Source organism: Onychomys torridus, chromosome 17 (assembly GCF_903995425.1).
Source record: "Onychomys torridus chromosome 17, mOncTor1.1, whole genome shotgun sequence".
NCBI lineage: Eukaryota > Metazoa > Chordata > Mammalia > Rodentia > Cricetidae > Onychomys > Onychomys torridus.
In genome coordinates, this window is record NC_050459.1 from 56,431,157 (window position 1) to 56,553,052 (window position 121,896).

At 41.9% G+C, this 121,896-nt stretch overlaps 1 protein-coding gene across 1 annotated transcript; it reads right to left on the reverse strand.

Moving 5' to 3' along the window:
• Positions 1 to 17,550: 17,550 nt before the first annotated feature.
• Positions 17,551 to 120,893, reverse strand: Cpe (carboxypeptidase E). Its single transcript, XM_036209521.1, has 9 exons — positions 120,419 to 120,893; positions 46,287 to 46,483; positions 44,531 to 44,698; positions 32,396 to 32,513; positions 29,698 to 29,880; positions 27,141 to 27,280; positions 22,419 to 22,518; positions 19,539 to 19,657; positions 17,551 to 18,238 (listed from the first exon to the last, which is right to left on the reverse strand). The coding sequence occupies exons 1-9, from the start codon at positions 120,723 to 120,725 to the stop codon at positions 18,140 to 18,142; spliced, it is 1,431 nt and encodes a 476-aa protein (XP_036065414.1). The 5' UTR covers positions 120,726 to 120,893; the 3' UTR covers positions 17,551 to 18,139.
• Between the last annotated feature and the right edge of the window lie 1,003 nt (positions 120,894 to 121,896).

Genomic DNA, 121,896 nt, shown 5'->3' on the forward strand with positions numbered 1-121,896 from the left:
CCCAGGAGCTCTTGAAGTCAATACTGATGAGTTTTCATTGGGAGGAAATGCTACTTTGGTACAGCTAAGGTGTGCCTGAAAATGTGCAAAGGTGACAGCTCTGATCATTGTCTCTTCTAAAGGATGCTTCAAAAATTTCTTCCCTACATATACCCAAAGAATGCTTCTTCTTACCACAGAGACATTTGCTCAGCCATGTTCATTGCTGCTCTGTTCATAACAGCCAAAAATTGTAAACAACCTAGCTGTCCACCAGTGAATGAATGGATAAAGAAAATGTGATACATTTACACTTGGAATATTACTCAGTCACTAAAAGAATTTAAATTCACAGGTAAATGGATGGAGCTAGGGAAAAAACATCCTGGGGGAAAGACATATATGGTATGTATTCACTTATGTGGATGTTTGCTGTTAAATCATTGATAAACAAGTTACAATCCTTATAACCATAAAGGTTAGGTAGAGAGCAAGGGACTGGGGAGGAATAGACCTCACTAGGAAGGGGAAATAGAATAGATAGGTATGGGTGGATTTGGGGGTGCTCTGAAATTGGGAGGTTCAAATAAGAAGGGTGAGGAAAGAGGGATGCAAGAGAGGGAATAAGGGAAGGGACAGCTAAAACTGGGGGCCATTTGAGGAGTCGTATGGAAACCTAATACAGTAGAAGCATCCTACAATATGTACGTATATGCAGGCGATCTAAATAAAATCACCAAATAACGGGAGAGACACAGACCCAACTGGACATCCATCACTAAATGGAGCTTCAATACTGGGAATGAATTCCACCTAATCAAGTTCTTAGCCAAAGGGGTCCCATGGGAATCCTCAAACAACCCAGGTTGTTGCAAGGGTTACAGGTTGCTCTCTACAAACTGACAGCAGGATCCTATTGCTGAAGACAACACCTACACAACCCCTTGAACATGGAGAGGTCCAACCGGTGCCCACCTAGAGCCTTCATAACTACAGACCATTCACGGTATTGGAGGGTACTCTGCACACTATCAAAAGTAAGCACAAACCCTTTGACCTACAATGGTGTCCCACCTACGGATATGCTGGTTCAACCAGGACACAAAGCTTGTGGGAGTAACCAACCAATATCTGATTTAAGGCACATTCCATGAGATGGAACTCATACCCAACTCTCCTTGGGTGTCCAAGAACCTGAGACTAGATAGGCCCAGGAGCTTCGGGAAAACCAAGTACAACTGTTCTTCTAAAGGAACGCAGCAATGAAATGACTCCTAAGGACACTCTGCTGTACTCAGAGATCAGTACTTTCTCAGACACCAGCAAAGAAGCTTCTTTCTGCAGTATGTGGGAATACAGAAGCCCATAGCCAGACATGCAGAGATTGGAACACTCAGTACTAAAAGGGATGTCTCCATCATATCCCTCACCATAGGGCTCAGGGAACTCAGGAAGAGGAGGCAGAGAGAGTGTGGGAGCCAGAGGAGATAGAGTACGCCAAGGGATTAAGGCCTAGAAGACATATCAGGGCCAGCACACATGTGATCTCACAGAGACTGTAACAGAAAGCACAGGGTCTACATGGGTCTGCACCAGATGGGGTCCTAGATATGAAGGGAGAAGTGGACACATGCCCCCATGTCTAACTCAGAAGCTATCTCCAGTTGATAGCCGCTTGCAAATGAAAAATTAGTGTTCTACAAGAAAGTCTCACTGGGTATACAAACCAATCTTAAGGGTAGGCCCCTATGGCCAGTAGTAGATGGCCAACAGAAAACTAATTCAAGGGCATTTCTGAAAGTTCTTTGTCTCACAATATTAAGTCTGGGTGGGTTTTTCCCTCTTACCTCCCAGGTCCTTTGTGCATGTATCGTGGCTTGGTTTGGGGTTTTTATGGGATTCCTGTGTGTGCCTCTGCATCTACATGCATTTCTTTTCTTTGGCTCTTTCCCACATTTGGTTGTTTTGCCATACTTAAATTTATTTGTTTTTTTACTATTGTAATTTATTTTATTGTTATTCCTTAGATGCCTCTTCATTTCCTACCAAGAGACAGAAAGCATACAGATCATCAGGACCAAAGGCAAAGTGGGAAGGAACTAGGAGTAGGGGAGAGGAAACCACCTGGAATTTATTGTATGAAAATCATCTATTTTCAATTAAAAAGAATCTGCCTTCATTGGGACAGTTCTCATAGGACAAGATATACCACAGTAAATGATCAGCAGCATTTTGCGTTACAAAATACATAGTTGTTTTGGGTAGAGATTTTGTTTGTTTTGTTTTGTTTCATTTTTGGTGGTGGTGAGCTTTTAAAGACTTTTTAAATTTTTTATTGTCTTTTTAAAGTTGCAAATAAACACACACACACACACACATACACACACACACACACACACACAAAGTCAACCATTAACTGTTATTTAATCATTTTTAATCATACTAAGTACAAGGCTTCAAGTTCTGCTACAAAAATAGAGAGGAAATCCAACCAAACCCCTTTACTTCTCACACCAACTCCAAGTTCACGTTGTTTCCAGGACCACCCTGGCCTCGGCTCATTCACCAGAACAACTCAGATCCTCACTGAAGGGGCTTCTTCTCCTGGTTGTGGTTGGTTATAAGGCAGCAATATGAAGGTCTCCAATTGTGAAGCTTCTGTTGTCTTCAGGTTGCAACCTTCTCAGCTTTTGTATATGACAGAATACACAACATATTACTAGCCAGACAAGCTGACCCAAGTCTCCACATGTAGAATTTTATTGAGGCCTGACTCATTAGGCATGAATGACTGATTATCTGCACAATAGAAACTCAACCTCCAGGTTGGCTGATACATGATACAAAAGCCCAATCCTCAAACCACATGGCTGGTCTTTCTTTCTAGTGTGACTAGATCCCATCCAAAGCTGTGAGCCATAGCCAATCCCCTCCATAAACAAAGACAATCTTAAAATTTTTCCCATTATTAGCCACTTTCTGCATTTTTTAATTCAACCGTGGCATATAGGTACACAAATTAAATATTTATTGATAAAATTAGTCAAAGAAATTTATTCAAAAACAATTCTTTGGCACATATATAATTTTACTACTTATTAGAGATGATAGAAAATTTGAACACTAACAATTGATGTGCTTTTTTATTTTTACAAAAAGAATTACTCACCAAATTATTTCCATTTTGATGAATGACCTTCATGATGTGATTCCAGGTTGCACAGAGGTCGACGTCCTTACCAGTGTGTCAGTGCAGAGGAGAGTGGGTAAGTTTGCAAGGAGAGGACAGTTAAAGCATAAAATAGTTCCTGCAAGAGACGACTATTCCCCAAGGCCAGTGCTGTTTCACTGAAAAGAAACCCGAACACTAAGCAGAAGGCAGCTGTGTATCTTCATGGGTGCGGCCCAGTGCCAACCTGTCGGAAAACTCATCTGCTCATTTAAGAGAGGGGAAATGTGAATATGAAACACAGTTTTTGTCTGCAATTTAAAGAGACAAACAGATAGGTTTCTAAACAAAGGATCCCTTGTGTTTCAGAACTGTATCCATCAAGGTCTAACAAAGAACAGAGGGCACCTGGCTGAGAGACTGAAACAGAGAGGCAGATGGGCCTAAGGAAACAGTGAAGAGCGTGTAGTGCTGTGGCGGCCTCCAGATGCTGTAGACTTAAACAGAAGAGAACAGCTAATTCACAGAGGCCAGCAGGTAGGAAGCCCAGGAAAGAAACACTGTCTCATCTCCTCACTCACCTCCAACCTCTAACCTATGCCCTCCACGGGCCTCACACACAGAAGTCTAAAGACCAAAGAGGCATAGATGCAACCAAGAACAGAGGAGGTAAATTGGAGAGTAATTAGTTAAGTGAGGATGTATGATGTGTTGTCGCTGGCCTTGGTCTGGTCTTTTAACCACCCAGGTCTGATCTACCGGGCACAGTGAACTGAGAATCCTTACACTTTGTGAATATCCATCCTGGATATAAACTAGGTCACCTTTGAGGTGGCTGGATATTTTAAAAATCTTCCTTGTTCAAAAGTTGAAAAAAATCATTTTGTGAATTTAAATCTACTGAAAATGGAATCTCTTTTATCTGACTTATCCATGTGTGATTTCCCTGGAGGTTTTTTCCCCCTCTTTAACGACATCTTGACAACACTGATAAGATCGTGCTCCATTAGCTAGCTCCATCAACACAATTATGCAGAGAGCCCTGGTAAAACTCAATGAGTCAAATGGATGGAACTAGAAAATATCATCCTGAGTGAGATAACCCAAATCCAGAAGGACAACCATGGTATGTACTCACTCATAAGTGGATACTAGATATAAAACAAAGAACAATCAGACTGCAACCCATAGAACCAGGGAGGCTACATAGCAGGGGGGACCCTAGGATGACTGTGGTTAATAATAAGTGTTAGTATTACTCAATCACTGGGCAAGCATCAGTGAAACATTTCACTAGTAGGATAAGAATTTGTACTATATCAAGCTGATAATAGAAAAAAATAATTAATTAATTTTTAATAAAAGATGAACCATCACATCATCCCACAACAAACGCCACACATGAAAAAAATCCCTCAGGGTATTATAATTTCTATAGGGATTGATTTGCCTTTTAAAAATGACAAGCGACAATAACACTAAGATCCACTAGTGTTATAGCTGGAGAGATGGCTCAGAAGTTGTGAGGGCTTGCTGCTCTTCCAGAAGACCCAAGTTTGCTTCTCAGAACCCAGGTCAGGTGGTTTATATTACAGTTCCAAGGAGTTCAATTCCTTCTTCTGGTATACACACACACACACACACACACACACACACACACACACACACACACACAAACAGAGAGAGAGAGAGAGAGACAGAGAGACAAAGAGAGAGAGAGAGAGCTTCTTAAAATGCTCCACTAGTGTTGATAAATGTTATTGGTCTGATGTACTTGGTAATATAAGATGATTGTATAGTTATTTTGTATATAAAATTTTTATGATTTTTTTTTAGAAACTTTTCTAAAACCAGCTAAACTCTAAAGCAGCAATTCTTAGTCAAAAACTCTTTTGTTCCCCAGTAACCATTTGTCAATGTCTGGGGACATACTTGATCTCAACAGTTCAAAGAAACTACATGCATGTCACCTGCTGAAGCAGAAATGATACCAATCATCCTACACAGCACAGAATAGCACACAGAGTTGTCAGTATGGTCAAGGATTAGAACCTTAATCTAAAGGAATAGTCTAGGAATTTGTATAAGAAAACAACTTTTTGATTATTATGTTAGGGGAATATTTTTATTGATTACTTGGGAGTTTCACCTGATGCACCCCAATCACATTCCTTTCCCTGTCTTCCCAGGTCTACCACTTCCCTTTGACTTTCCCCAAAAGAAGGAAGAAGGAAAGAAAAAAAATATATACAAAGTTCAATTTGTCTTGCTCATATACTCACTGGAGCATGGTCAAACTCCCAGTGGTCAGCCCCTTAAAGAAAACTGAAGAAAGCCCCACCCCTGCCAGAAGCCATCAAATGTGGAGAGCTCTACTTCAGGATCCCTATCACAATTTTTAAGAATTCTCTTCAATGGCTTCCTGTCTAGACTGTTTCTTTGGGGGTGGGGGTTTGTCTGGATAGGGGAAAGAGGTTGTCATAGAAGTAAGTCTTCTGTGTTTCTCATTCTCAACAGTGAGTCTGAAGTCATGGATACCACCCCCAAAAGAAGCTTCCTTGCCCTTTACAGCAGTATGTATCATGGACTTCCACATGGTTTCTGGAAGCAGTATAGACCACAGACATCCACACAGCTTCTTGCTGTAGCATGGACCGTGGACACCATGGCCCTCAGAGGCAGTACAGGCCACAGACATCAACATGGCCTTCAGTGGTAAACACAGGCCATGGACATCAGATGGATCCCAGCCACAGCAGGACCACTGGCACCAACATAACATTTAATGTCAGCATGGACCACAAACATCAACATGGCTTCAGGGGGCAGCAGAGGCTACACACATCAACATGGCCCTCAGCAGTAACATGGTCTCTAGTGGTAACACAGACCACTGGGCATCCACCTGGCTTCTGGTGGGAGCACATGTCATGGACATCAACATGACCTCCAGCCACCAGCACATCCCTCACTGGAGCAAAGATCACAGATACCAACATGGCCTCCAGGTTACACAGATCCTACAGGTCTTCTGAGGAGTCCCAATCCAGAAAATAAACCATTCTCCATCTCAGATAGCCTGTCATTGCTCAGCGCCAGGGTGACTGTGAAGCTGGGATATTTGGATCAGAGCTTACACAAGCAAAGTCCTGTTCTTTGACCGCCATGGCCTCACTCTCCCATATCACACCAAATAACCTGTTTTTAACAAACAGAATATGTAATTGTAACAACAATGAGCTAATCCATGTTAACTGCAATGAAAGTTATTAGTAGAATATGTGTGAGGCCACATTTCAGAGATGCTGGATCACAGCTTTTCACTAGAGACCACACATGAGGACTTCATGGTCTGCCTCAGATTTGTCACATAACAGAGTACCCTTGTCTTTGAATTGAAGATGTGAAATAGCACTAAAGACAGGAAAAGAGAAAAGCCTAGCAGGTGAGCACAACACCATTTCTGCCCACAGTAACTCAGCAGTAAAGTTAACTGTTGCCATCAGAGAGTCATTATGATTGCTGCCAGCTGAGTCCCAGGTGAGTCCCAGCTGAGTCCCAGCTGAGTCCCAGCTGAGTCCCAGCTGAGTCCCAGCTGAGTCCCAACCGAGTCTCATTCATCCCACCTCTGCTTCACCCCCAAATAACTCATAACCTTTCCGTGTTGCCGTTACCTGATTCCATGAGCTCTCTGGGAAAACAAATCTCTTATCTTAGGCAACAAAATCTAAAAACAACTGAAAAACTATTTTCATAAAAACGTAAGAAAATGAAACTAGTAGAAAGAGAATGGAAACCTTCCTCTCCTTGAAATGCCAACTATGACCAAGACAGTCAGACTTCTATTCTCTGTCTCTCTCTACATATACATATATAATATACATATGTGTGTGTGTGTGTGTGCTTCCCTCCATGACAATAATGGACTAAGCCTCTGAAACTGTAAGCCAGCCCCAATTAAATGTTTTCCTTTGTAAGAGTTGCTGTGGTCATGGTGTCTCCTCACACCAACAGAAACTAAGACTATGTAGATAGAGAGACAGGTAAACAGATTCTATACATACATACATATAATATATATATATATATATATATATATATATATATATATATATATATATATATATTTATTTAAGAAAAGGAGGTAGAAGATCTGTACGTTCTTACTTGGTTTCCTCTTCATTTGGCAAAAAAAAAAAAAAAGTTTGAATTTCTCACTATCCAACCATGAGTCTGAGAAGCACTCCTATTATTTTATATAAAATAAGCTGTTTCCATGATTGTATAAACATACTTAAGTGTGTTTAGCTTATCCTAAGCCTTTTAAAAACACAGTCCCTAAACTGTGACTGTCCAGGAAAAAGACAGTAGTAGATTATGTGTGCCTGATCTCAGGGGAGTGTTCCAGAACCACCAGACAAGGGAGGGTCATTCGTTTTGTTTTTTGAAACTAAGTCAGTCTTCAAGAACTGCTGGTTCACCAGATATCTCTGAGGGCTAAACTAAGAGGTTGAGGTTGGATTTCAGTCCCGGTGTGGCTCTCTCCAAAGACGATGCCCTTCCCAGGGCAGCCCATGCCCTTCCCAGAACTCATCATACTGCCAGTTTGCAGTCTGCTCTTGGCACCTTGGTCTCTACTAGGAAAGGGCCGCTGGCTGGAGCCATTTCGGAAACTGTAGGTTGCTGGAGTAGTAATAATCCTCATGGACTCTGAGGTTCTGTGCAACCCTGCTGGGAAAAAAACTTGAAAAGCCATTTGCTTCTCTCACCAGGATCTTCGTCTCCAGTGACCTTCAAAACAGATTTGAGGTGCAGAGAGATGGCTCAGTCAGTAAAATGCTTGCCATCCAAACAGGAACCCAGAATTCCGTTCCATAGAACCCACACATGTGGAGCTGGTGGCCCCTCCTTCCCTGATAATAGACAGCCTTGGTTTCACAGTACTCCTGTGTGTTTAATACACACAGCAGCGCATCTTGGATTTTAAACAAAGAATGCTGTACCACCTGCCGCTTTGGTCAGACCCCAAATCTCACAGCAGTGATTTAGGAGACCCAGAGAAGACATCGCAACTGAAATACAAAACCCTGACAAGGTTCATTATTTTCTCACCATCTTGCTCTTTGAATTTAAGATTTAAAACCAACCAAGGTGAAAGTTGGAGTGAGGTCTCTATAGCAGGAGACAGCAGTGGGTGGCTGACGGGGCTGGCTACCGTGGTCCTGCCCAGACGGCCCCATTGCAAGAGCGGGCCACAGAAGTGGGCTTGGCAGGGTGGCTCTGACTCTCCAGAAATTTCTAGAATAGCTATAAGCTGATGTAAGAAGAATGAGCAACTGTCGTCGGAGAGTCCACTAGAAAATTCTAAGGAATGCCTTATTATTTAAAGTTGGGAAATTTGGCCCTCAAACTCGTGATGTGGCTGCCCATAAAAGGGCCTATTATTATCCCTGATATGAGCTGTTCTAGGATAATAAACTAGTGGCTTCTTAGGAATTCCCTAAACACAATGTTAATTTGTCAGTTGATCCATGAGTAATTTAACTTTGAAAAAGAAGCACACTGAAAAGACTCAATTTCTCTCAGTTTTAAAGTTATGACTGACGAACGTTCGGTGTCCATAGGTGCTCATGAGGAAAAAAACAGGGAGAGACAGTGTCCATTATTTCTTGGTGATGAGGCTCTGGTTTTATTTAAAGTTCACCTTGGAGCGTCTTTGTTTAGATGTGTGCTGCTCGTCGCCTGCCATACACTCCTCCAGCATTCTGTCTCTCAGCAAACACCTGCAGGCAGACATCCACATTCCAGGAACCCAGAACATCTGGACAAACTTCCTTGTCTTATACCATTTCGTCTCCGGTGGATGCTTGGGTGACTATTTTTCAGAAACATTGTTATCCAACAATTTTTACTCTCTCTCTCTCTCTTTTTCTCTCTCTCTCTCTCTCTCTCTCTCTCTCTCTCTCTTTTCATATATGTATATATGAAACGGGGATATTTAGTGGAAACAAGAGAGAGAGAAAATTGCTTTGTTTTGTTTTGAAGCACTCTCGCTCTGTAGCCCAGGCTGGCCTGGAACTCAATACATAGTCCAGGCTGACCTCAAACCCACAGTGACCAGCCTGTCTCGGCTTGCCAAGGGCTATGATCACAGACATGAACCACCACGCCCAGCTTCTCTTTTTTCAATTTTTTCTGTCTTAATATTAAATAGTAGGCAATTAAAGAATAGTAAGTAGAAAATATGCATCTTATTTTCCTGGTGTGTCCAAGTGCAGCTATGAGTGGTACTCAGGGCTGTGACTAAAGGCCATTATTCTGCATGAAATCCCACCCATTTCCTTATGTTGCCTTCCCCGCTGTTCCTTCAAGGCTATTGGCAGACTCATCCAGTGCGGATCCATGAACTCAAGTTGATCTGAAATTTGGGGATAGTTAAGTGGAACCAAGGACTCTTTCTAGCCCAACATTACGCCACATCACTTTTCCAGTAAGGAAGCTTTTACCCCATGTGGAAGCAACTCCCAGCTATGGACCTTTAGCTTCCTAGATCAGACCCCAGTTGCTTAGTGTCAAGTCGTTTCATTTATTCTGTAACTATGAAAATGATAGTGTTCAAGGGGAGAATGAAATGGCTCAGCCTATGCCTCAGCAGTGTGCTCGGCACACAAGCCTTAGGACCTGAGTTCAGATTCCCAACACTCATGTTGAGAGAAGGAAGGGAGAAAGGGAGAGAAGAAGGGAGAGAGGGAGGGAGGGAGAGAGGGAGGGAGGGAGGAAGGGAGGGAGGAGGAAATCTGGAAGTGGTGCTTGTCTGCAAACCCAGGGCTAAGGGCACAGACAGGCAAATCCCTGGGGATTGCTGTTCAACTAGCCTAGCTCAGTCAGGGGGCCCCACATTCATTGAGGGAAATGAGGGGGCAGTGATTGAGAAAGACACTAAAGTCAACCTCTAGTCTCCACTCACTCTCACACAGAGATGCTTATACACACAATCACATACACGCACAAGATAGATAATAGTAGTATATCTGTAAGTGAGGAGCACATCCAGATAGAAGTGCTAATAATAACTTTGATTGCATTTTGAGTACATGGCATATGCAGTCTGTTTCCACTTACTGATTTATTTCACATGTACTGCACAGCCTGCTTTGTAGATTATACATTGAGCAGCACTTCACTGTGCATGGCTGTGAGTGTCGGACTTTGTCTTCAGGTCTTGTTGGGATGATGTAAGTGCCTGCCTTGCCCTGGTAAATCCTGGTAAAGAGTAACATCTGCACAAAACATCACCATTTCCATGGAGAAAACGGTTGAGCTGATTAGATTCACAGAAATTTTCATGGTAAGAAGCTATGATTCAAGACATGGCACCTACTTAAATGGTGTTTCTAAAGCATCTTCTTTCAGAATAGGTTATAAGGAGTTTCCTGAAACCAGAGTATACCCATTGGCATCTGTGAAAATGTCAGCTGGGTCCTTAAAATAGAAAGATAAAATCTCTAGGTCATGCCAAATAAGCAAGCCAGGATGAGCTTAAAGTCAGGCTGACAGGACCTTTAATCTTATACTGCTATTTATCTACCAGCTTACTGAGATGAAGGGCTTCAGTTGAAACTCCAGATTATTTTCTTTATTAGTTACAGGAGAATACTGAAAGAGTTCTTACCATAAAAGGTGATCTGAAAAGAATGCATTTCAGTGCTCTATATGGAATGTGGCACAAGGTACCTGCTCAGCAATGGTGAAGAACATAAAGATGGTGAGGACAGTGATAGACAGAGGTGGCTGCTCATGAGGATGCTCTCAGTTATGAAGATGACAATGATCATGGTGAGGATGGTAGAGAGGGTGAGGATATTCACAGTGATGATGATAAGGATGATGATAACTTCACAGCTATGGTTGTAATGCCTCCGATCAGGACAAGATGATTTTACGATTCCAGGAAGAGAACTCAGCACCTAATAATTACTGAATGAATCTTCAAAAGAGGGGGCAAGGAAGAAAGGAAATGAAGAAAATACAAAAAGAACCAAAGTAGCTTAAAATCATAAAGAAGAAAAAAAACTACAGGATCCTTCTAAAATTTTAGAGTTGTGTAGCTCCTGACATCAGGATAACTTTGAACAGATTTCATCGATGTGATTTTGCTCATCAGAGTCACTATTACAGATTGTGTCAACATCAGCTTGCATCACTCTGGTGATAAGCCAGATATTTGCCCTGATTTACAAACACTGATTCCTGGAGAATTTTGAAGTGATATAAATTAGTCACATAAAACTACACATATGCCCTACCCTGGAAACTCAAGTCAATATGGAGTCAATTCATACACACAGCAATCATGAATAAGGAAGGGGGGGCAGCAAAGCGGGAGGGACAGAGAGGCAAGGAAGGAATTGGAGCATTCCTGCCATTTGTTTTAAATATCTGAATATCTAAACCAGCATGTCGTGTATTTTCAAGGTGAGACGTGAAAGTCAGGGAACATTTTATCTTGACATTTTTGAGGCAGAAACACCAAATGCCATCCAATTGTAAGCGCAGAAGACAATCCTCATTAGAACCTTGAAAAGAGAAGCCAAGCAACATGTTGGATGAAATATTTTTTTAAGCTTCCCACATGAAATCATGGGAAGATTTCAGAGGCTGTCTGTATAAATAAAATATGAATACCAAAGTTCAGAGCCCTGTCTCTGCAAATAATGTTTCTCTTTGTGTCAGGAACTGGAAATCAGTCTCTGTAGCTAGTCCCTGCACAGTGATGTGTCTGGTTCTCATTGTCCATGAGAAAAGGAAGTTGAAAACGTGTTGTTGAATTAAACTCAGTTTCCCAGGCCCCCCCCTTTCTGATTTTTGTTACCTTAGAGCAATGTGACTTGGCTGCCTTTAGCCCACGTGTATGAAAACCTTCACTTTACATCTCCAATGTCCTTGACTGCAGAAACCCTCCCTTAAAATCCACATCGAATACCTTAGTTTCTTTTTATTGATGCTAAGTTTAGGGACAGTGTGAAAAAACATTCCCCAAATGACCTATCTTCCAGGTTTACATTTTTTAGTGAGATTTGTTTTGTTTTATTGTTATTGTTCTGTTTGCTGTTGTTGTTGCTGCTGTTGTTGTTTGAGACAGGTTTCTCTACCTAGCCACAGCTGTGTTGGAACTTTCTACGATGACCTGGTTGGCCTCAGACTTCCAGCGGTCCACTTGCCTCTGCCTTCCAAGAGCCAGGATTAAAGGTGTGCATCACCACAACAAACTCATCCAGGATTATAGTAAGAGAAGTAAAACATTTGAAAGAGGAACATAATGTTCACAGTTCACTTCTGAAAAAAAAAAGTGATGTAAAAACTACTAAAGTGTTATGGCCCTGAAGAGTTTAGGGGTTCAACATATAAGACCCATCTCTTCCATTCCTTCATTTAGAACCAGCTGGAAAATAGACTAGGTGGATCCCCACACAACTTTATTACTGATAAATTATTTAAAGAAATTATAATCTCTACCAATGATCCTATTAATTCTCTGTGCTCATCAGCTTCCTTCACCATGCCAGCACTAGTTCCCAAAGCTTACACTAGCTTTCCAGGGGAAAGTTTGCATATAGATGCTGTGGAATAATCCTTCTGTACACTGTGAAGATTTGTCACTGTGATTAGTTTAATAAAGAAGCTGACTGGCCAATAGCTGGACAGGACAAAGTTAGGTGGGAAAGCCAAATTGAGAATGCTGGGAAGGAGAAAAGCAGAGTCAGGAGTTGACAGCCAGATGCAGAGGGAATAGGAGATGCATGTGCTATGCTAATAAAGGTACCACCATGTAGCAAAGCCTAAATAAGAAATATGGATTACCTTAAAATATAGGAGCTAGTTAGTAATAAGCCTGAGCTAATAGCAGAGCATTTACAATTAATACGAATATCTGTGTAGTAATTTGGAAGCAGATTCCAGGACATAAAAACTCTGCCTACATATGGCACCCAAATGCTCAGCAAGAATTTCCACATAAGACCTGAGAAAGCTTTAAAAAGGATTCTAGACACACAAGAAAGAAGTCAAGCACAGCTTCTCAATAACTGCCTTTTTCTCGGTAAGCTTTGTTTACTAGCAGCAAGCAGAGACACGGCTCCTTTAAGATGCAGCTTCCTGACTCAATGCTAGTGGCAAAAATAGGCATGGCTCTTTTAAAACACTCTGCTAAAAAACACTTAAATGGGACTCATGAGCAGTGGGCCACACTCTACTTGTTGGTGTCATGGACCCCCCCCCAAAAAAAAGCTCTCTAGAACTAGGATGGTAAACGTGGCTCCCACCAATACCTATGCCATAAAGCTAAACTCTCACATACCAAGTAGCAGGGCAGAGCCAGCCACTAAAGCTGACACTTTGGTACTAACCATGCCACTTAGTGGTTTAAAGGCTCATGTGGTCAGAAAAAGATAGAGATGGGCAGTAGAGACAGATTCAGATCTTAAAAAATAAAAATAATAACCTCTAAATGGGTTATAGTGTGTTAAGAAGTATACATAAAAAGTATACAGTGTGTTAAAAAGAAAGAACATAGGCAGTTATAGATTAAAAATATAGTTTTAAAATAATAAAGTCCTTAAAAAGAAGTAAAGTGCATAAAAGAAAAAAGTAATGTAAAGATGGAAAATACACAGGGAGTCTGGATACTGTATGTTATTGTGTTGTCTTTGAATTCTTTGACTGCTGAGGAAGAAGCAACAGCTGCTAAGATGCATTTGATTATGAAAGCTGCTAAACTAAACCAACCTATATATTTTTAAATATCTTAACTTCAAAATGGAAGTAAAAAGATATGTTGCTTTGGGAGAGAGGTTGTGCTTGTATTACCACAGAAAGTAAAAGGTTATGGATTCATTGAAAGTTAAAGATACTGAGGAAGGTTTGATGGAAGAGTCCCTGAAAATCCTGGCTACAAACATAAAGAAATAAACCTAAAAGAAACACAAGACATGTGATGTCTATTTTACCTGCTCACGTATAAGACAAAAAAAAAAAAAAAAGTCATCATTGGCTGACTGGTGTACAATGCACAGTCTATACTTGTATTAATGCAGATATGTACATTACCTTTAAATTTTTATGCATCTTCAGAGCAAGGGGACCAGACAACAATGAAAAAAGATGGCCCAGGAGATCCAACATTTCAAAATGCCACTGTTACAGTTTCCTCGGAATTCTGCATGCAGAACAGCATCAAGGCTGCTGGCTGAGATGATCCAGCCTCACAAAATACTCCAGTCAGGACTTGACCATAATCCTGAATTTTCTCAGGGCCCCCCAAAGTTTACCAGCTCCCCAATCAACAGGAAGTGGTCTAGAAAAAGACACTCCCATTCCCAAAATATTGGTTACAGGTGTTTGTTATCATTAAAGGGGGGCTGGTTACAAGTTGTTATTTGTAATGGTCAAGAAAAATGCTGAACAAAGAAGATTAGATTCAAGGATCTCTTTCCATAAAGAAAAAGGGGATATAGAAATGATAGGATAAAAGGCTATATTATTGAATCTACTTTTAAGCCAAAAAAAGCAACTACTACTCTTAATTTTTTTACATTGGTATGAATTTATGTATAATGATACAAATTTAAAGTTAATTTTGTCATATTGTATGTATGTTTCTACTCTTGTTTAGGGTATTATGTTTATACAGTTCATTTTAAAATATAACATATAATTTAAAAATACAGATTAATAATCATCTATAATAGTCAAACTTATAGTCATTAGATATGTTCTCAAGATCATACAGATATATTTTGATACGTAAATGGTCTTAAAACAATCCAAAGACCTACAGAATACGGCATTTAATATGTTCAATAACCTAAGACTTTTCATGACAATAATTCACATCTGCTCCTGGCAGCACCAATCTACTTCAGAGAAGATAATGGGCATTGAAGAATCTTTCCCACCTGCCTCAGGTATTGATGGGGGGGGGGGGCATGTATTACATTGTATACTCAACATGAAATTTCCAAAGAATAAGTAAATATATGTGTGCAAGATTTCAGAATTACACAGACTAACAAGTACGGTACACCTTTTATTCTTCATCACTTTTGTATGACAGTGTTTCTGGTGTTGTTTCAGTGTGTGTTGTGTGTCAGGTATGTAGCCAGGCCCAGTTTGTGTGGTGCTGGGGAATGAAAAGAGAGCTTTGTGTGTGCCAGTAAGCACTATACCAACAGAACTATTCCCAGATGCAAACTCCAAGTTTTTAGCTTGGATAATATTGGAGGCTGTTTCTTTCTCTAGCACCATCTAGCATGCCCTGTTATATGGAGACTAGAGCAGTAGAATCTTGAATTTCCTTAGAGTTCAGCCCTGTTGTTTTTTCTAACTCTAAAGGCTCCCCCTGGGAGATTATATGTACGTGAATGGTTTTAGAGACCATCTATATGGTGTTGACTTTAGTCCACAGATTACCCAGAGAGCACTGAACTACTCCAATGGTTCAGACATGATTAGTGTGCTCCTGTCATTCTCAAAAGTGTCCCAATTGGGATGATTAAGTTATGAACCCACTCTGCCATGCTGCTCATCATGTCCACATCTCTCTGTCCACTCTCAAATCCCTTTTGGAAACTTTTAGCATGGAAAATCCAGCCATCCACTCAGCACCTCCATTTGTCTATCATCACACACTTGACCTTCCCTACATTGAAATTGCTTGCTTCTCACACTGCCCAATCTGTTTCTTTTTATGAGGCCACTGAACAAGCACCCAGTTGCTCAAGCACCAAGCCATCTCTAACAGCCGCTGTCCCTCACCATTCACACCGAATCCTCATTCAGACCTGTCAACTCTACTCATGAAGCACACTGCAATCCCACTCATGTCATGTCTTTACTCTCACAACCTTATCCAAGTCACCTCTTTTGGATCCCTGTTCTCTGTTATTTCTTCTACATCCAGCACAGTAGCCTGACTGGTATAAACTAGGTCATGTCCCTTCCCAGTTAAAGAATATTCAGTTAAGATCAAAATCCCAAATCTTCAGTTCTACTCTATAAGATCACCTGTCCCCAAGGCTCTTCTTCCCACAACCCACAACTCTCTGCTGCTGGCATTGTTTTTGGTATGTCCTTCAAAAATAGTGTTCTTTCCTATTGTAATGCTCTTTTATCTGTGGGACCCATCCAACTGACTGACTGTTAGATGTTCCCACAGTCTGCATTCTCCTCACCTCTAATGCTGCTAGATGACATTTCCCAGGCTCCTTTGTAGTTAGGAATATAATTCTAAGCCATGTGTAGTATATATGCTTTCTCACCTCTCTGGTTGTACTGCTAGACTACATTTCCCAGATTCCCTTGCAGTTAGGAATGCAATTCTAGGCCACATTGTTTACTCAGTGTATAGCATCCCCAGGCCTACTGGTGAAACCGTACTCACATGCTCCTCTGGATGTTTCCCCCTTTCCCAGTGGCTGTGCTGAAGAAGACTACCAATGCAACTTAGGTAGACCCCCTGAGATGGGGCATATCTTCTACAAGAATGGGTCATGGACTATGGTCTCAGACAGTGTGGAGAAGAGCCACCTCATTTTTGTCTTCTGCTCAGAAGTGTTTTTGCTTCTGCTTAACAGAACTGTTTGGTAAGCATTATGTATACCTTTGTTTTATTTAAGCCATGTTATTACCATAATAGTTGCTGTTATTTAACACAATCCTTCTACCTGGAGCATTAGCCAACCACACCACAACCACCAGCAACGTCACACATGTGCATGCACATACTCCCATACTCTGTCTCCACATTGCTCTCATATATTGTAAGTCAGGGTTTGTGTGCATTAAGCACTGACTCCTTTTATCCAGTCTCATCTAAGATGCTTTATCATTCCCTCTCTCCATATTCTTTCATTTTCCTCATCACAACCCACAATCACACAATAACTGTGTAAATGTTTATTCAAAGTCTGTGTCCACAACTGACCCATTAAGATCCATAGAATCAGGAGGTTGAGCCATAGCTCAGCAGTTAAGAGTGTTTATTGCTCTTGGAAGAAACAGAGTCATTTCTCAGCACCTGTGGTTGGGAGGCCAAAAACACCTATAACCCTAGCACCAGGGAATCTGAAGTACTCTTGCCTTTGTAAGCCACTCAGATGCACAAACCCACACAGAGACACATACATATAAACATAATTAAGTATTTAAAAAAATTTGTTAAACTCCATGGAACCAGGACCTTTCGCTCAACACAATAATGCACTCAAAGCTTGCACACCACTTGGCATGAATTCTTTTCAAGGTAAAAGTTAAACAAACATGAAGCCAGTGTGAAGAAAATACTTTTTTACCATGAAACCACAGTACTAGATGAAAAAAAAATCATAGAAGAAATGAACACCATGGAATTTTTTTAAAACCTTTATTCATTCAGAATGCAATTCTGGGCCAATCTGCAATCAAGACAAAACCCCAAACTCTGAAATGGCATTAACAGGCTGACTAATGAAACAATACCATTCTTTAAAGTACAAGCCAGAAGTAGGTTTTTCACTGTGTTCAAAGCCACTATGAAACACGTACATTTTCTTCCCAGCAGTAGTGCATTAACAGGATCATGCTTAGACAAGCGAATCAGCATGAGGGACAAAGGACAACTGAGACAGAACTGTGCGATTCTTGCAGTACAGTGCTCACAACTCCAGGCTACATCTGATGGCTTTTTCATGGCATCCATTATGGGACACTGTCACCAATTACATTAAAAGAGCTACTTTTAAAGCTATGTGGGGAAGCGAATGCTAATTAGAGAATGAAGTAGGTCAAGACCTTACGTTTATGTCTGAGTATATTTAAGTAATATCGATTACTACTCAAATGACTGAAAACAAATCAGTGTTAAATAGTAAACTGCACACAATCTAAAATAAAAGAGCCACATTGCATCTTACTACATTATATAGATAGATTGAAGCAATTAGTTTGAAGCCTTCCTTAAAAATTTAAAGTCTCTGACATCATTTTCCACCACTCCATCAACTCTTCCTTCTCCTCCTCTTTTCTTTCAGAGAAAGACTCCAGCTCAAAGTCAACCTGAGGAGGAAAACCATAACAAATTGCTATCAAATTGCTTATATAATTAAAAAAGCAGTTTATAGCTTATACAGTGGAATAAATTCAATCTAACCACCTGAATTAAAGGAGTTTTTTTTTTTATCTTTACTAAACATGCTTTTATAGGAACAAAATTCAGAAATCAGTTCTGGTTGGTATGTGCTTAAATCCAATGGCTTCAAAACAGCTATAATTTCATAAAACCCATATCCATCTTCTTCCCCTTGAGGGTAGTCCTTTATCTCATGAGCTCTTCCTGTTAGCCTTGAATTTTGTCCTGGTTGGGGTTTGAACTAATAGACTACAGCTTAGTATGCTGGTGACTTTGTCTTCAAAGTGCTGTTTTTCAGATAATGAATTTGTTAAAGAGACCCTCAAAAACACAAAACGAAACTGCTATCCTGGTGAAGGGGGTGAGGGGTGAGGTTCTTCCAGTCTCTGGAGAACCTGCACACGCAGAATGCTGATCTGGTCACCGTCCCCACCTAGCCCTCTTCCATTTCCCAACTTACTTGGAACTAAGTGTTTGAAGTTATTTGGTTGTAACGTCACACTCACTACATCCTTGGACTATTTGAAAAACTATGGAGGTTAAGAGTTGAACCTTTCCCAGCCTGTGCCTAGCGTTACCTGGTTTCTAGCTTTCACTGATCAACTCTGCTTCCTGCCTTTCACAGGCCACAGCCTCAGGTGAATATACACACCATCAAATTTAAAAAGCTATTTTTAAAACTCAAGATCTTTTGTTTGCAAAAATAAGTGTTTGGAGGGAGAGGGGCATGGATTCCAGGTAGCTGACATGTCTGTGGGACACTCTCTTGGGTCTGGTACTCACACTTAGAAAGCAAGTGCATTCCTTCTGAGTTATCTTCCCGACTCTCATCATGCATTCCTCACAGATGTTAGATAATGCCTAAGATTATCTCACTGGCATTTTTCTAATACATAGAGAGTAAGGCATCCTGCCAATGTTACAGATGGAAAGATAACTGGAACAGAATCCCATTTATGTTGAAATCAAAGTCAGAAAATTAAAATTTATATTTTAAGTATTGTTTTGTGTTCTTGTGAAACTCTTCAAGAAGCCAGAGACCATGATTAAGTCACCCAACCTTATTAGGCTTCAGCTTTCTTATCTGTTAAATGGGGGTAATAATGGTGCCTACCTTGTAGGGCTAGAGTGAAGATTAGAAATAAAGTTCTTAAATATGTTTAACAGTGCTGAGTTCTCATTAGATTAATTATGATTATATTCTCAGCTATTCTCATGACTACTTACCCCAACAGCAGGACTGAAGGGAACTGCCACTTTCTTCGTTATTGCCAGGTAGCCAGGAGCTGAGGCTGTAAGTTTATAGTTTCCAGGCACAAGCAATCGCCAGTAATCCCCATCCTTAGCTGCAGGGAACAGAACATCAAATCCAGGCACACATGTGAAAGGGTAGTCACATGAACTAAGGATGTTGGTAGTTACAACAACATTGTTTGCTTGGTTGACTTGCAGCAAGTCCCTGATGAAATTCTAGGGGAAAAAGTGCAAATGTCTTCCCACAAACCTCCTGTCTTAGAGCTGGATCAGAGGCACCCATGCAAAATATTTAATAAGCCTCATCAAATCTGAATCTTCTGGTCGCATTGGAAGTGTCATGGGTAAAAAGAAGCATAAAATCTCCAAATGGTTAAGTACCACCTGGGCACCATATTTTCATTCTTACCAGGTAAAGAGCTCAGGTCCCAAGAATCTTCTAGATTCACAAAGCACAGCCCCAAAATGACTTCATTAGAATCCCCCAGGTCCTTGTCAGTAATTTCAAGTTTCAAATATCTACAAGACATTGGTCTGCCGTGCCATTCAGGAGCTACTTCTGGAATTCTTAAGCAGAGGTATGATTCAATCTCATTCACTCCCTCAGGTTTCTTCTAAATCTAGACTAGGTCCCATAGCCCCTTACATTGAGCTCATATATAGACTTTAACTCATCTTTCTCCCTTGATCTAAGACCCATGGCAAACTATCAGCCTAGGATATGTTCTGCTCTGTACTCTGCTTACACCAATACAGCTGTCAGAAGCTTGGGCAAATACCAATGGTGACCAATTTTTAGTCCTTAAGCACCATCCTTGCTCAGGTAGATGGTGGTAGCTTTCTTCCGTGCCTCCCTGACCCATTAATCTCCTGTTGTCTGCATCAGTTCTTCTCATGCTCAGGTGCATGTCAATCAAACAGGGAAATTGATAAAATACAAGATCTGATTGACTAGTTCAGAGGTGAGGCCTTGGATTCTGCATCCCTATCCTCTAGGGTGATCCTGAAGCCTCTAAGGGGTCCACACTTTGAGTAACAAAGGTGCTACTGGACAGTATGCTCTCCATTTTGCCTCTGCCTCTAAAACATCCCCCTCACCCTCACCCTCACTCTCAGTTGGTGCTGTACAAGTTATTTTTATCATTAAAAAAAAAAAAAAAGGCAGCCAGAAAAAATCCACTAAATCCCTATCTTCCTGCATGCCCAACATTTCCTTTCTGTTAGTAATGCGTTTATCATTTGTGTTTTACAGCAAAATTTCACTAAAATGTCAACATTTTCCACCACTCAAGGCCCTTTCCCTAGTCTTCCCAACTCTACTCACACACTTCACTGTTGGTCAAGAGTCTCTGTGCTGCCAAATTCAGTGATTCACTCACAAGGGCAATCTTCCTGGGCAGCTTTGATCCCTCTCTGTCCCTCTTGAAGCATCTCTGGGTGTCCAGGACAACACACTTCACTTTCCACGTTAGAGTTCATTTCTAGTTCCTTTGAACGCCCTTAGCCTCAAAAAGGCAATATTGCTACAGCCCAAAGTGTAGGATAAAAGATCCAAGCTCGCCTCCAGGTTTGAAAACCCACCAATCCCTGGGCTCAAGATTCCACCAATCCCTGGGCTTACCTCAAGTTCAGGACTTGAAATCTCACCAATCCCCACGCTGGAAATTTCCACCCTGGAAAACTGCCCCCCCCCCTCAAAAATCCTAGATAAGCCTGTCTCCTGCTCAGTTCCTTGGTGTTTCTCACCTGAGCAGAGGCAACCACCCTCCTGTGCCTATCCAAATAAATCTCTTGTGTAAGATTTGTCACGAGGTGTGACTTGGCTCCCAACTGCCAGGGTCCCTTTCCCTTCAGAGCTGTAACACTTACATAGGGAAAACCTCTCCCCTTAAAACTGTGACAGTCGACCATGCCAAGGAGTACATTCAGCAACTTCGAAACCGAACCATCACCCACACTCTGTGATGGTCATTTTGGCTCCACAGTGTATATATTTTACATTTATTTTAAAAAGTAAAAACAAATAATTTAAAAAAAAAAACAAAAAACTGTGACACCTGGGTTGGGGATTTCCCTCCAGAGCCCCAACACTATTTGGGGAAAATTTTTCCCATCAGAGCTGCAACACTTACAAATCCTCCGTCCCATCCCTTTCTAGGACTTATTCCTTAGATCAGATGTCCCTCACATTTTTGCGTCGTGGAATGCAGAGAAAATACTATTTCTGGAGTTAACAGAACAGCTATCTTATGGCCAGAAGGCATCAATCAGGATTGGGCCCCACCCTTGCTGGGGGTGCAGGGGAGTGGGGTCCTGGCATGGCTTCCAGAATACTGGCTGGAAAAGCATTGTGAGACTTGGTGGGATAGTGATGGATATTGTTGAATAAGTATATAAATGACAGGACAATGGAGCTTTGGAAATTAAAGGGTAAATAATTCTAAGGAACGAGAAGAGTGTTCTTGTTCCTGTCTTTGTTATCTTGTTGAAGGATCCCAGTGGATGATAAAGTGAGCTTAATAGAAACGCATACGGGATGCTCAGACACACCAAATGCTGGGAGTTTAACCTCCACAGTTCCCACGGGGCAGGGCAGCTCTGCTTCTGCCCCGCTCTGGGGAAAGGGCGCCATCTGCTGGCTCGAGATTTCTACATGCCGCCGACTTTCCCGGTTCCACTGTTTACTCCCACAGAACATGGAACTGGGGGCCCAGTCGGTGAAAAGGCAGATGAGGCAATTAACTACTATGCTTAGAATTAGTATATAATTGTAATTATGATAATTGTTATGTTCATTTTCATAGTGCTTGCTTCCAGATCAAGGCAAAATTAAAAAACAAAAACAAAACTCACCCGAAGTGACATCGTGGTCTATCCCATCCACAGAGATGGTTGCGTTGGCAATCGGGTTACCTTGAAGGTCGCGGACAAATCCTTTAACTCCTCGGTGTATCTGTGAAGGTCAAAAACAGCCAAAAAATTTATAATAGAAATGGCTTTCAAATGTGTTTACATGTCAAGCAGCTCCTTATTTTCTAGGAATACCTTGTCGAGCCTCATTGTTTAAGAAACAGAACAGGCACAAACCTCCAGTGAATGTCTGTGTGCATTCCTTTCTGGGCTTTTTCTCAAACAATTGAGAAGTCACCTGCTGAGAATGGATGTCATGCTCTGTGTCAAACAAAGATTTTGAAGGACATTCTGAACGACAAGAGAGCCTGTTGTATTTGTGACATTTTAGCCTCTGCATATTTCAGTTTGGTGTCTTTTTTACAAAGAAGGTCGTCTATACAAACCTTGTATAATGCTAGTTAGTTGACAAGTGTTTCACATCCTATTAATGCTAGCTGAGCTGAAAGAAAAGATGTGAGCTGTGCCTACCTTTGCATCAAGCTCATTAACAATACAGTTTTGCCTGAAAACTATATACACAGATCAGTGAACTCAAAGACTGAAAATTGGATAGCAATTAAGGATGGGAAGGAAAGGGCTTCTAGTGAGAATAATCCCTCTGAATTAAGTCAGCAATTAATTATTGCAACCTGAGCTACAAGCCATCTCTGATAACCTTGTAAGATGATTTATCTAAGCCTGTATTCTGGTGTATGCGTACAGATGCATATGTGCCTGTGGAGGCTAAAGGTCCACGTCAGATGTCTTTCTCTGCCATGTTCAACCTTATATTTTGAGACAGAATTTCTCACTGAACATGGAACTCACATGTTGGCTACAGTGAGCCCTGGGGATCATCCTGTCTATCGGGGCATCACACTTGCCCAACGGACATTTTACCAACTACCGTCTTCCCAGACCAATTCAAGCCTGTAGGCAATATACCTTCTAGGGTATCAAATGTAATCCCTTAATTTATTTGATATCTTAATATCTGAAACCCCAGGTTCAATCACCAACACTGCATAAATTGGGCATAGAGTGCACATCTGTAATCCCAGGAGGAGAGAGATGGAAGCAGGAGGTCATCTTCAGCTTAGGTCATCTTCAGCTACAAATGGAGTTCAAAGGCCAGCTTGGGATACATAAGACCTTGTCTCAAATAAGTAAAGTGAAATTCCTTTCGTCCCTGAGATAGTTATGCATTTTCCTACAGAGCACAGAATAAATCCCAGGCGTCCCTTTTATTATTGGGTAAACTTGGCAGTCATGCATGCTTTTTCAGTGAGATGCCCTGGTTCTCTGCAGTAATTTTTGCATTTTTTAAATTTCTGAAGCTCTAAAAAATAGTACGTCATTTTTTTCCCTCTTAGGATAATTTCTAACTTTTCTTTTAAAGCTGTGTGTGTCAGGAACAATGAGGGACCATTTTGATGGTAACTAGTTTAGTGAGAGGAGAATAGATACATCTTCAATTTTTGTTTAGGGCCTAGAGAATCTCTTACTGTTGTTGTTTGTTTGTTTCTGAACCAGCCAACCAAAACTGAAATACTGGAAACCATTCACTTGGAGCCGGGAAGCATAAAGGGTTGGGTTTCTGAATGGAAAGGAGAGCCAGTCATTCCTGATCAGACAGACAGCAGAGAGGAATATATACACAGGTCACGAAAACCAGACACATCACAAATCCGAAACTTCCTAACTGGGCTGAGGGGTTTCTGTTGAGGACTGATGAAGGAAGCTCAAAATGACTCTAGTTTGCAAAAGAAGGACCTGCTTGCCCAGAAGCATTTTGTCCCTCTTGAGATACTGTCATTTTGACATTTCAGATTTTTGTGAAGCTTCAAAATAAAATGAAACTTTTAAATTCCCTAATCATTGAAAAGTAAGTCGTGTGATCACCACACATACAATTGATTAGTCTGTGTTTGGCACAGATATGGGGGAGGGGAGTTCCAAAACAGCTGGACCCCATGGCTGCCATGACAGGCTTAGAGGCCCAGACACAGCTTCTGTGACAGGCTTACTGGCAGGCAACATTTGGATCCAGGAGAAGCCATGAGCTAACCCCCCCACCAGGGAGGACCTGCATCTAAGGGGAAGTACCTGACATTCCAAACATTCCCAGCATCTAGACAAATGTCAGTCAATCAGGGTCCTGAACCCTAGAAATCCCCTCACCCCAACCTTTGCTATGATAAAATCCCCAACCTGCCCAGGCTCAGGGCTTTCTGCTCTTACCGCTGAGTCGGACAGAGAGACCAAGCTTCGAGCTTGAAACAAAGGCTTTTTGCTTTTACATGTGGGATTTGGTCTCTGTGGTGGTCTTTAGGAGGTCTGACCATCTGGACATAACAATATGCTGAGTTAAAGTTCATGACTTTTTCTGTTTGTACCAACCACTTAGGACGTAGAATATGCCGTGAAATACATATTTAAATAATAAATGCCTTTCCCCATTTTAGACTTTGTGTGTGTGTGTGTGTGTGTGTGTGTGTGTGTGTGTGTGTGTAAATTTTTGCAGTTGTGAGCTGCCATGTGGGTACTGAACCTGGGTCCTCTGTAAGAGCAGCAAGTGCTCTTAACTGCTGACTGTCTCTCTAACCTCAAGCTGAAGATGACATTGAACCCTTTTGTTTTTCTCTAGACAGAATCTCACTATGTACCCTGTCAGTCCTGGTCAACACTGGACTCCCAAAAAGCCTCCTGCCTCTAAGCATCTGCTTATATATCAGTTATAAGTAATTTTTCTGAAATGTCAGTGTTTTACGATTCTTTAAACTTTATTATTTTTTTCTGATATAGAAAATTTTCTGTTTGAAAACTCCTGCTGTAGCAATAAATAACAGAAATGTCGCAAGTCGTCATAACTGCGTAGACGGGAATTTAGACTGGAAACCGCTATCATTTTACGTCTTTTCCAAAGAAAACCACAAAGCTCAGATTTCACTGTGGCTTGAAGAAGCTGGTCCCTTCCTGTTTTTCTTGTCCTCTCCTGTAATAACGTCTCCCAGACTTCAGGACATCTCCATTACCCAGGATACAAAGATGGATGCTCTGTAGTTCCTAAGGTCTGTTTGTATCAGTCTCAGTAAACACCCCTGTAGTGTCAGTCACCCAATTTGCATGTACACTGCAGGTTCTGGAGTCATTCCCTGCAGAAAGTGAAAGCCCGGGACAGACAGACAGGAACTCATCGTTCAACAGGATCCTTAGATGGTTTTGATTCGAGTGCTTTATGAAGCAAGCAATCTGAGAAATTTGTTGAGAATTTTTAAGAAGTAGGCTGTTCCCAAGCTACTGAATGGGGAGCTTTCCTTAGCCAGCCATTGACTCTAATTAGCTTTACAATCCCAGTTCCTGCAAACATCCCTGTTAAAACTCTACAGGAGCTGTCCTCTGTACCAACGACAAAACTAGACCTAATCACCTATTTGGCAGGAGGTGGGAACAGAGGCCTTACTTAGATTTCAGGCCCAGCTGTTCAGTCCCTAATCAGCACCATTGTCAACAAAACGATTACAGCAGAGAACCGCTGGCAGCTTTCATGAGCTTTCCTCAGCCCTTGATTCCTAAGCTGGAGCATCCCATAGTGCAGCCTGAGTGAGTGCTTTTATCATGAAGGCCTCTTCCTGTTTCTGCACAGCCTGCGCCACAGCGCTGATGCCAGATCGGAGCAAATTCGCCTTCCAACTGTCCTGAAACAGCACCACATGTCTCCATTCCTTCTGATCTCAGTTCCCTTCTACCATCAGTTGAGTCCACATCATTAAAAGGGCAAATATCCTCTTTTCCAGTAGGATGGATTTACGTTTTATTTAGCTTTGAATTATACTTTTTCTGAAGAGGTGAGTTATGTTATTTATCAAGCAATGCAATGTTATATATTGAGCGGCTCTGTTTGCCACAAGGCACAACAAACCCACTATAAGAGTTTATTAAGGGAAGGGAATAGAAAGGGTATGAAGGGGGTAGGGGATCTATGTGGTGATATAGTGTCCCCCAATATATTGTGCACCCTAATAAACTTGTCTGGGGTCAAAGGACAGAACAGCCACTAGATAGACATAGAGGCCAGAAAATGGTGGCACACACACCTTTAATCCTATCACTTGGGAGGCAGAGATCCATCCGGATCTCTGTGAGTTCAAAGCCCCACTGGAAACAGCCAGGCATGGTGACTCATGCCTTTAATCCCAGGAAGTGATGGCAGAAAGCAGAAAGATATTTAAGGTGTGAGGAACAGGAACTAGAGCTGGTTAAGCTTTTAGGCTTCTGAGCAGCAGTTCAACTGAGATCCATCTGGATGAGGACTCAGAAGCTCCAAGTCTGAGGAAACAGGATCAGCTGAGGAACTGGAGAGGTGAGGTGGCTGTGGCTTGTTCTGTTTCTCTGATCTTTCAGCATTCATCCCAATACCCAGCTCCAGGTTTGCTTTTATTAATAAGAACTTTTAAGATTCATGCTACAGACCCATGAAAGCGGGTTCCACCTGTTTCTTCTCTCTCTTCCTGCATGGTCATTCCATAGGCCTATGCACACACTACAGACACTTGTTTCCTACAATGGCATCTCCATTTGGGTGGACCCCCCTTCCCCCGTGCAACAAAACCCCTTTCATGAGCCCGATATACTACAGAGCTGAAGACTGCTCCATCAGCCAATGCCAGATACTGGGTTTACCTGCTCCAGGTAGCTGATGAGGGAGTTTTTGTTGTCTTCCCAATAGCTTTTGAGAGTCTCTTCAGGTGGGAACTTCTCGCAGCTGAGTTCCACGGTGATCTCGAAGCAGTTGCTGCTCAGGTAGTTGAAGTCTTGCATTCCTGCCCAAGCACCAAAGGAAGAGTCAGTATGTACACACAGTGACGATAACTCTGCACATGCTGTCCTGATCATCTAAGCGCTTAGGTCAAAGACTGACCCTGTAGGACTCTGCACAGAAATGTCCTCCTATGAGAGAACCAAAAACATGCTCGCTCGGAAGACTCTTGTTTTAAAAGCACAAACTCTTGTGTCTTAAACAGTCATATAGTTTAAAGCATCCATGTCCTAGGTGGGAACAAAAGCAAATGCATCCACATTCCACAGTGTTCAACAGACTTCAGGAAAGACAAGCTGAAATACTGTTTTCCTTGACCTGAGAAAGAAATGTGCATCCCTCTAAGCTGCCTTCCTATGAGGCAGGAACTGGGAGGGTCTAGTGAGGTGACATGACATGCTATTCTTTCCTAAACCCAACCAAAATCAAAATGTATTCCTGAGGGATTAGGATTCCTAGTATATGATAAATAAGATGTACCATAGTATATGATATATAATATTATATATTAATTCAATAAACATGGCATATCTACTTTGTCTTAGACATAATGTTAATTATACTGCAAACTAGACCACAGAGAAGATTTGATAGTCAGAATAATTTTATTAGATTATCATTCAGATTCACTGAGAATGTTGTTGCCCATCAAATTGCTTTCCTGGAGCCAGAGTACCACCCTTCAAATTGCTGTGTTGGCTGCTAAGAGTTGACAATTGCCCTCACCCCACCCACTTCCTGGAGAATGGCTGATAAGAGCTACATGGCTTCGGAGATTAAACCTCGAATCCTTTTAGACAGCCAGGAAACAATGGAGCAGTCCAAGACAGCCCCCTGACCTTCCTGGTCACTTATAATCTGGGCTGTTTACAGAGTGCATCTGGCCAAGGCTAGAAGCATCTGTCTGCTTCTGACTTGGGTAGTGATGCCTTAAGCTCTTGCCTGGACTCCTCACAATGATGGGCTACAATCTGGAATTGTAAGCCAAATAAACTCTCTTTCCCTGTGCTGTTTTTGGTCATGGTATTTGTCACAGCAATAGAAATAAATGATGACAGGGAGCTAAAGATCTTCCAAGCTTTCTTTGGATGTTTACTGTGGGACATAGTGATTGACTAATGTATTGCTATGCATACTCTGGGTATTATCAGTACTTTACTAATATATATTGGTTTATATTATGCAGGTGATACACTGCTTGCTTAGTAAGTTTGTTCCAAAGAAATCATTGAAGAATTCTTTTTAAACCTAAGTGAATCCATCCTTGATACCTGCTGGCTCTCACTTAGTTCTCTCCTGTCTCACCCAGCTCAGAGCTCTCTGTCTTGGGAATGGCGCCACCCACAACAGGCTGGATCTTCCCACATCAACTAACAATCAAGATAATCCCCACAGACTTGCCCACTGGCCAATGTGATCCAGATAGTCCCTCCACTGAGACTCTCTTCTCAGGTGATTCTAGGTTATGACAACTCTCTATATTGTGAATAAAACCAGTATCTTGGATCAAAGCACAAAATTGCTTCTAATATAAAATGAAGATATACTGCTCTCCACCAGATGTATTTAATGTACTCTAAATCTCACACAGACCATACTTCTCAACTTACAGGAGGGGCAGGGGATGTACCAGATCTTATCTGTCCAAATACAAAACATGAGTAAAAACTGAAGGAACGTGTACAATAGAAAACATGAACATTTTCTCGGGACACAATGAATCAGAATTTAAATTCTCTCTCTCTCTCTCTCTCTCTCTCTCTCTCTCTCTCTCTCTCTCTCTCTCTCTCTCTCTCTCTTGTTACCAAGTGAGTCATAGAGAATTTTCCTTAACTTATCAATTACTTTATATTTATATTTTGTTCTTTATCTCTGGTCGAGGTTAAACATCTCTCAGTGACTGGGGAAATTCAGCAAATAAGTTCTGCAGAGTGTGCAGCAGTACAGGGGAGGCCCCAGGTGCTGCCCCAGCTGTCGGAGAAGATGTGTCCCAACAGTCCCATCACGGGGAAGCAAGTATTCAAATATTTGAGCTTATGGAGGCCATTCTTATTCAAACCACTGCAAGTTCTGCTAAAGACTGTTGTATAGCCTCTAAAATGCACATTTGCTTACAATGAAAAGCACGGCTTGCCTAATATAAGGATGCTCTCTTACTGCAGAAGGCTGAACCTGAAAAATGACCAGTTATCAATATTCAGTTTCTGTTTTCCCAGTGTACTCCTTCAGATATCAGCACCCCAATTTTTAAGTCAATATAAACAAAATAATATATAGCAATCACTTTGCTGGGACAACTGTAAGTCCCATCTACTTTGTCACAACTGAGGAACAGTGAAAATTCTATAGATGGAAATCACTTTCTGAGTCTACATGGTAATGAAAGGAAGCCAAGTTCACACAGAGAGAAGGGAAACTCACCGCCCGGTACACTGTACCACGCACCGCCGTTGGTTGTTCCATCGACAAAACTACTGTCATCATCATTCTTACGACAAGGAGGTCTGTTGGGGTTAGACATCACTGGGTTGGAAGAAGAGTATGCTCGAGCCAAGCTTTGGAAAATGGCATCATCAGGGCAGGAACTGTATTCGTGAGCGGTACCTAGAAAATGAATTCACAAGATGGGAGAAATGGACAGCGGCCAAGAATGCTGCTTATTTTCTGATGAGTATGTTGAACTCCTGCTGAAACAGCTTTTAGGAAGGAGAAGGTTTTCAGGAAAGATGAAAGTTAAAGTATCAAACAAACACACTTCGTGTTTAGGTTGTACAACTTTTTATCCCTCACACTAAAACATCAAGATTAGACAGAATGGCCTATGGCCATACTACCCTAAATGCCCCTGCCTCAGAGGCTAAGCAGGGTGGTGTCTGGTTAGTACTTGGGTGAGAGATTCCAGTACATACTCTACTGAAAGCCTCACAGGAATAGATGATGAGGCCACAGTAGGCTGGACCTGAGAAGATAGAAATATTTCCACTAATAAAATTGTTTAGTAAGATGTTGGCTGGTAGGGCACAGTGCCTGTGACAGCAGGACTTAAGGGAAAATGGAAGATGGGTCAGTAGTTCAAGGTCATCCTTGACAACACAGTGAATCCTGGGCCAACTTGAACTATGTGAGACTGTCTCAAAAAAAAATTGAAAAGTAATTTTAAAAATTCATCAGCAACAATTTTATAAGCATTATGAAGTATTGACATGCAGACATCCAGCATTTAATTTCAGATGTTTCTAAACTTTCCCTGTGTTATAGAAGAAAGGATGTTCTTTTGATACCCTGTATTCTCACTCATGTGTTATAAAATGTACCTGGCTGACAAGTTGTCCAGCTAATGGCAAACCACAGAATCTCAACGTGTATCTAACAGCACTGTCTAATCTGACTTTCTTCAAATATGAGTTTTCAGTCCCTAAAACTACCATCCTGTATGAAGATCTTACCCTTCAGAGTTCTCCGAGAAGGGATCAAAGCGAGAATTTCTCTCTCGCACTTGCTTTGGCTAAAGCTTAACTGGAACACATTGAGAAAAGTCAAATAGCACTTCCCCTTTTAACACTAGCAGAAGAGGACCCGAGGGCAGAAAGGTGAGAGCACTCGATGTGTCAGATTCCCAAGGCCAGGGTGAAGTGTCAGAGGCTGCCTCCCTTTATAAGCCACGTCGTACATGAGTCTAGGTTGTAGAATATTAAGATGTGTTACATTTATTTATGCTGTGGAATATGTGTTTAATGATGCAAAGATGTGTTGCATTCTTTTATGTTGCATTTGTTTAACTCTGTGAAGCTGTGTTACTGTGTCTAAAACACCTGATTGAGCTAATAAGGAGCTAAACGTCCAATAGCAAGGCAGGAGAAAGGATAGGCAGGGCTGTCAGGCAGAGAGAATAAAAGAGGAAAAGAAATCTGGGAGGAGAAGAACAGGAGTGAGGAAAGAAAAGGGGGCAGCTACCAAGCTACACAGCCAGACATGGAATAAGAAGGAAAGAAAAGATACAGAAATAGAGAAAGGTAAGAAAAGCTGGTGAGAAACAAGCCAAGCTAAGGCCAGGCACTCAGGAGAAAGAATAAGCCTCTGTGTATATTTATTTGGGAGCTAGACAGCAGGCCCCCAAAAGAGACAAAAGGTTAAAAAAAAATTGACGTTCCACTGTGGGGCTAGAGTAAAAAAAAAAAAAAAAAAAAAATCCAGCAACAAATCTATCTAATGCCTGTATGTAATCCATTTTACTGAAGGGTAGGACTGACTTCACAGGGATTCTCAACCTTCCTAGGCTGTGTCCCTTTAATATAGTTCCTCATGTTGTGGTGACCACCACCCCCCAACAAAATAAAATTATTTTGTTGCTACTTCATAACTGTAATTTTGCTATTGTGATGAATTGTAATGTAAATATCTGATATGCAGGATATCTGATACAGGACCCCAAAGGGGTCACGACCCACGGGTTGAGAACCACTATTCTAGGACTTCCATTTTCTCCCCTTCTCCTTTCTAAGAGTTAGTTAGGCTCCTGCTTTCCTCCCCCAAACCCACAAAAAAGTATTACAAGCCACTTCTACTGCTTACCTCTCTATGCCAGTACCATGTGAAATAGCTTGAGATGCTTAGAAATGCAAGCATTTATGTGGGCTGGCTCCCTAATAGATAGAGTACAAAGCATAGTGGCACATACCTAGAATAATGCCAGCACTTGGAAGGCTAAATCAGGAGAATTGCAAGTTCAAAGCCATCTCAGATGGCTGAGTAGGATTTTGTTTTGAAGAACAAAACAGCAATAAAAAGAGTAGTATGGAAATCATGCCATCACCTTTTTTCTCTTTCCACTCTCTTCCCTCCGTGCAGTCTCTCTGTCTTTCTGTCTGTCTCTCACTTTCTCTCCCTCCTTCCCTCTCTCTCTCTCTCCCCCTCTCCCTCTCTCCGTCAATAAAGCTCTAAATGGTAAGAAAGAAAGAAAGAAAGAAAGAAAGAAAGAAAGAAAGAAAGAAGGAAGGAAGGAAGGAAGGAAGGAAGGAAGGAAGGAAGGAAGGAAGGAAGGAAGGAAGGAATTGTGCTGTCACTCTCAACTTGACCCTGCAGGCCTTCAGCTGTTTAGAGAAGAGGGGGAACTACCTACCGCTCCTTGTCTCATCGTATGGGTAATTGGCCACAAGGTCTCCTCCATGCAGATTGGCCGAGAGCACAAAGGGAATGTCCATAATCCAGTGGATGACAGCCTTGGTCTCCGGGGCCAGCTGTGTCAAAGAGTAAAGATCACATGAATCAGAAGCTGATAATTGCCGTTGGTGACATCACAGGAAAGCCAAGCAAAGTTCCAGAAACTGCTCATAATTCAAATATGTTTGGGTTGACTTCGTGGGGCAGAGGGGTGGGAGTTTGCTTAGGAGCAACACTCAACATTCCCAGACTTGTTATGAAAAATGTTTCTGTGATGTTTAAATTTCCTTAAAAGTTCTACTTTGGGGAAATGTATTTTTTCTCTTTTTCTCTGGGTTTGAAAACAACATACAAACCACAGTGGTGCTCCATCCTCTGTTTGCCATAGCCCATACAGCCTTATGAACAATCCTTAGTAAATCAAGAAAAGCATGCTGAACCACAGAATGATGCTTTTCCTCCTTGGTGGTTCAAACACAAAGCAAATTTTATTTCCCATTATTTCCTACTATTTTTCCAATCCCCTTCAACTACTTCAGACATCATATTTATGAAAGAAAATAGATGGAGTCCAATTCAAAGCTGACCACAAAAAATGTCAGTTTACTTTAGAATGAGCATCTTAAACTTTAAACAGAAGCACAAGTTTTAGGAATTCATGCTGTCTTTTCACTGATTCATGATCTTTCTTGGAAGTAAATAAAAAGAAGAAATTCATAACAAAGAATCTGGAGCAAAAAAAAAAAAATCCATCTCAATTTTTTTTTTAATGTGATGAGCCCTTAACAGCAAGTAGACAGACCTCAGAACTGTAAGCACTCTGATGAAAAGGAAAGGTTTTACTGAGATGTGGTCTGTCCTACTTTTTTGGGACAGAAAAATCTAGCTGCATCATGTGTTATATTTTTCATTTCTGTGCCTGTTGCAGATTATTCCTTTGCATTGTGTGAAGATATGTCACTGTGATTGGTTTAATAAAAAGCTAAATGGCCAATAGCTAAGCAGGATTTGGGAGGCAGAGAGAAGGTGGAGTCACCAACCAGAGGCAGAGAAAGGAAGACAGGCAGGACAAGAGCTAAAAGCCATGAGCCACACAGCACCACATAGATGAATAGAAATGGATTAACTTAAGTTAGAAGAGCTAGTTAGAAACAAGCCTAAGCTATCAGCCAAGCTCTCATAATTAATAATAAATCTCTATGCCATGATTTGGGAGCTGGCTGGCAGAACAGAAAAAGACTTCCTACAAATGTTGTCCAATGTCCAGGCACATATTTCTACATAAGACCTGAGAAAGTTTTTTTTTAAGGTTTCAAACATACAAAAACAGAGCCAAACATAGCTTCCTAGTCCTGAATTCTCTCATGCAGGCCAAGGTACAGAGATGTGACTCTCAGCCACTGCCTCCAGGGTTGAGCCACCAGCATACCATGAGCTAAAGCTTTGAGACTATTTAAGATTTTGTTCATGATGACAGGAAAGGTTACAGATACACAGTAAAGCAAGTCCAGACCAAAAAAAAAAAAAAAAAACTCTAAACAGTTTACAGTCTGTTAACAATATGTGAAGGTTTAAAAAAAAAAAAAAAAAGAAAAGAAAAAGGATATAGATAGTCATAAAAATAAATAAATAAATATTTTAAAAATAATGAAGCCTTTAAAGAAAGAGTAAAGTAATAAAAAAAAAAGAATAGGTCATGTAAAGATGGGAAATACACAGGGAGTCTGGATCCTGCACGTTATTTTGTTGTCTTGGAACTTTTTGATTGCTGATGAACAAACAGTAGCTGTTGAGAGACACTGGATTATTGAAACTACAAAATTAAACCAACTTATATATTTTTTAAAAATATCTTAACTTCAAAATGGAAGTCAAAAAATATGTTGCATTGAAGAAGAGGTTATGCTTTTGTTTCCACAGAAAATGAAAGGCTGTGGATTGATTGAAGGTTAAAGAGGATCTGGTTTGATTGGGGGAGACTCCCTGAAAATCCTGGCTACAAACATAAAGATATAAACCTAGAAAAACTACAAGATAGGCAACATATTTTACCTGCTTGAACATAAAACAAAAAATCATCTTTGTCTGGCTTGTGTACAACACACAGTCTATACTTGTATTAATGCAGATATGTTTGTTACCTTTAAAAGTTTATGTATCTTCAGAGCAAGGGGACCAGATACCAAAGAAAACAGGTGGCCCAGGTGATCCAGCCCCTCAGAGTGCCTCTGTTGCAGTTTCCTCAGAGTTCTGCATTCACAACAGCTTCAAGGCTATTTACTGGCTGAGATGGTCCAGCTTCATGGACTATTCTAGCCAAGACTTGACCTTTAGCCTAATTTTTTCAGGGCCCCTTAAAGATACCATTAACCCCAGATAACAAAAACAGTCTAGAGAACACAATGCCCACATTCCTAAGAGGTGGGGTGGGTGGGTTTTGGTCATTTGGTGGGCTATGGGTATTTGCCATTGTTTAGGAGGTTGGTTACAAATTGTTATAGGTCATGGTCAAAAAATACTAAACAAAGGAGACTAGATTCAGAGGTCTCTTTCTGAAGAGAAAAAAGGGAGGTATAGTATAAAAATGATGAGATTAAAGGGTGGACTGTTGAATATACTTTTGAATAACTACTAATCTCAAATATTCTACATTGGTATGGATTTTTATATATTGATACAAATTTAAGCTTATTTTGTTAGAACATACTATACATACATGTATACTCTCGTTTAAGATATTGTACCTATTCAGCTCATTTAACAATGTAATGTAAATTTCTAGTCCTTGAAAGTTATTATTATAAACTATTTAAGATAATAAAGAAATGCAGGTTAGTAGTATCTATATTTAAAACAGTCAAACTTATAGTCATGTTAGGTGAATTTTCAAGGTTAACCAGATATACTTAGATAGATAGATGGTCTTCAAACACTTCAAAGACCAATAGAATATGACTATTAGATGTTTAATAACCTGAAGCTTTTGATGACAATGAGACATATCTGCTCCTGGCAGCACCAATTTACTTCAGAGAAGATAATGGGCATTGAAGAAACTCCATATGAAGTTTGCTTTCAATGTGGCAAAACTAGCCACTTGGGCAAGAACCTGCTGTTACCTTGAGTGCTGACAGCATGCTGTACAAACTCAACAAGCAGAACACAAAGGAAAAAGACTGTTGAGCTTTACCAAGATAAGGCAGGACAGTCCTTCAAAATACTTGCTTCATAGAAAAGTTTGTCAGACATTCAGCAGGACACACAGGAAAGTGACTGCTGAACTTTGCCAAGACTAGGTGGGACAGTCCTTCAAATTTTCTGCTTCATAGAAGAATCTGCCAGATATTAGCCTGTAGGCTGAAGATTGGATGCCCCAGTGTTACAGAGGAAACTTGGTGACCATCCAGGCAGCCAGATGTCTGCCATTTCTGTAGATTTGGAAGTGGCTTGTACTGCGCTTCCTGTTTACTCAGGTAATATCTCCTTCTGGGGTCTTTGATGGAGTTGAAGACTAGTTATAGTTGCAGTTTTCCTCAGTTATGATAAAGGCAAATTAGACACCGAGCTTTGGATTCCTCAAGATAGAATGAATAATGGAGTATTTTCTCCAAATATGCCAAATACAAAAATAATGGACATTGATATGCAATTCTTATTTGATATAGCTGATAATTTTTCTTGTGGTTTATAGTTTTACTATGTTAGAGTTAAAACCTTTTCTTTTTATTTAGACAAAAAGGGGGAAATGTTGTGGATATTCCTTTACACTGTGTGAAAATATGTGATTGGTTCAATAAGAAGCAAAATGGCCAATAGCTAGGCAGGATTTTCAGGGCAAAGAGAATGCTGGGAAGAAGAAGGCAAAGTATCCAGCTAGATGGAGAGGAAGCATGACATGTAGGAACTGAGGTAACAAGCCATGAGCCACATGGCAGCATGTAAATTAATAGAAATGGGTTAATTTAAGTTATAAGAGCTAGTTAGGAACAAGCCTTACCTACAGGCTGAGCTTTCATAATTAATTATTAAGTCTCTGTGTTGTGATTTGGGAACTGGTAGGTGGGACAGATTAAAAACTCCCTACATGTGCTATTTATAACCAGGTCTTGCACACAGCTTTTTTATTGAGCACAGCACCATCCTCACTAGACAGGCAGAAACTCATCACTGTTTCATAGAGCAGAGTGCAAAGGCCAAGTGCACTTAAGTAACATATATATCCAAATTCATATAGCCAAGGATTCAAACCCAGGCTAAAGGTTTAGGGACCACACTGACTTCAGATTATCAGCTGTGCAGTATTAAATGTATTCTGATTTCCACATAGGCTGTTCACACTTGTGAGAAAATGCAATTTAGAAGGTGCCCAAAGACATTTATACAGGACTAAGAAGTTCTGGTGCTCCACACACAGCGGGATAACTACCTTACAATTTATTCTGTTTATAAAGACTTAGAAGAGGGTTGGAGAGATGGCTTAGAGGTCAGGAAGAAGCACTTATTGCTCTTTCAGAGAACCTAGGTTTAGTGCCCAGTGCCCATCCTGGGCAGCTTACAACCTCCTGAATTCTGCAGACACTACTTGCATGTCACATACACACACACACACACACACACACACACACACACACACACACACTCACACACAAATGATGATGATGATGATGATGATAAAATTTTAAATAATAAAAGAATTAGAAGAGCAATGTTTAAGGATTCTCAATACAAAGAAATAACAGGGGTCTAAGAAGCTGAAAATGTTGATCACCCTCATTGATCATTATACTTTCACATATGTACGGATGGATCATTTTCACCCTACAAATGCAGAATTATGTGTCAATCAAAACCAAAAAAAATGTGCACTATTTTTATTATTTGACTGTTGATTTCATTCTCTCTACTAATAAATTTGTGATGCAGAAAGTATAGTGAAGACATACAAGCTCAAAGAAGAAAATTTAAGTGACTTCATAATTTTGCCACCTAAACACACCTACTGCTAACATTTTGTTCTAGATATGACAACTTGACACAAGCTAAAGTCATTTGAGAGAAAGGAACATCAATTAAGAAAATGCCGCCATAAGACTTGACTGTAGGCCGGGCGGTGGTGGCGCACACCTGTAATCCCAGCACTCGGGAGGCAGAGGCAGGGGGATCTCTGTGAGTTCAAGGCCAGCCTGGTCTACAGAGCTAGTCCAGGACAGGCTCCAAAGCTACAGAGAAACTCTGTCTTGGAAAAAAAGGAAAAAAATTAAAAATTAAAAGACTGGACTGTAGGCAAGCCTGCAGGGCATTTTCTTAATTAATGGTGGATGGGGGATCCAGCTCATTGTGGATGGGGCCACTTATGGGCTGGTGGTCCTGGGTTCTATAAGAAAGCAGGCTGAGCAAGTCATGAGGAGCAAGCCAGTAAGCAGCACTCCTCCATGGCCTCTGCATCAGCTCCTGCCTCCTTGTCCCTGCCCTGTCCTGACTTCCTTTGATGATGTGTAAGCCAAATAAACCTTTTCTTCCCCAAGTTGCCTTGGTCATAGTGTTTCCTCACAACAATAGTCAGCCTAACTAGGATACATTTTATATCTCCTTTGAGGTTTTCTCACAATCCATTTATTATTTTATTTTTGAGACAGGGTTTCACTCAGGCCAGGAACTCACTTCATTGCTGATGATGACTTTGAACTTCTGATCCTCCTACCTCTACTTCCCAAGTGCTGAGCTTACAAGCAAGCCAGGTTTGTGCAATGTTGGGGATCAAACCCAAGGCTTACGCACACTTGGCAAGTGGTTCATCAACTGTACTACATCCTATACAATATTTACACCTAAGTCATATTTTAAATGTGATCACTTATATGTGTGGGGTTTTTTCTTGCTTGCATACAGATAACAAATAATGTTTTGTCAATGAATACCTTTCTAAAATAGACTTAGTAGATGAGATTTACCAGAGCATGAGCAAGACAAAGGGCTCACATTCTCCCTCATACATGGATCCTACAAGAATTTTTAGAGTACTGTGTATAGAAATACTTTTAAAGAACTCATACCAACACGTGAATAGGGATCACTGAAGACTACAACACTTGGGTTATTCTCCTTCTTATTTACACCTGCCTCATCCTTTGTTTGTAACAATAGATTCATTTCAAAATTTAAAACTTGAAAGAATCTGTTTTGTAACAAGCTCAGATCTAGTCCTGAACACACAAAGTCTCCTGCAGCTGTTAGAGTTTTCCATCAGCTCTCTTATTACATATACACAGTGGCTAATATGCATGTCACAGTATTCAACTGCAATCAGTTCCCATGATTGGTCAAATTAGAGAGGTGTTCTCTTTGACTTGGAATGGTCTTTCAGCTTGACTAAATGCTGAGAGTACTAGGGTACTGTAGTTATCTGTCTAACTGATCCTTTCTGTGGAGCACCCTGAAAAGCAAGAGCCTGAAAAATTACAGAACTATTTGTGTCTTCTCTTCAAAAGTCCTACAAATGTGCTAACAAGATGGCTCAGAGGGCAAAGGGAGGTGAGCAAGCTTGCTGCTGAGCATGATAATCTGAGTTTATCCAAAGGACACACAAGGCAGGAGAGGACTGACTCCCTGCATCCTCTGACCTCCATATGTAAGCCCACACACACACACACACACACATACACACACACACACACACACACACACACACACACACACACGTAAGTAAATATAATTTTTAAAACTTCTGAACCTTTCCATTTTAAAGACTTTAAGTAGAGCTCAATGACATGTTCTATAATTAGATGGCTTTGGCATTTAAAATATGCTAAAGCTGTATTTGTCCAGATTCCTTCTCAACTCCAGCCATTAAAGAAAAGCATACCACTAATAAATTATCAGATGTATTTTAAGCCATGCTGTTTTTAAGCAATTCAGGCCAAGGCTCACATGCTGAGCTCAAGTAGCCATGGAGGCAGCCAGGTGGTGAAGCTCAGGGCCAGATGAGAAATGACTTAGAAGAAGAACTCTGGGAAGCAGGTGGAGACTCTCATTCCCAGAGTCTCAGAAGAACGTGAGAGTATCCATCTCTGGTGGATGGATACAGGAACATGGCAGCATTTGTAGGCTTCCTCGGGGAAGAGGAGGGCTTTTTTCTGACATTTTACTGTCATACACATACCCTAAAGACCCTGAGTCTTTAGGCAGAAAATTCTACATCCTTAAGCCATGATTTATGACACACAGAACAAAATAAGCCTTAAAAATGAAAGCCTTTTTTAAAGGGTTAAGATAAGATACTAATGTTGAAAAAAATGGGAACTTGGAAATGAGGACTGTATAAGACGTTAATCAAATACTCACTCTGAGTCTAAATGCTGTGTCAATCTTACTGTCAAAGGGGAAGAGGCACAAGACCCAGACATGGGCATTCTGTGTATCAGTGACTTTTCCACTGCTGTGATGAGACACCACGACCAAGGCAACTTACAGAAGAAAGAGTTTATTCGGGTCTTACAGTTCCACAGAGTTAGAGTTAGATCAACCTGGTAGAGAACACGGCAGCAGGCAGGCATGGCCCCCAGTGACACTCTCCTCCAACAAGGGTACACCTCCTAATCCCCAAACAGTTCTACCAGCTGAGGACCAGGTATTCAAATACATGAGTCCATGAGGCCTGTTCTCCTTCAAACCACTGAAAATTCACCATGACAAATAAATCTTGCTTATATCTCAGGTAATGGATTAAAGTTGGATTTTTGCATCATCCTCTTTAATATAAAAGTGGCATTGAGGTTTTTTTAAGTGAAAGCTCTCATTTTAAAAGTACATAGGCATGTCCTTTTTTTTAAGATTTATTTTTATTTGTAATTATGTGTACCTGTGGCTATGCATACATGAGGCCAGAGAGGGTGCCATCAGATCCCATCGAGCTGGTGTTACAGATGGTTGTGAGCTGCCCCACGTGGAACCTGGGAACCAAGCTCAGGTCTTCCGTAAGAGCAGCAAGTGCTCTCGACCACTGAGCCCTCTCCCCAGGCCCCGCTGGCATTTCTTCGTAAGAACGCGCGAAGCAAAAGTATACAAACGCCATACGGCAATCATGCGGGCATGAAACAGGCTTAACTAGAAACAGCACCAGCCAGACTGCCTGGAAACAATCTCATCTGCACCAAGTTGCCGATCGGACTTCCTGTGAACAGGGGAGTCTCACAGTTCTTCTGAGACGGGTAGTAGGAATTATTTCACTCCTTTCTCCGAGTTAGCAGACATCTTAACGCACGCACTAGAGAGAGTGTGTGGGCAAATATCAGAGCCCAGCATCCAGTTTCCTTTGGGGCTTACTCCTTGTGGCTCTTTACCCTGGGCTGCTCTCTTTCCACCCTGCCTCACTGCCTCCCAGCTCTTCCTTCTCCTGAAAGCAGTTTTCAAGATGAGAAACTACACAACATCTGTGATTCAGAAGGAAGTTTGTCGCTCAGTACCAGACGCTGCCAGAATCCTCCTCCAGCATAGTCCTTGTCTCAGACTAGCGCCCCCTGGTGAGCTCAGTCTGTATCCTAAATACAGAATCCTAGCATAGAATTTTGGGCCAAAAACCTGAGACTCCCCACCTCCTGGGGCCTCCTCCAATGTCTCCACACAGGATGAATGCCTGTCTGAACTCCAGGTGTTGGTTTTCATGGGCTCCATTTTTCAGATATGACAATTCGCTGGTGAGCCTGGTTTGCACTTAAGGCCCTCAGCCTACTTCATGTCAAGCTCAGATGTGAATCATAGCAGGCAATGGACTGTCTGAAATCAAAGGGTAAACAACTCTAGAAACAAACAACCATGGTATCATCCATACAGCTCTATATAAGAACACCCGCTGCAACCTAGTCACAGAACACAAGGAAAGTCTAGGAGGAACTGGCTCGGAGCTTAAGGTCACACAGGGAACGGGAAAGGGACAACTGGAACAACAGCCAAATATGAAGATGGTATTATTAGCAAATGGTACAGTTGGGGCTACGACTAGAGTAGATAAACCACCAGAGCCAGATTAAGGAGGAAGTCAGCCAGCAGCCTCAGTGTCCACAGGGCATCTGAAGGGTCCTGAAGCTATAATGAGACTGTAAGATCCCACTTTCCAAAATCTCACTTAGGAAAGTCCTAGAAGTCACTGATCCGACAGGGCTAACACAGCTGCACTAGGGGATAGACATAGGAGGATTTTAAAGGCAAGGCCAGCCTTGACTACATAGCAGGAGCCTACCTCCCAAACCCAAAATAAGTAAATAAAGACGACAAGAAAGAGCAGGAGACCGTGGGGCTGAACTAAGCCAGGGAATGAGATAGGAATGGAGGCAGTCAGTGATTTGATCTAACATCTAACATCAAATCACTGGGATATTAGAGCCAATTGCTGGTGAGCAGTGATGAGACCAGAAGTCAAAATACCTACTTTGATGGTAGGGATGAAGGAAAAAGAAAAGCTGTTCTGAGGGAAATACTTGTTTCTAGACTCTAGCGGAGCTTAGCGTCCTAGCCACCACCTGATAAGGGGACCCAGGGAACAAGTAAAACTGAAAAGCAGGTGTTCCCTGGAGGTCTGGAAGGAATTGGATGTGTGGAGCTGGAGAATCTTATATAGCAGCTGACAGGGACAGTTCGGGGAAGGATGTATGTGCTGAAAGTAGGTAAACATAATGCAGGACTCCGGGGAAGGTTGTGTCTCATCCAAGACAGAGTAAGGAAAGAAACTCAGCGGATTTGAGGAGCACTAGAACTGGTAGGAGATATGGCATTTTCCAGGTGTAAATTTCACAAGCTGCACATGTGAGGAGACCCTGGTACCAGGGATGGCTTATAAGATGCCTGACATGCTGACAGCAGAGATTGGAGAAAGGGGGACCCGAGATTGTGGACTGCTGTAGATATCGCTCTGTATAAATACAATGCTGATTGGCCAGTAGCCAGGCAGGAAGTATAGGCGGGACAAGGAAAGAGGAGACATCTGGGAAGTGGACGGCTGAGGTAAAAAGGACGCTGCCAGCCGCCTTGATGAGAAGCAAATGTTAAAATACTGGTAAGCCACGAGCCACGTGGCAACTTATAGACTAATAGAAATGGGTTAATTTAGGGCCGGGCACTGGTGGTGCACGCCTTTAATTCCAGCACTCGGGAGGCAGAGGCAGGTGGATTTTTGTGAGTTCGAGGCCAGCCTGGTCTACAGAGTGAGATCCAAGAAAGGCGCAAAGCTACACAGAGAAACCCTGTCTCGAAAAAAAAAAAAAAAAAGAAAGAAAGGAAAAGAAAAGAAGAAAAGAAAAAGAAAAAAGAAATGGGAAATGGGTTAATTTAAGATAGAAGAACAGCTAGCACGAAGCCTGAGCCATTAGGCCAAACAGTTTAAATAATATAAGAGTCTGTGTGTTTATTTTATAAGTGTGCTGTTGGACTGTCGTGGCTTGGCGGACCCGGAGAGACAATGCTAGCATTCCCCTCCAGATCTTCTGCTTAACATGCCTCTAGAGGGCCAAGGCAGAAATGCCTACATGTCCCAAAGTCATGCTTTATGGTGTGCACATGTTTTGTCCTTCTCCATATAAATACTTCTTGTAATACTAGTCTTTTTCTTCTATCTGCTCTTCATGTTCTGTGTTCCTAGACCAATGGTGATTTCTGTGATGCAGGAAAGGAGTGAAGTAAATTTCACCGGAAATTATACAGATATGATCACCCAGGCTGGGGTCAAGGCAGTTATTCAGGTCATGGGAAAGAACCTACAGCCTGGGGAAGCTTTTTAGGCTTAGATAAACTGTACCGAATGTGTGGTCAACTATAGCACATTATATGATTTGTATCAACACACTGTACTCAAATTGGCCATGATGAATAATTCAGTTTCTGAGGATATTCCAAAGACATTGTGTAAAACTTGGGATCCTAAGGGGTATTGGCTGAAGACTGTGGCTGGAGTAACATATAGATGGGATAACATATAGATGGGATGACAAACTAAAAGTGTGAGAACCTACAATAGGAGGAAAATGGTGGCCTCCACCAAGAAAGGGAGATGGCAACTTTAATGCAGATATTTTGATTCCTCCTGAAGGAGTGTGGAGACGATTTGGCAATGGTTGGAGTGATTCCTGCGAGTTTTATTGGGTTCCTAGATTAAAAAGAGCTGCCAGGAAAAGTGAGCTTCCTTTTGTGGAAGCTCTATAAATTAGATTAGTTCTTCCTTAGAACTGTTGGGATAAGAAGGACAAAGTCACTGACTTGCAGGGGCAGATCTCTTGTCTGAGGTCATTGTGTGCCTTGGTGTTTGCAGAGGGCTGAGGAGGAACTTAGGTGGCTGTGGGGGTCTTGAGGTAGGAGCAGGCTGTGTGAGAAGGAAATGACTGTCTGGTACATCGACCACTGTTCTTATTTTTATCTTTTTTTGTGAAATTGCATGTTGCTAGCCTCCGGGTTAAGTGCTCAGAAGATTGTATAATCATTAATAATAAAAATGGATTATGCTTGCTTTGGTGTTAAGTCTGGGATAGTTCCTGTGTTCAGTAAAAGATGATGAAGAATATATTGGTGATTTTCTAAAAATAACCTTTGGAATCATAAGAACATTTTGTACTGGGTGATTCCCCCCCCCTTTTTTTTTTCTGTTTCCCCTTTACTTATGATACTAAAAGACTGAGGTCACCAGGACAAAAGCAGAAGCTAAAGGAAGCTTAAAGAAGCTATAGCAAAGAGGCTACTTAGCAATTGCAGAAGCCCAAAGTGACTGTCAGCTTACACTAACACTGTCTCTGAGTTGTTACTGCGCCTTCGAAGTATCCCATTCTTCAGACCCCTAAAACTGCTGAGGCTAGTCCCCAGAGCCCCAGGAAAGTTGTGCATGCAAGACCCAGGGAAAGCCATGCATGCAGGACCCAAGGAAAGTCGTGTATGTGAGACCCCGGGAAAGCTATGCATGTGAGACCCAGGGAAAGCTGTGCATGTGAGACCCAGGGAAAGCCGTGTATGTGAGACCCCAGGAAAGCTGTGCATGTGAGACCCAGAGAAAGCTGTGCATGTGAGACCGGGGGAAAGTCGTGTATGTGAGACCCCGGGAAGACAGTGCTTGTACTACCTTTGCATTTTGATCCACAATTTTCTTCAGATTCTTCAGCAGATGGTTGTTGGGACCGCCTTCTTTCTCATTAACATACACAATCCTATCCAGGTCTGGGAAGTTCCGGTTCAGGTCTATTCCCTGGGCATTGCTGCGGCCTACAAACCAATCCTTCAGCTCACCTGGCTAAGAAAGACAACAGAAAAGTCATCGGTATTTACTCCTACTGCCAATACCTACTTCAAATCCCTATTATTGCTCTCAAAAATAATTTACTGAGGTTATCTATTACTATCCCCTCCCACACTGCTGTGTTCACTCATGAAGGTGCCCAGTTTAAAATATTTGTTGTAAGCATTTTGAAAAAAAAAGTATTTCAATGAATGATTTTTTAATTAATAATAATTATGTATAAGAGACGTTTACCAGATTTCAATAAATAGTGGTACAAACTCACTGATCATAGGTGACCTCTTTAAAAATCATATTGTCAACAATTAGAATAAGTAAAACTGCCTCTGTGAATCACAGCAGACTGATTTTTAAGTATACTAAGTAATAAGTAATATTAGGAACTTAAGATGGATTAGACATGAGTCTCTTATATGTTAATAGCTCCTACGCCTCTTACAGGCTTCTTTAAAAAGATGCATTCTGTTTCAAAATTCAGAACAAAAGATTCTAAAAGTCTTTACAATTAAAAAATGATCAATATGAGAGGAGATAAATATGTTTATAATGTTTAATTGTTATACAACATGTATCCAGATTTTACCTTTTACATCATAAATGGTATATACAACAACTATAATGTCCCCCAACAACTATAATTGTCCAATTAAAATGGAAGCACACATATACTCTCTTACAAAGCCATTAGTGCCAGATATAGTGGTGCACGCCTTTCATCCTAACACTCAGGAGGCAGAAGCAGAGGACCTCTGTGAGTTTAAGGAGAGCCTGATCTACATAGCAAGTTCCAGGTCACCTGGGCTACATAGTGAGACCCTGTCTCAAAAAGAAAGACATTGTTCTTATCCTGACACTTAAAATGTATAAAATTATTTTTATTGTAAACATGAAGAACTTGTTTTGTTTTCTTTTCTGTACTAGTCTTTAATAAAAGCTGCAATTAAACCTCTGTAAAATACTGATCTAATCGGGAGTCATTCTTTCTTCCTTCCAGCAGAGAGCGCTATGACACCAGTTCACACAGCTACCGGCATGGCCGTTAGCATTGCTTACAGTGGTTCTCAGCCTTCCTAATGCTGCGACCATTTAATACAGTTCCTCCGGCTGTGGTGACCCCCAGCCATAAAATTGTATTTGGTGCCACTTCATAACTGTAATTTTGCTACTGTCATGAATTATAATGTAAATACCTCTGTTTTTCAACCGTCTTAGGCCACTCCTGTGAAAGGGTCGGTCAACCTCAAGGGGGTTACAACCCACAGGTTGAGAACTGCTTCTTTAGAAGCAAATTTGCCTGGTCACAACTATAGATAAATCGATATTATTTATTTAACAGTCCAGAAAAACATAAAGCATTAACTTATTTACAAACTTTCTCAGCAAAGCTTCTGCTAAAGAAACATATCCTTTACAGTGTTAACTTTTTTCTTACCAGCAAGTTCTTACAGCTGGACTATGTCCCTCTCATACTCTCTGTGATCTCTATGCTTTATGATGGCGTTATGGATAGACAAGCACACGTGTACTAATATTATCAGAAAGATGAAGAAGGCAGGCCACATCCACCGTGCCGGACACTCACCTGAGATGCCGCCTTCTCAAAGCCGTCGGGGTTCAAGGAGGGCATGATATGAATTCGGGTGCTGTGGATCAGGTTGACAATGGTCTCGTTCCCTTTCTGGTACTCATTACACAGGTACTGGGCCAGGAAAATGAGCAGTTCCCGTCCAACTGCCTCATTACCATGCATGTTCCCAATGTATTTAAACTCAGGTTCACCTAGAAAACCAAAAACAGATGGTGAGAGGTATTTCCTATGTCAACAAAGAGAAGGCAGACGACACACATGCTGTGCTGGTTGGTTTTTATCAACTTGACACAAACTTAGACGTTCTGTTAAGAGGGAATCTCAGTGGAGAAACCGCTTCCATAAGACCGGCTGATAGGCAAATCTGCAGAACATTTTCTTGATTAAAGATTGATGTGGGAGGTCCCAGCTCACTGATATACCACCCATGGGAAGTTGGTCCTCAATGGTACAAGGCTGAGCAAGCCATGGAGCCCAAGCCAGTAAGCAGCACACCTCCATGGCCTCTGCTTTAGTTCCGGTCTCCATAGACCTGCCTTGATCTTGCCCTGACTTCCTTTGACGGTGGACTGTAATGATAAATTGTCAGCCAAACACATACACACACACACACACACACACACACACACACACACACACACACACACACACACCTTGCTTTTGGCCATGATCTTTATCCCACCAATAGAAAAGAAGCAAAGACAAAAATATATGTTATGTATCTGTTAATTCATCATGAATAACCCTCTAGAAAGGAAGCCTAAGGAATCTGCCTGGGATGCTAGAGCTAGCCAAACACCTATGATTCCATCCTTCCAGTCCGCTCTCATTGCTGACTACCTCCTGCAAACTGTGTCCACACACAGTTCCAGTATGAAGGCCTGACATCTGGTGTGACTGCATTAGGAAACACAGTCATCAAGGATGTAATTAAGGTTCAATGAAGTCCCAAGATTCTTGCTGAATTAGACCTGTTGTCCTTACAGGAACATAAGATTCAAGAACTCTCTCCTCTCTGAGGAGAGACCCTGTGAGGCTCCAGAAGTGGGTATGGCCTATATGCCAGGAAAAGAATCCCAACCACAAACCAATTCTGCCACACCTTGACCTTATGTTTCTAGCCTGCAAAGCCGGGGAGGGAGTGATCTCTGTTGCTTAAGGCACCACCAGTATAGTCTTTTGTGATGGCAGTTTAACCAGGCCTACCGACTAACACTGATAAGATACTCTGTGCCCTAGTAGGCTATACACTGCACTTTGTTTTCTTACATACTCCTCAGCAAACATCTTAAAGAGAAATATTGTTACCCGTCTCCTATCTACAGATGGATGAACTGAAATCCACACTGCTTAAGAAACCTGACCATGACTATACAGCCTATGAGACCAGAATTCAAATCTTGGCCTTCTCAGTAGTTAGAAGTCTATTCTCTCTCTCTCTTTCCCCTGAGTCATAAAGATTAAAGATTAAAAGGAGACAGACTGTGTGGGATCAAACCCCTGTACCAGTTTGTACTGGCTGATCTTCTGTAAGTCATTCAGCTCTCATTTTCTCTGCTTTCCCATCTTAAAAATAGAGGAAACAATGGAGAAGATCAGATAGAAATAATTACCCAGCCGGGCGGCGGCGGCGCACGCCTGTAATCCCAGCACTCGGGAGGCAGAGGCAGGCGGATCTTTGTGAGTTCGAGGCCAGCCTGGTTTACGGAGCGAGATCCAGGAAAGGCGCAAAGCTACACAGAGAAACCCTGTCTTGAAAAACCAAAAAAATAAAAATAAAAATAAAAACAAAAATAAAAATAATTACCCAGCATAATATGGGGGACAGATATTTCTATTATCATGATGGCACAAATGAAGCCCAAAGAAAGAAAGTATTGCTGGAAGACTCTGAAATGGAATGCAGTTGCTCATTTCTGCTGTTCTCGGTTACGTTCTGGGAGGAGTCATGACTTTTCAGAGCACAGTGGCCAAGTGGTCATCCCTGATCCTTCCCGTCTGCTCCTTTCTGCATCTTCTGCCTCAATTTCTGCAGTAGAAAGAATTTTCCTACTATAAAAATCGTGAGGACTGCTCCTCTGGATATTAAAAGAGACATCATAATATCTCATTCTCTCTCTCTCTCTCTCTCTCTCTCTCTCTCTCTCTCTCTCTCTCTGTCAGATGTATATTCCACAAATATTCTTTGACTAGGATTTCAGACCATCTGACTGCAGTGGCTCCATCTCACTGTGCAAGCCTGTTCCTGTGTGTCCTCCTGTGTTCTCCTCCTGAGTTTATGCTAATCTTAATCTAAGGATCAGGTAGGAAATGGGTCACTGCTATTTATAGCCAGCTCGATTTGTTTTCCTTGGAGGAAGAGTCTATAACTAAACTACCTGCCAGGGACTGGTCTAGGGGTATGGGGGGAGATAAGAAGGATGGGAGATGTTCCCTTTGCTTCTGGCCTTACATCACACATGTTTTCTTTCTGTGGAAAGTGTGCACTTGCTACCTTCCCTCACGGTGTGCAACATCTGCACCTGACACCTTCCCTCACTGTGTGTAACATCTGCACCTGACACCTTCCCTCACTGTGTGCAACATCTGCACCTGACACCTTCCCTCACTGCATGTAACATCTGCACCTGACACCTTCCCTTTCTGTGTATAGCATCTGCACCTGACACCTTCCCTCACTGCATGTAACATCTGCACCTGACACCTTCCCTCACTGTGTGTAACATCTGCACCTGACACCTTCCCTCACTGTGTGTAACATCTGCACCTGACACCTTCCCTCACTGTGTGTAACATCTGCACCTGACACCTTCCCTCACTGTGTGTAACATCTGCACCTGACACCTTCCCTCACTGTGTGCAACATCTGCACCTGACACCTTCCCTCACTGCATGTAACATCTGCACCTGATACCTTCCCTTTCTGTGTATAGCATCTGCACCTGACACCTTCCCTCACTGCGTGTAACATCTGCACCTGACACCTTCCCTCACTGTGTGTAACATCTGCACCTGACACCTTCCCTCACTGTGTGTAACATCTGCACCTGACACCTTCCCTCACTGTGTGTAACATCTGCACCTGACACCTTCCCTCACTGTGTGTAACATCTGCACCTGACACCTTCCCTCACTGTGTGTAACATCTGCACCTGACACCTTCCCTCACTGTGTGTAACATCTGCACCTGACACCTTCCCTCACTGTGTGTAACATCTGCACCTGACACCTTCCCTCACTGTGTGTAACATCTGCACCTGACACCTTCCCTCACTGTGTGCAACATCTGCACCTGACACCTTCCCTCACTGCATGTAACATCTGCACCTGACACCTTCCCTTTCTGTGTATAGCATCTGCACCTGACACCTTCCCTCACTGCATGTAACATCTGCACCTGACACCTTCCCTCACTGTGTGTAACATCTGCACCTGACACCTTCCCTCACTGTGTGTAACATCTGCACCTGACACCTTCCCTCACTGTGTGTAACATCTGCACCTGACACCTTCCCTCACTGTGTGTAACATCTGCACCTGACACCTTCCCTCACTGTGTGTAACATCTGCACCTGACACCTTCCCTCACTGTGTGTAACATCTGCACCTGACACCTTCCCTCACTGTGTGTAACATCTGCACCTGACACCTTCCCTCACTGTGTGTAACATCTGCACCTGACACCTTCCCTCACTGTGTGTAACATCTGCACCTGACACCTTCCCTCACTGTGTGTAACATCTGCACCTGACACCTTCCCTCACTGTGTGTAACATCTGCACCTGACACCTTCCCTCACTGTGTGTAACATCTGCACCTGACACCTTCCCTCACTGTGTGTAACATCTGCACCTGACACCTTCCCTCACTGTGTGTAACATCTGCACCTGACACCTTCCCTCACTGTGTGTAACATCTGCACCTGACACCTTCCCTCAATGTGTGTAACATCTGCACCTGACACCTTCCCTCAATGTGTGTAACATCTGCACCTGACACCTTCCCTCAATGTGTGTAACATCTGCACCTGACACCTTCCCTCAATGTGTGTAACATCTGCACCTGACACCTTCCCTCAATGTGTGTAACATCTGCACCTGACACCTTCCCTCACTGTGTGTAACATCTGCACCTGACACCTTCCCTCACTGCGTGTAACATCTGCACCTGACACCTTCCCTCACTGTGTGTAACATCTGCACCTGACACCTTCCCTCACTGTGTGTAACATCTGCACCTGACACCTTCCCTCACTGTGTGTAACATCTGCACCTGACACCTTCCCTCACTGTGTGTAACATCTGCACCTGACACCTTCCCTCACTGTGTGCAACATCTGCACCTGACACCTTCCCTCACTGCATGTAACATCTGCACCTGATACCTTCCCTTTCTGTGTATAGCATCTGCACCTGACACCTTCCCTCACTGCGTGTAACATCTGCACCTGACACCTTCCCTCACTGTGTGTAACATCTGCACCTGACACCTTCCCTCACTGTGTGTAACATCTGCACCTGACACCTTCCCTCACTGTGTGTAACATCTGCACCTGACACCTTCCCTCACTGTGTGTAACATCTGCACCTGACACCTTCCCTCACTGTGTGTAACATCTGCACCTGACACCTTCCCTCACTGCATGTAACATCTGCACCTGACACCTTCCCTTTCTGTGTATAGCATCTGCACCTGACACCTTCCCTCACTGCATGTAACATCTGCACCTGACACCTTCCCTCACTGTGTGTAACATCTGCACCTGACACCTTCCCTCACTGTGTGTAACATCTGCACCTGACACCTTCCCTCACTGTGTGTAACATCTGCACCTGACACCTTCCCTCACTGTGTGTAACATCTGCACCTGACACCTTCCCTCACTGTGTGTAACATCTGCACCTGACACCTTCCCTCACTGTGTGTAACATCTGCACCTGACACCTTCCCTCACTGTGTGTAACATCTGCACCTGACACCTTCCCTCACTGTGTGTAACATCTGCACCTGACACCTTCCCTCACTGTGTGTAACATCTGCACCTGACACCTTCCCTCACTGTGTGTAACATCTGCACCTGACACCTTCCCTCACTGTGTGTAACATCTGCACCTGACACCTTCCCTCACTGTGTGTAACATCTGCACCTGACACCTTCCCTCACTGTGTGTAACATCTGCACCTGACACCTTCCCTCACTGTGTGTAACATCTGCACCTGACACCTTCCCTCACTGTGTGTAACATCTGCACCTGACACCTTCCCTCAATGTGTGTAACATCTGCACCTGACACCTTCCCTCAATGTGTGTAACATCTGCACCTGACACCTTCCCTCAATGTGTGTAACATCTGCACCTGACACCTTCCCTCAATGTGTGTAACATCTGCACCTGACACCTTCCCTCAATGTGTGTAACATCTGCACCTGACACCTTCCCTCAATGTGTGTAACATCTGCACCTGACACCTTCCCTCAATGTGTGTAACATCTGGTTGGGGCACAGAAGAAACAGCTACAGAGAGAAGAGAGAACAAAGAAAGAATAGAGATGAGAAAATAGAACGAGAGGAGAGGAGAAGAGAGAGGAGAGGAGAAAGCAAGATGGAAGGAGCGGGGGAGAATGGAGACCAGAAGACAGGAAGGAGGGGAGGATGGGGGGAGAGAGGAGATAATACAGAATGCATGGTGGAGAGAGGAGATAAGATAATACAGAATGCATGGTGGAGAGGGGAGATAAGATAATACAGAATGCATGGTAGAGAGGGGAGATGAAATAATACAGAATGCATGGTGGAGAGAGGAGATAAGATAATACAGAATGCATGGTGGAGAGAGGAGATAAGATAATACAGAATGCATGGTGGAGAGGGGAGAGATGAGATAATACAGAATGCATGGTGGAGAGAGGAGATAAGATAATACAGAATCCATGGTGGAGAGAGGAGATAAGATAATACAGAATGCATGGTGGAGAGGGGAGAGATGAGATAATACAGAATGCATGGTGGAGAGAGGGGAGAGATGAGATAATACAGAATGCATGGTGGAGAGGGGAGAGATGAGATAATACAGAATGCATGGTGGAGAGGGGAGAGATGAGATAATACAGAATGCATGGTGGAGAGAGGGGAGAGATGAGATAATACAGAATGCATGGTGGAGAGGGGAGAGATGAGATAATACAGAATGCATGGTGGAGAGAGGAGATAAGATAATACAGAATGCATGGTGGAGAGGGGAGAGATGAGATAATACAGAATGCATGGTGGAGAGAGGGGAGAGATGAGATAATACAGAATGCATGGTGGAGAGAGGGGAGAGATGAGATAATACAGAATGCATGGTGGAGAGAGGGGAGAGACAAGATAATACAGAATGCATGGTGGAGAGAGGGGAGAGGCTGGAGAATGAAGTCAGAGGAGAAACCAAATTGAAAGAGAAGAGCAAATGGGGAGAGATGAGGAATAGGGAGAGGATGGAGAAAGAGGAAAGGATGAACGGCTATAAGCTGTGGGAGAAGACTGTGGGAGGAACCCTGGTCCTCACCCTAGCACCGTCTGAAGCTTCACATCACTGGGAGGTGTGAGTTTGTCCCACATCTCAAAGAGAGGATGACTAAACTGAATTTTTCAATTCATTCTCTGGGTTTCGGTTTTTCATCACTTAAAAAAGAAATATTAAATTCACATTGCTTTGCCAAATTGGCCCCATCTGCTTTGGCCAGGAAGTTTATTTTGCAGTTGAACACAAATACTTTGTTACTGAGCCCATTCTTTTCAGTTCTGCCAAGGGCATCACCATTCCCTCTTCCACACTTGCTTGCATCTCCTGATTTCTTGGTAAGAAAGAAAGGAAGAAAGAAAGAAAGAAAGAAAGAAAGAAAGAAAGAAAGAAAGAAAGAAAGAAAGAAAGAAGGAAAGAAAGAAAGAAAGAAGGAAAGAAAGAAAGAGAGAGAGAGAGAAAGAAAGAAAGAAAGAGAGAGAGAAAGAGAGAAAGAGAGAGAGACAGAAAAGAAGAGAAAAGAAAAGAAAAGAAAAGAAAAGAAAAGAATTTCACTATGGTTTCTGGTTTTCATCTGTGTAGGAGATTCCTCTCTCGCCAACTCTCCCCAAAAAATGTCTATTATGCTTGTGAGTAGATAAAACCACGCTTTGGGGGGAACAGCATTGTCATAGTGATGAAGATACAGCACAAGAGAAGGAAAGTTACCTGTGACCCCAGAGACAAATTGGACCACTACACAATGGCAGCACCAGAATATGAAAAGCTGAATTCTTATGAAAGCATGCTGACATGACTTATGGGATGGAGAGGAGCCACGATGCTTAGATAGAACATCTGTTGGATAGCATGTAAGTTTCCTCATAGGAGACTACAGGGGACCCAGCAGCAAATCAAACAGGAAATAAAAATCCCTAAATTCAAGGAATGTGGGGTTTGAGGCCACAGCTGTATGTATGAACTATGTCAGAGGTGAACCGATGTTGCAGGGATGTTGGATGCACCCTGACCCTGCTTTGAGATTCTAAACCATGCTATTCCTCCTGCCTCTTTGGCCTCTTCCCGGCTCTGGTCCCACCTAAAGCCAGGGTGAAGCTTTTGCTAAGAAATAACTTTTCATTATTATTATTGTCCATATGTCTGTGTGTGTATTATGATGTATGGGGGCCACAGCAAATGTGAGAAGGTCAAAGGACAACTATATGGAGTCAGTTCTCTCCTTCCACCTTCATACAGGACCAAGGACTGAACCCAGGTCATCAAGTTTGTGAAGCAAACGCCTTACCCGCTAGGTCATCTTGCTGGACTCAAGTTATCTCTTAAAAACCCATCAATAGCTACCCATTTTCTTCTAGTGTGAATACCAAAGTTCTCTACATGACCTAGCGTGGACCACCTCATCAGTCCTGAGGCATTTCCTTTCTCTTCCAGTCACACTTCCTATAGCCAACGTACTGTTGCCTAGAATGTTCAGTTTGACACAGGAGTACACATTGTGTCTTCGCTGCCTTCTAATCACAAATAACTAGCAACTAATACAAAGAGCAATGTCCTTGCCCTGTTAATACCTCAATTTAAAATTACACACCATCACTGGGATGTGGACCCCCCCCACCCGCTCCCACGCTAAGTCTGCGAGTTCTATTAGAGGTGAAATGGTATCCACTTTAGCTCACTAGCCCGTCAGCCACAGTGAGTGCAGAGCCTGTAATAGCAGAAGAGTTTAATAAATGATAATCCAGGGAAATCGTGAGCAAACAGGAAGTTAAATGTCTTGCTTGAAAGCCCCACCTTCCCACACACAACGTAGGGAGTAAGTGAAAAGGTGAAGGGGTCCTGAGGCGTCACCCAGGCTGTACCCCCTTCTGGATAGCTAGAAACCTCCTCCATGGCTCGCTGTTCTCCTAGCCAACATCAGCTGATTTCCCAAGAAAGAGATTAATCTCCTTGGTCACCACAAAACCAGGCAAGAGCTCCCGAATTCCTGTTTTTGTTGTAGAGGCTAAGCAAGGGATTCTGATGAAACTGCCCTCGGAACCCTTAATCCAGATACAGAGATTCAGTTTGAAGGCTTTGGGGTGGGACTGAATGGTCATCTCAGTACCAATGTGTTAATCTGGGGGCAAAGGAGAGCGAAGCTTTCAACACTGCTTAAATCTCCTGTTCACAGCGTGTACTAGGAAGAACAAGTCCCCAGTTCTCAGGGCTGAAGCTACCACATGCGTCATGTCACTCTTTGTGGATGTAATTGGTGATGCACACACAGCCACCGGGGCTCACTTGCCTCTCTCCTAGCAACAGGAAAGCCAAGGGCATCACAAAGCACAATCCTCTGAACACTTGGGGATAGGTGTCTTACACTCACCACTTTTCCTCACTCACTATGGAATTCATTTTCATCCTTACATAACAAATCCCGAGCTCCATCTTTGACAACTGAAGATTAACACAAGTGCAGACAGATGGGGGAGAAGAGGCGCATCTCAGAAAGCATTCCTTCCCTACTCCATCAGTTTCCACACAATTTTTTGGGGTTTTTTTGTTCTGGTTTGGTTTGGTTTGGTTTTTTACGTTATCAGTGTTGCAGTTACTTCACAAGTTTCCTCAGACAAGAAGTTGGTTATTAAAAGGCAGGTTATTAAAAAGAGAACCCCATGTAATATGATTGGATCAAGTTTCTCGTGTCATCCGTAGCTCGGAACAGCTAATCTGCATTCTCAGCAGCACAAGATGAGAGCAATTTCTCCATTTCAAAAATAAGATTTTTGGTTTTGTTTGTTTGTTTGTTGTTTTGGTTTGTTTCTTTGTTTGTTTTTTAGATGGAGTCTTTCTTGATATGTAGCCCAGGTTGTCTCCATACTCAGATGCTCCTGCCTCAGCCTCCTCAGTACTTGTACTGTAACAAGCAGATGTTACCACACCTGGCAGGAGCCACAGTTTGGTAAAGGCAGAAATGACTTCATAAATCCCAAACCAGAGCAGCAAAGGATTTTAAGCCTATCCTTACTAGCTTCACTTGCTAAGATATGTATTAGTAGTACTTGAAATAAATATATCAAAAAAACACAATTTAAAGAAGTTTCTATTGCCACAAAGTAAAATGTTAACATATCTAAGAAATATACCCACTAGGCTTAACATGTACTTTTTGAAGCTGAAGGCAAGCTAGCAATGCTCACAGATGTAGAAGACTAAAGCAGAAGCTCAGAAGCCCAAGAGGCTAAAAGAAAATGGTCAAATGGAGGCCAGCGAGATGGATGGCTCATCTGGTAAACGTGCTTGCTGCCAAGCATCTGGATCCAAGTTCGATCCTCCACACAAATATACAATACCTAAGTAAAATTTTTCTAAAACTGTTTTAAAGAAATGGACAACTGAAAAGATATTATTACCTACTATATATCCTACAAAACATGAAAGGAATGGAGGGAGGGAGGGAGGGACGGAGGGACGGAGGGAGGGACGGAGGGATGGAGGGACGGAGGGATAGAGGGATGTCAATTCAACCCTTCTCTTAGAATGCCAGTCAGGCTAACTAACCATTGTGAACAGTGCCGGTTACTGAGTTTAAAAAGCCACAGCGTAGGGACAATTACTGTTGAAAAAATGAGATACTGAGTTGAAAACAGAAAGTGAATTGTGAAAGTCTAGACCATGCACCATCTTTGTTCAGGAAAGATAGAAGTTAAAGGGAAAATGAGCTTGAGCAAATCAAATCCTCCCTTGACTCAGCCTGAAAACAAATGGGACACTCACCAAGATGAGTCTATTTGTCTACTAGCATTTTATTAAAAATCCATCCTTGTTCATGGGGTGTACACTTACCACTTAGTCACAGAGGGAGGCTGGCTCTAGAACACTCCAAAGAAAATAGCAAAATCCGAGAGAGCTCAAAGCCCTCCCGTGTAATTCTCAGTATTTATATGTAAGCTGCCCACTGCCTACTCTACACTTTACCTCACCTGGACTACACGTAATGTGTAACACAGAGAAAATATCACGCGAATAACTGTTTGTGGAGTGCTGCTTAGGGGATGTGACTGGGAAAAAAGTGTACATGTTCAGTACATGTGAATTTTTAAAATACTGTTGAGAGAAGTAGAGAGATGGCTCAGTGGTTCAGAGCACATGCTGCTCTTTCAGAAGACCAGGGTTTGGTTCCCACCACCCAGCTCCAAGGGATTGGACCTCGGACCACCATGGACATCTATAAGCACATGGCATACATACACAGACACACATATACATACACATCATTAAAGATAATAAAAAAATTTAATTTTTTTCCAGGATGGTAGTGTCGCACACCTTTAATTCCAGCACTCAGGAGGCAGAGGCAGGTGGTTTCTTTGTGAGTTTGAAGACAGCCTGGTCTACGGAGCGAATTCTCAGGCAGCCAGGGCTACACAAAGAAACTGTCTAAAAGAAACCAATAATAATTATAAATAATAAATAAAACTTAAATATAAGATTTTAATACAGAGTTGACTGGATATGCAAATACAAGACAAATGACGACAGAGTGCTGATTGTGTGAACGTTTGTGTGCAGGTGTGTACGTGTGTGTATTTAAGGCACTAGTACTCTTTACTCTTAGAGCTGGTGGTAATTTCCAAGTAGATATTCCCAGTACACATATTTCACTAAACAAAATGCCATTTCTCGAGGACCCTATAATAGAACAATGACTTTGAGAAATGGACAAAGCCTGTGGACACAAGCCAATCATTAAGCTGGTCTGATTCACAAACTGCTTGCACGTAGCGGAGCACCTGTGGAACAGATGGACCCTTTAATCAGCGAACGTCTCCCCCATGATAAGTCTGGAGTGAGCACATTAGTACCACAAATGGCTTCCGTTTATCTGACAATCTACACTGTTACAGCCATAAATCATCCTTGCAGGAGCGAAACCCTGTGAGTTAGCTCACTAGAACATCAATAAAGACGTCACTAATTGGCTTGTGGCTTAGCACAATGTTAGTAGGCTTTTCTTTTTAATACTGAGCATATTTCTGAAGGAAATTCAAAATTCCAAGCGTCAGATAAACAATGGAAGAAGTGAGTTAACTCGTAAAAAATAGATCCATCTTCTATACAATAAGTGATGGAAAAATAAAGAAGGAAAAGAAATTTTAAAAATTTAATGCAAAAAGAAATTACAGACCTAGGAAGCATTATAGCCCCCCTTTGTTTCTTATAACCTTTAAAACCATTTTGAAAAGAATAACTCAATTCATTTAGCATCTGAAAATGAAGTCTTACTTAATCTAATTTATTTTAATGGCAGTGAAACTAGAATGCATTGCACAACCACTTTTATCAGATATAGATTATTTCCTTAAAGATTTAGTGGGGCTGGGCAGTGGTGGCGTATGCCTTTAATCCTAGCACTCGGGAGGCAGAGGCAGGCGGATGTCTGTGAGTTCGAGGCCAGCCTGGTCTCCAAAGAGGGTTCTAGGAAAGGTGCACAGAGAAACCCTATCTCGGGGAAAAAAAAAGATTTAGTGGATATTTTCAATTATGTGTACATGACGAGTTTTGTGCTTTGTGGGCGTGAGTGTGCCTGTACAAGTGCAAATGCCCTTGAAGTCTAGAAGAGGACATTGGATCCCCTGGAACTAGAGTTATCTGTGGTTCTGAGCTACCACCAATAGGAACCCAGGTCCTCTGAAAATGTCGTATTCCCCACTAACTACTGAGCCATCTCTCCAGCCCCAAAAGGGTTTTTGAAAATATTAAATACAAACCAGGAGTGGTAACACACTCCTTTAGTTCCAGCACTTGGGAGGCAGAGGCAGGCGAATCTCTGAGTTTGAGGCCAGCCTGGTCCACATAGTGAGTTCCAGGACACAGAGAAACCCTGTCTCAAAAAACAAAGAAACAAAAATGTTAATTATGTATTAGATATTAACATTACTTTATAACTCTCCTACATATGGCATACAGAATGTTTCTGGTTACATCCTCATTGATGAAAGGGGGCTGACCAAAACAACAGACGACCCCCCTCCTCTTCAAAAGCTCACAAATAAGCTCAGCATTTCAAATAGTAACAGAAATGACCTCAGTCTTCCCAAAGATAATTTGGCATCTTCACAGAAGATGATGGAGACTTGTTACACATCCATTCACAGTGGTGTGCTGGTACACGTTTAACAATCAGCACTAATAGGTAACATTGCCTGTTTGTATCGATTTGGGGTAAATAGCTTCCAAATGATTTCGTCTCCACCAAAGAAAACTGAAGCCTACGAAATCTAAGAAGAGTCAGACATACTATGAGAGATAGAAACGGACAAGCCTCTTCCCTGCATGTTTTATGTTTCACTTTCCTTCACGCAGGAAAGGCTGGGGCTGTAGTTGCACGGAAGAGCACTTGCCTAGCATACACAAGGCCATGGGTCTGATCTCCAGCACTTTAAAAAATTAAATTATTTGCTGGAAAAATTCAGAGTACTCATTTTGTAACATCATCAATTCAATATGGGGCAGTCTAGGGTAGAAGCCTAGGAAATTGATTTTTGTTTTTGACTGAGTTAATTATTCCAGCCATTATTGCGTCGCCACATTCTGCTCCCCTTTGCCCAAAAGTCAGCTACAAGAAATCACAGGAAACATTTACGTCTAACCTGTTCAGATTATTTTAAATGTGTATTTGCAGTAACATCAGGTGTCCAAAATGCCTCCTGATCTCCTTACAGTCTCTACCAACAAGATTGTTTTCATGATGGAAAATGCAGTAATGGCCCATTCCCAAACATTTATAATATAAGGTGTCTTAGAAATAAGAGCTTAAGTTGTTAAGGTAAAACACCTTATTGTTGGTGTTCAAGGAGAAGCAGGCCCTGGGAACCATCAAAAGCCAAAAACTTAGACTTGTCCAAGAATGTCTTGGACAGACACTTTCTTGAACAGGTCGGGTATGATGTGGATTGTTTTAATGACAAAGCTTGATGGTTGGAAACTTCTCTGCAGATACCTGTCTCACAGAAAGACTGGGAATCATTTAAGTAGTGACAGTTATTGACTACCCCAAGGACACACCAGAACGCCCATGTGAATCAATTTGCTAAGAAGCCTTCTGGCTCTTGACATATCTTTTAAAACTCTCAATTCCTAGCTCTTTAAGGTAACTCTTGGACGATTCTGTTGGCCTTTGGTAATATTCTTAGCAAAGCAAATAGATAAAACAGAAAGATACATTTATCTAAGGGGTTAAGAGCAAAACTGAATTAAACAAGCTGGCTTTAGAAAATATAGGAGAGAACTGTGCTGAAACCTTCTTTTCTTTAAGTTTTGTTTTTAAATTAGCTTACTAAGTAATGGGTTTCCATGAGGCTTTTTCATGCATCCATAGTTTTAGTTAACCCTTCCTCTACCTTGTCCCCCTACCTGCCCCTGTCCCCATTAAAACTTTGACCACAGAACCCTAACTGGTTGAAGCCCTGAGAGTAAGTGTCTCTCGGGGGCTCATCTCTAAATGAGACATCTGTATTAACCTTACCCCCAAGACTTATAAAAGACCGTAAGAGCAAGAGTATGGGAGGAATGTTGTAAAATACTGTCTTCTAAACAGAACATGGCCATATTGCCATTTTACTCATGAACTCACTGCAGCTATGGTTACCTACACAAGATCAAGCCAATGAGATCCATCATATTCCAGTCAGCAGCATTAATTGGACTCAGTGAACTAATAAATAAATAAATAAATAAATAAATAAATAAATAAATAAATAGAGGTCATAAAGGTTGGAAGGTGTTGTGGGTGTCTAAGGAGAATGGAAGAGGAGCATTGGAGATGGAGATGGTCAACGCATACGTGTGTGAAATTATCAAATAACAAATTAAAGACTTTAAAAGAGTAGGGGTTGCTGGCTCTAAGCATTTGCTTCCTTTGTTTATTCCAACAGATGTTTACTTAGCACTTGTGAGAACAAAAGCAGGTTTAACATTCATCAGGTATATACCAAGTGCAGGGCTAGGTTTTTCATTAGTATCTCATACAAAACTCAGCAGCCACCCTGAGAGGCAAGGAAGATTGTCATTTCCATTTATGTGGGGCTCCAGGCCACATTAGGCAATCCTCTCTCTCTCTCCCTCCCTCCCTCCCCCCCCTCTCTCTCTTCCTTCTACTCCCCCATCATTCTCTCTCTTCCTCTCTCTGTCTCTTATATGATTTATAGAAAACAAAGAAAGAAACACAGGTTTGGGAGGATGGCTAAAGTGCTATAGAGATCAAATTTGGTTCCCAGCACCCAAGTCAGATGGCTCCTAATGGACTCTAAGTCCAGCTCCAGGAAATACAATTCCCTCTCCTTGACTGTGCTGACAGCTATACTCACACAAGCTCATGCACACACACACACACACACACACACACACACACACACACACAATTAAAGAAAAAAATATATATTTTTAATCTCCAGATAACATGAAATTTACCATCATTAAAAATAAGCATGTAGGAGAGAGATGTGGGTGGACCGTGTCTATGATTCAGGTCTTCACTGATCTTCTTGCTGACATGGTTTTTGTGTGTGGGTGTGACTTTGGAAAATCATTTCATGAGGATTTACCCCAGGGTTTGAGATGAGAATCTTGGGTAGTACTATCAAGTGTCTGAAGATTGAAGGTAATTTGTGCTTTTGAAAGTTGGCAAGTGGCTACAGATTTGATTCATGCTGCAGAAACCCCAGAGACAAAACTGGAATCGGTAACTAGGAGGTTCGGAGAAAGCAGTTAGCATAGCTGAGGAACAAACTTCCTTTCAGTTAGAGCAACTGCAAGGCAGAAGGGATGCTGGGAAGTGATTAATTCCCACAGAGACAGAAAGGTCTCTCTAGGAAATGTTCTGTGGCGTTTGGACTAAATGACCTTTTAGAGCCTATAAAACTAGATTCTAAATCCATTGTCTGGCTAACTATTGATAGACAAGCTTCTAATACTGTCCTTTACAAACCATGGCTGTCCGGAAACATTGGTGATAGATTTGATAGTTTTCCAGAACAAAGAGAAAGCTATAGGTCAGTGCAGTGAATTAAGACATGGTTCAAAACTGCAGTGGAAAAACACTGATCCATTTCTGCTCATTGCCTCTCTTTATGCTCATGAATGAACAGCTCATCCACTGACAGGGTACAGACAGGAGAATGAGTAAACCTGATGTCATCAGCACCTGTGTGGGTGGCAAACAGTCCTGGCAGACAGGGACAAAGCAGAACAAATCCTTCCATTTGCTGATAACCTGGTAGAGAGGAAGTAGGATTAATCACAGAAATCAACATGTAAAAGCTAGTCGGAATTACTTCTCAGATGATCCTCTGAACATGTTTGTTTTGTTTCTCTCAGGAAGTAGATAACAGAGAAGTCAAATTGACTTGTCAAACTGTTTTCAGGACGTTACTCTTTCAACGATATAACTACAAACTGTGTTAAATGTCACAATGATTCCAGAAGCAGTAGGCAAGATAATAAACTTGTTTAAACCAGGAAAGGGCCACTGGGTATGAGGCTACACGCCTGTGATGCCAGCAGATGAGAGGTTGAGGAAACAGGATCACAAGCAAGGCCAGCCTGGATTTCATAGAAGGACCATAACTTAAGGGTGGGAATAGTCAAATGGAGTTCTCTGGTCACAGTCACGATGGTTGGTACCGGAGCTTGGGAATGCTGTGTCTACTGGCCACCTCTCCTCAGGTGATCATTCCCCACCAGGGCAGGTCATTCCACACAGAACATCCCTTTTTGAACTTGTGCAAAATGCAAAGTTAAAATTCTGCTGACAGTACTCAGTTAAAATTGTCTTTGCCTGTTTTTACACATACAGATTTCCCAGCTCTGCTCCCAAAGAAGGTCTGAGAAGGGGCCTGAGACCAACACTCTATAAAGGGTCTAGAGGTGATCGTGAGAAGGAATAGTTTGGGAATTGACATTTGAAATGTGTGGGGATGAGCAGTCCCAAGGCGGCGGCGGCAGCTGACAAGTAGGAATTTCAGCATCCGAGAATCGCTGGACTGAAGGCTGAGGAAGATGGTGTTTACTGTTCAGAAATTTTGATGTGAACAAAAGTATGAATTCCTTTCCATTGTATTTGCTCTCTTATTGTAGAAATGAACAAAATATTAGGAGAGCAACATATCGCTGTCTGCAAGTCACAGTTCTAGGGAGCTCTCAGGGACCCAGTATGTGGAGGCACAAACCTAAATCCTGCCACCCGGAGGCAGGAAGACGGGGAGCTCAAGGCACCCTCCTCTATACACTAAGTTCAAGGCCAGCCAGAACTTGGTAAGAGCCCGTACTCAAAACCAAACAGAAAAATGAGTTCTCAGAGGAGCCTGGGTTGTCACTATCGAGTGAAGAAAGGCTATCAAAGGCCTCCAAAATCCAGAGCAGGGCCGGACAAAGACCGGGGGGGCTATAAAAAGCAAGGAAAAGGAGGGAGGTGGAAGGAAGGCAGACAGAGAAAGAGAAAAATGCAAAACCTAAAAAGTCAAGCATTTGTTCTTGGCTACTACAACCAACTAGAGCATCCACGCAGCCAAAGGCGTTTACTGAAACCCCCAACAGTGCCGTACCCCTGAACTGTTCCGCTAAGAGAGCGCAACTGCTCTTCCCGGTTTTCAATTCCATGTTTAAATTTTAAACATACATTAACAAATAATGCATGACATTCCATTTTTAATGTCCTCGTGAATAAGTTACGAGCAGTCGTGGTTCCTTACAGGAGGTGCACTGTCATATTTCCTGCATTCTTCTCTCAGTACTGAAGTATTTTCACAATTTTTACTGATCATAGTGATTCCAATTTTATCTCCCACCCAGTATCCATCTTCCATTTTATTTCTCCAGAAGCTAAGACAAGACCTTTAGAGAATTGTTTCCCCGAAAAAGAAGAAGTAGTACAATGAGAAACAAAATCTCATACAAGGTCAAGTATATAACTAAACAGATTCACAGTGACCCCAACAACCCCTTCAGGTTCTTGATGGTGAACACCTAAGTTCACATACGTATTTCACCTGTCCCTTCCTGGAAGGCTTTTGTACTACTAAAGTACAGGATATGGAAACAAAACTAAAGTAGAGGATATGGAAAGGTTTTGCTAACTCAAGGGATCCTTAAACCCACAACTCCCAGGAAATATTTTCATTTTTCATTTTTATTCTCATGAGACAGTCTCATTCTGGAAGCACAATTGGCCAGGAACTCACGTTATAGCCCAGGTGGGCCTCAAACTCAAAGCCACCTGCCTCAGCCACCCAAGTGTTAACCACCATGTCTGGCCTGTATTTGCTAATGTTTCATGAAATCTTCTTCTATAGTAAATACATGATATTTCTATTTCTCATACCGTCTTCAAAGGTTTTCTCGAAACTCATTTTTCTTCTGCATTTTTTCACATAAAAGCTCATAATTTGTTAATGAAAACCATCCAGCTCATTTCTTAAATGGCATTTGGTGATCTCTCCCTTTAAAAGAAAAACTTAAGCAAATAAAAATGTAAATTTTGTTGTATTTTAATTTTCAAATTCACAGCTTTGTGCCAGTCGTTGGGAGGGAGTGAGCTAGACGTATATTGGGTCAACTTTATTTTCCCCAATATTTTGTTTGTCAGAGTGAGGAGACAGTTGATATAATTTCTTATGAAATCTAAACAGGCCTCAGACTCACTATATAGCTAAAGAAGACCTTGAGTTCCCCATCCTCATGCCTCTGCCTCCCAAGTACAGAGATTACATGTATATAACACCACGCCTACCTTTCCCCTCTGAAGTCAAATTTGACATTTACCACAAATTCAATTTTTACATATATTTCAGCCTGTTTCTAGATATTATGCTACCAGTTGCTACTTTTTGTTTTCTTTTGTGGCCCTGATATTTGATATTTTAATATATCATATGCCAGTGCCCATGGAGACCGGAAGAGAACAGTGGTCCTCTGGAGTGGAGTTCAAGACAGTTACGAGCTACCTGATACTGGTGCTAAGGACTTTACTTGGGACCTCTGGAAGAGTAGCAAGTGCTCTTAACCACTGAGCTATCTCGCCAGTCCCAGGAAAAAAATAATCTGAATATGCATTACTGAAATTTTCATTCTGCCTGTGAACATAATTTTATTTCCTCATATATATCAATAAAGTATATCACTCTTCACACTTACTTTTCTGTGACAGCTACTCCTTGGAAAATTGTAAAAGGATCATGTTTCCACTTACATAACTCATTATTACCACTATTTTTAAAAGATACTAAAGTTTTTCTTTTCTTCCATCTTTTCAAGTTCAAAGAAAATGCCAAAGTCGGGGAAAAGAGTGTAGGAATAGAAATTTTCAAAGCTAGATGCAATTCGATATTTAAAATATTTAAATGAGGTACAAAGGATGAATAACACCACTGAAGTTAAAACAAAAGACTCATCTCATTCTATGATGTCTGAGGAGAGGAAACAGATGCACATACTATTGGCAGAAGGGAAGTAAGACCACAGATTCTAATTCTTCTTTTTAATTGTTTAGTTATTTACCATTGTGAGCATATCTCTGGGGGTTGGCAGGCACATGGCTAGATACATACATAGAGGTTAGAGGAGAAATTTAGGTAGACAGTTCTTCCTTTACATTCTGGGCATGGAACTCAGGTTGTCAGGCTTATACAGCAAGCATGCTTACCCACCAAGCCGTCTTTCTCACCCACATAAAAACAAAGCACAGAAATCTGTCCAGCTTTCAGGACAAAGGATTTGGTTCTCCATTGCTCGCCATTGCCATGCATGGGGCTTGTGCAAACGCACACAGCCAGTGGCCAAGATGCTTCAGTTCTTCCACTCACCATAAGCTGTTTCTTCCCCAGATAAAACCAGGGAGGTGACACAGCCAAACTGTCCCAGACCCCCGGGTTAAACCTCACATGGAATCTGGGCTGCCCAACACAATGATATTTGAGCACAGAAGATGGGTCTGACACATGGAGGACCTGGATTTTGAAGTCCATACGATTGTAGTTAATTTAAATGTAAATAGTGGAAGAGGCTGCTGTGCTGAACAGTACCTTATGTTTACACTCCTAGGTGTCGTGCTATGGTTGCTATTGCTGTTGGTGTTCGGAATCCCAAAACTGAATTCAGCTCTTCTATATGATTTCCACCTTTCAACAGCTTTCATTTGCATCCCAAAGAGGATGGGGCTGTGGGTTTTCAGAGTAAAACCTGGGAGTGGTGTTGTGGACACATATAGAAAAACTCATCCTTTTACTGTAGGAAGAAACTTTTCTTAGCAGGCAAAAAAGCCCCAAGCACTATTTAAATATTAAGAATTCACAGCATGAGTGCTTTCTTCTATACAAAATGTGGAATGTACCTTTACTCCCCTTAGCAACAGAAAGGATGAACCCTGATAAGAGCCATTCACAGAAGTTGTTCACAAACTGGCTAGAACTGGAACAAGCGGTCATTTAGGGTGTGGTCAAAAATGCCCAGTATGTCCTCATCCATAACTCACAGCTGGGAGCTAGTAATGAGAGTCAAAACCAAGATTTTCAGTAGTACCAGAGCCAACAGAAGACTTTTTTTTTTCAGATCTGCAAACAGAAACTCCAATATAATAGAAGAAATGTTGAAAGTAGCTGAAACCAAGATTGTGTGGGAAATGTCTACTCTCAACATTAGAATTCTAGAACGCAACCTGGGAATGTGACTAATGAGGCCTTGGTCCTGGCTTAAGAGAACCAAAAACACAAACAAACAAACGAACAAGGCCTTGAACTCACAAAACAAAACTCTAGTCCCACCACAGGCTACACCAGAGGCAGGCTGCCATGGGGTGTTCAGTGAATGGTTGTTTCCTTCTGTGGAAAAGCGGAGCAGAAGCACATGATGGCTGATGTCACAGAAAGTCAGTGCATGGGTCACTTCCCTCATTGCTCTGGAAACACACCCAACAAGAGCAACTTAAGGATGAAGGTTTGCTCTGGATGACAGCTGGAGAGGATATCGCCACCATGTCAGGAAGCCGATGGCAGCTGGCGCATGAGGTTGCTTGTCATATCTGTCAGCAGTCAGGAGGCAGAGAAGCATGACGGCCTTGGTACTGTCTTCTTTATCATCATCACTTTTGTCCCCAGCCCATGGTGTGGACATTCCCATACTCAGGGTGGGTCTCCCTCCAGTTGGTAGAATGCTGGCTAACATACACAAGGTCCTAGTTCCAATCCCCAGCACCGTATAAACCAAGTATGATGGTGGATACCTGTATCTCAGTGCTCAGAGAGTAGAGGCAGGAAGATTAGGTGTTGGCTACATAGTTTGTTCAAGGCCAGCCTGGACTACAGGAGACCCTGTCATAAAATAAAATGTACACTCAGAGGTGTGTCTTCTGGGTGATTCCAACTCTACTGAAGTTGATAATGAAGAGGAACCATCAAGTGTTCGTGTGACCAAGTGCTGATAACCTGGCCTCTTCAGGAATTAAGATTGTAGAGGAGCCGCCTCTTCCCATCATTCAGTTCTCCATTCACAACGAACTTGAGACACAGACAAAAATTCCAGTTTTCTTTGGATTACAAACCAAAGCACAAGTCAACTGGGTGTCAATATTTGGGGGCAGAGAAATAGTGACAAAGTTCACAGATTCTATCTGCAGACACTCGCTCAAAACTCAATACCTAGCACATGGTCTAGGTAGAGGCCAGGAGACATTTTAGCACCCAAGTCTCCTCACCTTTCTTTCCCTCAAGATGAGCTTGGCACTGGAATGTTCCTATTGGGAGAATCCTGGGAAATGTAAAGCAACAGCTCATATTATTGTTAATAAGAGTAGGTTGTTAGGCAATTTCCATCCTGTGAACATGTGCTGATGCTATGCACGGAAAAAGAAATACTCCAGCATCTCCACATCTCTAGGGAATTTTCCAGCACTAATGAGCCAGTGTCTCTCAAGAATGCACATGCTACAGAGGAAGACACTTCAAGGAAAATGTTTCCAACTTTAAGAAATAAGGCAGAGGCAGTGTTTTCCAGACCACTGCTTGGAATTGTCCCAGCACTGATGTTAATGATAGTTAGGAACCAGAAGCTGTTGAGAGGGCACAAGAAAGAAATCCCATAAGGCAAATAGGCTCAAAGCACCTAAATTATTAGATGTTTCTCTTGTTCATATCTCATGATGCTCCTCTGAATTATAAAATCAGTATCACTTCCAAGAATCCTATAAATCAGGCCACTGCCCCAGAAACCATCACCTGAAAGGGGTTCGGTAGTTGTGGAGAAAGACACTGAAGCTGATGTCTGGTTCATTTATATTGCAGATGAACCTGGGTAACCCATCTACTTTGTATAGTAGAGCATTGTCTGTACTGTAAAGGGGACTTGGCCCAGACTGGGTAGACTTTTAGATAATTAAAAGAGATGGAATTACATTTAAGAAATTGCTCAACACCCTTAGTCATCAGGGAAATGCAAATTAAAATGACTCTGAGATACCCATCTTATACCTGTCAGAATAGCTAAGATCAAAAATACTGATGAGAGCTTATGTTGGAGAGGATGTAGAGCAAGGGGAACACTCCTCCACTGTTGGTGGGAGTGCAAACTTGTATAGCCACTTTAGAAATCAAAATGGTGGTTTCTCAGAAAATTAGGAATCTACCTCAGGACCAGCTATACCACTCTTGGGCAAATACCCAAGTAATGTTCAATCATACCACAAGGACACATGCTCAACTATGTTCATAGCAGCATTATTTATAATAGTCAGACCATGGAAACAACCTAAATGCCCCACAACAGAAGAATGGATAAATAAAATGTGGTACACATACACAATGGAGTATTGCTCAGCAGAAAGAAACAATGACATCATGAGGTTTTCAGGAAAATGGATAGAACTAGAAAATATCATCCTGAGTGAGGTAACCCCGACTGGAAAAGACAAACATGGTATGTACTCACTCATAAGTGGATACTAGATGTTAAGCAAAGGATAACCAGACTATAACCCACAGCTCCAGAGAAGCTAGCTAACAAGAATGACTCTAAGAGGAACACATGGATTGTCCTGGGAAGGGGAAATAGATGAGATCTCCAGAGTAAACTGGGGGTGAGAGGGGCAATACAGGGGAGAGGGGAGGGGATGAGAACATGAGGGAACAGGCTGGGGGAGGGACGGAGTGGGAGAACAATGAAAGAGATATCTTGATAGAGGGAGACATTATAGGGTTAGGGAGAAACCTGGTGCTAGGGAAGTTCCCAAGAATCCACAAGGATCCTCCCAACTTAGACTACTAGCAATAGTGGAGAGGGTGCCTGAACTAGCCTACCCAGGTAATCAGATTGGTGAATACCCTAACTGTCGTCATAGAGCCTCCATCCAGTAACTGATGGAATCAGATGCAGAGATCCACAGCCAAGCACCAGGCCAAGCTCCAGGAGTCCAATCAAAGACAGGGAAGGGGGATTATATGAGCAAGGGGCATCAAGATCATGATGAGGAAATCTATAGAGACAACTGAACCAAGTTTGTGGGAACTCACAAACTTTAGACCAATAGTTGTGGAGCCTACATGGGATTAGACTAGTCCCTCTGCATACAGGAGACAGTTGTATGGCTTGGTCTGTTTGAGAGGCCCCTGACAGTGAGATCAGGATCTATCCCTGGTACATGAACAGGCTTTTTGGGGTCCATTACCTATGGTGGGACACCCTGCTCAGCCTTGATGCAATGGTAGGAACTTGGACTTGCCTCGAATGAATGTACCAGGCTTTGCTAACCCCATGGTAAGCCTTACCCTTTTAGAGGAGGGCATGGGGGAAGAGTGGGGGGAGAAGGAGAGGAGCAAGTGAGAGGAGGGATGAAAGGGGATCTGTGGTTCGTACGTAAAATGAATTTAAAATATTCTTAAAAACATAAAATTAAAAAAAGAAAACAAAACAGAATTTATAAGGAACAGAGAGAGAGAGAGAGAGAGAGAGAGAGAGAGAGAGAGAGAGAGAGAGAGATTGAGAGAGAGTTGCTAGGTGTGCTGACCTATAATCCCAGCAGACAGAAGAAGCAACAATTCAAGTCCAGTTCAAGGCCAGCCTGGGCTGCATGGTAAGACCCTGTCTCCAAATTTAAAAAGGAAATAGAAAACCAAACAAACAAATAGATGGGGTTACTTTATGTAATGGTGAAGGTTAGCATCAAAGCCAATGTTCTTCCTGCAGCCCTATGACTCATCACTGTCCAAGGACCGCCACAAGCCTTTTGGCTTAAAGCTTCACAGCACAAGGGGCGTGTTGAGACCTTGGAAAGGGTGCACACAAAGGAAAAGCAGAAAAACAAATGCACATGCCCGTTTTTCAGTAGATAAAAACCTACATGTAAGGGAAAGCTAAAGTGTGAGTCTTATGTCAAGCTCTATGACAGAATATTTACATTGTGCAAAGATGATCTTTGAGTCAAGGGGATAAAATCTAAAGATTCCGGGTGGCAGCAAAGTAAACTTCACAAACAAATAAATTCTTTCATCAGGGTAATAAGTTGACCTGAGGAGACTTCTAAGCCCTCATAGATGGGTCAAAGCCATGGAAAATTTCAATACCTGAACCTTCCCCTCTTGCCTCTCTCAGGGTATGCCTTGGAGCTGGAAAGTTCCCTACCCAGGACTTTCCTTCCTCAGAGGTAACACTTTATATGACTGTTATTAAGACTGGGTCATTTAACGATTTGTTCTGATCAAATTCATTGATGTGATCCCTGGAAGAAGAATTGCTTTTAGCCTCTCGCTTCACCAATGATCCAGAATGCTGGCATCTTCTCAAATGGATTTCTAGTTAGATGGTGGCCCCAGTGTCTCCATATAGAGAAATGTGCCATGCGACCATAGCACATAGGTCAGCAGTAAACGTGGTGACCTTCTTGGATGATCTGTTTCCCTAGACTGGGGTGGGGAGGAGGCTCTCAGTGTCATAAGCACAGATGATCCTCCCGTCACACTGAGACCTGGGACGAGCCTGAAGCTGAAGTCAATCTTTAAAGAGACATGAGTCACGTTTTAAAAGTTGCCCAGCCACTCTTCTACTGCGACATCCTGTTCCTTTGATGTGGAGAACTGGCGCTCGAGAGCCCAGATGGCTCGCCCATAAATAATGTATTCCTTACAGTTTCACAAGGAAATGAAACTTCTGTTGACTTATAAATCGGAACAGTAAACAACAACAGGCTAGCTGCCTCTCCCCTCAAACAACTTCACCTCTCCCCACCTCTTCTCCCTTATCCGTTTTCCTTTCACGAGATCCCTGTGTTGCCTTAGCAGGTTTTAAAATTGACCCAAATGCAAACACCTTTTGGGAATTACCAGGCAACTGGACTTTGTGTTGTTATTTTTATGCTGGTGCGGGTGTTGGTACCACCAGTGGAGCTTGTTGCTTTCAAACAAGAAGCAAGACTACTTATCCAGGATCATCTTCGGGGAGCTTGGCACATGCAGGGCTTCTCATTATTCCTTTCCTAAAGCAGAACTGCAGGAGCCAGTGTCGGGAGCTTTAAGCCTCTTGCTGACTACAAATCGAACGCTTCTGAAAACACCACTCAGAACACGCCAGCACACGTTCTAGTCGGAAGGCCCTGGCAACAAGTCCACTTTTGTGGCAGGCTACTCAGCATTAAAGGGACCAGCTTTGAGCGAGATGTGAGCTAAGGCTCTTTACCCATCCTTTTGACCACTGGTTCTCATGCTTCTTGCAGTTCTGCAAATTCTTCCCCCTATACTTTCCAGGAAATCTTGGGTGTTTCCATAGGTGGCCCCGCATAGCAACTGGCATTAACCTTTACCATCTTCAGCACTTGCCAGCCCTGAAGCCAGGGTAGGCCTTTTACCCCATTAGAACTGTCTTTTTTTTCTCAAACCCTTTTGACTTTAGTCAATTATAACACCCATCATGTTGGACATTACACCTTCAAAGTCATCATTTGTCCCCTCTAGACGCTGTAGGTATGGGGACAGGGGTTGCTTTGTTCTGTTTGTCCTTGGTATCTCAGTCTAGAGACAATAAGACAGATGTTTGAAAGACACGTGTTAATGAAATGAATTGAGGGGGAAACTCATTCAACATAGATGTGCTTCAGATAAAGGTCAGAGGATGCTCACTTGCCTCCCGACTCTTCCTTCAGGAACTTTTGTATTGTTTTGCCTGGACCAAAGAACCCTTCTGATGCCATACACTTGTATCCGAGAGAAGCCCTGTGTTACAAAACACCACCACCACACAGTAGATCTCGTTTTCAAACTTTGCCAATGTCTCTCAGATCTGTTCTCTTTCCTTCCACTACCTCATTATCTCTCACTAGCTCATAAAACATTCTTCTGCCTCCAGAAGCTGCCAGCCAACTCCTCTCCCCAGGCTTCAGAGTGGTTTTTCTTTTCAAACTCGAAGGCGACTGAGTCCTTCTTGTAAGTAACACACTCCTCACAGAGCTTTTCTCTCAAAAGTCCGAATCCTTTTTCTTGAACTCACTCATTGGTCTGTAGCCTGTGCTGATTTCCAATATGTGGCCTTGTCGACCACCTCTCCCTCATTTACTCCTCACCCTCGTGCCAAGGAAAATTGTTTGGAGCTCTGCTCACCTCTGCATGCATGCTCACTGTCGCCTCTGCCTAGATGCCTTACTCCCTTCCTTGTGCAGAATGTCTTACTCATCCTGCTCAAGCATTAGCTCCTTCCGGAAAACAAAAAACCTTCTTTGAATTCTCCCACATCCCACATCCCTCATCCTGCACCCAGATTGTCAGGCTTTCTTCCCACAGTTTCCAGTGAATGAAGTTAACAAAGCTAGCAGGGTATGGTGTGGCATTTACATGTGTACGTGTTGTCTGGATCATGACATACAAGTTACACAGAGAGAGGCAGGCATTTGAGAGCACGGGACATTCAAGAACATACCTCAGGGGGAGGAAGCAACTCACAGTAAACAGGTACGACAAGCTAACAGGCTAACTCTAATGTCACCAATGGATGTCACCGGATGGAGCCAGAGTTCACTCACACACAGTGGGCAGACATGCCCCGTGCACAGCAGACCACCATAGTGAAGAAAGGACAGTGAGTAGATACTATGTCTTTAGCAGATGCTCCTGAGAGCCATGTTCTTTGAGATGGATGGGGGCTAGCTGGCCACCCTCAGCTGTGCTTAGCTGGGTTGACCAGGGCACATGACACTCAACAGTCACCAAGGTCAGAGCCAGGCCAGAGGCAGGAGAGCCTAGTGGGAGGTACCATCACTGGAAGGGTGCCTTGTTGAGGTACATTGGACCAACATCTGCAAAGCTCCAGGGTTCTTGGAGCCCTCCAAAGGTTTATCTCATCCTGTTTCCAGTTTGTATGGGCCGCTGGCTCCCAGCACTTTGCTGGTTATGCACAGGTGCTCACTTCTGAGGCTAGTAAATTCTGACGTCAAGATGTTGAGCAGGAGTGCCTCCATGATTGTGCTGATTGTATTCTAAGTGTTTACTACATTTGCCCAATATTAGACAGTGACCTTGAGATCTATCAATGTCCTTTTCCTCTTTACATTTATTATATCTGGGATCTGGCAGACTGTCTAAACTATGATTTAACAGTCATGGTTTAAATGTAAGATGAACTGCACAGTCCATGTCTGTATACTTGGTATCAGTTGGTGGCAATGTTGGGGGAGGTTATAGAACTTTCAGGAAGGGTAATCTTCCCAGCAGCACTTGGTGATTGGGAGTGGCCCTTTGAGGATCACATCCTGGTCTTTCTCTGCTTCCAGGCCCCATGGCCAAGTAAGGAGTTCCTCCTACATGCTCCTATTTTCATGGGTTCAGCCACTCCTGCTGCCTTTCCCGCACTGAAAAACAGAATTCCCTGTGAAACTGTGAGCGGAAATAAATACATCCCCCACTTAGGCTGCTTCTGCTGGGTGTATTGTCACAGGGATGAGAGAACTAGCTCATCCCCTGCCTTGATTGCTCAAGTGTCAGTTACCAGCATTGCTAGTACAGGCATATACAGCAGAAGCCAGGCTTTTCTTATCCCTTCAGCGGATCTGAATAAATCTGTTCTCAACCTCTGTTTAACGTGCCTCTGCTTTATAGCAAATGTTATTAAGTCCTTTTCCTGGCTTTTCTCCTAGAAGGAAAACAGTTACATTCCTTTATAATAATATTCGTTCTACTGGCCTAAAATAAGCTTTGAGACTTTTTCTGTATCCCACAGGGTTCTTTGGTTTTCCTGATTATATGCCAAAACAAATGATAATAATTAGTAGTTGCGTGTCAGAAATAAAAGGGATGCCTTGGTGTAGGGCCATAGTAAATGATTTTGTTGTTGTGTGGTCACCTGGCATTTATTTTTCAAAGCATTAGTTTGGTATAAAGGAGTGTATCTACACTAGATTTAGGAAAATCAGCATCAGGATCCCAGCACTGCATGTACCTTGCTGGCAAACCAATCCTGAACAACTTGCCAGGTCTTAGTTCTATCCTCTGTCAGATGAGATCATTACCAGCACGTCTACACAATATGAGATTATGACAAGGTAAGGCAATGATCAAATACCAGAGCAACAGCTTGAAAACATCCATCAACTAAAAACCATCAGATGAATGGGCTGTTTCTTCTATGTGTGTCCTTCAACCTGCATGTGCTACATGCTCAATGCAATAACTACATCTATATTTCTCTACAGTTTACTAATATGCTAAGAATCATCCACTTGCAGTGAGTAAAGCCAATTCAAGTATTTTGTTCAATGGGAACTTGTTGGGCAGGGTGTGCCTGGTGTTGTCATGTGCGGATACATGTGTGGATATGTAGTTGAGTCTTGACTTTACTCTCTAGCAGGCTCCCCTCTCCTACTTGCTTCCTTGGTACTTGGCATGTTCTTCTGTCTGTCTGTTCTCCAGTTGGAATTTACCCAACTGGCTACAGATGAACGTCAAAGAGTTGGCTTTCCTAAGCTAAGGAGGAGAAGCTCTGCCTTGTTTCCAGCCCAAGCCTTCATCCACCCATGGTTAGTTGGAGGCCACAGAGGAAGAATGCTGTGCCAGACCCTCCACAGACCCTGTGAACACAGGCGCCCATATTTGCAAGCATCATGACTGGACTTAGTATTTGAGAGTTTTCTATCAATACATATCTTTGTTTTTAAAGTTCAGCCATCTAATAGGTTTTCTTCAGGTCACTAAAGTGTCTTTAGTCTGTTGAAATGTCCCTAGATATATGGTCAATTTACTGTAAAAATCCACTTTGAGAAGAACATCACTATGTATGACTGGGCCAGAGTTTTTCAGAACCCAGCTGTTTCTTATTTAGTCTTTTTTTGTTTGTTGGTTTTTGTTTTGTTTTTTTGTTTTTTCAAGACAAGGTTTCTCTGTGTAGTTTTGCACCTTTCCTGGAACTCACTTTGTAGACCAGGCTGGCCTTGAACTCACAGAGATCCTCCTGCCTCTGCCTCCCGAGTGCTGGGATTAAAGGTGTGCACCACCACTGCCCGGCTAGTCTATTTTAATGATGTAACGTAAATGCAATGGTTCTTTGTTTGTGCCTTAACACAAGAATTCCAGGATTTATACAAAGAACTCTTCCTCCTCTGATCTGTCCCAAAGCATTTTGCTTGTCTTTCTTTTCCCTCACTTCTTTTTTGGTAGCCTGAAAGATTCTGACATTTTTAATCTCTCAGAAAGCTGTTATGTGCAAAACCATACTCCTTTCATCTCACTGACTCTGTCATGAATGTGTGGCTGTCACTTTCCCAACAATTATGGCCAACCAGCTCCAAAGATCTGGCTAACACACACTCAGATATCACATATGCCTGCAGCTTCTCTTCCTACAAAAAGGTAGGTAGTGTCTCTCTTTCTTATTTCCAGTAGATCATAGCTAGCAAGAGGTTATTAAATTCAGGATTCAGTGCTGTCAAGATGCATAAGTGGGCCAAAGCGCTCAATGTACAAGTCTGACAGCCTGAATTCTCTCCCCAGAACCCACATAAAGGAGGAAGGAGAGAACTGCCTCCCCAAAGTTGTCCTCTGACCTCTACAGCACACATAACATTCATGCCCATGCACGCATACACATTAAGCACACCTACTTATACACAACAATAATAAATAAGATTTAAATTCAGAATTCAGTACATCATGTGCGGGATGGGTGCTGTGTTCCTCATCCCATCAAGCTCTTTAGGAATAAAGCATTGAAAAAAATAAAATCCTCAATATCTAGAGACGCAGCAAATGCCATGGTGTTGTATGTAGGTCACAACTAGTCAATTGTAGACAATTGTGTTGTTCAGCCTGTTTATCTTGTGAAATTTTTGTGTCTTCTAGTTGAACTCTACATCTCTGTTTTCACCTTGATTCCCCAATTTGGAACTGTTTCTCTGGTATCAATCATTTTTGGTTTGTTCCAGCACAACTGACTACTTGTCAATGTGACACACAAACACATCGCTGTTAAGCCACAACCTCCCCTTTCTTACTCATCCCCAAAATCTCACATTAAAAATATAAATTACTTTAAAAATTCCATAGTCTTTATAAATCCAAACACATTAAAAGTTCAGTCTCTTTAAAATAACCAATCTCTTTTCAAATCCAAGGTCTCTTAACTGTGGGCTTCTATAAAAGAAAATTTTTAAAAAATTAAGTAGTTTCTTACTTCAAGAGAGACAAATCAGAGCACAGTACAATCCAATCAAAGCAAAAACAAACTCCAAAGGTGTAAATAACTCAACATCTAATATCTGGGATCCACCCACGATCTCTGGGCTCCTCCAAGGGCCTTGGGCCACTTCTCCAGCTCTGCCCTCTGTAACAGACACAGCTTGCCTTCTAGGCTCTGGCTGGCATCACTCCACTGCTGCTGCTGTTCTCGGTGGTCATCCCACAGTCCTGGCATCTCCAAATTGCTGGGGTCTTCTGCTGCAACTTGGCTGTACTTCCACCAATAGCTTTTCATAGGCTTTCTTCATGGTACCAAACCTCAACTACTCTGCATGACCCCTTCAATCCCAGACCTTCAACTGTCAGTGGGCTTCACCTTCCCCAATGGCCTCTTCTGGCCTCTCACAGTGCCAAACCTCAACTGCTCTCCATGACCCCTTCATGTCTTCAAAACCAGTACCACAAAGGTGACTCTTACACTTTGGCTGCCAGAATGAGGTACAATATTGGCTGCCTCTGGAACACAGCTTCTGTGTACTAACCCTGAGGAAAGACTTCCCAGAAGATTTCACCTCAGTGATGCTAGTCTTTCATTAATCACCACTAACTTCTCAACTCCAGCCAACCAGCATAAAGTATCCCAGAAAATCTAAGGTTTCCCTTTAGTAGTTTTGGTATCTTGTTAATCACAGCTGATTCTTCAGCTCCAGCTAACCAGAACCACTTCACAAGACAAACTCCCATCTTCTGCATTGCCTTCAACATTCTTATCTTCCAAGCCTATAGAACAGCTCACTAAGCATTGAACACTCAATGAATTTTCTTTCACAAAGTTCCAAAGTCCTTCTACCATCCTCTCCAATACAAAATGGTCAGATCTGTCACATAAGAACCCCACTCCTGGTACCAACTTGTCTTAGCTAGGGTTTCTATTGCTGGGATGAAACACCATGATGACCAAAGAGCAAGTTGGGAGGAGGAAAGGGTTGATTTGGCTTATGTTTCCATATCAAAATTCATCACCAAAGGAAATCAGGACAGGAACTCAAGCAGTGCAGGAACCTGGAGGCAGGAGCTGATGTGGAGGCCATGAAGGGGTGCTGCTTATCGGCTTGCTCTCTATGACCTGTTCTGCCTGCTTCTTATAGAATCCAGCAGTACCAGTCCAGGTGTGTCATCATCCACAGTGGGCTGGGCCCTTCCCCATCAATCATCAATTAAGAAAACTTGCCTACAAGCTGATCTTATGGAAACATTTTCTCAACTGAGGCTGTCTCCTCTCAGATGGCCCGGCCTTGTGTCAGGTTGACATAAAACTATCCAGAACATCATGGAAGTAAACATTACAAGCTATATGGATATAGCAGAGAGTACCTAAGTCAGCACAGAGGGACAGAAGAAGTTTCCCTGAGACAGTGGCATTTCAGCTGAGAACAGACAGTTGAGTGGGAGTTAAGTAGGTTTTTCAGGGAGAGGAAAAACAGCCCACTTCAAATATAAAGGCAGAACTTTCAAGGCTCTGAGGGAAATAAGGCCAGCAGGCTCTGCAGGAAATAAGGACAATGGGCTATGCAGGAAATAAGGCATCAGGATTTGTGCAACAAGAGCAAAAAACAAGAATCGGGAGAAGCAGGAACAAGGAGTGTCATTCTCCTGCGCAACTTGAAGCAGGTAATTAGCATGAAGCAATAACCCAACAAGAACCATTTGTAAATCAGAGGGACCATGAGCTTGAGCGGAAAACAGAGCGCTCTAGCCAACCATGACAAGAGCACCAAATCTCACTATGATGACTTTTGTGAACAGTTTTGTTAAAACACAGCCTTGCCTGTTTGTTGTCAGCTATGGCCGCTTTGTCTTACCATTAGAAGAGAAGGCCAAGGAAGCTAGAAATCCTTATCTGGTTCTGTACGGAAGACGCTCAATGACTTCTGGATTGAGGAGTTCATCAGAAGGGCTAAGACAGTAACAAGGAGATAAGTTGGGGATGCTAGAAAAGCTCACACAGGAGACCCATTGACTTAAGCCTGGATGGAAATAGGGGTTGTGAAGAGCAACTGGTACAACTAAAAATTAAATAGAGTTAACCCAGGACTGGTGATGCACACCTTTAACCCCAGCACTCATGAGCCAGAGGCTGGGGGAATCTCTGTGATTTCCAGGCCAGCCTGGTCTACAGAGTGAGTTCCACAACAGCCAAGGTTATGTAATAGTGAGATCGTGTCTCAAAAAAAAATTATTATTATTATAATTGTGGAATTATGGGGCTAGAGAGATGTCTTTCTTGATATTCTTTGGCAGCTTTTCTACTTACCACATTTTAAATGTCTTCATATTCAAACAAAAATCGTGTTAGCTTTCATACATCACTGCCAACATTTCTCAGTCCCTTTGGGACTTAATTTCAATTACCACCATTGTATTATGTATACAGAAAAAAAAGACAGATATGTCCGTTTCATATTTTATAAAATTTTGAGGGTGCAGCATGTTAGGGTGGGGAAAGCATGGACTTGTGATAAACTCTCCCCCACTGTCCACCGAGGCTCTACTTAGATGGTACCAACTGCCTCTCAGAGAGTTGAGTCACTGAAATGGGTTTCTGTATGGAGAGCATCTGCTCTGGGGCCTGAATATGTTTTCTTCCATCTCCCCCTTTTTTTACTTCCCTCTGTTAATCAGCAAGATAGCTAATCCTGCCAACTCTTCTATGGAAGTATTGTTTTGTATTAGTAATATACTTACATAGTCAGACTGGTATGAGAGACACTGAAACAAGTGCTGTGGCCAATACATGGTCCAGAGATTTGGAGAGTAGAAGCAGGGGACCACATTAGGATGGGGGAGTTTGACTAGAGCAGACAATGAGAGGCATGGAGATGAATCAACCACAACTCCCAGAACCTTGTGCAATAGTCAAGAGACAACTGAGACACCAAGTCAGGAGGCTGGCAAGAGGTAGGGCATGTTAAAGCTGCAAGAGTAAGGCTCAGGCTCCATTCCAGAGCCATCTGCCTCACAGAGACTGGGGCAGGTGCCAAAGCATCCTTAGCAGTGGTCATCAAGTCTCCATGCATGTGAGGCGAGATGCTGGAAAAGGCCGGAAAACAGGGCTGTTTGTGAGCAATGTCAGGATGGTTTTTCTGGGAACAGAATGTGCTGGGCCACAGGTAAATGAAATATCTCATTGCAACAAATGCTATTTACAGAAAACCGCAACCAATCAAAATGCAGGATCGTAGAGCCCAATCCCAGTGGATATATCTGCAAAACAACTCCCACCCCAAAGGCTCAGGGAAAGTTGCAGAAGAGGGGCAGAATGGTTGTAGGAGTCAGAGGATCAAGAGTTTGTTGTGGGAGTGGGTCTCCTAGGATTGTCAGAAGCCACTCTGCAAAGTCTCGTCAACAAGACTGTCCAAACATGAGCTGAACAAGTACAATAACAAACATGCTAACGTGGACCGTGGAGCAAGACAGGGAGCCAGACTGTGAGGCCTCAACCCAACCCAAAGAGCTACAGGCAACTAAGGAAAGCTGAGAATGGGAGAGTCTTCCCCAGGGAAAAGCACACCCATTGGCTATTTAATTCCTAATGGCCAGCCCTGAAAACATACATGCCAGTAACATTATTCAGATTGAGCAGGTTATATTTAGGAAGTATATATATATATACTTATGTTTATACGCATATAACAACAATTAATGAAAAAGGAGGCCATGACTTTGAAAGAAAGCAGAAGGAGGTATATTGGAGAGTTTGGTGAGAGGAGGGAGAAAGGGGAAATGGTGTAACTGTATCATAATCTTGAGAATGAAAGAATCAAAGGGGAAAAGAAAAACAAAACCAAACTTTGGCCTCATCGTAATGCTATGGCTGCCAGGCCTTGTTTAGAGTGTCGCTCTCTTCCCAGTTTCCTCTGAACTATGCCAGTGTTCATCAACTCTAGCGTTTTCAGACAATCCAAAGGTTTAGCTTTCATCATTTCCTAGTTGTTCTTTTTTGCTTTTTCTGAAATACAACATCGTCAGATAATCTCACCCTGAATTTCCCTCTCTCTTTATAGGCTTAGAAAGCATGCATCATTTAGTGACATTTTCAGACTTCCGTGGGAAAGGTTCATTTAAATGAAATTTATTAACTATAAAAAGTACTTCCCTATATGTGCAAAGATATGTATATATCAATATATACATATAATTTTTCAGATAGGTTTCATGTATCCCAGGCTAGCCTTGAATTTGCCGTGGATGGCTTTGAACATTTAATCCCCCTTCTCAAGTGCTGCTACCTCTCCAGGCTTTATGGGATGCTGGGAATCAAACCCAGAGCTTTATGCATACTAGACGAGCACCCTAGAAACTGAGCTACACCCCCAGCCCCTAGATTTGTATTTTTACCAAACACAATATGAAATTAAAACTCTGTATTTTAGTATCAAGAGTTTTTCCACCATCAATTATGAGCTCCAGAGAGTCCTTTCTTTCTTCCCGTGGGGATGTACACCACCAGAAATGATGTAGCTTGCATATTAATTAACACAAGTTCAATGTGTTAACTTCAAAGCATCCCTGAAATAGAACCTTGAGGATGTTGAAATAAACATCACTCTGAAACCCTACCCAAGACCTTAGCCAAGCTACTTCTCCCACCAAAATAAATTTTTGTTTTGTACAACTTTGAGAAACTTTGTGCAAAATTCCCAAAGTGACATTTTCCTTGGAGAACAAGACGCCCTTGTAGCGAGTATGACTAAGAGTATTTCTTCCAAAAATTGAGTCAACACATGCAATCAATTTAACCACAGATGGTAACTTATTACTTACAAGCAGTAATTCTTTTAGGATGAAAGCTGTACTTAGAATATGTGATTTCTACAGCTATGAAAAAGTGATTTTTAAAGACAAAGACTCAGGAGTGGGAGATTTAACTTGGTGATAGAATTGCTTAGTGAGCTCATAGTCCTGGATTTTGGTCCTCAACACCAAACAGTATGTGTGTGGAGGGTTTTTTTTCCAACCAATCCATTTTAAAGAACCACTCAATAACAATTAAAATACTATATATTTTTTCTTTTTTCCTATTTATGTTTAGTTTTCAAATAATAAAAAAATTAAAGGTTCTTGAGAACTATCTACAAACAAGCTCCTAACCCAGCCACAACTGCCCAAACAAGGTCATGATTTCCTAAGGATAAGATCTTTCTTACCTATCTATTAGACATGCACAGAGTATGAAAAGCAACCCTTGACTCACAGACTCAAGATAAACAAATGCTTAAAGTAACTCTTTCTCTTGACTGGTTATTGTTTTTACATTGTGTGTTGTTTATTTAAGTTTCATAATGTTAAATCTATGTTGACAAGAAAAAAATAATCTCTTCATTATGCTTATAATGAATACCTTTTTATAACTTGGACTGGCCAAAGTACTGAAAATGTAAGAGGCAGGAAAATGCTGTATTAACAGTCTCCAAAGAGGGCACTTTGCTGAGCCTTGCTGCATTCATCTGTCAATCAGCAGAGCAAGGAGAAATTCTGGGACTAGCCAGCTTCTAAATAAAGTGCTGAGACTAACTCCAAAGATACTTGGGGCAGGCATGTGGACCTACCATTAATCCCAGTACTCAGGAGGCAGAGGAAGGAAGATCTCTGAGTTTGAAACCAGCCTGGTCTGCATAGTGAGTTTTATCTGAGCATATGCAAGTCCTGAACTCCAAATACAAAGAAGCTTTTCTGTAAAAAGTCTATTACTGCCATCTTCAAGTTGCTCATGAAGGCATCTCTTTGCAGAGTTTTTCTGTCAGGACCACCAACTCCCCATAAATGCTTAGAGACTTAATATTAATCATAAATGCTCAGCCGATAGCTCAGGCTTATTACTAACTAGCTCTTACAACTTAAAGTAACCCATTTCTATTAATCTATGTATTGCCATGTAGCTCACAGTTTTACCTGTCCTCCAGCACATCTTGCTCCCTCTGCATCTCCTGGTGACTCCTCAGACTCTTCCCTTCTTCTTCCTAGCTTCTTTCTGCCCCAAAAATCCTGCCTAGCTGTTGGCCAATCATCTTTTTATTAACAAGGAGAGCAACACATTTTCACTGTATACAGAAGGATTATTCTTCAGCAGACATCTGTGGTAACTCCCAACCTCAGACAGGCATCACCTTACTCTGTTGGCATTTGGGACCAGGTCATTCTATGTTGCTGGAAAGCTACCCTGTGTGTCATATGGTGTTCAGTGGTGTCTTCAACCTCTACCTAGTCGGGGCCTCTTCAGTAACCACTGTCTGCACTACCCTGACCTCAGTGTCACAACCAAAACCCTCTTCAGGCACAGTCAATGTCCTGAGAGGGAAAACTACATTTGAGAACCCCTCTTCTGGAAATATCTTTGATTCAAAACCTAAGTGGGTTTTTGAGGAACCATTTTCCTTGCATACAGAGCTGACTTTCATCAGTCTAAGGGATTTGCTGTTGCCATCTGATAGCTGGTAGATTTTTCACTCCAGCTCCTTTTTCACAGACAGCTAAAATGTGCTGTTCTCCAAAACAAGAAGGTGACAAGCTGATTTTATCACATCTTCACTATGCAAACAACTTGAGAAGACATCTTCAATTATCTATACAGTCCTTGGGCTAGCCAAGTGTGGTGATGCATGCCTGTAATTCCAGCACTTGGGAAGTAGAAGAAAGAATGTCAGGGGTCAGGGACATTCTTAGTGTCACAGGAAGTTCAAGACCAGCCTGAACTATGTGAGACCTGGGCTGGTGAGACAATTAAATGAACAAAATATGTAAATAGCAAAATAGTCTTTAGACTCAAGAGATTAAACAAGAATGTTGGAAGGAGTTTCTGTCCCACCAGCCAGCTCCCAAATAACCACACAGAGACTTATTATTAATTATAATGTATCTGTTAGTTTAGGCTTGTTACTAACTAGCTCTTACAATGTAAATTGACCCATATTTATTAATTTATATGCTGTACTAGCTGCCACATGGCTCATGGCTTGTTACCTCATCTTCTACATCTCCTGCTTCTTCTGCATCTGGCTGGAGATTGTTCCCTTCTTCCCAGAAGTCTTTCAGCCTGACTCTCCCACCTAACTTCTTCCTGCCTAGCTATTGGCCAGTTAGTTCTTTAAAAAACCAATGAAACCAACACATCTTTGCTGTGGATATCGCTCTGTATAAATAAAATACTGTTTGGCCAGTGGTCAGGCAGGAAGTATAGGCGGGACAAGAGAGAAGAGAATTCTGGGAAGTGGAAGGCTGGGTGGAGAGACACTGCCAGCCGCTGCCATGAGAAGCAACATGCAAAGACACCAGTAAGCCACAAGCCAAGTGGCAAAGTATAGATTAATAGAAATGGGTTAATTTAAGATAGAAAAGGTAGATAATATGAAGCCTGCCACAGCCATACAGTTTGTAAACAATGTAAGTTTCTGTGTGTTTACTTGGTTGGTTCTGATCGTCTGTGGGCCTGGTGGGTGAGAGAGATTTGTCCTGACTGTGGGCCAGGCAGGAAAACTCTAACTACAGTGTACAAAAGGATTATTTCACAGCACAAGAACCATAAGATATATATTTTAAAAAATCACTTGTAGTTTTTTTAAACAAAATAAATATACAGAGATTTAAAAATTAGAATTAAAATATCAAATACAAAGAACCATCAAATGTTGAAAAGTATATTTGCATAATAACAAAGTCATAAATTTACATTATTTTTTATAGTAAGCAACAGTGGAATTAAAAAGTTTGGGTTTGGTGTTTTTTGTTCTTTTTTCTTTGTTTTTGTTTTTGGCGCACTTTTTTTGTATTTTTTAAAATAATTACAGAAAGCAAAAGTAAAAGAGGAACAGTGAGATGGTTCCGTAAGCAGGGGCATTTGCATACATGCCTGATGACCTGAGTCTGACCCCTGGACCCCCGAAGTAACAAGAGAGAACCTACTTCTGACAGTTGTCCTCTGACTGCCACAAGAGTGACATGAGACAGGCACATCCAAATGAAAAGAAGAAGAGACTAAGATAACCAGTTTACTGTATCTAATAAGTATTACTAAAAAATGGAAAGACAAAAGACATGCAATAGAGTATACATATAAATTCAAGAAAACTCAGAAGGGAAAGGAACTATGCAAAAATAGCTGTTTTGAGCAAAACAAGAGTAAATCAATGAAAGGGATTGCTTTACATTTGAAAAATCTGGTGAGCAAAACTGCGGCGCATGGGAGGGAAAAACCCAGCACGCTCTGGTAAGGAGCGATCAGGCACAGACCGAGGCCAAAGGCTGCCACCTGCTTCCAACCATCGAAAAGGGGAAAGAAAACTGACCAGAAACAGGAAAGTCACCTTGTGGCATGCAAATGAAATGTAATGACAAGTTATATAATCGATCATAGAAAAGAAAATTTACATTTAAGAAAGAATATAAAGTCTAGTAGGATGCTGCACAGCTGTGACCCCAGAGCTGGTGCAGGAGGGACAAGGGTGTGAGGAGTCCAGGTCTTATCTCATAACAAGACAAGGAAATAAAACAAGGTAACAACAATAAAAAAACCCCTCTTCTCACTAGTCCTTCACAGGCAGGGGATGGTAGAGAACGTCTACATGCCAGCACTAGGGAGGAAGAGGCAGGTGGATCTCTGTGAATCAAAGGCCAGTTGGGTCTACATGATGAATTCCGGGCCAGCCATAGTTACAAAGTCAGATCCTGTCTCAAAAAAGAAAAGAAACCAAAGAAAAGCAAAGAAGGAAAGAAAAGAGAAAATTATATACTGGGAAGAATTTGAAATTAGACATTTTAATATTTTCAATTTACTTATAATTATTTATTTATATGGAAAGAGGGTCTGGGAGGGGCTGACTTGATGCACGCAGGACATGTGGAAGCCAGAAGACAGCTTTGGGGACTAGGTTTTGCCTTGTACTCTGTGGGTTCCAGGGATTGAACTCAAGTCTTCAGTCTGGGCAGCAAACACCTCTACTCCCTAAGCCATCTCACCAGCCCCTGCCCCTCCCCCACACACAATGAGGTGCTCACCTCAGAGGCAGGCAGATTTCTATAAGTTTGAGGCCAGTGTGGTCTACATAGCAAGTTCCAGGTGAGCCAGGGCTACATAATGAGACCCTGTCTCAAAATAAAGTCCAAGAAAGCAATTAAAGTATTTTATAAAACAGTAGTAAAGCCATCTTTCAAGAATGCTATGTTTAGGGTGAGTCGAATGTATACTCAAAGAAAATGTCATCGCTTCAACTGTTTTCCCAGATTGAATATAAAAATAAATGAACCAAACAGCTTTTATAATATAAGTTGATAGGAAAGTTCTTTTTCAAAGTCAGGCATAGCTAAAATATATGTGGTAATCAATCAGAAGAAAAAACAATGGCTTGGATAAAAAAAAAAAATTCAAAACTACTTATTTTAAAGAATAAAGAAATAGACCAGCATTCATTAAACCTGTGTTGAAGAAAAAAATCAAAGTTGGTTGGTGATTTCTGTAACTGGAGAAAAGAGTCCTCTTCTACACACTAAGTCCTTACTTTTGAAGTTCTTGGAATCATTAAATCAACTTCAAAAGTTTTTTACCCTTTCACTTAAAACCTTCCCGGATCTTTTCTTATGCTAATGTGTACTTTGGATCCTCAAGTAGGGTATTTAGTACAATTTCCCAAGCTAATTCATCCCACTTTTTTAGTATTCTTCAGAGAAAGGCTTGAAAAGTGCTGAACTACATAAACCTCTTACAAGAAGACAGAAAAATAATAATAATTAATTAGCTTAGAAACAATAAGAGGGAAATCAGGATATAGAGAGAAGTAGTATGAAATGCCGTGCTGTGCATGAGTGCAGACAGTTTTGTGTGGGAAACTGACTCAAGGAAACAGGGGCTGTCCAGACCAGCGCCCCCATTTGCAGTGTGTGCCCCACTTCAGAGAGAATATTAAGTGGGATGACAAGGTAATCGCGAGAAGTTCAACAGTGAAGTCTCCAGATCCTAGCCTGGGAACTGGGCAAGAGAACCTTCCTCCCAGACCCTCAAAGTGCCGCCATTGAGCCTATAAAACAAACCAACCACAGACAAGTTAGCAGGAGGAACAGCTGCAGAGTAACCTGCAAATGCGTGGGAATCACAGAAAGTGTGGGTCCAAAGAAGCAGCAGATGGCTGGCACTCAAACAGCATTCTGAGCTACAGCAACTAAAAGCTCTGGTTTTTCTGCAGGTCCGTGGTAGAGGATGGCCAGCTGGGGGCATGGGTACAGAGGCTGATAGCACATCACAGCTAACATAGTTCTTTGCAAATCACTGGTCTCAAGCAGTGGGCCTCAGTGAAGTGAGTGTAGATGGCTGCAGAAGGCAACAGAAAACCAAACATTCCATCTGGAGAAACCCCTTTTGATCATCTGCACCACGTTTAAAAATACCTCAGGAATGGTGAGGCAGTAGACCTCAGTCCTTGAGCAACCCAGGAAGGAAGAATGTGAATGCTAGGCAAGCCTGGGCCACATAATGACCTCAAATTCAGTCTAAGATACATAGCGAGACCCTGTTTCAAAAGCAGTTGGGGGAGAGGGTAGTAAGAAAATCCATCCACAGTAGCAATAAGAATATTATTTGCATAGAAATGACTGAGACACATTACCACATTAGCAAACCTGCTATAATCTTCTAAAAGAGAAAAATATAAAATATTTTCATTTTCCCAAACTCATACTTTGGTGTATTTTCACTCAAAATAGAGGGGGAAAGTCTCATGGTTAAAGGCGTAAGCCATCATGATTGGCATTCCCGATATCCTATTCTAAAATATATTTCTGAGGAGGAATGGGACAGGAGTAGAAAGCAAACAATGTGTAAACCATCTATTCCTGGAGTTAGAAACCTACCATCTCTGCCATAGAGGCCAAGCAGGATGCTTTATTGCATAACAATGTGTAAGAAGCACGCTTAATTCAAATCCAATTGCTTTTATGAGCAGCACCGCACTACACAATTTTGGTCACAATCTCTAAGCAAAACTTCCATCCTAATGGAATGGGCCAGGCCACATTTCTTTCTTCAGACACAAATACATTGGTACTTAACATTCTGCTGCTGTATTACCATCCTTCCTTGCTGTTCTAGCAAAGGGTTTTGATTTCTTCACAAAACCTTAAACGACAAATAGGTGATTTCACAGTCTATAATTTTGATCAGAACCAGCCTTCACTGAACACTTCCTGCTACCATCTGTCTCTGTGAGGGCCAACATGAAATTCCTTGGCTTATTTTTCACCAGTCTGTTGTCTGGCATTTTCTCTCACCACCTTCTGGCCTTCTGGGATTCTGGAGAGCTGCTCCTGTCTGATTCACCTAAGTTCTTCCCACTCGTGTGTGTCCTAATTTTTCCAGTTGGTCTGGAATGCCAACCAGCAAGCTGAGTTCTCATTCATACGACGTTTGCAAAATCATTAGCTTCTCTTTCTCTCTCTCTCTCTCTCTCTCTCTCTCTCTCTCTCTCTCTCTCTCTCTCGTGTGTGTGTGTGTGTGTGTGTGTGGTGGCGAGAGGGGGGCAAATGTGGAGGCCGGAGGTTGATGTCGGGTGTTTTGCTCTATCACTCTCCACCTTCTTTTTTTGAGACAGTCTATCACTGAATCTGGAGCTCACCAATTGGTTACACTAGCTAGCCAATGAGCCCCAGAGATTTTCCTGTCTCTGTCATTCTGGTACTAGATTTCTCTGGGTGTTTGGAGATCCAAACTCAGGTCCTCGTATTAGTACAGCAACTGCTTTACCTAATGAGTTACCTCCTCAACCTACTTGTGCTTTGAAAACAGCACCTTTACACTATTCCTCACTCTGGTTTCCAGTGACTACTTGCGCTGGTGGTCATTGGTTTTAGAAAGGCTTTTAGAGGATAAGAAACTCTCAGATGACTTAGAATTCACTTCCAATGCCTCATATAACAGCAGCTCATGAATGTGATCCTTGAAGCCTCTCATAATTTGTTTGCACATACGGAAATATTTGCTTATGTAGAAAAACAACCAAAATTGTCAGGCTCTATTAATAATGAACCGTAAAGGACTCAAAGTCCTCAACTCTCTCACTTACTGTAAATTATTTCGTAGTTAGTTGTGAATGTAATTGGCCCCAATAATCTCAAAGGGAGTGGCACTATTAGGAGGTACAACTTCGTTGGAGTGGGTATGGTTTTGTTGGAGGAAGTGTGTCATTGTGGGGGTGGGCTTTGAAGTTTCCTATACTCAGATACCACCCAGTGTGTCAGTTGACTTCCTGTTGCCTGCAAGATGTAGGACTCTCAGCTACTTAAGCACAATGTCTGCCTGCATGCCACCATGCTCTCCATCATGATGATAATGGACTGATCACTGAAACTGCGAGCCACCTCAATGAAATGTTGTCTTTACAAGAGTTGCCATGGTCATGTTGTCTCTTCACAGCAATAAAAACCCTAAGACAGTGGTCATCATGTCCTAAGCATGGCTCCAGGAACTGAGAATTCAGTGATTTAGTTGAACAAAAAACAGGGAGTAGAGAGATGGCTCAGTGGTTAAGAGTGTTTGTTGCTCTAGTCAAGGACTGGGTTTGGTTTGCAAGATTAACATAGTGGCTCATAACCACCTGTAACTCCAGTTCCAAGAAATCTTGATGGCCCCTTCTGACCTCCACAGGCAACAGGCACGAATGTGGTGCACATACATACATGCAGGCAAAACTCTCATATACATAAAATAAAATACATAAATCTAAAAAAATTTTTAAAATACAAATGAGATATTAAAATTCTATTAAAAAAGAACTGGACCTAAGGCCTATACATTTATGTGTATGTGTGTGCGGCATATGTGAGTCTATGTGTTTGCACCTCTATGTGCATATATAGAGGCCAGAGGTCAACATATACTGTCTTCCATAGTTGCTCCCTCTCACTTAAAGTGGAGCTTATTAATTCAGATAGACCAGCTGGATGGCAGCTCTGGGATCCAACTGTCTAATTTCGCAGTGTCCTACTGGATGCCACTATGCCCAGTTTTTCCATTGATGCTGGATATCCAACTTTGCATGGAAAACACTTTAGTGACTGAGCCATCTCCCTAGCCAAAGCCAATGAAGTTTTGAATGAGCAAGATGGTGAAGTTTCCCATTTATACTGAAAGGATCTGCTTAATTCTGTATTCTTGCCTACACAGACTTCTCTGTGTTGCCACCAAGAAAAGAATGGCATGGTGAAAAACATTTTACTGCCAGTAAATATTTGAGAAGACAACAAATGAATTTCTTTCAGTTCAATTTGTTAGTTTTACAATCCTGAAATTAACTAGTCCCTCTAAGCAGTTTTTATCTATAATGGAAACATAATTCTCTGCTTGCTTGTTTGTTTGTTGTTAGGCTGTAATCTCTACAAAAAAAAAAAAAAAAGGGTAACCACAGAAGCAACCCTTTCTCTAAGCCAAATGTTACTTTAGAAAATCAAGGAAGGAAGCCACATTCAACTTAACTCAAATAATTTCATGTGGCACATTTGACATTTAAACAATTCATTAGAGTGGGGGAGGAAAAGAACAAACTAAGGAAAAATGAACAGTTTGCAAATTTTGATAACCAACAGTAACACACCTGCTACCTATTGATTCTCCAACCCACCCACAAGTCCCGTCCTACATCGCTAAGCCTTTCTATATTACTCTCTATACTAAGAAAATGCCACTTCTGTTTCCTGGGCCTAGCCAGTGGTTAACTTTTGCCTCGAAAGGAAATCTTTCAGGTTGTTGTTGTTTTGAGAACCCAATCCCAGTCCTCCATGGTTACAAAGAGAGAAGAGCCCTGTGGTAATGTCAGAAAACTGACTCATCTTTCTGGGATTCCATTCACTTGCATTCATGGAGCCTGTGTGTTGAGAGCCCACTGTGTGTTTGGCGCTGTCCGGGGTGCTGATAACGGTACTGAAAAGCACAAAGGTCCCCATCACTACTGTGACAGTTAACAGCTACAAATAAGAGGGATGGAGAGGCACAGCTGGGACCCCTGGACTGTGCAGGAACAAGCTAATTCAGCCCTGGGGGTGTAGCAAGGCACAACACAGTGCAATCTAAGGAGTGAGGAAAAGATAGTCAGGCAGTGATACCGAAACGGGTTCCCTGGGGAAGACAGAGGAAACAAACAGCAGGTGGAGAGCCAGGAACAGGGCCAGGATCTGGTGAGTTGTAGATCAGGGGATTAGATCAAACAACCCAATGTGTCTGCCTCCGAAGCTCCTCTCACTGGTTTCTCTTTGTGCTAGTTACCACAGAGCCTCCAGCCTTCTTGCAAAAGGGCTCCATCTTGCCATGAACTATACTTCCAGAAATTTAAAACCGTATCATACCCTCTCCACAAACTGAAGAATATTAAGGAGAATTGTTCCACCCAACCCCGGCTAATGTGGCTGTAGTAATGAGGGCTCTCTATGGCAGGAAATGAAAGGAAAATGGGCAAATGCAGGAACCACAGGGTAGTTAAACCATCTCCATCCACTGCCAAGCTGGGGAAGTCTAGCTTAGTTTTATTAAAGAGACCAGAACATGTCCTGATGCCTTCATTTAAGGCAAGGATTTAGTCTCATTTAAACTTAAGCTTATGCTCTTACAGGAATATGGAAAATTGCTGAGTTAACAGGAAACTACAGACAGGAACCTCTTGTCTTAACTGGGGCCTAAATTTGAAAACACAAAAAGCTGCCAAAAACAAAACTAAAAATATCTGGATCCAGCCCTCAAGAGCCTAAGGTGGGAAGATGATAAGTTTGAGGCCATTTGGGATTTTATAATAAGACCTTTTCTAAATGTCATAGAAGAAAAGGAAGAGAGGGTAAGAGAAGGAGGAGACAGAAGGATGGGGAAGAAAGGACAGAAAAGGAAAAGATGTGATGCAATGTCTAAAACTGGAGAATTAAACCTAGCTTCCAGCTCCGTGATTTACATTTAATGTTTATCTTTAATGACTGTACGTCCTTTAAAAAAAACCTAAACAAACAAAAAAGGTCAATTTCATTTGAGAACTGGATGCATTACTACAAAAAAAATGAAGGACCATAAATGACAAGTGTAACATGTCACATGTCACTAGCTGTTTGTATTAACTTTGATCTGTACATACTTGAAGATTCCCATTCTAGTTATGAAGTAATTGGTAAATGATCAGGAATAATAGAGGGACTTGGAATATAAATGTTTATCAAAAAGCTTTAACTTGAAGTGAAAAGTTATCTACTAGTCATTACTATTTGTCCCAAAACATACTTGAAGGAAAAATAATACTCAGAAAACATTAATGGTTGTGGTGACTGATGGCTCTGCTGAATAATGGTGCCCTCATTTACTGTTCTTAATCCAAATGACCCCAGAATGTATTAAAAATTACCCTCTGCTGCAGCAGTTTCCAAAGACCTTGCAAGTTCTTTCCTACACAATCAGTCCCCAGAGAACAACAGATCCTGCACATGACAGGAAGGAGAGCAGCCTCTGCTGCTTCATATTGGGAAATAAGAAAGAGTAATTGCCTACCATGGGAACCTACAAAGAGCCTCTTCCCCAGCAGATTTTGACCAAGTTTGTGAATACCAAGGATAAACTTCAAGTGAACTAAGGATACAAAACCAATGTCTCATTCAAACATAATCATTTTAAATTAATGTGGAATAATGTACTTGTGAAAGAAAAAACCCCATGTGTGCAGTGTTGGTTATGTTTTGAAAGAAAGAAAAAACTGGCTTCCTGCTCTTCCATTCCAGCATTTCACAAGTGTGCAAATATTCACGTATTAATTAAACTCACCTTTCTCTGAAACAGATCATCTTATTTCACTGTAGATTCTAAGACATTAGATCTTATTTCTTACCTGTCTTAAAACAAAACTTTCTTTGAAAAAAAATAATGTTATCGAAAGATACGGAATGAACACTTTCAAGATAAATGCAATCTATTCCATTTGATATGTTATGACTCCCTTCCAAATAGTAATTCTTTCAGTTATTTTAATAATTCTGAAGCAGAAAAGCTTAAAATATGAGTATACAGCTTTGAAAGTGCTAAATTCTATACAGGCTTTGCTTTTCTTAACATACAGCAGGAGGAAAGAACAAACCCTTGGAGAAAATAACCAAACCAAGCTATTTTCCCAAGTCTTCTATAAGCAATCTTGGGAAGTGCTGAAAGCTGAGCATTCGTCTTGTTCACAGGGTAGCAGAGTCTTCCTCCAAGACTATATGAACCACTTAACTCAGATCAGAACTGTAAGTGAACAGACTACCTGACCAATCCTCGATTCAGAAAGACCTTAACCAATCACTTCCAGAAAGATCCACAGCTGCTCAGTTTTCAGGTGTCTCCAGGCACCTCTGTGCCAAGAGACTGAGAAAGACAAAGACAGGGCTTCAGTGGCATCTTCATGGACCCCTTCAGCTCAGTCAGTTGCCCCTTACTCTGTGTTCTCACAGGCTGTGAAGTTGACTGCATTAGATAAACTGAATAGAACAGGAACCAGGGAAGGAGGGGTGTCTGTAGAGGGAGGGAGAGAGGAGAAGGAGAAATGAGAACAAAAATGGGAAGAACAAGGGAAAACCATTTTCAAAGGAAATTTCCCTTTTAAATACTGACTCTCGGAAGCAGTGAGTCAGACTTTTGTCTTAAGTAATCCCAGAGTGACAGTGTGGTCAACATCCCTGGGGTAATACTGACGTAATCACCCCTGTTTCATTAGGGACTAGAAAGATAAGGTCCCACTCTCCTTTCCCCCCTCCCCCTACACATATTCTCCAGCCTGAATTTGTGGACCAAGCAATCCAGGAAATGACAGGCTTCCCCCCTCCCTTACATGATTCCTGTTCTACTTAGTTTCTCTCACGCAGTAGAGCTCGCTCGAGGCCAACCATCTGGCGGGTACAGGGTAACCTTTGTGCACAGCTGGTTAATCAGTAATTAATCAAATGATTGGTGAGAACAATTCTGATCAATGGATGCATCATTCGGTTCAGACTTACTGTTGAATGAAGACAGAAATCAGGCGAAAACAGCTTCTCTCTTGTTTTTGGACCTGGCCACTTCAGTTTTTATTCTTCACAACACACATGGAAACCTTGTATTATGCATATGCAGGTGACAGTCCCTGGGACTGGACTTCCTGCTGTGTGTCCTGAATCATACACAAAATGGAAGCCCCCAAGCGCATGTACCCCCAAGCTCACGCACCCTCCCTCCCTAATCCTAGGATGCACAGTAGCACCAAAAATGAAAGAACACCAGGCAAGAGGCAGATGCCCTTATCCTCCAAGCCAAACTCAACGTGCCTGGGAGATCTTTAAAAAACCTTCTACTGGATTATTCCACTTCCATCTGATAAACAGAGAAAAACCGAAAGACAAACATCATCCTTCTTCTGTCTCTTTTTAAAAATAACCACAAAATTATAAAACTTTTGCCTCTTAAGTATTAATGAGTTTCTATTTCAGTATTTTCAAAGATGAGAAGACTGCAAATGTGTAATAAAAAAAAAAAAGTTGCCATTAATAGCTGGGTGTTTGGCAGCCGAGAGAACTCTGGCCTCTGGCGCTTACTCACCCAGGCTAAGTGTGACTTTCTTCTTCGGCCACAGCTATGAATAAGACCATAGGTAATAAAGCTGCACTAAAGGAGGTAGTTCAGAACTCTGCACCTCGGCAGGTTGTCTCCTGCCCTTCTACAAACTGGAGTTTTTCATGCGCGTGAATGGTTCATGTAACAAGAAAACACAGTTTTCAGGGGAAATGGATGACTCTGGAAAGATTTAGGTTGAGTGAAATGACCCAAACTCAGAAAGACAAACACCACTTTCTCTCCTATATGTGTATCCCAGCTTGTAATGTAGGGATTTAGGCACATGGGTATAAATGTTGTTAAGTTTGAAAATTAGAAAGATGCTAAAAAGAGATTTGGGGGATGGGTAGGACAGAAAGACATGAGACATGAGGGTGGAAAGGAGAGTCGTCATAAAGAAGGGCAGGAGGGTGGGGGAGACTAGGAGGGAAGAATTTACTAAAACACACTTTGTTTGAAAATACCATAATGAGGCGGGGCGTTGGTGGCACACACCTTTAATCCCAACACTCGGGAGGCAGAGGCAGGCCGATCTCTGTGAGTTCGAGGCCAGCCTGGGCTACAGAGTGAATTCCAGGAAAGGCGCAACGCTACACAGAGAAACCCTGTCTCAAAAAACCAAAAAAAAAAAAAAAAAAAAAAAAGAAAAGAAAGAAAGAAAATACCATAATGAGCTAGGCAGTGGTTGCTCGCACCTTTAATCCCAGCACTCAGGAGGCAGAGACAGGTGGATCTCTGTGATTTTAAGGCCAGCCTGGTCTACCGAGGGAGTTCTAGGACAACCAGGGCTACACAGATAAACTCTGTCTCAAAAAAGCAAAAGGGAGGAGGAGGGGAGGGAGAGAAGGAAACATCCATAATGACACCTCTATTTTGTATGCTGATTAGGGTCAGTGAATTGGCTCAGAGGTAAAGGCAGTTGCAAACAAGCCCCAAAACATTAGTTTGAGCCCCAGAACCCACATGCCTAAAGGAGAGAACCATATCCTACAAATTGTCCTCTGACCTCACATGTGTACTGTCATACACAGACACAGACACAGACACACACTAAATAGATAAATAAATGTTTAAATTTTTAGTTAAATTATATTTTTTTGAAGTACTGACCTGTCAAGATCTCTGCTGGGGGTGTGGGGGAGGAGTCCTGTGTGACTGACAGACAAGACAACTTCGGAAAGAAGAGGAGCTACCACACAGCCCTGAGATCCCGCCCATCTCATGGACACTGGTGCTGCACACCTCAAATCCCTACAAAGGCAACAACACTCTAGCATTCCACATTCCAAATTTCAAAGCAATCTAGCTGAGGAGACAGGCCAGTCCATATCGTGTTTGTTATGCTTAAAGACCTGAGTGCTATCCCAAGAGCCCCATAACAAGCCTTTCCGGGCATGCTGGTGTGTGCGTGTAACCCAGTGCTGAAAGGTAGAGCCTCAAAGAGCCCTAGAGCTCATTGTTCAGCCTGCCTAGCCTAATCATTGCCTCCCCGGTCCCAGTGAAAGTCCTCTGCCCCAAACCCAGGTGAATGGTTCCTGAGGATGACACACAAAATGTCTGGTCTCTCTGTTGCACATGTACCCCCAACACACACACACAAGAGCACACATGCATGTACACGAACATACCCTCCCCAAAATAAAATGATTTTATTCCAAAAAAACTTTAAAATGTTTTTACAACATTTACAATTTTCTCCTTTCTACTCTTCAATTTGCAAATTTCCTTAGGGTTTTATTTGCTGTGTCTTCTTTAATGGAGAATAGATTTTTTTTTTTGTAATATGTTTTACATTTATCAGGCCAGAGTCCACAGAGGCAAAATCATCCCTTAAGAGTGGACTATACATAGTGAGGATTCTCTGTAACACAGGGACCAGTCATTTCATAATGTACCCAAAGGTCGGAAGAGGTAAAGGAGCTAAGAATACATTGAGTGAATTGGGCAAAAAATGTTTGCCACCGTAAGCATTAGCAGATCTTCTCTTCATATTGCAAATACTCTGACTCAACCGGTAACAGTCATCACAGGCCCCCAACCCTCTCTTGAGATTCTGTGATTTCTGTGCTACTGACACATCATCACCCGCCTTTCTCTGCCTAACCCTCTCTGCCATCTTCTGACTACTGTAGTCTTTAAAGAGCTGCTGAGGCTAACATTTTGTCCTGAAACACCCATGTTTCTCTTTCCTTTAGTGGTCAATCCACAATCACTATTTTACCTTCAAAAGATTCTATGCAAAGGATTCCTAAATAGTGTCTTGACTCAAATTAAGATCTTCATTTCAAAGTGATTATCATATTTCTCCTTCCAGGTGGTTGATCCTAGTGTCTTCCTAAATCTGCATGTGTTACCTTCTGCACAAACCAACAACTAGGTTAAATCCTTAGCCTGGCTTTCAGAGACATTCATGACATGAACAAAGTCCACCTTTTAAAGTTGCACACTTCCTGCCTGTACCATAAGCGCTATGCACAAAACCCTCTGTGGCTGTCCCCTGACTCGTGCCTGGTAACCACACCTACAAAGGATGGAATACAACCCAGATATGAGCTCTTCTTCCAGAGCTTTCCATCAACATTGGCCACAATTCAACTGAATAGACATCATTTCCTCCACATCACTTCCTCCTCATTGCCCCTATTTAATGTATGTCCCTCCATTCTCTAATCTGGAACTCTCAATTACTCTTAATGTACCTGCCATGTTTGGTCTTGATTATCATAACATATACACGTGCCTTATCCTCCCAGCTACATAACAGAAGCTTCTTAAAAAATAGTGGAAGATTGCATATTTTTAAATAGATGCACAACACATATGTATCATTTATTATCAATCGTTACAGCCTTTACAAATCTTACTTCAGAGGCTGGAGAAATGGCTCAGCAGTTAAGAGCATTGGCTGCTCTTCCAGAGGTCCTGAGTTCGATTCCCAGCAACCTCATGGTGGCTCACAACCATCTATAATAAGATCTGGTGCCCTCTTCTGACCTGCAGGCATACATGCAGACAGAATACTGTATACATAATAAATAAATAAATCTTTTTTAAAAAATCTTACTTGAAATCCATTTTTATCATTAAATTGAAAACACTAATAACTATTCATATTCTGATACATTAAGTACCACAGGTAATCATTATTTTAAATATACACAAGTAAACATAATACAATGTGTACATGTGTAAAAATAACTCATGTCTCCCCCATTAATATGTACAGACTTTTTTCATATCAGTTTTAAAAAATGAATGGAGCCAAATATGGTAATACATGCCTATAATCCCAGCACTTGGGAGATTGAGGCAAGAAGATCAAAAGGCTAGCCTGGACTACATACTGAAACATTGTCTCAAAAAGCAAAGCAAAAATAAATTTAATTTAAAAGTACGTGTATAGGCAGGCATAGTGTCACATGCCTTTAATCACAGCACTCAGAAGGCAGAGACAGAGAAGGCAGAGGGAGAGGCAGATGGATCTCTGTGTGTTTGAGGCCAGTGTGGTCGACAAAGTGAGTTGCAGGGCAGCCAGAGACTCAGAGTAAGACCCTGTCTTTTTTTAAATTTTTATTTATTCTTCTCTCATATGATACATCCCAACTGCAGCTTCCACTCCCTCATATCCCCATAAAAGAGCAGGGCTCCCAGAGACATCAACCAAACACAAGATCCTGTCTTAAAAAAAAAAAGAAAGAAAGAAAAAAGGACATGTATAACCATTTGGCTTATGGACATAAAATGTAGGAGAATGGTGTCCAAGTTGGATCTTTTTCTAAGTACATCAAGATTAACATGATCACATAATGAAGATTATTTAGGCAATTCAATTTTATAATGTAAATAAGTGCAAAAGTAAAGCCCTTTAATTCCTAGTGCCAAAGCTTAGGTCCGTGAAATAATTAGCTGTAATAATGGTGGAATTACTGACTAGTTAAAACACCAAATGTCTGCCAAGGTGTATATCTCCCAGGAATCTTTGATGATAGAACTATATATTTAAGTACAACTAATGCCAGATGGTCTCCTCAATTAAAAAATAATAATAATAACAGGAGGGAATATACCAATGCTATGAGCCAATAGTCAACCAATGAGATCAGTCCTCAGTTGCTAGGCTCTTCTCTCACCATGGCAACACTTACTTCAGCAAGAATGTCGGGTTTCCAAGACAAACTGCCCATCTAAAAATTTCAGATCACCCAAGCTATGATCAGCAGATATTTCAGCAGAAATAACAGTCATAAATATAGAAACAGCATTCTTTAAGAAATTGTTGCTAACTGTTAGTTTGGAAACTATTCTCAACAATTATGTGATTCCCTTTAGCACAAATAACTTCCTGCCTTGCCATTTACTATAGACATATGAACAGGTCAACACAGAACTGTTTTCTCAGTGGAAACCCCACCAAATCTGGGTTATTTATTTTCACTTTCTAACCATTAGCAGCATATCACATACCTTATTCTGCACTCATCTGGAGCTATCCCCACAGTACCCTTCCCAAAGGGCCTCTCCCATTTTTCGATTTCCCCTGAGACCAGGACTCTACTTTGGAAAACACAAGTCAGAAATCTTTTTAAGAATTATCCTGGCTGGGCGGCAGTGGTGCACGCCTTTAATCCCAGCACTTGGGAGGCAGAGCTAGGCGGATCTCTGTGAGTTTGAGGCCAGCCTGGGCTACCAAGTGAGTTCCAGGAAAAGGCGCAAAGCTACACAGAGAAACCCTGTCTCAGAAAAAAAAAAAAATTATCCTGATAGAAGATAGCCAGCTTCAATTCTTTCAATTCTTCCTCCTAAATTAATTTTATATATCCATTCTAACAATGAATCTGATCTAGTGGGGATCGGATCATAACTGTGTTATAACTCGTATTGGTTTCTTATCTTATTGTTATGACAAAATACCTCGCCAATGACACTTAAGAAAAACACTGTTTCTTTTGGCTCACACTTTGAGGATACAGTCCATCCTAGTATGTGGTGGTGAAGTCAAGGCAGCGGGAATTTGAAGCATCTGCTCACATTGTATCCACAGTGAGGGAGCAGAGAAAGATGAACACTTGTGTTCAGCTAGTTTTCTCCTTTTATGAAGTCTGGAACACCAGTCCAAGAAATGGTGAAATCAGGGTGTGTCTTCCTATCTCAATTAGCTTAATTTTTTCTAAGTTAATTTTATAATGATTCTTTGTGGATTTCACATCATGCATCTCGATCCCAATCATTTCCCCATCCATCCGCACTGACCCTCTGCCCTTGCAACCTCCCCGGCCCCCACCAGATAAAACAAATTAAAATTTAAAAGAAAAATCTCATTGTGGAAGCTGGAGTGTGACACAGTGAGTCACACAGTTGCACCCTTTAGCCCATACATCTTTCCTTCCAGGTGTTCATTGCATGAGTCATTGGTCTGGTTAGAGGTCTCTGGTTTCTGCTACATCATCAATACTAGGTGCTCACTGGGGTTCCTCTTGGATATCCTGTTACTGTCCTGTGTCATGGAGATCTTGCAGCTTTGGGTCTTCAGGACCAGCCCCTTCGAATGAATGCTCCAGCAAGTCATAGATGGTGTGGATGTTGGGATGAAACAGCTCATAACCCTGGTTCTGGGCCTGGGTGGTTGCTGGGTGGGTCAGCCTTCCAGCTTTCCCTCATTCTAACCACCAGAATGAGCTCTTCAGCACAACTCTGGCTAGATCACTCTATGCAGTAAACATCAAAGAGTAGGCTTATTTTCCTGCTCTCATGGCCTCGGTCTGGTTCACCTGCACCCACACCACCAAAGCCAAGGCTAGCTCTACTGTGTTGCGCAAGCAAGGTGCTGGGGCCACTCTTCCAAGGCTGCAGCTAGTGAGAGGCAGGGCCACAGTTAGCCTGATTTAAATAATCTCTCACAGGCATGCCCAAAGGCAAACTGAATCTAGATTATCCCTCACAAGCATGCATAGAGGCTTATCTTCCTGTTCATTCTAGATCCTTATGTTGACAATTCTAGATTATGTTGACAATCAACATAAGCCATCACAATTGGGTAAAATTGAATTTTACCAGTGGGTTTTTTTTTTCCATTTAGTCTTCTCCTCATACAATACATCCCAACCACAGCTTCTCCTCTCTTTACTCCTCCCAGTTTCCTTCATATACCTCCTCTCTCCCCCAGGTCCATCTCCCCCCCCCCCCAGAAAAAGATAGGCCTCCCAGAGATATCAACCAAGCACAGCACAACAACATACAACAGGAACCAGGGACAAGGCTGGGCAGTCGTGGTGCAAGCCTTTAATCCCAGCACTTGGGAGGTAGAGTCTAACAGATCTCTCTGAGTTCCAGGTCAGAATGGTCTACAGAGTGAGTTCAAGGTTAGTCAGGGCTAAATAGAGAAACCCTGTCTCAAACTTCCTCACCAAAAAAAAAAAAAAAAGAAAAGAAAAAGACCAGGCACAAACCCCTCACATCGAAGCTAGATAAAGCAACATATTGAGAGGAAAGGGGTCCCAAGAGCAGGCAAAAGAGTCAAAGACAGCCCCACTCCCATTGTCAGGCGTGCCCCCAGAACACCAAGCCAACAACCATAAGATATACGCAGAGGACCTAGTTCAGATCCGTGCAGGCTCTGTGATTGCTGCTTCAGTCTCTGTTGAGGACCCACATGCCCTGATTAGTCGATTCTGTGAGCTGTGTTCTCCTGGTGTCCTGGAGCCCTCTGGTTCCCACAATTCCTCTTCCCCCTCCATCAGCAGAGATCTGATGGAGACCTCCAACTTGGGCCCTCTCTCTCTGCCTAGTGTTTGCTGTGGGTCTCTGCATCTGCTACCATCAGTTACTGGAGTTAGCTTCTCTGATGACAACTAGACTAGACACAGATCTGTGAGTAAAACAGAATATCATTAGGAATCATTTCATTGTGTTTTCTTTTGTTTTGTCGTGTTTGGTTATACCCTAGGTCTCTGGGGTATCCAGTCTCTGGTTCCTGGTCATCCAGGCAGTGTCAGGCATGGGTTCCCTCTTATGGCATGGGCCCAATAGGCCACTCCCAAAAATCTGTGTTGCCATTGCGCCAGCACAACTTGCAGGCAGGACAGATTGTGGGTCAAGGGTTTTATAAATGGGTTGGTGTTCCAGTCCCACACTGGAAGCCTTGCCTGTTTATAGAAGATGGATGGCTGGTTCAGGCTTTGAACTATCCATTACTAGGAGTCCTCACCAGGATCACCCTGGGAGATTCCGGGGACTTTCCACTGCACTAGATTTCCACATTATCCCACAAATGCCCTTCAATCGGTCTTCTCTCTCCATCCATTCCTCTCCCACCTGATCCTCCCTGCTATTCCCATCCCCACCCATCCCAAGTCTATCCTCAAAATATATTCTATTTCCCCTTCTCAGTAAGATCCATGTGCCCCACTTAGAGCCCTCCTTCTTACTTGGCCATTCTTGTCTGTAGATTATAGAATGGTTATCATTTACTTAATAGCTAATACCCACTTATAAGTGAGTACATACCATGATTGCCTTTCTGGGCCTAGATTGCCTTGCCCGTGATGATTTTTTCTAGTTCCATTGATTTGCCTTCAAATTTCATGATGTCATTGTTTTTAACAGATAAGTAATACTCTACTGTGTAAATGTACCACATTTCTTTATCCATTCTTCCATTGAGGGACATTTAGATTGTTTCTAGTTTCTGGCTAATATGAATAAAGCTGCTATGAATATAGTTGAGCAAGTGTCCTTGTGGTAGCATGGAGTGCCCAAGAGTGGTATAGCTGGGTTTTGAGGTAGGTAGATTCTCAATTTTCTAATATTGATTCCCATAGTTGCTGTACAAGTTTCCACCAGCAATGGATGAGTGTTCCCCTTGTTCCACATCCTAACCAGTATGAGCTATCACTTGTGTTATTGGTCTTAGCCATTCAGACAAGTTTAAGGTGTAATCTCAAAGTTGATTTGATTTACATTTCCCTAATAACTAAGGATGTTGAACATTTCTTTAAATGTTTCTCATACATTAGATATTTCTCTATTTAAGATTCTCTGTTTAGATCTGCATCCATTTTTAAATTGGATTATTTAGTTTGTTGATGTCTAGTTTCTTGAGTTCTTTATATATTTTGGATATTAGTCCTCTGTGGCATGTGGAGTTGGTAAAAATCTTTCCCCATTCTGTAGGCTGTTGTTTTGTCCTATTGACAGTGTCCTTTGCCTTAAAAAAAAAAAGCCTTTAAGTCTCATGAAGTCCCATTTATTAATTGTTGATCTTAGTGTGTACTCTATTGATGTTCTATTCAGGAAACTGTCTTCTGTGCCAATGCATTCAAGACTATCCCCCACTTTCTCTTCTATAAGCTTATTGCTACTTATACTGCTGAGGTACTTGGCATTGGACCCACGGCCTACTGTATTCTTTTAAGCACATGCTCTACCACTAAGCTACAACCTCAGCTACCACCAATAAATGTATTTTGAAGCAAGATTAAATCCTTCATCCCATCTGCCAAAGTCATCCATTCATAAAGCATGATATTGTGAATAAAGTAAATCGGCTAATTCTCAGTATTTTCCTAAATCCCGGCCATCAACTCATTCTCTCTCTCTCTCTCTCTCTCTCTCTCTCTCTCTCTCTCTCTCTCTCTCCCTCTCCCTCCCTCCCTCCTCATAGACTCCAAATGTATGCCTCTGCTTTTTATTTATTTTAACTCATGTCTGTGCCTCTGTGCCCTGGAAGCCCAACCCTCCAACAAGTTCAGAGAAGTCTTCCAACAAAAGCTTGTTTCTTTCCAGAGAGTGGATTTTACTGCCAAGAGAAATAACATCTTCTTCATTTGCTTACGCTGTGCTAGAGTGATGTAGTTCAGTCCTTTCCTGGCTTTCTTCTACCCCAATCCATGCCCATCCACCTTTGGCACACCCCTAAGCGTTCACATCACACAGGGCAGGAAACACTGCTCTTTGGAATTGAAAGCACACTGATAAGTCATGTTCCAGTAAATTCTGCAGACAAGTCCACACCAACATTTCACAGCCATAAGAAATCACTTCATCCTTTCCCAACTCTATCAGAAAATGAATCGCAGGCACTGTAGGCTTGACAACCTAGCATAGGTTATTTCATTTCTCTCTGAAGCCCAATGCAATCATCTATAAAATGAGAGTGTTCTAGTCGGTGGGGGAGGGGGGAAGCTATAGTTCTAATGTTTCACAGTACTAAGGAGCACTAATGAAGATTGGGTTCAACATTACAAGTAATTCAAAATAAATTTGCCCTAATCAAAAACCTATAATTGGAAAAATTAGCTCAATGCTAAATATTTCCGAGTAGTGAATCTCTCTCTCCAAATCGTCTGACAGACTACAGGATCGTTATTCGAGTGTTAGATGCAGCTGGGTGAATGCTCTATAGCAGCTGCCGATTTGGAAAGCAACCCAGCAGGCTGGGCTCTCCCTCAGCTCCTCAGCTACGTCATCACTTTGGATGTTTCCATTTTTGATGCTTTGTTTTTAAACATGTTCATTGTGTTATTTTTGAGACCTGGTATAGATATGTTATCCAGACTGACCTTGAATCCCCAGCCTTAAGACATCCTGTCATCTCTGTACCTTGGATATCTAGACACGAGAACACAGCCACTGTGCCCAACACTAGATAAGTTCTTTTTTCTTTTTTTATTGCAGGGTGAAAACAGAATGCTAATTGAGCTATATTTAACTGATGGAAATTGGCTTAGCAAAATCAAAATTAGCTAACATGTTTTTACTCTATGAATTACTAGAAAGTATCTAACAAGCCAGACATGGTAGGCCTACCTTTAATTTCAGGCAGAGGTAGAGAGATGCCTGTGAGTTCAAGGGCAGCCTGCTCTACATAGCAAGAAGCCAGCCATGCCTACATAATCAGACCCTGTCTCAAAAAGAAAAAGTGTTCAGTAGCGACTGAGGGAATTATGATCAATTACTGCTTATTATAGTATATTATTAACTAATTATTCTGCTTATAATTGCATAATATAGAATAAGCTATATAAATACACAACCATATTATTTGCCTACTTTTTGCTAAATAAAATTTACTAAATAAAATGTTAGCATACTCTCCACCCAAAATAGTTTTACTTCCCTGATAGAGGAAACAGACTCCAAAGAACAATGGCACCCAAACTGTATTCACTGACATGATGAAAATGTGACAGTAATGTCACCACACCAGGGACAGGATGGAAAATACATACAAAGTGTAATTACAATATGTACGAAGTGTAGTAAACAGGGATGGAGAAGTGACTCTGTGGTTAGGAGCATTGTCTTCTTTTCCGAAGGACCTGTGTTTGATTCCCAGCACCCACATGGCAGCTCATAACTATCCGTAACTCCAGTCCCTGAGGATTCAATAGGATTCGGCCCCTTCTGGCTTCCTCAGGCACCAGCACACGTGTGGTGAGCACACATATATGCAGGCAAAGCACTCATACTCATAAAATAAAAACCATCTTTAAAAACAAGTGTAATCGTTTTTAAAGGGTTCGAATTAACCATTTCTTCTTCTACTACTTTTTATTAGGTCACTTGTGGTGTGCCTTTAATCCCAGCACTCAGGAGGCAGAAGCAAATGGATCTCTGAATTTGAGGCCAGCCTGGTCTGCATAGTGAGTTCCAGGACAGCCAGAGCTACACAATGAAAACCCTCATAAATAAATAGATAGATAGATAGATAGATAGATAGATAGATAGATAGATAGATAAATGAATAAATAAATAAATAAATAAATAAATAAATAAATAAAAATTTTAATTCAAATTCACCTTTTAACCCTACTCACACCCTCACCTTCTTCTAAAATGATCTCCTTCTTTCAAAAAGTCTTGTGTCCATTTTCCCAGTTGCTTTAGTTAGTTAGCATACAAAAGAATGAGTTTCATTATGACACTTCACACATATATACTATAAAATAGTGGGTTTCATTATGACGTTTCACATATACGTATCACTGAATTTGGCTCGTCTTTCCTCCTGTCACTGACCCCTGTCCCTCACTTCCCTGACTTCCTTCTTCAGCACGAACAGTTACTCTTCAGTTTTACTGTCTGAATGTGTAGTTAGATTCTGCCTAAAGAGGAAACACATGATAGCTGTTTTTCTCACCCACCCATGACCCTGTCTGCCCCTCCTCATCCCCTCTGACCTCTTCTTCCATGCCCATAATCCTTCTTTAATATATATCAATATATATTATATAGTAGATATAAATAGATCTATATCCCTTAATTCCCTCTTTCTTTCCCTCCATACCTCCCTCTCTCCCTTCAACTCTCTATTATTAATTACTTAGCAATGTAGTATTGTTTGTTTCATGTCTTATTTCCTTCTTTTGTTGTCATTTGTTTATTGAGACAAGGTCTTGCCAGATGGCTCAGGCTGGCCTCAAACTCACAGCACTCCTCTACCTCAGCCTCCTGAGCGCTGAATAATGGGGAGGAGTCACCATGCCACCAGGTTCTGTTCGCGTCTTTGGAAGCATCTCTTTGATTTGCTGACTGTCGCTCATATAGGTACTTCATTGCTATTGCTACATTGAATCTGAGGTGGGTATAGCAACAGAGATGATGCAGTGCCCTCCGGGACACAGCGCTTGACCTCCAAATGAGAACGGGTTTGAATGTGTTTCTGTGTGGCATTTCCAAATGCCTCATGAATGAAAGTCATTATTCTCTTCTTGGTGATCTGTCCTACTACTAGGGTGTTTCTACCTGAATATTGCTAACAGGGCCCTTTGATACCACTGCATATGACCTGGGTCTGAGAACATGGAAAATATTACATGGTCTACAAAAGAGAGCCTTCTCAGCCTTTTGCAAATGTTGGCCAAAGTATCAATATTTTCCTTATGCTGCTCTCTTTATAGAGTTCACAAACACACTAACCAATAAATTTTTGAGAAAATACCAGCAAGCCTCACCCTTCTGCACCCTCACTTAGGAAACACATTCCCATTCATTCCCTCCCCCCAAATGCAGAGCTCACAGAACTACAGCAACCAGTGAACTCAACTTCAACGTTAAAGGGGTAACTGCAATAAAATAAGAATTTTAAGTGCTTAGGAAAAGTAGCTCCAAACTCACACTGGCTTACACTCCTGAATGCTGCATGAGATTTTAAAATACAGTTTATACATACTGAAATAGAGTTAAAGGAGAAAGGAAAATGTTTCAAAGATTAAAAATCATTAGGGACAAAACTCCTCTCCAGCAACCCAAATCAATGACTTCTTTCATGTTTTTGTTTATGTGTGTGTGTGTGTGTGTGTGTGTGTGTGTGTGTGTGTGTGTGTGTTTGGGGGGCATATGTATGTTTCAGAGAGAGAGAGAGAGAAACAGATTTTCAGAGGACTGTTTTCAACTTGGTTCTTTTCTTCTACCAAATAGTTTACAAAGATTGAGCCCAGGTTCTCAGGCTTGGTGACAGGCACATTTTTCCACTGAGTGGTCTCACCAATTCCCTGAAGCAACTAGTAACAGCACACTCAGAAGCCTAGAAATAATAAAAGAGGCCTCAAGAGCTTTTAAGTAATTATCATAGACTTTACTGCTACAATAGAACCTAGAGCAAGCCTTACCACTTGTAATGTTAAAATTTTTCAAATGAAAAGTACCACCAAATTGGATCTCAGCACTTGCGATTCAGAGGCAGGTCTGTGAGTTTGAGGCCAGTCTGGTTTACATTGAAAGTTTCAGGAGAGTCAGGGATACATAACAGAGAGATCCTGTCCACAAAAAAATAATTTTTAAAAAATCAGGAAACTGGCTAGATCATACCTATAATCTCAGGAAGAAAAAAAATTATCCTAGAGATGCAACTCAATTGGTAGCATGCTTGCCTAGCATGCACAGAGCTCTGGACCAGGCCCAAACTTCCAACATTTGGGAGGGTGAGAAAAGGTCATCCTCAACTGCATAGAGAGCTGGAAGCCAGTCTGAAATACAAGAGATCCTACCACACACAGAAAAATTAATCAATTACATGTTTGTTTGCTTGTTTGTTTGTTTGTTTGTTTTATCTGAATTAGGTTAGATTTTAGACACTGTAGTGTACCAAATTCCATTAAAGGTCATAATGTTTAAATATATTTAAAATAATGAGCAGACACATATTTTTCCTAAATGTCCTCAGAGCTAAAGGTTCTTCCTCCAAAGGCACACAGTATGTCAAGGTGCACTCTGATGCATTTATATGTGCATGGAAGGCTGTCAAGGCACACAGTATGTTAGAGGTTATTATGCAGGCATGGAAGGCTGGGAGAGGTTAGGAAGAGACCATGTCAATTACCCAAACTTCTCACCAAATGTGATACCTGAAGCCACAGGCAGGAAAAATTCTCTCCCAGCTTGACAGACACATTGAACCTCCTTTATAGTTTCTCTTTTACCTGACTCAAAACCTACAAGGAAGCATGCTAGTGATTCAGGCCACATCCATAGGTTTATGTCCTACGATGACTTAATTTTCAACATGAATTACAGCTGCCATTCCCCCCAGGTGACAGAGAGTATGTGGTATTGTACTTTCTTGGTTATCGAGTATTGTCCATCGAATTACAAAGACTTCCTCCTCATTGTCACACTGTCTGACAAGGCCATGTTACTCTTTTTTATTATGATTAGCTTATTTTTTATTATGATTAGTTTATGTCTTTATTTTTGCTGTGTGACTATATTGTCTACATGTAGGTCTATTCACCATGTACATGCCTGGCCCCTGTGGAAGTCAGAAGACGGCATCAGATCCCCTAGAACAAGAGCTACAGGCAGCTGAGCAATTACACAGGTGCTGGGAATTGAACCAAGGTCCTCTACAGGCAGCCTGTGTTCTTAACTTCCCAGTAATCTCTCCAGCTCCCCACATTACTCTGAACAAATATTGAAATGATGTTTAATTGAAAATTAAATGTCACATGTGGCTGCATGTAGTCCTTCCTTCACAGACCCCAGGATTGTTCACCAGAGGACTAAAAGCCTTTTTGGACTTGGGTTCTGATTTAGCCAGACTGAGGCACCACAACATACAAAGAGAAGCTGCGTTTGGCTTTGTTGTTGTTTTAACATTTGTTTGCTTGGTTTGTGTGCAGAGGCAGGTAGATGTGTGGCTATGGCTGCACTATGGAGAGAGAGAGAAAAAGAGAGAGAGAGAGAGAGAGAGAGAGAGAGAGAGAGAGAGAGAGGAGGGCAGAGGACATCCAGCGGGAGTTGATTCTCGTCTTCCATCATGTGGGTTCCAGGAAACAACTTCAGGTCCTCAGATTTGGTGGTGGGCACCTTTGCCTGTTGAGCCATCTCACCTGCCCAGAACCATGCCTAAAGAACAATAAGACCTGAAGGCTCACATATAGTGAGGACTTTATGTACAAAGGACCAGAATGAGTACCAATCTAGAGCATTAACACAGGAACCTACTGGTGATAAAATTATGTATGCCAGACATTATGAATATAACAATAAAGTAGGCTAGGTGGTGGTGGTGTATGCCTTTAATCCTAGCAATTAGAAAACAGAGGCAGACAGATCTCTGAGTTTAAGGTCGGCCTGGTCTACAGAGCTAGTTCCAGGATAGCTAGAACTGATACACAGAGAAACCCTGTCTTGAAAAATCAAAAACAATAAAGCTCAGCAAGATGGCTCATTTCTCCTCAAGAATGTGAGAAGGAAGACAAACACTGGCATAACTATTAGCTTGCACACTCACAAGTAATGGCTGACAAGGTGGGTACATCTAACATGTTTTGTCAGTCCTTTTGAAGTATTCATTCATTCATTAATGCATCGAGAATCTACTACAGACCCAACAGACACCTTGAATAGTCTACCCTCCAAATGTACAGTCACTATCCTGGGTCCAGAAAATGACAGATCTGTTAGAAAACCTTTTTAAGAAATGGGAAAGAGCCAGCAAGCTGGTCCAAGGAGTAAAAACGATTGCCAACAGGCTGGATGGCCTGAGTTCAATCTCCAGACCCCACATGGTATCAGAGAACCGATGATGACAGAAAGTCGTCCTCTGACCTCCACATGTGTGCCGTGACATGCAGGAGCCCATACACACTCACACGCACACAAATAATAAATAAGTTTTTAAAAAGTTAAAAAAAAATAACAGGAGGATATATACCAATACATAACTTGGCAATGTGAAAACTTAATACCGACATAAAAATGTGTCTTAAACTATGAGAGCATGGTTTTCATTAGGTATTTGGACTTGTTCATTTATTATCTCAGTGACATTTTAATCCTGTTTATCTTCCAGACAGTTTTAGAAAACTTAATTTATAAACGGTCGTAAGTCATTCCAGCCTCCTGGCAGCTCTAGTATGTTTGACTAAGAAATCGAAGGGAAGAATGGCCCTCCAGAGAGAGGAAAACTCCAGCACAAGCAATACTCAAACTGTGGGCTCTTGGAGGATCTTACAGATATGTTCCCGGAGTCTTTTTTCATAGCTCTGACCTCTGTCATGAAGGAATGGGGGTGTAAGGATGTGGGTGAGGAGGAATGAGGCTCCTTTATGTAGCTTGCCACCAGCTATCCTTGTCTAAGGAAAGAGAAGCAATACAGACTTAACCAAAACATGCCTATTTAAAGACATAGGTCTCCATAAATCCTCTTTAAATAGCCTGCTGGAAAAATAAACACCCCGAGTTACCTGTCTTTCTTAAAATAAAACTATTAAAAAATTTTTAGAGGTTTATTGATTGTATTATTTTATGTGAGTGAATGTTTTGTCTGCATGTGTGTGTATGTGACAACAGGTGACATTCATTTTGTAGGGAATAAGATCATGCGACAGTATCTTTGCAAAGGAAGAAAATTCAGGTATTTTCTTTCTCCTCTTTTCCCCAAGTGCTTGGGGTTGGATGCAGCCCACCACTGACTGGACTATATCCCCAACCCCTGATTTTTCTCTTCAACATTTCAACAGAAGAAGGATCCTGCACACTCCAAATCCTGGGAAGGCAAGCACTAATTCCTTGGGTGCCACAGACGTGAAGATGCTGTTAATTCAGAACCCAACTTGGAGGCATGCCTACGAGGAAGACAGTCATGGACAAAGACGTGTCCCTAGGCTCATTGTGTGGCTGAGCATGGTGATACATTCCTGGGTGTTCATGACTCAGATGAGTCAAACCACAGCCACAAATTAGGGTCTGGAGAGTTGACTCAGACGTGAAGAGCATTTGTTGCTCTTGCATAGGACCCAAGTTCTATCCCCTGCACCCAATGGCAGCTCACAGCAATCTGTAACACCAGTCCCAGGAGATCCAGTGCTCTCTGCTAACCTCCAAAGACACCAGACATGCACATTCACACATATAGGCAAAATACTTATCCACATAAAATAAAAAGATCTTTCAATTAATTTCAAAGACAGGACTATTCTTCTCTCCTCTTTTGATATCCACAGCTGAAAGGGAGGAAGAGAAGAGAGCAAGATGGCCTCTCCAAGCTGACCTCAAGCTGACTCCAGAGGCACCCAGTAAGCACTCACACAAGAGCAGGGGCAAATGTGTATCAAACGCTCAGAAGCTGTGGGAGAATACATGACCACACTGTAAGAGGACAATAGCCAAAGAAAATTCCTGAAATATAAGAAACGGTTTAGAAATGATGATTTCTTACTTTTTAAATTAGTATACAAAGTATGAGATGTCGATAGACATTGAATACCAATCTGAAATTTTAAGTATTTTAAGATGGTGTCTGCTCTAACAATTGTCTTGCCACCATCAAAACTTAGACAAAAATCTACATGTCTGTCATATTTTAGAGTGTGCATCTACACAGTACTATTAAACTGTATATATATACAGTAAACACATGGGAATTATTTTGTTGCTGTTTTGTTATTTTTCACAATGGATTTGAGTCTTGGGAAAAATCTATTTAACCAGCTGATTTCTCTTTGTGGGAGTGTGGGATGGTCAGTGGATTGTGCCAATTTGAAGCTGTTTCCAAAATCATAGCATCTAATCCCCTCGTGCTGGAGAAGTCCAGAAACTGGGTTAACATTTATGGAGTTCCCACAATAATAAGACTGATTTTTCTCTAGCAAATGTAAACAAAACCATCTGTGCTTACATCACAAACGAAACTATTTTGTTAGGACCACAGCACTTTTAAACCAAAAACTGGACCCTGCCTCCTCCAACACAAACCATTCCTTTCTGTAAATGCCTTCAGCATTTCTAGTAGCTTCTCCTGTGTCCACTATCTCTATGTTTGCAGCACCCAGGATAGAATGGGGAAGGCCACAACCATGGAATCGGTACGCAACAGACATTTTCCAGAATTGAAGCTGTTATCGGAGTTCGACATTGAATTTCATCTTCTGTGAAAGGGCAAACCCAAGGCAGGATAAGCAGAAGGCTGGATGTAGGTCTCATGTCCATAGTCTCAGCAATTGGAAGACTGAGGCAGGATGATCATTTCTATTTTGAAGCCAGCATGAGGTACACACAGTAGGTTAGAGGTCATCCTAGCTTTGTGATGGTACACACTGTCAAAGAAGGAAGGGGGGAGTGGAGGAGAGGAAGGAAAGAAGGGAGGGAGGGAGGGAGGAGGGGAGAGGGAAAGACAGAGAAAGAGAGGAAAAGAAATTAAGAGAAAGAAAGAAAGTAAGAAAGAAAGAAAGAAAGAAAGAAAGAAAGAAAGAAAGAAGAAAGAAGGGAGGGAGGGAGGAAAGAAAGAAAGAGAGAAAGAAAGAAAGAAAGAAAGAAAGAAAGAAAGAAAGAAAGAAAGAAAGAAAGAAAGAGAGAAAAAAACTAAAGGAAAAGACCTGCTAGCTGGCTTAGTGGGTTAAGGCACTTGCTATCAAGTTTGAAAACCAGTATTCAATCCCAGAGACCCATAAGGAAAGAGAGAATGTGCAAGCTGACCTCTGACCTCCACATGACACTGTGGCACTTGTGTGAATGTGGAGAGAGAGAGAGAGAGAGAGAGAGAGAGAGAGAGAGAGAGAGAGGAGGGAGAGCACAAATGCATACATGCAAAAAAAATTACAAAAATGTGCTAAGGATTTATCTCAAAAGACCTGATAAACATGGTAAAACACTATATATATATATATATGGAGAGCATTTATTAAGTAATTCCTCAATTAAAGTAGAAGTAGTATTTGCATTATCAGAGATACATCTTCTTTTCATTTTTGAGAAATCTATTTTGGTGTGAAATGATAGTTACAGTCAAAAGTTTAAAAATTAATTCGTGGCAAAAAAAAAAAAAGTTATAGCTTAGTTGCTTTTGCATAGGACCAAAGTTCCCAGCACACACATGGAGGTTACAAACCATCTAAAATCCAAGCTAAAATCCAAGCTCCAGGGGTCACAGCACCCTCTTCTGGCATCCACTAAGAACAGGCACACACAAAGTGCACATACATTCATTGAGGCAAAACACTCAAACACATAAAATAAAAATACTTATTTAGTTGTGTAAAAAATATTGGTTAGGAGTTTTACTGTCCTAAACATGCTCAAATGTAAGATTTGAGTTTAGCTGTAGATCCAAGGAGCTTCTTTGGGGGGTGAAATTGCTGTAAATAGAGATATCCGGGTAAAAGTGAAACCTTCTGGATTTACATAGTCGGTGTGATTTAGGAAGAGGAACTAGGAAAGCTCACTAGGACAGCATCCCTTCTAGATCTGAACATGAGGGAGATGTCTGCCATGAACAAGCAAATCAGATAAATTATGGGCTTATCCCAATTCCCCTGACAAGCAAAACCACAGCAAGGCAATTTTTAGCAACCTAAATTTAACTTGAAAGTTTTATGTAGGTTCATTTTAAAAACACATGATCTACACCCTTTCTTTAGAAAAAAAGCCTTTACTTGAAATGAAATATCCTTAAGTGAAGTTTTTTCAAATGATTGTTGTAGAGCCAGGATGCTTTTACAGTAAACAGGTTTCTATAAAAAACAAAATATTTACTAACCTCAGAAAGTTATTCAAGAGTGTACTGTCCTAGGCAACTCTCTGGATTTTGTTTAAGCATATACCCTGTAATATTCTACATACCCCACCTTCATCTTTTGGACTAACTCATTTGGGGACAGTCTAAGATGTAGATAGAGTATCTGAAAATAATTAAAACTTCCAGCAACATAAGCAGTTCTTATCTTTGGCTAGGTTTTATTCTAAAGAGCCATATCATGAATTTTTAAAGAAATAGAAACATTCACAGACAGATGGATTCATGCAGTTCCAATAATTACTGGGAAGGGAAGAACACACTTAAACATCCTTCCCATTTGAGCTCATTTGATCTACCAGCTAGCTTCCAAAGGGTCTTCTCTGTGACATTGTCAAGTGCATGGTTGAGATAGCATATCCTGAGGGATAACAAAATCAGAGCCTGGAAAAGTGCAGCTTTGTTGTTTAAAACAAGCATAAGTTTCTTCCTGTGCAACACTCATCACTGGTGTACATTTTATTATTTTTTATATTTATTTGCGTGACAGCATATGAACGTGACCATGCATGCTATCACTTTGAGTGTAGAGGTCAGAGGACAGCCTGAGGGAGTCAGCTCTCTCCCTCTACGATGGAGGTCCTGGAGGCTGAATTCACAGCTTCAGGTTAGCTGTTAAGTCTCTTTACCCACTAAGCCATCTCACCAGCCACTAATGCTGGTTTTTTTTTTTTTTAAGTCAAAATTCACTAAAAAATTCTTGCTGATTACATCTGAAACTTTTATTCAACTTTTCTTCTAAAAGGCAATTTAACTGTACAAAATAAAGGCATCCTAGAGCAAAGACTTTCCAGTTCAACCACACAGCATGGACAGCCATTCACCTAGTGGATTCCTCCATTATGAAAAACTGTATGTAATAAAAATACAACTACACACATTCCTGTGATTCTTTATATTATACTTCTGGCATGCTCACATGAGTTATGGCATGACCTTCATCGTGGCCTAATTTGGTAATGAACAGTTTTGCCTGTTGGGAAAGCATGCATTTATTCAACAGATATCCATTGAGTGGCCATCATGCCAGAAGCATTTACTCAACCGATATCCATTGAGTGGCCATCATGCCAGAAGCATTTACTCAACAGATATCCATTGAGTGGCCGTCATGCCTGAAGCATTTACTCCACAGATACCCATTGAGTGGCAGCCATTGTTGCATTAGTTTCTTTGCTGCTTTGGCCACCAGAGCCAGTTAAGGGAAGAAGGGTTTCCTTCAGCTTGCAGTTGGAGATCTATTCCACTGTGGTAGGGAAGACGCCATGATGGAGGAAGAAGGCAGCTGGTCACATTTCCTTGGCAGTCAAGAACCAGAGAGTGAACAAGGAGTAGGGCTGAAGTATAAACCCTCAAGGCATGCCCCCATGACCTTCCTTCAGATATGGTCTGCCTCCTAAAGGTTTCACAGCCTCTGTACCAGTACTACCAGTGTACTGGTGCTCAAACACATGAACCTACAGGGGACATTTCATATCCAATCCACAAGAACTGTACGAGACATTTAAGGTTTAAAAAACAAAAAACAAAAAAGTAAAACCCCTAAGCCCATAGTTACTAGAAGAACACACAGGCCAACAAAAGAAATGCTATAGCATAGGTGATAATAACTGTTACTACTTATTAAGAACTCTCTATCTATCATCTCACTTATCATGTGATTATCATTTCACAGGTGATATATGACCATAGTGAGAAGGTAATTAATTGGCTTTCCCACTAGCACTCAGCTGAAAACAAAACGCAGGATTTGAACTCAAGTCCTCTAACATTGAAATTATCATTGTCTTTACCTGATGTTCTCCAAAGAATCTTGGAAATGCATAGAAAGAACCCCAGTGCAGAAAAACTTGGGAAGGCATGAAAGAAACAGTTCCAAATACCTTCCACTGATGCTGAGATGGGTAGACAGGTCATGACCTTCGGCAATTTCATCATAAATTCTTTAGGAAAACAAGTTAGATTGCCAATGAAAATACTCGTTTTGTCCTAGACATATTTGTTCACCTGAAGGGAGAACCATGAAGATAGTCTTAAAGAATGAGTGCTATGTTCCTACCGAGTAAAATGGTCTGTCAGACTGAAACAAATCAAGAACCCCCGCACACTATAAAACAAATAAAAGGCAAACATCTGTGAAGAAGAAAATTGTAAGAACTGGAGGAAAGTCAACCAGGCCAGGATAACACCAGCAGTAAGGTGGGCAGCAGTCCTGAGATGTCTCGGCCGATGGAGCAAAGTTCCCAGAGCTGCCAAGTAAAGGGAAATTCTTTAGTTAGCCCATCTCCTAACCAGACACAAGCAATTTTGGGATATACTTTTGTATAGACTATGCACCTCTGGCCTTGTGGCATTCCTGTGAAGTGTGAGTTTATAACAAAAGAAAGACAGGGGAGTAGAGAGATGGCTCAGCAGGTAAGAGCACTTGTCCCTGTTGCTGAGAACTTGAGTTCATTTCCCCGGACCCATGATGGAGGGTTCATAACCGCCATTAACTCATGCTCCAGGGAACTGTCTCCATCTTCTGGACTCCTTGGGCATTGCTCTCATGGACACAATGCCACAAATAGATACACACATTAATTTAAAAAAAAATTAAAGTATGAGAGCATGAAGCTGCCTAATAAGGAAAGACAAATTGCAAAGTCTCAATCTCACTAGCCTTTCTCATCAAAATTATCCTAAGCTTTGTGGTCTCAGAATCTTGCTCATGTTTCAGTAAGCATATGTAATAAGTAAAAAGTGATTACATAAATCACTATACCAGTTACTTCTAAACAGCATTAACAAAAAAGGTAAACACATGCCCCACCTACTGAAGAGCTTTCCTTATGATAAAGGCACTCCACTGAAGATCTACAAAATCAATCCTTAATAATAAGATAATGAATGCCAATACTGTATTTTATGCACCCAACAGGGCTGGGAGGATGTAGCTCAGTGAAAGAGTGTTTATTATTAATTATTAATGATGCTGAGAAATTTTAAAAGGTACAAACCTGTTTTTCTTATTTATCTAATGCTTGTCAAACCATGCATCACTGAATGAACTTATGACATTCTGGGGTAACCTGTTACCCTTTCTAAGGCTCCTTTGTATTCCTTAATGTCTTTCTAAAGAATGTGAGTGCAAAAGACAAGAGACTTTATCCCTTAAGTCAACCAATGTGGTACGTGGTAGAGATGATTCTTTGCCACTTTTCATGTTGGTTTCCATAAAAACTGCCTCTTTGAGTTGGGCGTGTGCTGGCCTGGCATACACCAGCCCTAGATTCTACCCCAAGCCTGAGCAGTCTGAGCATGGAATATAAGGTTATAGCCCAGATCAGTCTCTCCTCCCTTCCGCTGGCCAATCATAAGTCAATCAAGAATGTAACTTCTGGCAAAAGCCCTGTTGACTCATCCAGTCTAAAAATAACTCTTGACCTTGGGTGGTTCGGTTCAGCTTCTCCTCCAGAATCTCACATCTATCTTCACTGACTGTCAGCTCCTGCTTGCCTGTAATCAGTTCACACTAATTCATACCAAATTGGCTAGGCAAAAATAAAAACACACACTCCATCAAAATCTCTGTCTGTCTGTTTGTTTTGTTCAAGCTCTGTAGGTATTTTGTCAGCATAATACATTTCATCACAATATTTGGCAAATACATCTTGGCACTCAGGAACTTTAAATTTTTACAGATTTGGGGGGAAATAGGCCCAAAATAATCCTTCCAGTATGTGAGAGAGAAAATCCATGCTCTCAAGAATGTGTTTAAAATGACATTTCAGCTGTGAATCAGGTTGACTTCCCAAAAGCAAGTTTGAACTACTTGTAAACAATTATCGTTCCAAACAAATTGATTTTTAACCCTGGACAGAATGGTCTGAGCATTTGGATCCTATTACTTAGATATAAATTAAGAAAGGTTTCTTTCCTGCATATTTTAGCAAGTCAAAAAATCAACCTGATTCCTATTGAATCGTCACAGAATGTGTGTAGATATTTTTTTCACTGACAATTTCAAAATGGGATTTCCTGATTGTGCATGTGTGCATGAATGTGTACATGTGTGCCTTCCTGTTTGCTTGCACACCAGTGGGAAGGTACAAAACCAACATGGGTACCTTCCTCAATCCCTCTTCACCTTCCTCTTTGAAACAAGGTTTCTTGCTGAATTTGGTGCTTGGTGGTTCAGCTGGGTTGGCTGGCCAGCAAGCTCCTAGGGTCCCCCGACTGCACTGCATCGCCAGCACAGAGGTTATAGGGGCTCCCCGCTCAGCTTCTTCTGTGAGTTCTGGGGGATCCCATTCAGGCCATCATGCTTGTGTGACAGGCATGTTACTGATTGAACCATCGCCCTAGAGACATCTCTGGGGCCTCCTTTCCCTTTTGATGAGTTCAACGGTGAATGACTAAGGGCATGATTTGGGGGAGTTAAGTTCAAGTTCAGCTCACAGATTGTGCCAAACAAATACAGAGATTGCTTCCTTCTGCCCAAGAAGAAAGCTGGGGGTTTCAACAAGTATCTGCTCCTCTAACCAAAGGAAACCTTCAGTTGTTGCTGTCGTCATCGTTGTTTGGAGAATATGTTGCTTTGCTAGGGCACTTAATCTTTAGAAATAACCACAAATATTTTTTGGTACTGGGGATCCAACACAAGGCCCTAAGCGGGTGCTCTGACACTCAGTTACCTCCAAAACTATCTAGATCAAAATAAAAGTGACTCTTCTCTCAAGCTGGAAAATAAAATGAATGTTAAAAATGTCATGGAAATGTTCAATCAAGTCAATGGACATAAAGCAGAGTGAAAAGTGTTACTTCAGAGCCGGTGAGTGAAGCCACTCAGTGCCAAGCCTGACAGCCTGAGTTTATTCCCAGGACCCACATGGTAGAGGAGAGAACCAACTTCCGAAAAGTTGTCCTTTGACCTCCAGCCATACACCACGACATGAATTCACACCTGCATGAACACACACAGATTAATAAACGATGAAGTTTTTTAAATGTCTAATGTTTTTTCAAACAAATCTCAAATGCACTTTAGTGATTTAGTTCAGGTAGGTAGTCTGCTTCAAAAGAGGTCTGAGCAATATTAGAATTTGTAAATGTCAGTTAATTGTACCTTTCCTGCCTTCTGTCACGCACGCTCCAGGCCCCTCACCCATGATTCCCTAGTATTCTTTCTGAGTCTCATCCCAGTCACTTATTGCCCAATAACCTTTATGCCTAAATGTCCCGGTCACCATCCCCCTGAGGCCAGGAACCGTCTTGTGTCTAATTCATAGAACTTAGCTCACCCTGAAGGTGTAAGATTTCAAAACAACGACAACAAAACAAACAAAACCACTGAATGAACCCATTTCTACCTCAGAAGGCGTGTAGATATTCCTTTTTTTTTTTTTTTTTTTTTTTGGTTTAACCTGAAAGCATTTGAAGGACATTTTTAAAAATGATCATTTTCAGCCAGATTTGCAGATCTGAGTGTACTATCCATCCCAGATATTCAAGCAAAATAATTCATGTTCATTTTCAGAACCTGTCACATTCTTGCAATAATAACATTCTATCATTTTGTCTCTGCATTTGAAACAAGGCCACACAACGTGAAACCATAGCTTTCATAAAAATCTCTTTAAATAATTCCAGAAACCCACACCATCGCAGTCTGTGGACAGCAGAGCCGAGGCAGCAGAATCACAGAACCATCAGGAGCGGCCAGCTTTGGCTGTGGGGCTTGGGTGAAAATGAGCGTTCATGTAGGCCTGTTGTCTTTATCTTCCAACAGCTATGCAAACATTGCACATCAAGTTTCTGACTGACATGATGAACCTTGCTGCAACACTTTGTGGATGTTTTCTAGGACCTGATTTTAGGGTTTTCAGGGCAAATTCATCCACATCCTTTTAATTACCTTATTTGTATTGTTTTTCTAGAGGCTTATTATTTGATCAGCCCATACATTCCACGTTGAAAGACCCAGGTATCTCTATTATCACCTATCGTAATCCTTTCTATACCACGGGGAAACTGCTGGCCGCTGGCTAAACTATGCAGGCATCTGAATGCATGGCTCATCGATAGAGACTTATGCAGCCTTCATAGAGCGCAGCCTATGACAAAAAAAAAAAAAAAAGAAAGAAAAGAAAAAAAGAAAAGAAAAAGAAAGAAAGAAGAAGAAAAAGAAAGAAGGAAAAGAAAGGAGGGGGAAAAGAAAAAAGTCAGGAGTGGTGGGAAACACCATAATCCCATTAGGATCTGGAAGCTAGAGGATCAGGAGTTCAAGACCAACCTCGACTACATTTCAAATGCAAGGCCAAGCTAAGCGACCAAGAGATCCTGTGAGGAAAGAAAATGGGAGGGGGAGATGGAGGAAGGGAGGCTATCAACAACCTGCAGTGAGAATTTTCAGCCTAGCTTTTGTGCTTTCTTCACTGTTAAAAAAAAATAAAAAGCATTCCATGCTGATTGTAGCGCTCAGACCTTTAGGATCAACAGAAAGCTCGGGCCTAAATCATTTCTAAAAAGCACAAACATAACCCAAAAGGTCCCAAAACATGGTTTAAAATATCCTTGTAATACTAAGCCCACAGCCTTTAACATAAATCAAAATGTGCTTTAACATACTTTGAAGGAAAATGCCTAACACCATGGTTCCAGGAGATAAAACCCGGTCATGAACTATTCATCTCAGAGTGGTTAAAGCAGAGGGGATGGGGTGTCATGTTCTATTTTCTCTTCGAAAGGCCATCTGCAGTTTCAGAATTTGTATGCCTGTGAGAGATCCTGGTAGGAAAGAGCTACATGTATGCACACGACGCGACACCTAGATCATCAATATCCTTTTAAAATTTGCCAGCATCCACAGCCTAAGGCTCACACATGGGTAGAGGTGGGTGCGCAGAGCCTGCAGCGCCCAATAAGCTGGTCCTTTGGAAATTCTCAAACAAACGATAAATGGCTCTTTCCAGTCTCCCCTGAGACCCTTGCCTTCTGCACCTTATTTTTCCACTCTTGTCTGCCGGGAAGGTGTTTGCAGAGAATAGAATTCCTGAGAACTCACGATTTCATTCTGTTTGGAGTTTGACCCATCTGTGAGCGAGCTCTGGGATTTGCTCGCCTGTTACTCCTGCCCCCATGGCTCCAGCCTCCCTCGCCTGTGTTCACCAAAAAGGGAGTCGGAGATACGAACGATGGGGAAGAGGCTGGGCGCTCGGTTCCTTTCCCACTTCCCACCTTCCATCCAAGCATCCTCCACCGGGAATCAGCACCGGGCCCACTCCTCCTCCTTCCCGTCCCTGTCCCTGGGGCCCCTCAGCAGGCAGCGTACTCACCGGGCTCATGGATCCCGGGGTTGTCAGACAGCTCGATGACCAGGAGCTCCCGGCCCTCGAAGCTGCGCCCCACCGTGTAGATCCTGCTGATGGCGGTGCACTGCAGCCAGACGGACACCAGCGCCTCGCGCAGCTCGGGGTAGCGGTGGTACTCGAAGGAGATGCCGTCCTCCTGCTGCAGCCGCCGGCGCCGCCGCATGCCAGCCGCGGGTGCCCCGGGATCCTGGGCTTCCGCCGGCAGCAGCCACCCGCCGGCCACCAGGGCAGCGCAGAACGCTAGCAGCACTCGTCCTCTGCGCCCGGCCATCGCGTCCCCGCGAGCTGCACCGCAGGCCTCTTTTGTCTGCCCGGGCCCGGGTGGAGTTGGCGAGCTCAGCACCAGCCTCCTCTCACCTCACCTTCCAGGGCTCAATGAGCGGTGGTGCGCGCTGGGGCCACCCAGAGGACAGCGGCGATGCGGCGGCTCTGCGCGCGGCACTACCCGCCCCGGGGAGCGGGAGCCAGGAAGCCCAGCACAGGGCTGGCAGCCGCCAGGGATGCTGGCGTGATTCCTTGGCTCAGCCCCACGTCAAAAGCCAAATGGCGCCAGGGACCAGGCAGGTGACACCTAAAGGCTTGGCTCAGGAAGGCTGTTGTCAATGAGAGGGAACCAGGACCCAGGACCATGCTTGTAGAAAACACATTCTTGGGTTGTTAGTAGAGCCTTTTAAGGTAGCACCTCCAGGATTTCCACCTGGACACATCAGAATGTAGGGTGGGGTTGAGAAGCAACCAGCTGCCGCCTCCTCTCCCTGAACATCACTGCTTCAATAGTCCAAATTTAAGGGTTGTGATGTCACCATAGCAAGGTTCGGCTAGAAATCAGAACACTGCATTTTGATGTAAAGATGCTTTCTACCAGTTAACAGATGCTGGCTTTAACAATTAACAGATACTGTCTTTAATTGTATTTAGACATATTCCTGTGTCCTTCTAGGAAAAAAAAAAAAAAAAAAGAATGAGGCAGGTCAATATCCTTTGCAAGCAGATCTATACCAGTTATCTTCTGTGACAGCCTGAAAGAACACAAAATAAGATCCTGCTCATGAATTAGACAAAGGATTTAGTTTGGCATTATGATTAAATCCTATAAGGGAGGAAAAAAAGACAGATGGCATCTCCATTCCTTTTACAATGTGGCTGCAAAAATACAAAAGCAGGGGTTTAAATGACCACCCTTGGGTAAGACTGGTATTTGGGGAGCAACATCTGCAAAGGTTGCCATTTGGATTTGAAAACAACATGGATCTGAATAAATAATCGACGGAGTATGGCCACCAAGAAGAAAGACTGCACACCAGCTGGGTAATGTTTCATGGTGGACTTTTTTTTTTCTCAGATGCTTCTTTCTCCACTGTCTAATAATACACTGTCCTGAATAAAACCTGTCACCTGGAAAGGAATTCAGATCTATAAATAACTTCATTAGATTTTTTTTT

Excerpts from the sequence above, each read along its gene's own strand:
- Cpe (XM_036209521.1), bottom strand. The coding sequence starts at position 120,725 with ATGGCCGGGCGCAGAGGACGAGTGCTGCTAGCGTTCTGCGCTGCCCTG. Across the intron at positions 29,881-32,395 it reads ATACGATGAGACAAGGAGCG|GTACCGCTCACGAATACAGT; the intron begins GTAGGTAGTTCC and ends TTCATTTTCTAG. Across the intron at positions 27,281-29,697 it reads GTGGTACAGTGTACCGGGCG|GAATGCAAGACTTCAACTAC; the intron begins GTGAGTTTCCCT and ends GTGCTTGGGCAG.